At 48.9% G+C, this 141,539-nt stretch overlaps 5 protein-coding genes across 8 annotated transcripts; 3 read left to right on the forward strand and 2 right to left on the reverse strand.

Annotated features, from left to right (window-relative positions):
* The first annotated feature begins 34,504 nt into the window (after positions 1-34,504).
* LOC120405710 (growth-regulated alpha protein-like) lies at positions 34,505-60,395 on the forward strand. 2 transcript variants are annotated; one of them, XM_039539414.1, is made up of 4 exons: positions 34,505-34,605; positions 58,357-58,483; positions 58,588-58,671; positions 58,977-60,395. In XM_039539414.1, the coding sequence occupies exons 1-4, from the start codon at positions 34,524-34,526 to the stop codon at positions 58,993-58,995; spliced, it is 312 nt and encodes a 103-aa protein (XP_039395348.1). In that variant the 5' UTR covers positions 34,505-34,523; the 3' UTR covers positions 58,996-60,395. The 2 variants fall into 2 exon arrangements, with proteins under 2 accessions (XP_039395348.1, XP_039395349.1); XM_039539415.1 differs by lacking the exon at positions 34,505-34,605 and adding an exon at positions 57,669-57,805.
* Positions 35,113-36,805, forward strand: LOC120405711 (interleukin-8-like). The gene is made up of 3 exons (XM_039539416.1): positions 35,113-35,234; positions 35,334-35,417; positions 36,732-36,805. Exons 1-3 carry the CDS (start codon positions 35,116-35,118, stop codon positions 36,751-36,753), a joined length of 225 nt encoding a protein of 74 aa, XP_039395350.1. The 5' UTR covers positions 35,113-35,115; the 3' UTR covers positions 36,754-36,805.
* Positions 60,396-68,273: 7,878 nt separating the features above from the next.
* On the forward strand, positions 68,274-71,903 carry LOC120406634 (interleukin-8-like). Its single transcript, XM_039541633.1, has 4 exons — positions 68,274-68,452; positions 70,723-70,849; positions 70,940-71,023; positions 71,537-71,903. The coding sequence occupies exons 2-4, from the start codon at positions 70,731-70,733 to the stop codon at positions 71,595-71,597; spliced, it is 264 nt and encodes an 87-aa protein (XP_039397567.1). The 5' UTR covers positions 68,274-68,452; positions 70,723-70,730; the 3' UTR covers positions 71,598-71,903.
* A 1,797-nt stretch (positions 71,904-73,700) lies between these two features.
* On the reverse strand, positions 73,701-76,470 carry LOC120406663 (growth-regulated alpha protein-like). Its single transcript, XM_039541682.1, has 4 exons — positions 76,325-76,470; positions 74,524-74,650; positions 74,349-74,432; positions 73,701-73,835 (listed from the first exon to the last, which is right to left on the reverse strand). Exons 1-4 carry the CDS (start codon positions 76,404-76,406, stop codon positions 73,775-73,777), a joined length of 354 nt encoding a protein of 117 aa, XP_039397616.1. The 5' UTR covers positions 76,407-76,470; the 3' UTR covers positions 73,701-73,774.
* Positions 76,471-87,460: 10,990 nt separating this feature from the next.
* Positions 87,461-109,059, reverse strand: LOC120405648 (growth-regulated alpha protein-like). Of its 3 annotated transcripts, none has more exons than XM_039539315.1 (4): positions 108,750-109,046; positions 88,927-89,053; positions 88,744-88,827; positions 87,461-87,992 (listed from the first exon to the last, which is right to left on the reverse strand). In XM_039539315.1, exons 1-4 carry the CDS (start codon positions 108,829-108,831, stop codon positions 87,974-87,976), a joined length of 312 nt encoding a protein of 103 aa, XP_039395249.1. In that variant the 5' UTR covers positions 108,832-109,046; the 3' UTR covers positions 87,461-87,973. The 3 variants fall into 3 exon arrangements, with proteins under 3 accessions (XP_039395249.1, XP_039395250.1, XP_039395248.1); XM_039539316.1 differs by lacking the exon at positions 108,750-109,046 and adding an exon at positions 89,367-89,480; XM_039539314.1 differs by lacking the exons at positions 87,461-87,992; positions 88,744-88,827; positions 88,927-89,053 and adding exons at positions 106,354-106,505; positions 107,826-107,909; positions 108,008-108,134 and having other exon boundaries at positions 108,750-109,059.
* Between the last annotated feature and the right edge of the window lie 32,480 nt (positions 109,060-141,539).

The following is a 141,539-nucleotide window of genomic DNA, read 5'->3' on the forward strand; positions in this document are numbered from 1 at the left end:
CAGAAGTCCGCACAGGCACTGACACTCCCTCCTCCGGCCTTTGTCTCTTTTCCAGGCATTAGGAGGCCACCTGATCTCTCTGTTCTCCAACACCTTCAGTTGGCACCTTGCAGGAAACTGATTTGGGAGAAATGAAGTAAAGCTGCCCAAACCGAGCTTGAGCACTCCTGAATTTTGAGGTGTTCAAATCTGGAAGGCAGGTGCTGGGGTGGGAGAGGGCTGTGGGCTCCATGGGGAGCATGTCAGCAACTGTCTGGAGCTGCATGGAGCCAGATACGCTGGTCTGAGTGGCACAGTAAGCAGTTTGGGGTTGGAGAAGAGGTAGGAGTTCGGGGGCAGTCAAGGGACAAGGAGCAGGGGAGTTGGATGGGGCAGAGGTTGAGCGGCAGTCAGGGGACAGGCAGCAATTGGATAGGCATGGGAGTCTAAGAGGTTTATCACGGGACAGGTAGGGGTGCAGTCCTGGGGAAGTTGGGTGGGGTCTCAGGAGGGGGCAGTTGGGGACAAGGAGAAGGGAGGCTTAGATAGGGGCTGAGGTTCCAAGGGGCAGTTAGGGGCAGGGGTCTCGGGAGGGGGTAATTGGGGAACAAGGACCAGTGGGGCTTAGATAGGGGGTGGAGGTTCTGGGGGGCAGTTGGGGCAGGGGTCTGGGGAGGGGGCAATCAGCGGACGGAGGCTGGGATTTAAAGGGCTCTGGGCTGCTGGCAGCCTGAGGATCCCAGAGCCCTTTAAATCCCAGCCCCGGCTGGGAGTCAGAGGACTCTGGGCTGCCTGCAACCGCAGGGAGCCCAGAGCCTTTTAAATCCCAGCCGGGGCCGGGAATCAGAGGGCTCTGGGCTGCCCACTGCGGCGGGGAGCCCAGAGCCCTTTAAATCTCAGCCGCGGCCGGGAATCAGAGGGCTCTGGGCTTCCCGCTGCAGCAGGCAGCCCAGAGCCCTCTGATTCCCGGCCGCGGCTGGGATTTAAAGGGCTCTGGGCTGCCTGCAAACGCGGGGAGCCCAGAGCCTTTTAAATCCCAGCTGCGGCCGGGAATCAGAGGGCTCTGGGCTTCCCGCTGCAGCAGGCAGCCCAGAGCCCTCTGATTCCCAGCTGCGGCTGGGATTTAAAGGGCTCTGGGCAGCCCTGGCGGCGCCGGCGGCAGCGGTGGGGGGGCGCTCTAAGCAGGGGAGAAAAAACATTGGTGGGGCAGAGCCCCTGCTTGGGATTTATTCATGGGGCTAAAGCCCCAGAGCCCCATATAAGTCGGCGCCTATGCTTGGGATGTCTGTTTTTCCACAAACTGAGTTTGGGACAAAGGGTTCCCGCCCTATGTTAAAGCTGTATAAAGGCAGGGAGTGACATCATCTGCGTAATCTATGTAAAAGCAACAAAGAATCCTGTGGCACCTTATAGACTAACAGACGTTCTGCAGCATGAGCTTTCGTGGGTGAATACCCACTTCTTCAGATGCAAGTGGTGGAAATTTCCAGGGGCAGGTATATATATGCAAGCAAGAAGCAAGCTAGAGATAACGAGGTTAGTTCAATCAGGGAGGATGAGGCCCTGTTCTAGCAGTTGAGGTGTGAAAACCAAGGGAGGAGAAACTGGTTCTGTAATTGGCAAGCCATTCACAGTCTTTGTTTAATCCTGAGCTGATGGTGTCAAATTTGCAGATGAACTGGAGCTCAGCAGTTTCTCTTTGAAGTCTGGTCCTGAAGTTTTTTTGCTGCAGGATGGCCACCTTAAGATCTGCTATTGTGTGGCCTGGGAGGTTGAAGTGTTCTCCTACAGGTTTTTGTATATTGCCATTCCTAATATCTGATTTGTGTCCATTTATCCTTTTCCTTAGAGACTGTCCAGTTTGGCCTATGTACATAGCAGAGGGGCATTGCTGGCATATGATGGCATATATTACATTGGTGGACGTGCAGGTGAATGAACCGGTGATGGTGTGGCTGATCTGGTTAGGTCCTGTGATGGTGTTACTGGTGTAGATATGTGGGCAGAGTTGGCATCGAGGTTTGTTGCATGGGTTGGTTCCTGAGCTAGAGTTACTATGGTGCGGTGTGCAGTTACTGATGAGAATATGCTTCAGGTTGGCAGGTTGTCTGTGGGCGAGGACTGGCCTGCCACCCAAGGCCTGTGAAAGTGTGGGATCATTCTCCAGGATGGGTTGTAGATCCCTGATGATGCGCTGGAGGGGTTTTAGCTGGGGACTGTATGTGATGGCCAGTGGAGTCCTGTTGGTTTCTTTCTTGGGTTTGTCTTGCAGTAGGAGGCTTCTGGGTACACGTCTGGCTCTGTTGATCTGTCTCCTTATTTCCTCGTGCGGGTACTGTAGTTTTGAGAATGCTTGGTGGAGATTTTGTAGGTGTTGGTCTCTGTCTGTGGGGTTAGAGCAGATGCGGTTGTACCTCAGTGCTTGGCTGTAGACAATGGATCTTGTGGTGTGCCCGGGATGGAAGCTGGAGGCATGTAGTACGTTAGTAGTACTATGTAGTAGTACTACATAGTAATCTATGTAGTACGTTAAGCTTAGTTTGTGTTTTTGTTTATTTGCTAGGTAATCTGCTTTGAGCTGTTTGCTATCCCTTATACTCACTGAACATCTATTTTTCTGTAGTTAATAAACTTATTTAATGTTTTAATTTAAACCCAATGTGCCTTTAAGTGAAGTGCCAGGGGCAAATCTCAGCTTGGTTTAACACAGGCTTGTTGCATTTCTTCTCCACATTGAGGGGGAGGCGAACTGGATAATAAATTCCTACTGGTTGGGGTTTGGGCCAGGGCAGGATGGTACAGCTCTGGGGTCCTAGGCTGGGAAACTGATGTTATTTTGGCTGTAGCCTCTTTATTGTTGGTTTATGCAGTGGCTGGTAACTGCATAACTGTAACTGCAGCTGGGTGTGTCTATCTGTGTGAATGCTGGAGGAAGTGAAGAACCAGGAGTGGGTCTGTAGCTTGTCACAGCAGCTCAGTGTGAGTGGGAGCCCAGGCTGGTGGATCAGAGGGCTCAGTGGTACCCCACTTCCAGGTGGTACCCCGGAGGGAAAGCCATCACTATGGTGGTACCCCGGAGGGAAAGCCATCACTTCTCTCACGGTGGACGTTGCCTTGGGGGGTGAGGGGAGGTTGGTAGGGGAGCCCGGGCCCTCCCATTCCACCAGACCCCAGCCCAGGGTCCTGGGAGGGCTATCAGAGGTCTGACAGCCAGGGACACCCTAAGCCTGCCCTTCCTGGGCCTCTTCCTACCACACCACAATAGCTCTAAGCCCGCTGTCCGCGATGAGATGTGCAGGGGGTCAGCTCGCCGCTCGGCACCTCCTTGTGGTGGTGTCGTAGCTCCCTCTCTCTTGTGACTTAGGCATCAGGCTGTTTTCTGAAAAATGTGACGGGACCATTATTCCACGGCCTCGTGAGGATGTGCGAGAGATTTGAATCCTGAGTTACTGACCCCGGCCAGTCCTCTAGCCCACACAGCTGCTTGGTGGTGTGCGCTCTCTCTCCTGTTGGAAGGAATTTGCATATGAGGCAAGGGGCTTTTGTTCCATTTCAGAATTTTTTGTTGTCCATTCAGGGAGCAGAACAGTATCATGTGAGGTAGGGGTGGGGTGACCAGATAGCAACTGTGAAAAAACAGGACAGGGGTGTGTGTGTGTGTGTGGGGGGGGTAATAGATGCCTATATGAGAAAAAGTCCCCAAAAAACAGGACTGTCCCTTTAAAAACAGGACATCTGGTCACCCTAGGTAGGGGCTCAGTCACACAACAGAAATGCTGAACAGTGACCAGCTTGCAAAGAATTTCAAAAACCTCCCAAATTCTGAGTTACACATTCAAATTATCCGTTTGACATTTACAAAGAATAAATATAGTCAAAGAAATCTGGACTGGTCTATGAATTAGTAACCACTGATCTGAGCAGGCCTGCTCCCAACCATAAGACTCTCCTCCCCCTCCCCAACATGGACATTCAAAATGCCAAAGAAAATGTAATAATTGACTCACTGCCTTTCTACTTAAGAGATAATATTTATCCATTGGGTGAATTCAGGTTCCTAAAGTCTGGGGAATTTCCATGTACTCTAAGCTCCTGTTAGAGGTGCAGTACTCAGTACTTTGGATTTAATCTTGACCTACTTAGGGATTAGCCCTGGCACCATTCCTATACTGCTGCTATCTCTTTTTGTTTTTCCTCTCTCGTCTTTCTCTGTGGTGCTTCCTCTCTGTTAACAAGGGGCCCGATTCTGTAACCAATGGGTCATCCTGAGCAAGGTTTGCAGAGCAGGAGCTAACAAACCTGCCTGCGTACGTCACAGCAGCACTGAATGCTGTAACACGGCAGCCTTCTGGATAAGACCAAGGACCTGATAATGCATTTCTTACATACCCCAATCTCCCACGGAAGTCAGCAGAGGTTTGGGTTAAATACCGAATACAGGACAGAGCCATAAATGTATTAGTTTAATATATTATGAATTATATTACAGGAATACCTAGTGGCCCCAACCCAGGCTGTGGCTCCATTGTGCTAAAAGCTGTGCAAATACATGTTAAGAAGCAGTCCCTGCCCCAAAGAGATAACACTCAATAGATAAATCAAACAAAGAAGAAACAGAGGCACAGTGATTTTGCCCAAAGACAGAAAGGAGATCACTGAGAAGACCAGGAATAGGTTCCCCAATTCCCAGTCCTACGCACTAGACCCAGATCTGTCTTTGCTTCTCCATAGGGGTGCTGCCTCTCTCAGAGAGCTCTGTCCTGCCTTTGCAGATGTATGGATTCCAGGACTTCCATCACTCATGAACTCAACCACTCTCTCATCTCCATTCTTATTTCCTAGTGAAACTGTTTCACGCTCATTAAAGGAGAAACACACTGATGCTGATTCTGGGGTGAAAGGGAAGAGGGGGGAATAAAGGGCAAACAAACCCAGATCTATTTTAGAAGACAAGTGCTGTGCTGATTTGCTGAATGATCTGTGTTCGTGATTTTCCATTGCAATGATAATGTGTCCAAAAGCCAGAGAGAGGAACCCTTGAATTCCTCTGTGCTCCCTTTCTGAGTACGCTCGTTGGACAGGGACAGAAAGCAGGGAAATTGTATCGGGTAGTGTACAGGGCTTAAAGTATCTCAATGCACTTAATCTGACACACCCTAATGATGGACATCTATGAATTTACAAGTTTGTAGGCTGGATCCGCTTTTTAAAAAACACTTCTAATGCCACTTCCTCCCTGAAGGGACCGGCAAAGTGCTTTTTAATACTGGAGAGAAGCAGAGTGGATACCATTCAGTCAGCCAATCAGGCTGCAGTGCTTGATTAGAGAAGCGGTGTCTACACTGCATAGTAAACATGTGTCTGTGCACCCAGACCTATGAACCCACAATTTCCAGGCTCACCTTTGGTCGTCTACGCCGCATTGCCACACGTGCCTTGTATCTGCCCTTGACCCAGACTAGCGTGTCCGTACTGTGATATGCAGACATGTGTCTTGTCTTGTGATTTCTGGGGACAGATCCCAAGGTCCTTAGCACCCTTGGTAGCTGCAGCTGCTCTAGGGCTTAGGTCATGGTGTATTGCGGGACAACTTGTCTGTCCATCCCACAGCACTTGCCTGGAAGTGCTCCTAGCCCGCCAACACATCCAGCTGAGCCACTTTGGGATCTGCATATTCCCGGCAACCAGTGTCAGCAAAACCGATCCAGCAAAGCTGGACGATCTTTTCCTGCTTGTGGTTTCACTGCTATTTCAGGATTCAGGCACTACATCTGTGAGACGCTGTCGGACATTTCAGTGGTCGTCTTTGGCCTTTCAAAGGCTGCTCTGAGGAGATACCGCCATGGCATTGTGAAAGTAAAATGAATTATATTACAAAAATAGATAGGATTAAAGAAATGCTGTCTGTACCTTTAAGGAAAATCACTGGAATGCTGGAGTCCAGGTGTCAGGAATACAGACATTAACATAGAACAATTGCACCGTTTAAGGGCAATTGGTGAAGCATTAGCCTTAGATCGATAGGAGTTAGTAAGGAAGTAGGATATGCATGCTATGCCCCAGGTGAATTTTGCTGTTTTTCTCTCTTTGTCCCTTTGTTTAATTCCCGCTCTTTTATCTGTATAAATAAGACTGTGTGGGTCTTGCATGGCCGCTCACATTATCTGGGTGTTATTAGCAGAGCGCTGTGCTAATAAAACAGAGTGGTCTGACAAACTGTGAGTCCTGAGTCTAACTTTGACAATTTGGAGGTTCCACCGAGATGGCAACCGTCTTCACTAGGGCTGTGTGATTCCTGACTGTTTTTGTAGGACGACCGTGGCAGCCGGCACCTGGGCATTTGGCCCGAGCGGTCCTCCACCAGAACAGAAAGGTGCACGACCACAGTGAAGTCTACGCCATTGAACCTGTTGGTTCCCACTCTGTTCTGGTAGGGATCCCGGGATCTGACATCAGGAATCTGGTCAGGTAATTATTTCTGTGTTTTGTCTGGACTGAGGACTGTTCTGTCTCTGTGTCTATCCGTCTTCCTGTGGAGTGTTTGAGTCTGGGTGCCATCTCCGTCCGGGGATCGGCCAACCAAGGGGTTCCTGTCCCTGCGGTCTGAGTGAGTGGAATCTGCACAATTGTAGCCGCACCACACTTTGGGTAAATCCCTGGGTGTGAAAGCAAGGGCGATTGAGGCAGTAGCCTGTGGGCTCCTTTTGTGTGTTGCACCGGGCATTGCTCTCACGAACCCGAATTTCCTTCTTGTGCGATTGGTGTGTGAAGTCCTCCTGTATGGGTAACCAGACGTCTAAGTCGGGACAGTTCCCTAAACGAACGCCGGCTCATTTTATGTATTTAGGATGGGTCCAGGCTCCTGTAAGAAGGGTCCGGACTCCTGTAAATTTCTGGAAAAATGGTCTAGGCTAACTCAGGGGGATCCCAAAACTCAGTGGCTACTGTTAAAATCTTGGAACAAGACCGAGTGGACGTCTTAAAGGACAAACTCGGCCAACCTAAAACTAAATTGGCTAAAGAAGAGGTTAATTGTTTCATTCAGTGGTGGGAAGAGGCAAATCGTAGCTGGACAAAATCAAAAACTCGCCTCTCTCAAATATTCAAATAATAAGTTGAAAGCTTTATTAAAAGCCTCCTCTCCCACCACCAGACCGAGCGCTCCCCTTACCCCGTTCTCAAAAACCCACCCTGGATCGATCCAACCCCCTTAATACTCCCATCTCATTGTAAAAAGGACAAAAAGCCCCTTGTTCTGTTCCCCTTTGTTGTCTGCCTCAAAAACTGATTCTTTAGTGTTCCACTAGCAATTCAGCAAGGGGGGGGGGCTCCTCAACTAGCCCCCACCCTTCCTGGTCCCTTTCCTTAAACATTTATTTCAAAATTGTGAAGTGACCACAATATCACTCACAAACGGTTCATTGGAAAAAAAAAGCAGGATCAGGTCCAGACAAGCAGGCAAGCAACAGATAAAGAAACTGAAAAACAGGTTGGAAGCCCTAAGGGCCTAATGTGAGGAGTAAGAAAAGCAGTAAGTGCAGGCATGAACCCCTGGAACAATACTTAAAATGGTGAAATCTGAGGTGATAAAGGTGTCATTTTGGGAGATAAACAAGTGATTTATGGAAAGAGAGTGAAAAGTTAACTCTACAAAGGCTGGAGAGAATTAAGCAGTTAAACTTTGTGAAAATGTTAAAAAGGACCATGTTAAAGAGAGAAGTCTTGGTTTCTTTGCAGCCATTCTGAAGGGAAAATGGGCCCTTTTCCAAAAGAATGCCTGTAAATAATCCAAATATATATAGAGCTATGTAAAAAAAAAAGTGTAAAGGAATGTTAAGGAAAAGAAAATGTGTATGTATCTATTTGTCTGTGAAAATATGTAAAGTTCTAAAAATCTAAACCAGCACATCTGGTTTGTAAAACTCCTGTTTTGTAGGTGTAAGATAAATTGGTTTTGTTTTTGTTTTTAATGCCACTAAAAATTCATTTGACTCTTATTTCAAAGTTGCAAAACTGACAGACCTTTTTGCAAGACACAGGTAATTAGTGTTGTTTGGCTTTGGGATTTAGCATTTAACCCTTAAGGGGTAACTTGATTCTTTATAAAATTTAAAATGTTTTTTAAATAAAAACCAAGTCATGGCTGCAATAGGGCAGTCAAAATCAGGAGAATAGGGAGAGATTCTGGAGTCTTTTTGTTTGGTTGGTTGTTGTTGTTTTTTTGTAACAATAGCAGATAAGAGCTGTAGTGAAAGAATAAAAAAAAAAATTAACAGTGCCCCTCTGAAGCAACAGCAGAGGTAAGGTGCACAAAACAAAAAGAAGCAATGTTAAAAATACTGAGCCTTAAAATGGCTCTGTGTAATCAGACTGTCACTTTTGATAAGGGTACATAAAAACTCTGTAAGAAAAAAAAGAAACAGTTACATCGTATGTAACAATTGATATGGCTAATGTTTAAAAAAAAAAGTTGTAGTATAGAAGGAATGTGCTTTTTACCTAGGACATGTGCAGTGTATATTGTAAAAAGGGATAAAAGAAATATGCTACTGAATTAAAATCCTATTAGGGCTCCAAAAAGAGCCGCAATAGACTGTTTTCTTTTTCAGATCTCTGTGTGTTTTGTAAGCAGGAGTTGAAAGTGGAAAGAAATCAAAACTCTGGTGGAAGTTGATTGTGTCCCTTTTAAGACAGAGTCTCTGAGCTCTGCTGATGGCTTTGAATCCAAAAGCCAAGCCTGTGTTGAAGCAAATTACCTAACTGATAAAGGAAGGTGAAAACTGCCAGAACAAAAGAAATTGCCTAAATAAAAGACATGGTATAACAAGATCCCTTTAAGAGATTTGATGCTAAATGTTATTGTTAATATTAAACATTGAAATAAATTTAATGTTAGTAAGTACCCCGGTAACAACATATAGTGTGTATGATTTTTGGAAAAATCCTTTAAGGTAATATGGTAATGATGCTTCTCAGCTATTACCTGTGAATAAACTTAAAGCTTAACACAGCAGGAAAAACATTACAAACTTGGTCTGCTATATAAGAAGAAAAACTTGAGGTACACCACCTCATGAATTTAATAACTAAACAGTGAAATAATTTCCCCATAACCCTTAAAAAGTAAAAGCCATTAAAACCTGGCCTGCCTATATTAAAAAAAAAAAAAAAAACACAGGAAAATATGGGGGTAATTCCTCTGTTTTGCCTGCAATCAGCAAGGGTATTTGTAAAAGAAAGGAATATTTTAAGCAACAATCAATGCCACCCTGAAAGGGGTAGAAAAATGTTATTTTTGTCTTTCAGAAAATCAGAAAAAGCTAATACCAGCTACAGAACAACCTATTACAAAAACAAATAAGTTAAAAACACAAAAACAACATACTGCAATAGCTATGGAATGTACTAAAATGCAGATGTTTAGAACATAAGATGTTTTGGGTAATATCAGAAAATATTAAGGTTTTAATACATCTGTTAAAGCAAAGAAAAAAATAATTGTTTAATACCTATCAATATAACTGGATGCAGTATGTCTCCAGTACGGTAAGACAAAATTTGTTAAGTGAAGAAATTGTTAAAATTGCACACCAACAGGCTTTGGAAGCAAAGAGATGGAAAGTTAGCCCACTCCACAGATTGCACCTGGGATCCTTCTGGCTACCTCAAACCTCAAGCCAGTGGGCTTGGGAGGAAGGGAAACTATTGGACACTAGAGGTTGTACCAAGTGAACTCCTCAAAAGTGAGTATGCTTATCCATGCCTGTTCCTCCAAAGCCCTGTAGTAAAGACATCTCACTAGGATCCTGTATGTGGAATAAAATTAATAATTAGACCAAAGTATTGTATAACAGGCAATGTGTGTGTTAATTCTTGGAAAGAAGTGTTTTAAAAGAATAAAAGTGTTAGCAACCCACCAGTAGACAAATGTACATGTAATGTAAGTACTGTGTTTACCAATAATCACATTTACTATTTGCCACAACCAAAAAGTCTCAGCTTACTGTAAGCACTGATTTAGCTGAGTTCTCTATCAGTCTTGGCATTAAATGGCAAACAGTTACCAATTATCTGTTTAAAAAGGTAAAAAGGTAACATAGTTCCTAAAAACAAACATAACAATGTGGGAAACAGAACCATTCATATTATCTGGATGGACTCCCACAACTACTGGCATACTAATGTTACTACCCCTAATTGTTTTTGGTTTTAAATTGTATGTGTTTAACTGAAATGTTTAAAATATGCTGGTGAATAAAACAAATGTATGCAAAGCTAGAGCCTCAGGCCCAAATCACCTCCCAGTATTTTACTACATAAGAAGTGACACTGGCGATTGATAATCTTAGTGTCAAAAGGGGGATATGTAGGAGCTGGACTTTATAATGTATAATTTGATTTCATCCTGCCAGCCATCCTTTTTGAATAGCAGAAAGAAATGACCCTCTGGGACTATAAGATTCTGTTTTCCCATATGCATTACAAATTGGGCCCTCTCTAACTCTTTGTTTTAAGATTTAGGTAGTAAGAGACAGGATTCTCTATTGTGTCTATGTTAAGTAAATTAGAGAAACATTGAAGGCCTGGGTCTCAATGTAAATTGTCTTGGTTATTAATTGTAAAACTTAGCAAGGTTTAATTTGCAATGCCTTTTTGCTCGATATAAAATACTACTGTTTGTATTCTCAATCTGTTTGTGTGAATGAGGAATGAATGCATCAGGAAAAGATAAGGTGTGAAGGCCATTGTTATAGCCAGAGTAAAGGAAAGAAGCAAAAAGACTTAGAGTATCAAAGAATCATCAGGCACTGCTTACTACCCAGACAGCTGTTAAACTGTCTGGCATCCGTAGCATGAATACATGCTTTGCCGTGTAAGAATGCACCACCCCCAGCGAACTAATCATCACGTCAGGACCATGCAGAGTCAATTTTGACTCCAGAAGATGACGTAGAGGAACAGCCTGCAATACCTTACAATCTACGTTCTCGTAAGGGTTGCCAGAAGCAGACGACTACCTAAAGCAAGGCCCAAGAAAAAGCAGTAGTGAGCCTAGCGCCTGCTGCCTGGTGGACATAAAACTGTGACTACAGTTCCCTCAGTTGAGGTTGTCAGAACCAGAAGGGCCCTGCCTCCAACATGCACCTCTGGTGGTGCCTGTTCCTCGGCTGTTGGTGTCTGAAGGTCTGGCAATTCCACAATGACAATTCTTTTATCCAGCAGCAAGTGTGGATAGCTCAGACCCTTAATATTTCTAAATGCTGGGTCTGCAGCCACATCCCAGCCCACTCTCAAACTGATGTTCCTGTCCTGGCTATCCCACTCAATTCCCCAGACCTCACTGGAGGACCTTGTCCATTTAACACAATATGGAACAGTAATGACACCTGGGAAGAGACTATTGGCAGTTCCTTTAACCCACTTGGGGGAGTAATACACCAGGCAAAAAGGCTCCTGAGGTTAAAAGAAAGTAGTTAAAATAATGGCAAATGAAACCGGAGAGAGTTTAAAAACTCTGGCCAAAGAAACAGAGGCGATCCGACAGGTGGCCCTTCAAAACCGTCAGGCATTGGACATAGTGCTGGCGGCCAAAGGAGGGACCTGTGCACTCATTGGAAAAGAATGTTGTGTGTATATACCTGACAATACCAATGAGGTAATAGATTGCGCTAGCCACTTAGAACAAATCCCATATCTTCCCCATGAAGAGCCGAGTTCTTTATGGAAGTGGCTAAGCAACCTGTTCAATTTCTCTGGCCTAGGAAACTGGTTGTTTCAGGGAGCCCTGACTATCCTGTTTGGAATCCTAGTGATTTTTGTATGTTTTCAGTTAATCTCCTGTTGTATCCAAAATTGTGTAAAATATGCCACCCAGGTGACTGCCCCAAAACAGAGTGCTAATATGATGATTTTAAATATCGCTGATGAACAAAAAGATAAAGAACGGTTAATATGTGGAACCCAGTCCATCGTTGGTCATGGCGAAGCGTGACCAAAAGGAGGGATTGTGAAAGTAGAATTAATTATATTACAAAAATAGATAGGATTAAAGAAATGCTGTCTGTACCTTTAAGGAAAATCACTGGAATGCTGGAGTCCAGGTGTCAGGAATACAGACATTAACATAGAACAATTGCACTGTTTAAGGGCAATTGGTGAAGCATTAGCCTTAGATCGATAGGAGTTAGTAAGGAAGTAGGATATGCATGCTATGCCCCAGGTGAATTTTGCTCTCTTTGTCCCTTTGTTTAATTCCCGCTCTTTTATCTGTATAAATAAGACTGTGTGGGTCTTGCATGGCCGCTCACATTATCTGGGTGCTATTAGCAGAGCGCTGTGCTAATAAAACAGAGTGGTCTGACAAACTGTGAGTCCTGAGTCTAACTTTGACAGCATTCACCACCCAGCTGATGCCTGCTGCCACCATCGCAGATTCCCCATATGTAGACTGGCACTTCTGGAGCTGGGCTTCTAGCACAGACTGATGAGGCCACATTAGTCTGCGGACCTGGGATGCCCAGCAGTGGTGCCAGAGTTTACACATGAAGAAGCAGACATTCCTGACCCTATACGAGCAGCTTGCCCGCACCAAAAAGCAAACAGGCAAACTGTCTACACTGGCACAGGTGGTCTCACTGGTAGTGGAACTGGATGAATTGTTCAGTGCATGGCTCATGGACCAGCCAAGCCCAGAATAGTGTACAATGACTGCATAGGTTGCAGGACATGATAGCTTGGTGGGGACTCAATGAACACCCCAGATGGATCTTGGCTGGGTACTGAAGCTGCAGCTGGGAGTGGAGCTGGTTCTGAGGCCTGTAGCCTGGTGACCACAAGGACAAACAACCTCTCAAAAAAGGTCCTTCTGCTGCACTCTGTCCCCTCCCTCAGCCTCCAGCCAATGAAACCCTTTGATTCCACCTAACTAAACCTCATCTAAACTCATCCCTGTAGAAGTCTGAAAGGAATTTTCCACTCTTTGTCAAGGCACCACTGTGCATAATGAACAGAGTTCATTAGAGGGAACTTTTCCCTTCCTCTGAAGCATGTGTCATCAGTTGTTGGCAGAGACAGGTTGCCACACTAGATGGGCTGATGGTCCAATGCAAATGAACCTTCACTACATTCCAGAGAGTGATCTCATGCTCGATTTACAGTAACTAGCTTACCGTCTCCAAAAATGGCAACTTCATTTTCTTATATGTATGAGTCAAAGTAAAGGCGTGCTTCCATGAGGCAACTCGGCTGTTCCTCCCTATAGCAAACCACACTCAATGACATGAACTTTGTCAAAGGACAAGGGCCAAAGCGACTAAGAATTCCTAGAGTTTCTAGGATTTGGGGGATTCCAATGCCCTTTTGGTTTCGTGTTCCACTGCCACTGGTTTCTCAAGGAGTGTCATTGTTCAGAGCAGAGACAGTAACTATCCGGAACAGTTTCTCAAGGCATAGTCAGCTCCACTGGATTGGAGTTCCTACAGGGAGTTGGCTCACGTGTTTATGTCCAACATTCCACTCTTCCCCAAAGTTCTCCTGTAACAGCCCAGAGTAATCAGGAAGTTCAGTTGTGATAGTTTAGTACCTCATATGAAGTGCTGAGCACCTCTCAGGATCCAGCAGTACATGAGCCACAGTGTAGACACAGGTTCAAAGCTATTACATGCAGTCACTTATTCAAAGATGCTATTTGTGTCACAGTTTCTCCTGTCAAGCCTACGCCACAGAATGAAAGACGTGTCACTGCAATCACTAACCTGTCTACCTCTGACACACAAACTGCCACTCTTACTCCAACCTCCACATAGCTAGAACTCTTGCCTAAGCTCTCGTCTCAATTACTGCAATATTCTTCTTTCTGGCCTTGACAAATGCAATCTTCTCCCCACTCCTATCCATTCAGAATGCTGCTGCAGTGGTTGTTTTCCTAGCCCGTCGTTTTGATCTTGTCACTCTTCTCTTTGAACCTCTCTGTTGGATCTCTCTTCTCCATCCCATCAAAAAATAAGCAGCTTGTATTCACTTTCAGGGCTGCTCAAAATCAATCCCCACCCTACCTCTCGTTTGCTATTGAGCTCTCAAAGGTTGCCTTCGATCAGCCCATGAAGCCCGCCGCCATCACCCACTGGTCAGCCCCTTCCTGCTGTCTCCCATGCTGCCCCCCACGCTTGGGAGGTGCATCCCATCCATATCTGCAAATCCGCTTCATTATCCACCTTCAAATCCCTCCTCAAAACTCTTCTTTGCCATGAAACCTACAAAACAAAACAAAACTTGACAAGAAGTGAAGCGGCTGCGGTGCTGAGACCACAAGCGTTGCATCGGTTACTTGTACGCCCCACCAGTCTGTCACCTTCTGTTGCCACTTGTCTTATACTTCAGATGTAGGCTCCTTGGGGCAGGGACTGGCTTTTTGTTCTGTGTTCGTACAGCCCCTAGCACAAATGGGATCCTGGTCCATGACCGGGTCTCCTATGCAGCACAGTAATACAAATAAATGACAACACAGTTGAAACTCTGACCCATGGTAGCCTGCACAGTGAGGGCCTCTCAGCAGCTTCGTGATGGAGACAGGCACCGCTACCATGGATGTTTGAAGCTTATGCAGCACAAACACAATCACCAACTTCTCCCCCTCCCCGGGGGCTGAGTTTATGACTGTCCAGCCTGGCTGCGACATGTGGGGTCGCTGCTGTAGCTCTAGCAGGGAGGAGTGAGAGGGTTAAGCTGCACAGAGACTCGGGCAGGGTGGAGGGGAATTGCTCATTTAAATGAATTCCTCCCAAGCCAAGCAACTCTACACCACCTGCCTGCAAAATGGATACGAATTCCCTCCTCCCCTTTACCCATCATGCCCAAATACAGCTAGTCAGCCCTCCATGGAGCCTGTGTGTACAGCCATTGGAGGTTGTTATACGCCTAAGCAGCCACAGAAAGCAGGGTTAGGATTTGGCAAAATCCCATTAACTACCTTTGCGAAGAAAAGAACACCACTAGAAACGGAAAGGTGTAAGATGAGGGTGACCAAAGGAATTTTAGTAGTAGCCTTTGCTAAGGAAACGCTAGAGCAATGTTAGCATAAGGTTTGCGCTGGTATTAGAAGCACTTGGGTGTGTTCTGCTTTGCATGTTTGCTCAGACTGTCATTCACACTCCAAAGCAGTGATGTTATTTGGGGTTTCTGCTAAATCCCTGCTCCAAAGGGCAGTCATAACCTCTAGGATTTCCCATGTGTTGAAAATCTAGGAAGATATGAGGAAACGGCCAGAAATTTCAAGGGAAATTTCAAAACTCACCACCATTTACAATAGCCCAGACATTAGCCTTAACTTCACAAAAGAGATAAGAGAAAAAGAGCCACAAAAATCTTTGTAATGTGTGAGAAAGTATTTGACAAAATTGAGCCAAGATCCTTCACAATATACGTTAGACAGATGGGAAATTTGTATTTTCTTACAATTAAGGTGTTATTTACAAAATAATAAGAGATTGAGACAGATCAAACTAGATTTGTCCCCAGTATGTAAGGGAATTGCAAAGTAATCAGATTTCTGGTTAAAAATACAACAAATAGTCACGTTGCATGTGCTTTCTCTTGCAGAATTGCAGAGCAACATTGACGTTAGGTTGGGAAAAGGAAAAGAACCAACAAATCTCTCCAGCTGAGTGGAATGAGACAATGCCGGCTCTTTGGGTCAGGGACTGGCTTCTTGCTGTGTGTTTGTATGACGCTTAGTGAAATGGGGTCCTGATCCATGATGAGGGCTCATAGGTGGTAGGTGCTGCCACAGTACAGATCAATATCATAAAATAATACTAGCCATTCGGAGCAGTACTAACTCGCCTTCATGGAGAGAATACCAGTGGGCAACAGTGATTGGATATTTTCATAGACAAAACTAAACAGACACAAAATTCACATCAAAGTGGTAGAGGGGATTCCTGGCTATCAGGAATCATCTCTGTATCTTCTGGGACCATCCCAATTAGTGGTCCTATGACTGCAGCCAATAAATGTATATCACTATGGATGAAAAAACATATCACCTGTAGACACATGGTTGATCAAAATAAAAGAATGAAGTCAAATGGAACGACTCACTGCCTGTAAGAGATTAACAGCTGAACAATTTGAAGTACTTAATTACCTAACCAGGGGGCTGATGAGCTAAGGAGCTAATAATCCCATTACCTGAGAGGATAGGTCAAAAGGAAGGAAGTGCAATGGGGAAGCCAGCAGAGCCCAGAGGAAGTAAGATCTCAGGGTGATGAGATCTTCCCCTCTTCCTTGAGGGAGCACTCAGGACAAGGGAAAACTGTATAGCTGCTGCACAGGATTGTGATGGTGGTTCGGTGGAGGTAATTAAATAAAGCTCATGGAGGTGCTAACAAACAGAACGCGTCCAAGGTTGTTTGAGTGGGATCTCAGGACAGGAGTGGAGCCTGACCTGTTACGCTAGGGCTCCTAGGTGCTCTGGCAATACAATTAATAAAAACAAGTGGTAGACCTGATGAAAAGCAGGGCACTGGTCCACCAGGTTGGGGGTTGAGCGATAGCCTCACAAAAAATGCTAAGTTTCAGAGTAGCAGCCGTGTTAGTCTGTATCCGCAAAAAAAACCAGGAGTACTTGTGGCACCTTAAAGACTAACAAATTTATTTAAGCATGAGCTTTCGTGAGCTGTAGCTCACGAAAGCTCATGCTTAAAAAAATGCTAAGTTACAGAAACACAAGGCAGCCATTCCAGCAAACAGCTTGATAGACAGGGATGGCAGAACCTCTTTTATGTCCTAAGGCTACGTCTACACTGCAATTCAAAACTTGTGGCTGGCCCGTGCCAGCTGACTCGGGCTGGTGGGGCTCGGGCTAAGGGGCTGTTTAACTCCACTGTAGATGTTTGGATTAGGGCCTGAGCTCTGCAAGTCTTCGAGCCCGGTTTCCAGCCTGAGCATGAATGTCTACACCGCAATTAAACAGCCCCTTAACCTGAGCCCCATGAGCCCAAGTCAGCTGGCACAGGCCATCCATGGATTTTTAATTGCAGTGTGGACATACCCTAAGTGGCATTTGATGGGGCAGGAAGAATCCAGATTCAAATCTCTCAGTTTACTGTAAACTATGCTGTATTCCCATACCGTTTGCATGTGCCACTGTTTTAATACTGATATAAGAAAATCATATGCATTACACCGTGAATAGTTCTGTTACGAGTAACTTGTCTGACATCTATTTACCTTTACTCAGCCTGAAAGAGAACTACACTACTAATTGCATATTTTCTTCTCTGTTGCTTTACAGATGGAGGGTTTTTAATATTGCAAATGCAAATTAATACCTAGTGGGATTAGTCTAGGTTAAGGATCTGCTCCCATCCCCATCGATGTCAATAACATAACTCCCGTCAGGTGAGATTTTGTCCAAGTGCTCGATGCTGACCTAACCTGTTAACCTCAATGGGACCACTATCACACCCTAGACTGAGGAGACCAACGCCTTCAAAAGCAAATATTTAAACTGAAAAAAACAAAGCTAAAATACACAGATCTCTGAATGCCAAAAATCTGACTGTAGAAATTACACTGCACTAGGACATCATGGTCAGGACATCATGAATGCAAGACTGTCTTTATTTCCTGTTTACATAGACTGATCTCCTTATTATAAGCCCGCTAGTAACCAGCCTGAGTAGCATCTCTGAATATTCACAGCTAACACCACACTGGCCTAGCTGACAGAATAATGGCAATGAGCAAGGTGAGTATGAGAATTCTGACTCAGAAAATGAGTAAGTACAAAAAAATTCACCGCAATGAGGAAAGGGAAGAAATAACCAATTTTCTCTGGAAAAATAAAAGGTGACTTTAATTGCTGAGAGCCTGGCCACTAAAGAACAGAACTGGGCTTGGGCAAGTGGACTTTGGCAAGTCTTAGGGTTTTGGATGCTGCTAATTTTGGATGCCCTGTTCTTGGTGTCCAAACTGTGACATGCTGGGCCTGGTTTCCAGAAATGCTGAGCACTCCCAACTCAAGTTAAAGTCAATGGGCTGATTCTCAGCTAATGCAGCTTCAAGTCATGTCTGTGGTGCAGAGAGGCCTTAAAGCCGGTGTAGATTTACGCTGCACTGGGGCACTCCCAGTGGAGGATTTATGTTGCACTGGGGCACTCTCCACTGACCTAAATCTGGCTGAGGTGATTCCAGCTCCTCCTGCAAAATGCTAATGCTTACCCCTGGGTAAGGTGGAAGACAGAACATGTTGAGGGTGTTGTAGGGGTTGGGAATGCAGGAAACATGGACAAAAAGGTAACTCTGCTACACCTACTACTCCACTGCTACTATGGCAGTGAGAAAAGTTAGAGCGGCCTCAGTACCACCCAAATTTGCACCAGGACCAGGGATCCATAACCAATTCGCCATCCAGGCAGAGTTTGGATGGAGTGGAGAATCAAGGCTGATGGGAATACTTGGTCTTACGGTGCCAAGTCAAAGAGTGCTGTACCACTGTCAGACATCATTATCATGAGATACCCAGAGTGCCTCTGAGGAGGTCAAAGGGATATTTTTACTAATGGACAAATTTGAGGTCAGATCTAATGGTACAGACTTAACATTGTAGCAAATGTGACCTGGCTGGGCTGCCCCTTTCCCCTACTTCTCTTTCCTACAGTCGCCCACTTCCAGGCAGCCTCCGTCTGAAATACTGTCCAGCGCTGCAGAGATTTTAAGTGGGAAGAGAAGAGAAAGTAGCCGTAAGTGCAGGCCATATGCTGCTTTGCAATGCCTCCCCAATTGGCTCCATTTGCAACAAGCTCTCAGGATACAAAATTAACTATAGGGAATGAGAAACCATCTAAACACTTATGCAAATACAAGAATAATTAGAGTCATGATTTCTTTTCAAGTGATTTTCTCTGTCCCTCACAAAAACACTAGAAGCACCTGGGCCTTGACTTGATTTTCATCCCAGAATTTTTATTCATGCTCTGAGAGCTTGTCTTCGCTACAGTCGATGTAAGTTACGGTGCGTCAGTTATGTAAACTACGCAACTGAAGTCAACGTAACCTACACTGACTTACTGCGGTATCTACACCGCGATGTTGACGGGAGATGCTCTCCCATCAACTTAGCATGTCTTAACCAGACTCGCTAAATCGATGCCGCTGCATCGATCGCAGCCGCTCTGATTTAGCCAGTAGTGAAGACAAGCCCTAAGTGTGTATTGCACCTGTCTAAAATGAGACTGGGAACACTTGCCATAGCAACGATAACTTTGGTGGTGCGTGGTGGAGACAAGGAGTGTGTTATGTGATGATCACAGTGCTGAATGTTCTAATCTATAGACATGGACACAGTTAAAGACACCTAATACCCTTCTTGCCTTGTCTCATTTGAATGAAGATTACTTACCCACATTCTCCATATTTAGGATGGCTATTTGGGGCCCCAATCCTCCCCACCTTTACTCACTCAAGTAGTCTTTACTCATGTGAGTCATCCCATTGATGCCAGCTGGGGATTTCACACATGCAAGGTGTAGTCACATGAGTAAGAACTTGAAGAATGAAGGCCTGTTATGGGGCATCCCCTGCTCCCACCCTCTTTGCTCTCACTCAGACCATTCAGAGACCCTCCTTTTGTAGCTACCCCAATGCTTCACCTCACCACCTTTTACATACTTCTGCAGCCATGCTATCTACAGCATCATTCAGCTTAACTGCCCCTTCTCCCAAGGACTGGGGGTGGGAAAGGTCTCTCCACACAGAGAGCTCCCTTTATCAGACCTCGGTAGCCTATTTATTTCCCCCACTTGTAATGCCTTCCAGTGCTTTTTTAAATCCAGTCTCCTTTTTAATGGGCTAATTATCCATTAGCTATCCAGCCTCAACCTGGTCTGGTAACCAGGAACTCATCTCCTTATTCAGGTCCTGCACCGGGGCCAAATAGGTTCAACGGTGAGCAGAATGCTGATTCAGTTGCTGTCTGTGCACTCTGTCACAAGCCCATATTCTGATTAGCCACTCCTTATCACTGATCTAAATTGCAGCATGATTATGGAACTGACTGATGCTTGTTTCTGGGTGATGCACCTCCCTGTAGTGCTGATCAGGCTGCTCTGTTTCCAAAACACCGGCCTCGTGCCTTAAATCCTGAGAGATTGTTGAGGAAATTCCAGAAACAGTAACAGCTAAGGAATGACTGTGTCTGTTCAGACATCATGAATGGTCAGCCAAGTATGAAACACAGCACAGTAGTCCTTACTCAGTTGGGCAGTTCAAAACCAACTTTTTAAATTGTGGTTGTACTCCAGAAAGTGATGATGTAAAAAAGGGCAGCTTCTTGTGCAACTTTTCATAGAATCTCAGGGTTGGAAGGGACCTCAGGAGGTCATCTAGTCCAACCCTCTGCTCAAAGCAGGGCCAATCCCCAACTATTTATTTTGTCCCAGATCCCTAAATGGCTCCCTCAAGAGCTGAACTCACAACCCTGGGCTTCGCAGGCTAATGCACTAACCACTGGGCTATTCCTCCTCCCAACTGATCTGCTCTCTGTGTTTATTCAGAGTCCTATCTCGGGATGTTAGTGACAAAGGCTCATGGACGATTTGTGAGGGCAGCAGCCTGCTTACAGCTACCCAGTTGCGGGACTGGGGCCTAAACACTGTTAGTCAGTTTGTTTTTAACTATATTAGCTCTGCAGAGGCAACACAGCTAAGAGGGCGGGAAGCAGAATCTAATTTTTCCTGAGCATCATAGAGAGCTAGGACTGGGAGGGCCCTCAAGAGACTAGCTAGTCCATGGAGAGGCAGGATAAATATACCTAGACCATCCTTTTCAGATGTTTCAGAAAAGGGCAACTAAAATGATTAGGGGTTTGGAGAGGGTCCCATACGAGGAAAGATTAAAGAGGCTGGGACTCTTCAGCTTGGAAAAGAGAAGACTAAGGGGTGATATGATAGAGGCAGGGGCGGCTCTACAAATTTGGCCGCCCCAAGCAGTCATGCGCGGGAGGCGCCCCGGAGCCGCGGGAGCAGCGGTCCTCCCGCGGGCATGACTGCGGAGGGTCCGCTGGTCACGCGGCTCAGCTGGACCTCCCGCAGCTGCGGGCGGTTCGCTGGTCCGGCAGCTCCGGTTGAGCTGCCGCAGTCATGCCTGCGGGAGGTCCAGCCGAGCCGCGGAACCAGCGAACCGTCCGCAGTCATGCCTGCGGCAGGTCCGGTCGTCCCGGGGCTCCGGTGGACCTCCCGCAGGCATGACTGCGGCAGGTCCGCCGGCGCAGCCTGCCGCCCCCCTGGGAAACGGCCGCCCCAGGCGGGTGCTTGCCCCGCTGGGCTCTAGAGCCGCCCCTGGATAGAGGTATATAAAATCATGAGTGATGTTGAGAAAGTGGATAAGGAAAAGTTATTTACTTATTCCCATAATACAAGAATTAGGGGTCACCAAATGAAATTAATAGGCAGTAGGTTTAAAACAAATAAAAGAAAGTTCTTCTTCACGCAGCGCACAGTCAACTTGTGGAACTCCTTACCTGAGGAGGTTGTGAAGGCTAGGACTATAACAATGTTTAAAAGGGAATTGGATAAATTCATGGTGGCTAAGTCCATAAATGGCTATTAGCCAGGATGGGTAAGAATGGTGTCCCTAGCCTCTGTTCATCAGAGGATGGAGATGGATGGCAGGAGAGAGATCATTTGATCATTGCCTGTTAGGTTCACTCCCTCTGGGGCACCTGGCATTGGCCACTGTCGGTAGACAGATAGTGGGTTAGATGGACCTTTGGTCTGACCCAGTACGGCCGTTCTTATGTTCTTATGTCTAACCCTCTAACCTGTCCTTAAAAACCTCCAGTGACAGGGATTCCAAAACCTCCTTTGATAACCTGTTCCAGTGCTTATCTATCTATCCTTAGAGTTTAATAGGGTGACCAGACAGCAATTGTGAAAAATCGGGACAGGGTGAGGGAGCCTATATAAGAAAAAGGCCCAAAAATCAGGACTGTCCCTATAAAATAGGGACATCTGGTCACCCTATAGTTTAAGGATTTCCTGATATCCAACCTAAATCTCCCTTGCTGCAAAGTGAGCTTTTTCCTTCTTGTCCCACCCTCAGTGGAAATTAATTATTCCCCATCACCATCCCCTTTGTAATAATCTTTTACATATTTGAGGAGTGTTATCAAGTCCCCCCCTCCACCCCCAGCCATCTCTTTTCAAGACGAAACATACCCAAGTAGTTTAACTACCTTTCCTCATAGGTCACATTTTATCATTTTTGTTGCTGTCCTCTGGACTCTGATATGTCAGCATCTTCCTTAAAATGGGGTGCCCAGAACTGGACACAGAAAGGCCTCACCAGTGCCCAATACTTCGGAACCATCCCCTCCTGTGTCCTACCCATGACACTCCTATTAATACAACTGCGAATGGCATTTGCCAGGCATTTGACATCATCATCACTATTTATGACGCACCGCTCAGTTACACCTGTGCAAACTTGCTGTAGGCAGCAGGGCTCCATGTATGTTACTGGGAGCACGTAGCTTGGCCTGCAGCACCTTTCTGACAGGTGATGATGCATATAGCTGTGTTATTGTTGTACCTCATTTACAATGTGCATAACATTGCTAAACTGTTTAATCACAAGTTAGCCTAATCACTGTTTTACACAGGTAAAAATCAACAAACGAACGGTAGCAAACAACATAATGGCAGGGAAAAAAAATTGGTAAAAAAAAGGTTACACGGTAACTACAAATTGGGTAAACAAATTCCCTGGCAGCGCCAGTCATAATTTGGGTTAGTGACGTGGCATTCTAACTGATGCACATGTTATTCAGAACAATTGTGTTCAGTGTCTGGGTGCCAATACTACATCCTGACACAGCAGGACTTCAAAAAATTGGTTACTGTCCATTCAGTAGGTTATCTGGAAGACAGCATCCATATGAAACAACTGGATCTACGTCAGCTACTGGTGTATCACAGACAGGGCCGGCTCTAACTTTTTTGCCACCCCAAGCAAAAAAGAAGAGCGCTGCCCCGCTGTACCCCGCCCCCCCGTGAGCGCCGCCAACCCCCACCGCCCTCCCCAGCACTACGCCACCCGTAGCCCCACCCCCAGAGCACCACGCAAGCCCCTGCCCCCTCCGAGTGCCGCACCACGCCGACAAAACAAAAAAACCCCCGCCAGCGCTGCCAGGATGAACCAAAAACAAAAAAAAAAAACCCAAGTGCTGCCCTGCCCCAAGGTGCCGCCCCAAGCACGTGCTTGGTGGGCTGGTGCCTGGAGCCGGCCGTGATCACAGAGCAATGCAACCCATGTGTGGCGGGGTGATGACTCACCGGCATGGCGGCTCCCACTGGTCATCCTGGGAATTAGCTCTTCCAGACCAGAGCACCCTCTGCAGGCCGGTGTCTCGCCTGCCACTGGCCCCGTGTCCCTCCCAGACCCCAGTGCCCCTTTTCCTTAGGGTTCTGCCCCCACAGTACCCCACAATCTGGGTCTCCCCTCCCAGGGGAACCCCCAACCCTCTATCCCCACCTTGCCTCAGTGGCTACTGCCAGTCACTATCTAGCTCCTACTCACTGGGGCAGACGGCAGTCTGTAAACCACTCAGCAGCAGCAAGTGGGGGTTGGACCAGCTGCCTCTGCCTATTTCTGGGCTGCCTCTCTGCAGCCCCAGTAACTTTCATAGGCCCTTTACCAGGCTGGAGCTCCCCAGCTCCCTCTGCCCTTCCCCAGCACTGCTCCACCTCAGGTACCCTGCTCAGCTCCCAAGCAGCCCAGTCATTCTCTCTCAGACACTAGAGAGAGTCTGCTAGCTTCTGGCCCACAGCCCTCTTATAAGGGCCAGCTGGCCCTGATTGAGCTGGCCACAGCTGTGGTCAGCTGCCCAGTCAGCTTCCCCCAGCTGTTCTTAATCCCTTTTTCCCTGCTGCAGCCCTCTCCAGGGCTGCTTTTAACCCCTTTTCTGTCAGAGTCGCCCCACTCCACCATGAAACAAAGAAGCTAGCCGTTCCTTTTCCTGCCCGGTAAAGCTTATCAGAGGGTGACAACCAGCAGTAAGGGTAACCTCTAACATGGATGGACAGTACTGTGTAGTAACTAATTACAAAACATTTCTCCATAAAGGCCTCATTGATGTGTCACTACTGCAAACTTCTGTTTTACTTCGCATATACATAGCACTGTGGGACACATTATCACAACCCCTATCCCAGTATTTCAAAGCACTCAGCCTACGACTACTGCTAATACAAATGGTAACTGTAATTGCAGGCCCTATATTAAAACGTTACATTGGTTGTTTTATTTAATAATTCCTCCATCGGTGAGTTTTTGTCTTATTGATATAAAACCCTTACAATGCAAGAGGACTGTAGAAATGGTGTTGTGTGTTGCTATCTGCAATACCATGAGTGCCAAACTACAACACCAGATTAACAAAGGATTTTTATGCTTGAATATAAGGTAGTGTCATATGTACACATACATACTATATATATATGTATATATATATATATATATATATACACTACAAATATATGCACCCTATCCATATTACTCATATATACTAATTATCTGGGAGTGCCCCCAAGGCTCAATCATAAAACTACTTTCCTCAATCAAGGTCCCAGGCCTAACATTCCCAGGCCTACCATAAGAAACTAAACATATGATTGAAAAATAAAATCTGTCCATCAGTCGCACAAGGAAATGTGCAGATTGAGGAACAGACGGAGCATAAATGGTAAAATAAGGTAACTATATAACAGTGTTTAGCTCACTGGGTCATCTTCAGTCGATACATTATACTTTTCCGGGGCAATGGGTAAACATCCTCCCCATAAAAAGACAAAAAGTGCTGGGAATGTAATAGGAAGAGGGCCTGAAACATAAGCCCATGTATCAGAGGCCTGGTATGAGGCCTGAGGCCTGGGCTAAAGTAGTCAAAACTTTGCTGCTAGAAAACAAAGTTAAGCTGTGAGCAAGAGGCAGGCCCCACTCACAAAATTTGGCAAGCATGGGGCTGATATTGCAAAAACACATATTCCTAAAAAATGCTAGGCCCAAAGCACTCACACAAGCACATCCCACAACGGTGGTACCAGAACACCCCGATAAACACATCCCCCAAACCCAACAGGAACATGCTGCCCATTTGAAGGATAAGGTCCGGATGACAGCCTAATGAATAAAGATGTTTTGAGCGAACCTACAGGTACAAGGCAATGGGTGGCACCCCAATACGTCAGAGGGTGGCACCCTGATACATCTAGGGTAATACATAACTTGTTTGTATTGGTGTATAAAAATGTATCTCAAAGGAAGTGTCTTTGTCCAGCCTAGGGGGCAGTGGAAAGTCCTGCCACTGACTGAGCTGTGTCCATTGTCACGGGCACACGTGCTAGTGTAACTGCAGACATTAAGCCAGAGTATTAGCATCGTGCTTCATTGGCAATAAACCTGGCCAGGCACCCTCTCTACTAAACCAAGTCTTGTGGTCTTATTGAGCAGTTCAATCGGAGCCTGCTGTACCGGCTATCTGGCCAGAGCCAGCATGCAGAAAGAACACCCGCACGCAACCGAACAGCTAACCACGCTGGAAAGAACCCAGATTGCTTTTCAGATTAGCTATTCAGTTTGCAGGGATAGCAGTTACCAAAAGGCATCTTCTCATCTGTAAAGTGAGCCCATTTCTGGAGGTGATTCACAGAACCACACCGGGCCATTTCTACAGTCCCCTTGCATTTTAAAGGTTTTATATCAATAATACAAAAACTTGCTGGTGGAGGAATTATTAAATAAAACAACCAATGTAACATTTTAATATAGGGCCAGATCCTGCTGCCTTTTCTCAGATATAATTCTGGCATTTCCTGCCTGGTATAAATCCAATATTGATAATTTTGTCCAGTGGAAACATTTGAAATAATACAAGCCATCTCATCCCTTTTTTGTGGTGGTGGGGGGGTGGCAGGGGGTGGGAACACAAAACAGAGACAAGGAAAATATATAAAACTCCACAAGGCCTGACTTTCTAAATTAAGCATGGACAATCTAAGAAACTGGCTGGGTGAACATGTATATGCCCCCATAGCTTGTGAACTTCCAAACCAGGCATGGGCACATGCCAACAAACAATTTGTGCATGGACTAGATGACCTCTCGAGGTCCCTTCCAGTTCGATGGTTCTACGTGGATTGTGGCACTTTGCTTACATATGTTAGCCTGCTCAACTGTGTGGGTGTGAATGCAGGCAGGTAAACCATCTGTCCCCATAGTGTCCTCTTGCAGAGAACCCAGTGTATCTCCCCCTTTAGGAGAGGGAGCAGCAGCCATGTAGAGTGAGCAAGGAGCTTATGCTGCCAACCTTGTGAAGTCGGAGGATCTGCTAGGAATCCCTTCCATCCCTTCGATCTAGGATGTCCATGGGAAGCAACTTATCTTCTGGGTGATTTCTGGTCTCCCTGCCAGCACAGGTGCCTTCATGACTGTGCCACCATTAGTTTTCCCATTGAACCTGTGGGCTGATGACCTCTCGAGGTCATCAATAACTCTGCTGTGGTTTCCACTGGCAAGCAGTCACACTGCAGAGCTGTTTAACAGAAGGGTTTCAGCTGTCTTAGAAGTGAGGGTTGGGGGTGATCCTTTTTTAGGGGTCTGTGTCTCACATCGTGGAGTCATGGGGCCATATAAGTCTTCAGTGGTAAAGCAGATTTCCCTCTATATGTCAACGGGGAGTTAATTTTACTTAAAAGCTGATGGCATCGCATGGTCCATAGGAAGGAAATACAGGATGCAAGTTGTTTCTAGTCTAACCCCTATTTTTGTTCATCCTCCAGCTTTTGAAAAAAAAGCTTGCTTGAGAGAATGACAGCATTAACATGCCAGAAATGAAAAGGGGTGAGAAATATTCATTAGCTACTTCCTGGTTAGCTAGGAAAATCACAGCCTGTTTGTAGCAAAGCTTTTTCTTGCATGATTGATGTTTTGCTGAAGTGAAGAATTCACCACAAGGGGGTTTGGGGCGGGAGTGTGGCCAGAGTCACATGAACAACATGACCACTCAGGAAGTGTTGGAAATTCCTGTGCAGAATCAAGCCGTGCCAGTACTGTGGTTCAAATCTTCACTGATTCACCAGGATTGAAAGACCTGCTAAATCTCATACATTCTGAGTACTTTGGATTTGTTTTCTGTTCATTTTGAAAGAAAATTCTTCTTGATCGGGAAGGATTTTGTAGCATGATTCCATGAGGTATTAAAAATCACCCTCCCTGTTTTAACATCTCCTTTAGCTTTCTATTTTGGCAGCCCTGGACTTCACGCTGCTGATTAGAAATAGATTTCCTGCATTCTTTTCAGTACCGAACACTCTACAAACACAAGTGTGTACATTTTCCCCCTGCGAGGCAAACGTGGCCTCTGAGAACATACATAGAAGGGTAAGAAAACACTTCTCAAAAGGAAACTGAAGGTTTGGCATTTTGAACTGGCTTGATTGATTTATAGGGGGAAAGGGTCAGTGAATCAGGCTTCATTTATAGGGGAAAAGAGTCATTGTATCAGGAATTCATCAATGCATCTCTCCTTCAAAGCTTGGACTATTCTTTTGTAAGCAGAATGTATGTACCTAGCTTTGGGTCAGCTCATACAAATAAGGCAAATACTTACATACTGCAGCGTAGCAATACCATTCCATCATACCGTATAGAGGAAATAAAAATAAACAAACAGAAAAGTAACGGCTAACTTAAAATTCCTGAACAGCCATCAGCATTTCATAAGCTAAGGAAACACCTGGTACAACTGGCAATACACAGGTCCTAATTCCAAGGTGAAAGGGGTATAAGCTGCAGGTTGCTGGTTAGGGAGATAAAGAGGCCTAAGCCCTGATCCTGCAGTAGGCTGCACAGGCCCCATTGGCTTCTTGCTGGGGGTAAAGCTGAGTGGAAAATGGAATTTCCCTTTCCTGGGAAATTCCAACTTTTCAAAATTTGTTTCTCTCCCCCGAGGAATTATTTGGCATGGTCAAAATGAAACAAGAATGTGAAAGAGAATCGCTTAGAAAATTTTTCATAGAAAATTTAATTGAAATTAGCACTTCCCTATGCCTCTGAGTTCATCAAAACTGCATTTTCCAATGGAAAATTGTTCCGTCAGGAAGTTTTAATCTCTCGGGCGCAGGCAGTGCTTTGCCTGCCCAGAGCAGCTTGTAGGACTGGAGCTTAAGTGAGTGCAACTTACACTGAAGGTGGGAAGAAGGCATACGATCCACTAAGTCATTGGTGTCCAGACTTTTTACCAGGATGGCCCACCAACTGCGTTTTGTCTTTTTTTGCAACTACCTCCTCCACTGCCACCTCCTCCTCCTCACCCCACCCAGTAATGACCACCCACAGCAGCACCCTCCACCCCAGCACCACAATCCTAATCCTAGCCCAGTGCAGAGGGGGCAAGGGGTCTTGGAGAGCAAACTCAACCCTCTGCCATGGCTCCTGTCCTGTGAAGCTGGGTCCACTCTCCACTCCGGCATTGTGACCTGGTGCACAGCACTGCGCGGGGCAATCTGAGCAATGCCCAGAGCAGGGAGCTGGGCCCACCCTGATGGGACAGGACCTGCCACTGTGGGATGAGTGTGTGGGGTGGGTTTACTCTCCAGCCCCTCCCCCCATCATGCTGGGAGAAGTGTATGTTTGCTTAGAGTCCTGATGGTGACCCGTCTACAACCTTCCTGCAACAGACCCACTATTTGGGAAACAGTACAGCAAGGTACACTCTCTTGGATCATTTCTTGGGTAGGGAAAAGTTGCACTGGTTTTGTGACACTGGTAGACCAGGTGCCAGCTTATGCCATGGCCCCTAGGACTCTCTGAACACTGACAAATGCAAAGCTGGAAACCAGTCTGGCTCACCTGTGTGTTAGCATTGTTAAAATAGATATTAAGTTCATAAGAACGTGTTTAGTGTTTTGACTTTATGAAATGTTGGTAAGTTGCTGCATACTTTAGTCTTGCTTATACTAGCTGTAGCCCATGTTTTACAAGGTACTATGTATGTGTTTGCTCTGTAACTATGAAACTGTTTGCTTTAAAACTGGAAAATCCACAGTCAGGAGAGAAGCATTACCAAGTGAAATACTAGTTTACCACAAAAGGTGTCATCTCCTACCCAATGAAAGAAAGCCTGTAGACACCAGACCAGCCACTGTGGAACATCATTGGACAAAGGACTTTGTTGATTGTTTTTCGCACACCCATGAAGAGGGGACTTGCACGAATGCTCATCCTATCACAACTGGAGCTCTGTGGGAAGGGGCAGGACAGCTAGTGCATTCACAAGGCAAGAACCACATGGACAGGGCAATGACACAGCTGCTTCTAACACAAAATGGTTAGAAGAAAGTTTTAAGGCATATTGTGACAGTTGTTAAGCTTCTTGCTGAACTCAGTTTAGCATTTAGAGGAACGGAGGAAGTTATCAGCTCTCCTCAGAATGGAAATGATCTAGGTGTTCTTGAAGCCATTACTGAATTTGACCCTTATCTAAGTAAGCATATTAAATGCTATGAAACACAGGGAAAGATCCCTCATCCTACTTGTCAGAAATAATCTGTGATGAGTTGTCAGGGCTGAATCCCCACTCTGACACTTGGAGTGCAGAAGGTTGGGGCCCGCAAGGATTCTAAAAATTTAATAACTGCCACTCCAGGCTTGTATTAAACTCCCAAGGTTACAGCTTTTCTCTGACCTTGGCCTGGTAAATGCTGCCACCACCCAAATGCAAAAAGACCCCTTGTACCCAGGAAGGAGCATTTGGGAATCCTCCCTGTGGCAAACCCTCAAGCCCTTTCAGAGTTGAGAAAGAAAACAAAGAAAATTAGCTGTTGCCACCAGCTAATCAAACAACATGCACAAACCTCTTAGGACACCAAAAATCCAATCCTGTTCTTAAAACGGTAAATTTTATTAAAAACAAAAAGGAAGAAAATACATCTTGAATTTAGGCTTTTGCTACATTTTAAAAGAGTAATTCCAAAAATTAAGTACCCAAAATAGCTTTCTTGGGGATTCAGTTTAAAGGTTACAAGCAAACAAAAGCATCTGGGGTTAGAACAGAGGAGATCCACAAGCCAAAATAAAGAAATCAACCTGATCACGTCTATCTAAACGTTCCCTACCCCAATGATTCCTTCTAGGTATGGAAAATAATTTTTCATAGCTGGTTCAAACCTTGCACAACATTGCTGCTTATAGCATTGATGTTCCGTGTCCCTGCAGCCCAGAGAACAACAGACAAAGGGAAAGTTTCTTTCCTAATTTTTAAAAAGTTCTAGCCTGCCCATTGGCTCTTTTGGTCAGGTGCCCACTTTCTTTTCTTTACCTGGGGAACTTTTTACCCCTTTACAGGTAAAGCAAGTAGAGAACAGCTACTAAGAGGGATTTTACAGCTAACTGGCTGGCTGGGTGTCCATCAAAGGGAGCTCCCCCCCCCTTCATTTATCACATGAGTTCTTTGAGCTAATGGGATATAAGGGTTTAGAATTCATTGTAACTGAAGTCAAACAGGTGAAATACTACTCTTTGGTAGTAGACTCAACTTCTGATATCACTCATGTTGATCATTTTTCTGTCATTTTATGATACCGCTTACATGGTGATATGAATAAGTTAGGTTTCTACCAATTGAAAGCCACACAGGCAAGTCACTCTTCCAGACCATGAAGTCTTTATTGGATGCAAACAACACTGCTATTGAAAACTGCAGAGGTCAGTCATACAATAATGCAAGTAACATGTCTAGAAAGTATGAAGGTCTTGAAGCTCAGATCAAAAGACTAAATCCACTAGCTCTGTGTGTGCCATGGACAACTCATTCTCTGAACTTAGTTGGAACTTACAGCATTGATTCTTGCATGGAAGCCATAAACTTTTTCAGTTTTGTTCAGAAACTATATGGTTTTCTTGCAGCATCACCCAGGTGATAAAAGTTTTGTGCAACAATCTTACCAAAAGTGAACAAGGAACTCTCCTTGTCCTAGAATCCCTGTCAGATACGAGAGGATCCTGCCATGCTGAATCTTGTAAAACAATTGTAGTGAACTATGAGAGCCTTCAACATTGTTTGAAAGAAATATCAGAGAATGCTGAGGGAAAAAGTGAAATTCAAAAGGAAGCATGATCATTGTACAAAAGACTTTGCCCACTGGAAACTGCACTTATGAGTAATTTATAGGATGTGGTACTAGAAAGTTTTGACAAAACTAGTGTAAAGCTTCAAAAGCCAGATCTGGATCTTGTCGTTGCTGTTCATCTGCAGATTTCCTTGTCAGAGTTTGTCATGAGCTCACAGTCTCCATTGGATGATTTTGAGTAGTAAGCAAAACAACTGGGAAGTGATGTTGATGATCTAATGCTGGTGCCACTCTATAGAAGGCCACAGGCATCAGCTAAAAACTAACAAACTCACAGTGAGAAGCCAGACCAGCTCACTATGATTCAAAGTAGATGATAAAATGTATAAGAATGCGTTTAGTGTTTAAACTTAATGAAAAACTGGTGAGATGTTGCACACGTAGTTTTCAAGAATCTGTACCATTGTAATGTAATGGCAAACACTTGCATTGTATATACCCCTGTAACTAAATAACCCATCAAACGAGAAAGAAGTCTTGGGTAATGCAAATGAAGAACTTTAACAGAAAAGTGCTAAATCCTGTGCATGGAAAGCAAATGGTCATTATGTGTGAGATCGAAGACTTTGAAGTCCATTCCTTCCCTCCTGTCCTCCGCATGAAGAAGAGACCTGTGTAGGAACTGTTGCTGCCAGATTAGGTTCTGTGAGAAGCTATAAATACGGACACAAGGAAAAATTATTTATCTCTGGACTGTTTGGATTCTTACAGAGCAGAATAATGGAATAAGAAGATGAACATCCCCAAAGTTATTCTGGTTAACCCTAAAATACTTTTGGGAAACTGGCAGATTACTCCATCCCTGCCACCTTCTGAAATTATAGACTGTGATTCACCTGTACATATATTTTTATCTGCTTTAATCTCTCAATAACTCTCATTCCTTTTTCTTAGCTAGTCAACTTTTAGTTAGCTTACTACAGAACTGGCTACCAGTGTTGTCTTTGGTGTGAGATCTAGGATGCAACGTGCCCTGGATTAGTGACTGATCTCTTGGGACTGGGTGTAACCTGAATATGTTGTGATTTGGGGTGTAAATTACCATTTATCACATAGTCCATCTTGCCTGGGTGGCAAGATATAATGGAGTCACTCAATTATAGGACTATTAGAGTAGTTCTAGAGTTCACATTTGTTACTGGCTTGGTGAAATCTAAATATAGAAGATACCACCAGTTGGGGATGTTTACCCTGCTTTTGACAATCTGCCCTGAGGCAGGCCCTCATGTTTATTGTGAGCCACTCCAGACAGAATCACAGATGAGTCCTACCTGAAGAATACAAACACACTGGAAAGCAAAATCTTCCCAATGGCAAAAGTGACTTCCTTTCGAGGAGGAAGGAAATTTGAGGTTGAGTGGTTCTGTGTTATTTAAAGCTAAATTCAGAACTAAAACGAATACATCGATGTTATGCTGAACCAGCCACAAGGTCTGGCTTCTTCATGTCTCTGGATCAAGTATGAAGGGAAGAGAAGATGAGAACATGCACTCAGGAGATGCTCTATGCTCACGGGAATGATCCAGAACCTGGGCTTTTGGCTACAATGTCTTAATTTTCAACATTGTTACGATATTGTGACATGCAGGATAAGAGTGCTACTGGAGTCATCGCATTTTTGCATGACAACGCTGGGAGTAATGTTCTCCCGAATGTATTCATTGAGATGAGTCTGTATTTGTCTGTACCATTGCCAGCTGTGAAGCAGAGAATTGTTCTGAAAGCTTGCCTGGGTGAAAACCAGTCTTTGGTCAAGGAGGCTAGAAAAAGCTTAATGCTCTTGCTGTTCTGATAATTGAATGTAATTTCCTTTGTAAACTCTTGTTTGAGCAAATAATAACTAAATTTGTGACACTTAAGGCTTGCAAGGTGCCAGTTTAAACATGCAGCATTTCAGGACTCAGTGTTTTTTACTTTTGATGTTTGTCCAGCCAGTCTACAATCTGTTCATTGTGTTCAATTTCCTTTTAGTCAGTAATATGCATGAGGTTAAAGCAGCAAAGAGTCCCGTGGCACCTTATAGACTAACAGACTTATTGGAGCATGAGCTTCTGTGGGTGAATACCCACTTCGTCGGATGCAGGACTCTTTGCTGCTTTTACAGATCCAGACCAACACAGCTCCCCCTCTGATACTTGACTACATGAGGTTGACTTTCACAAACCAGGTACTCTTTGGCTTTCATTCATACCCTGTTCACATGAAAGGGAACCTCCAAAAAACATTAGCCCAGGGGTCTCCAATTTCCTTAATTGGGCCCTGCTTAGGAACAATACATCTTTTAGGGGATTTCATCTGCTCTGTTCTCAATCTTTACATATGATTTAGTGATTTGATTGGGGAGCAGGGGCAGAGGGGATCTAGCGTTGGGAACGGATGGTGGCTTAATAAATTGAAATAACTAGCTGGGAGCTCAGAGCTGGCAGCTAGCCCTTGTAATGGTTCTGTATTAAAGGATTATTAATAATAATAAAAATATTCATGGATATTAACTACCAAGCTTGGAAGCTTAGCGTTACATTTCCTTGTGAAACGGAACCTCTGCCAGGCAGGTTAATGTTATTTTCCCAGGGAGAGCCCCAGGCACTCGTGGGGCGCTGGGTGCAGAGAGAACACAGCTCACTCCTACTAATGATTACCTGGCTGCTGCTCCGCACGCAGGGCCAGTGACCCCCGGGCAGGCTGACCCCGCCTGGGCAGGGCCGCGGCGGGTTAGCCCCAGGCCAGGGTGTTATTTCCCTCCCACGCTCACAGCTGACTGCGCCTGACCCATCCACGGCCCATGTGAGCCGCGGGATGGGGAATGGGAACTCCCCGCCCCGCCTCCCGTCCCGTCCCGGGGTGAGTGAGCCCCGCACCACGGGATGGGGATCCCCTGCGCAGGGGCGGCTCTAGAAATCGGGCTGCCCCAAGCAGCGCGGAGCGCTGCGCCGCCCTTCCCCGGTCCCGCGGCGGGTCCCCTCTTCCCGCGGCTCCGGTTGAGCTCCTGCCGGCATGCCTGCGGCAGGTCCACCGGAGCCCGGGACCAGCGGACCTGCCGCAGTCATGCCTGCGGGAGCTCAACCGGAGCCGCGGGAAGACGGGACCCGCCGCAGTCATGCCTGCGGCCGGTCCGCTCGGGCCGGGCTCCGGTGGACCTGCCGCAGGCATGCCGGCGGGAGCTCCACCGGAACCAAATGCCGCCCCCCCGGGAAACGGCCGCCCCAAGCGCCTGCTTGGCGCGCTGGTGTCTAGAGCCGCCCCTGCCCCTGCGGGTGCCTGACCCAGCGGCCATAAAAGCGGCCGCGGGGCGCTGCGGTGGCAAAGAGCTGAGCCGAGCCCAGATCCCAGCACCAGCCTCCACTGCCAGCCCGGACCATGAGCCGCCCCGAGAGCTTCGCCCCCGGCAGCGCCCTGCTGCTGCTGCTGCTGCTAGCGGCCTGCGCCGCGCTGTGCCGGGGTGAGGGGCTCGCTGCGCCGGGGGGCCTGGGACCGGGCTGGGGGAGTCTCGCTTCCCACTGGGGCTTGGAAGGATGGATCGGACCCAGGTGTCCGAGAGCCGCTGGATGCGGGGAGTCCCGGGGGGGGTGGATGGGACCCAGGTGTCCGAGAGCCGCTGGATGCGGGGAGTCCTGGGGGGGATGGATGGGACCCAGGTGTCCGAGAGCCGGTCGGATGCGGGGAGTCCCAGGGGGGATGGATGGGACCCAGGGGTCCGAGATCCGGCCGGATGCGGGGAGTCCCGGGGGTGGATGGGACCCAGGCGTCCGAGATCCGGCCGAATGCGGGGAGTCCCAGGCCCAGGGCGGAGGTGGATGGGACCCAGGTGTCCGAGAGCCGGCCGGATGCGGGAGTTCCCGGGCCGGGGGCATGGACCGGACCTAGGGTGTGTCCCGGGCCGCCCCCCTGCAGAGGATCTGGCCGCCGGCAGGAGCTGAGTCTTTCTCCCCCTCCCCGGGCAGGTGCCCCCATGGCCGGCGAGCTGCGGTGCTGGTGCCTGCAGACCGAGGCCGCGGTGATCCAGCCCAAGCGCATCGCCCACGGGGAGCTGATCCCCGAGGGGCCCCACTGCGGGGTGCCAGAAGTCATGTAAGTGTCGGGGCCCTGCTGTCCCCCCCCCAGCCTGCGCCTCCCTCCCCGCCCTCCCAGCCCCGCGCTCACCCCGCTCTCCCCTCTGCCTCCCCGCAGAGCCACCACGAAGCACGGCAAGAAAGTCTGTCTGGATCCCACCGCGCGCTGGGTCCAGCTGATCATCACCAAGATCCTGAACAGGTACCTGCCTGGGGGTGCTCCGGGTGCTCCCAGCAGGAGCCAGCTCTAATCTGGGCGCTGCCGGGTGTCGCAGGGGGTGTATCGATGTAATGAGCCGCCCCCGGGGGGGGGGGAAGGAAAATGGGACTTGGTTACAGCAAAAACAAACCCAAATCCCAGGCTTGGCTTCCTCATTGAGTTAATAACCCAACCCAGTGCACTGGCTGGAAGCGGGACTGGGCAGGCCAAAGACTGTTCTTTACAGAAATGTTTCCCCTCCATTTAATAGACTGTTTGTCATCATTCAGAAATTGTCCTGCGAATTGATTCAAGCATCAGCACAGGTTAATAGTCAAAGCCTATTAAAAGCGGAGCTGGATTCACCCTAGGACTGTGCATGAGATTTCCAGCCTTTAAAAGTGGTGTGATGAGCGTGCAACTTGGTATTGGCTACCCCAGGTGCTCCAAAGCCATGATATAGACACGCACGATTTTTCTCCACCCCTGGGCTGGCTGAAAAATATTAACAACATTTACAAAGCAATAGAAAGAAAAGTAAAAGCCTTACAAAGCCGCATGCAAATCAGGGCTTACTATTAATTTTCAGATATCTGATTAGTGTGACTTCTTGTGATTAAAGAGCCCATCCCAGCAACCTGGTGCTGGACCCAGTTCTGCAAACACTTACACCTCTATCTTCGTTACTAGCTTAATGAATAAAACTACAGGCATATTAGTCTGTGCATTGTAGAACTGGGTCCTAGATTGCTTTCTTTGATGCTACACTAACCCTATGTATTTCTGTTCTGTTCCAACACAAATGAAGGTAGTTTTAATGATGATTAGTATATCTCTATTGGTAGAAATTCATTTCCTAAAATTGACCTTATGTCTCTTGTAAATATAAAAAGCAAAACAAAACCAAATAACCTTTTAGTATCCAAGTGACTTGTCATCCATTCCCATTGGGTCCAGATTCTGCCACTCTTACTCATCCTGAGTAGTATCTCATTCCCCCAGAAGTATCACTGAAGTCAGCTACAACTGGTTCGTGTTACCTATTTCCCTTTGTCAGTCTGGCTGAGACAACCTTTACCAAATAACGGACCCTATGACTTCAAGGGAGAAAGCCTGGCTCAAAACACTCATTGTTCAAAGCAATATATAGCTGAGGGTTGTCAGTTATTTTGGAGTTCTCTGTTCACTTTTCAAAATACTAAGTGCTGAGATAACGCCATTCATGGCAAAACTATTTCCCTTTAAAGCCAGTCTGGGTCTTATCACATTGCCTGGGTGCATAAGTGCTGATTTTAGCTCATTTCATTTTCCTTTCAGTACAACATCGAAAAAATCATGAAGAAAACCTCTGATTTGCCTGCCAAGAAAATGGCATTTTGTGAGCCAGGGACTGCAAGAAAATAATTGTATCTGTGAGACACACTGAATTTGTGCTCCTCCTATTTATTAAATATTTGTTTGTAATACAGCAAGATTTTACTGTATTTATTTAAATATTACAGCATGCTTTGTAATTAAGGTGGCTACGTTAACTCCTCACTAAGAGGAAACAGAATCAGAAAGTAGGATTCATTGTGTGCTAGTAGCAAGCGCTTTTACAAGCAGTCCTTTTGTGGACCACTTCAGAAGATGATCTTACGGACATTCTCATCTCAACACTCTGATGATGTTCACTCTTTGGTTGTCTTTCTGCACACCATCAGGAAGAGCTCTGGACCACGGAAAAGAGTTTAGGAACCACTGTATTCACGTATTTCATGAAGGCATCCACTGTCTCCTGTGTAATACATGACAGCCCAGTGTTCAAAAGTAAGAGATGGATTTTTGTTTAGATTTTCATTTTTTTGATATAGCAGCCAAGGGAAGACTTTGCATAGCTAATCCCCCAAACATCTGATCAGTTCTGTTCTGCACACACTCCTGACTGTGATGGGAAAAAGCTTTCCTAGCTAATGTAGCAGTGCTTCTCGAACTGGGGGTCCTGACCCAAAAGTGGGGGTCGCGAGCCTATTGTAGGGGGGTTGTGAGATCATAACAATGTCACTGGGGAAAAGAGGAGCTGGGGGGAGGGGGAGGTACAGCAGCCATTGCTCTCTGGCTGCCCAGCTCTGAAGGCAGCGCCAGCAGCAGCAGCAGCACAGAAGTAAGGGTGTCAGTACGATACGGTGGCACTGCCTCCAGAGCTGGGCACCCAGCCAGCAGCTGCTAGTCACCCTGCTCGGAAGGCAGCACTGCCCCAGCAGCAGAGCAGCCTGAAGGGTGGCAATAGCATGAGTATACTGTACATACCCATGGGCACAATTTGCTATCACTTTTTCTGGGAGGTCGTCACAGCCCGAAATATTTTCCAAGAGGGGCCCAGCAAAAAGAAAAGTTTGAGAACCCCTGTAATATAGGAAAACTGTGAGAGAGGAGAAGCTTCGTCCAGACTCCGGTGGGTGTTGGACAGAGCCCACAGTGAACCCAGCAGTTGTTCTTTCCATCAGCTTCAAATTCACCCTCCCCAAGAGAAAAGCTCGTGTACTGAACTTGGTCATACAAGTGTCTATTGCTTTTGTCTAATCTCCAATGCTCAAATCTTAAGGGAGCTGGTGTATATTGCTCCCTGCAACCTTAGACGTGTTATGTCATTTAGGTACGGCACAATGTCCATTTGTCTATGAAAAATGCTGTGCTGCTGATGAATGGTTCATTTATTATGGACCGAATTCTGTCTTTGGATTCCATGTGCACAATTTCCCCTGTCTTTGTTCATGTTTCTGCCCGGCAGAAAATCTACACTGAAATGAAGTGGAATCTAAACTAATATTATCAAGGCCAGCTGTTGCAATCCTTACTAGTCAAAACTGACATGGAGACAAGTAAGGGCTTTAGGATTTGGCCACAAATGACGAATCAGATCCCTTTCTCCATGAGGACATAGTCATTAGGACTGTGACGCTGGAAAGCCAAGTGTCGGCTCCAGTCAGGGCCGAGTCAGCTGAGAACTGACAAACGCAGATGGAAGCCAGACCAATAAGTTAAATGTATAAGAATGGTATAAATGCATTGTTTCATGTACATGAACATATTTGGTATTAAAACTTCATGAAAACCAATGGGATGCTACTTGCATTATTTTCACTTCGGTGTATCCTGTTATAGTGGAATGGCAAACATGTACATTGTATATCTCCCCTTTCTAATTAAAAAACCCATCACATGAGAAAAAAACCTTGTGTAATGCAAATGAAGAACTTTAATAGGAAAGTGCTAATTCTCGCGCGTTTCAAAGCACGTGGTCATTGTGCGATCAGAGATCAAAGACTAAATGCACTCCTCTCTCTCTGCCAGCAAAGAAAGAGCCCATGTGGCTGGCCAAACTGTCTGTTTGTTTTGCTGTGAGAAGAAGCTATAAGTACAGACACAAAAGGAAAAGTTCTTCCTCTCTGGACTGTTTGTATTGTAATAGGGCAGAACAGCTGAACGAGAAGATGGAGATCCCCAGAGTTATCCTGGGTAGCCCCAAAAGACTTCTGAGAAAATGGCAGATCACAGCATCTCTGCTCCCATTTGAAATTATAGCCTGTGACTCACCCGTACATATATTTGTAACCTCTCAATAACTCTCATCACCCTTTAGTTAATTTACTACAGAATTAGCTCCCTGCATTGGCTTTGGTGTGAGACTAGGATGCAACTCGAGCTGGATGAGTGACTGATCTCTTGGGACTGGTGTTATCTGAAATATTTTGTGATTTTGGGTGTAAGTGACCATTGATCACACAGCACGGCTTGCCTGGGTAGCAAGACAGACACTTCAATGAGGAGACTGTCTGTGACTCCATTCTAAGGCTGCTGTGGTACTTTGGGAGTTCACGTTTGTTACTGGGTTAGGGGAACCTAATTATAGAACATATCACCAGGCTGGGGTGTCTGCCCTGCTTTTGCCAAGCTGCCCTGAGGCAGGCACTCACGGTTCTGAGTCACTCCAGACAGCATGACAAGGACGTCAGATGGTACAATTAAAAAAAACAACAACAGAATTTGAATGGCCATAATGCCATTTCTGAATCTCCTCTTCTTCCTGTCCTTGAATTCTTGCCTCGTTATATCACCTGATTTCCATCTGTAAACTCTGTAGGGCAAGGCCCCTATGTTGCACACATTTTGTAGTGTGTCTTGCATTTTAAGCACTAGATTATAACAGCGATGCTTACAAACTATGGAAGAAATCTATTCACCTTCTAAGAAGAATTCACCAAGTCAGATAATTTGCTCCCTTTTAAAAATTGCACCAGAGCATAAATATAACAAAAGATTGTTCCAGGCATTATCTGGGGATTAAATGGACCTTTTGATTCTGGAATTTCCATTGTATGCGCCTAATAGGTTTATTTAGTTTTTTAAAATAAATAAATGTTTTCTAAAATGTACCTGGCCTTTATTTCCATTCATTGGCATATATTACAAGGCTTGGTCTTAAATTATGCATGTAATTAAATCCTGTGAATTTGCCCAAAGGCCCAGCTACACTGTCTAAATTTGCACCGGGATGGAGTTATGGGCCGGAGTGTTTAGACTGAACCTTGTATCAGCTCACTGGGAATTCTGCACTCAGTGGTGGCTCGGTTGGGCTCTATGTTGCTTAAGTTCCATTTCAAGTGAAACAAAATGACTTGGGCAGTTGATACTTAGCAGCAGCTAAATTCTTAGGAATATTCACCCCCTCGGGAAGCTAAATTTGGTTATAAGCATCAAAAAGAAATAACTTTCTGTCTCTGAAATAAATATTAAAAGTATCGTTTGTAACCGCTCCATCTCAAAACATGTCCCCAGATTAAATTATGAGTTAGCATGACGATTTATCTTATATGGAATGGGGAAAAAGAGGATTCTTGCATAAGTCAAAATAATATCCAGCTCAAATCCTGATTGGATGAACCTTTTCTTTAGAGAAGTAGGGGAAGGCACATTACAAGCTAGCGCCTCACTGAACAGATCACCTACATTGGAAAGGCACAGAGGGAGCCTGAGTCTGGTCTTATTCAGTGGAGAGAGGGCGATAAAGGCCTGGGAAAGCCTGAATCCAAGGGAATTTAAGGTGAGTGAAACCACAGGTGGTCTAAGTGTGCTCTCAGTTTCACCAGTGGGGTACATCAAAGGGAGTGGAGTTCAGAAGTGAGATCAGGATCAGATCCCCGCTGTCTCAGAAGGCCCGGAAACTCACCTGCAATTCCAACTCTCCCACCTACGCCCCTGCTTCCGTTCTCTCTGACGCAAACACTTCTAATGCTGCACCCAGATCAGCAGAGCAACACTTTCCCTCCCTGAGCTACAAATATTTTTTCTCTAAATGAGTCTGACTCCTCCATATAAGCGAGGTTGTTAACAGAACTGGCTTTGGCCAGATCCAATCTGAATAAAGGAGGGGCAAACTCTGCTTACGCATCTCAGCCCTGGCATGCAACACACCTGCTCTTCAGGCTGACTCTCTCCTGAGCAAACCACCAGTTGTGCCAAATTACAGAGTGGTTTCATAAAGTGGGTCATGCAGCCTCCCAGGGCTTCTGACTTGAGGGGGTTGTTTTGCATTATGTAAAGTTCAATCGTTTTAGAACCCAATTAGCAGTGCCCATGGGATTGTCTCCTGAATCATTTGTTCATACACTCAGGGCAGACAGACATTGGACTGTCCCAACAGGAACGGTGGCCTATAGACAAGCTATTCTAGCAGTCTGTGTTCATTACATCACTGGTTGGTAATGCCACGGTGTTCACTGTTCCGCTGTACTGTACATAGGTGTTTGACACTAATGAATTAAGGGAACAGATTACGTAAAATCTTTGGAGCAGTGATTGTCTTCTTGTTTTGGGTTTGTACACGACCTGGCACAAAGAGGTGCTGGTCCATGATTGGGGTTCCTAGGCATCACCTCAATAGAAATAATTAATATTTTTAGAAATCAATTTTATACAGGCGATTGTGTATGTCCACACTAAGCGCATTTAGTCGGCGGAGTGCGTCCTCACTACAATGGCCAGCATTGACTTACGAAGCGGTGCACTCTGGGTAGCTATCCCACAGTTCCCGCAGTCTCCGCTGCCCATTGGAATTCTGGGTTAAGTTCCCAATGCCTGATGGGGCAAAAACATTGTCACGGGTGGTTTTGGGTACATGTCGTCAGTCACCCCCTCCCTCCGTGAAAGCAACGGCAGACAATTGTTTTGTACCTTTTTTCCTCAGTTACCCATGCAGATGTCATACCACGGCAAGCATGGAACCCGCTCAGCTCACTGTCACTGCTGCTGTTGTGGGCATGTCTACTGTGGGGGCTGCTGTGATCCAAGTAGCCAATTCAATCACTGATGCCCTGGTATCAAGGGTAGTGACTCTGGGAAACGTGCGGGCCTTTTTAGATTTTAGGTGCATCATATTCCTGTCCTTTGTCGCTGGTGAAGAAGTCTTGCAGCTGTACATTCCAGTCTGCTCGGCGCTGTAACATGCCATAGCACTTCTGTGGCTGATACATGTAACAGGTCCAGGGCTCTTGCTCTTTTGCCTTGGCCAAGGTACCTTGCCCTATCCGGACCTCCAAGCATTTGACACAGAAGCACCTGCAGCAGCTGGCATTGCTACACAGCAGCAGCTCCTTGGCTTCGCAGCAGACGGTGAAGTAGGACTGCTAACTGTCCTCGTCGGACATGTAGCTTGGCCGGGGGTTCTGGGAACGTCTTCCCTGGCCGGTTCGTAGCAACCTCCAGGGCATGGTGTACGGCTCCACCGCTTCCGCCGCAACTCTGCTCTCCTGCAACTCTGCTCTCCTGCTCCCCAGCGACCAGCTCAGGGGATCCGTTCATGAAGCCTGGACAGTAGTAAAGAGCAGTTCAACTATAGGCTGAGCAAGTGCAGAATGGTGGTAGAATGTGCCTTTGGAGGTTTAAAAGCTCGCTGGCGCTGTTGGTCAGACCTCAGCGCAACCAACATTCCCATTGTTATTGCTGCTTGCTGTGTGCTCCATAATACCTGTGAGAGTAAGGGGGAGACATTTATGAAAGGGTGGAAGGTTAAGCCAAATCACCTGTCATCTGATTTTGACCAGCCAGACACCAAGGCGATTAGAAGAGCACAGCAAGGCGCGCTGCACATCAGAGAGACTGTGAAAACCAGTTTCATGACTGGCCAGGCTTCGGTGTGACAGTTGTGTATGTTTCTCCTTGATCCAAACCAACCACCAACCACCCTCCCCCCTTTGAAATAAAGTAACTAGTGTTTTGAAACCAAGGATTCTTTCTTTATTAATTTAAAAAAATGAGATAACGGATAAGATAGCCCAGGTGGGGTCGAGGAGGAGGGAAGGACAAGGCCACATTGCTTATTCTAGCCACACTAAAAATCAAACTGTTTGAATGACAGCCTTCTGTTGCTTGGGCCATCCTCTGGAGTGGAGTGGCTGGGTGCCCAGAGCCTCTTTTCCCCCACCACCACCACGTTCTTGGGCGTCTGGGTGAGGAGGCTATGGAACATGGGGAGGAGGGTAGGCGGTTAGACAGTGGATGCAGCGGGGGTCTGTGCTCTTGTTGGTTTTCCTGCAGCTCCAACAGATGCTTCATCATGTCCATTTGCTCCCCCATTAACCTCAGCATCGTGTCCTGCCTCCGCTCTTCGCACTCACTTAATTCTTTCCTGGCCTCTGCCACTGAAGGCCTCCATGCATTAAGCTGAGCCCTATCAGTGCGGGAGGGCTGCATGAGCTCGGAAAACATGTCATCACGAGTGCGGTTTTTTCACCTCCAGTCTGCGATAACCTCAAGGATGCAGATGATAGGGTTTATGATTCTGGGGGGACTGCATGGTCACCTGTACTGCTGAGCTCGCCACGCTGACCAAACAGGAAATGAAATTCAAAAGTTCCCAGGGGCTTTTCTGTGTACCTGGCTAGTGCATCGGAGTTCAAAGTGCTGTCCAGAGCAGTCACAATGGAGCACTCTGGGAAAGCTTCTGGAGGCCAATACCATCGATTTGCATCCACGCTACCCCAAATTCGACCCAGCAAGGTCAGTTTTAGTGCTACTCCCCTCATTGGGGAGGAGTACAGAAGTTGATTTTAAGAGCCCTTTAGGTTGACAGAACGGGGTTGGTTGTGTGGACGCAGTCATTTTTAAATCGACCTAACATGGCTAAATTCGACCTAACCCCGCAGTGTAGACCAGGGCTAAGACCCTCAGTGAAAGCAGTGGTGTAACCACCGCAAGGGAGAGAACACAATAGAGGGGGCTGCAATAAGCTGTGTGGCTGCAAACAACAGACTTTGCCGGCATCAGCTAAACGACACACACGCCGTATCTCAGACTGAAGCCAGGAACTTTGACTTCAGCACCACAAAGCCCCTGCCTCTGGTAGCTAAAGAAGAGTGTTGGTCACCTGTGGTGTTCATTCTATGGATTAGGCCTTCTGGGGTTGCAGTCACGAGCAAGTGACATAGTTACACTCACTTGAGCAGGTCTGACATACAGATGGCATCAATACACACACACACTTAGCCAATGAAATTGCAGAAATTAAAAGGGCACCTGATAGCCTCTTGGTGCCTAGATCACAAAGACCACCAGCAATATTGACTGTATCTGCAATAAAACTGAGGCTGGACTAGTCATGGAGACTGTCCTCTCATCCCTAGAGATGGTCTTTTGAGATCAGCAAAAGGAGAAGTGTGCAGAAGCTGACCTGATCACTGGATAAAGAGAGGGATTGGGGCTACTGGGCTAGCCATCCAGTTTTTAATTATGAAGATGGGTTTTTAAATGTTTGAGTAAATTTGGGAATAGACGGTTATGACAAATTGTGGCTTTTTGCTCTGTCTCCAGAGCCTGGGATGGCAGCTCTGTTAATGGTGGATAGGCCAGGATGAAAGCTTCCGACCGAGGCTGAAGTGCAGTGGCTGAGGAGAACTCTAGGAATAGAAGACTGGAGTAGATGCCTATCCACTATGCTGTTGGCGATGCCATTCAGCGCCACACCTGAAAAAAATAGAGCACTTTGGGCAAACTCTGCTGACAACTGAAGTCAATGCTGGGTGCTGGGGGCTCACTCAGCCATTTTGAAAACCAAGTTACTTAATACAGGCAACTAAATATGTATTTAGGATCATAATTTTAGGCACCGCTAAAAAAATCCATGGCCTGTATTCAAAGAGCTATGGGCCACCGTTTCAACAGAGTTCATCACACGACAGCTCCTATTTGGAAATTCTGGGCTCTCCCCTTGTGTTTAAAGTGCCCATTCTCCAGTAGCTCTGGTGGATCCGCAGAGGGCAGGACTCTTTTGGAAATCTGACCATCTAAGTGGGAGCTGAGCAGTTTTGAAAATCCAGCCCAACGCTGCTTTTGGCTGTATTCTTCTAAGGATACCCAAAGTGTCCACTACAACGGCATCACTTACTGGGAGCAGGGACAGGCCCTACCTTGTCCTGTGTCAAGGACAAACAAAGTTAGCACAGCCGCTTTCTGATGCCCTAAAAAAACCCAAGAAGAATGTCTTCATTCCCCATCCAGAGTGTGACAGCGACATGAAACAAATTGCTGGGAAGTGGAAAATGTGGCTCGCACATTTATCCTTCCATTACAACATTCATTTTGTCCTCTCTGTGTCATCATTTCGAGCAGTTGGCACGCTACCTCCCTACAAAGACGCATGCTTGTGCAGTTACTCCCATTCCTGTGGTCTTCCCTGTTTCAGACACTTCAGCATGTCCGAGCATGAAATCTGATCCATTAACCTTTGCTGTGCCAATTTTACCGATACAATAGATTAACGTATTCACTGCTGCTCACTGCTTTAATAGGCACTGAACCACTCAGTCACTCTCATATTTCACCATCTCCTGGCTGTGTAATCACACATATGCATACATTGAGGCTTCTAATTATATAGTGGAAGAGTCTAGCCATGAGCTAATCCCAGTTTTGGAATCTAGATGTTGTGCAGATAATTTTCTAGTGTCATGCAGCTCTCACCCTGGAAGGAGTTCACTCTTTCAGGATGAGCACTCAGTTGTGGTTTCTATTTAACTTTGTGGACAGTGCCTAACCTGAGTCTGTGTTACCTTGAGATGAGTGAGTCTCAAATGATTTGAAGGCTCCTTATCTGAAAACTCTTATTATTAATTATTAATCATTATTATTATTGCAGTAGCACCTTGAAACCATAGTCAAGGGCCCCATTATGGTAGGTGCCATGGAAACATGGAGTAAATAATAAAAAGACCACCTTTCTGGCCCCACAGAGCCCTCATGGGTTGGAATCCAGGCCCCAAGTCAACAAGAGTTTTGCCATTTGCTTCAGTAGGGCAGGATTTCACCCCCTGGTGCGTAATGAAAATATACACAAATGCCTTTGGAGTAGAAAACCCACAAGATCAGATCAGCAGGCGTGAGGGAAGCTGGGGGAAGGACAGGGTATCTGCCTCCTGGAAAGAAAATTGATAAATGTAGGTGTCCATCATAAAAAAATGTTGTTGGTTCCTTTCGAATCCTGTTCCCCAATTCGTAGTGAAGATTGTCTCCTCTTTCCACCCCTCTGGCCCCAGGACTGATCCTTTGCTAGGGCATGCAGAGGTGCTGTGACAGTCAGCTGTGAAGTGGACGGGTAACAAGAAGGGCCTGTCTGCGTTAAGTAGGGTGTCTTGCCATGTAGGAGCAGCACCACCCAGGGTATTTCATGAGGCTCTGGGAAGAGCTCCTCACCTTGCTCTGCTCTCAGGCAGCACAAAAAGCAGCACACAGTTAACAGGAAGGCGATGCATGTGCAGAACTCTTGTGTGATGGGGAAAGAACACATAATTGTGGGTGGATGGCAGGGAGGTGCTGGGAGCAGGTTAGTAGCACAAATGAGAAGGGTTGGGAGAACCAAGGCAGAGTGGACTGGAGGAGAGAACAAGCCTGGCCTGGGAGAAGGAGACGGAGGACCCAGCTAGGGATGATCAGAGATGGGGAAATGGGCAGAAGGTGGTGAGAAGCAGATATGGAGAGTGTGGAGACCAACGGGGATGAGAAAGGGGCAGGCAGGGCAGGGATGATGTGTGTGAGACAGAACAGCAAGGGCAAGGGAAGCAGAGAAGGGGAAAAGGAAGAATGAAGAGAAAACAGGGAAAGAGGAGGAGACAGAATCAAACAAGCTTCACAGCCAGGCAAGAGGTGAGTTCCCTCTAGAACAGGCCTGCACAACTCGTAAAGCGGCGAGGGCCACATTACTCCAAAGAAAACAGCTGAGGGCCGAACTGCCCAAGCCCTGCGGAAACACCCCACCCCAGCACCTCCTGGCCTCCTGCCCCAGCGACGCCCAGCCCTGTGGAAACAAATCCTCCTTCCCCAGTGCCCCAAATTAGCTGTGGGCCAAAAAGGAAGGTTGGGGGTGGGGAGGTGATACTTTATTTTAAATCAACCAGGGGCTTCCAGCTGAAGAGGTGGCTGGGAGTCCTCAGGGGCAAATTAAAGAGCCCGGGGCTCCGGCGGCTGGGGGAACCCAGAGCTGTGCGGGGCTGGGGCAGGGATTTAAAGGGCCCAAAGCTCCTGCCACTGACGGGAGCTCCAGCCCTTTAAATCCTGGCCCCCCGCCCGGCTGCTGGAGCCCTGGCTGTGATTTAAAGGGCTCTGGGCTGCCCGTGGCTGGGATTCAAAGGGCTCTGGGCTGCCTGAAGCCGCGGGGAGCCCTGAGCCCTTTAAATCCCAGCTGCGGCAGGGATTGAAAGGGCTCTGGGCTGCCCACAGAGCGTGTGCGGGGGATTTAGAATCCCTCTGCGGACCGTATGTTGTGCAGGCCTGGGCTAGAAGAACTTATACAAGTTTCAGAGCTGGAGAAGCACTGGGGGGCTGAGCTGCCTGAGCTAAGGCAAGAGAGCTGGACATGGGTGGGAAGACAAAGGAGACACCCATGAGGGAGGGGATGCGGTGAGAGCTCCTTTCTCTTGGCATGGAGAGATTCCCTGAATGCATCCCTTTATCCAAACCCAACTTCTGGGCTTGGCTTGGCTTTCCTTCCCCACCCCCATTCCCTCACCTACTGCAATTGGAGACGCTGCCTCATCTCTGCCTGCTTACAACTCCCTGGCAGGCTTCAGGCGCTCAGCCTCCTTTTGGCTGCCAGCCATGCTGGGTAGTTGTGTAACGTGACTATTGCTGGCTCTGGCTCCAGGGGAATGTGCTCACTTTATTTTCTGAGCTGTGGTTAAATAATTGGTGTTTTCTTGGTGGCTAACTGCTCTGGATTCTGTGGTTACACACCATGATCGGACTTACTTGGAGTGATCTAGTTACTATTATTAGTTTGTTTCTTCCCTCCTTTCCTTTTCTCACCACTGGAATCATTTCGGCGTGTCTCCCACAAGGACGTTACGTTTGTTGCTTTGGGTTGGTTCACCACCTAGCTGCGAAACTGGGATGCCTTCTCCTCGGTTCGGTATGTTTGGGGGAGGACACAAAGCACAGGGCCTGCTCCTGTTCTGCCCAATCAGTGGGCCACACGTCCTCCTCCAAAGGGATGTCTGTGTTAAGTAGGATGTCTTGCCATGTAGGAGCAGCACCGCCCAGGGTATCTCATGAGGCTCTGGGGAAGAGCTCCTCACCTTGCTCTGCTATCAGGCAGCAAAATCACCTTATGCGCGATGCTGTTGGTATCCGGACTCCAGCCCATCTGGCTTAGTGTAGAGAACAGAGCTGTGGAGTCCTATCCCCAGACACTGCATCACTCCACTGTCCTGACTCTAAGATGAGCGATTTTGGGACCGTGCTCTAGAATCCCGTCGTACTTTTCTATACAAGGGATGGCGCACGCCTGTCCTCACTAGCCAGGGAGAAGATATCAGGACCTTGCCAGCAACAATTCTTTTGAACGCCTCACAAGTGCTAAGCAGATTCATGTTTTGCCCAAAACTGGACAAAACGTGGTGAACAGATCTTTAAAAAAAAAAAAAAAAAAAAAGCGCCCCAACCTTTCCATCTCCAGCATCAGCTCCTTCATAGCACAAGCCTCATTGAAGAACATTATGCAGACACCTCTGCTTCCACTGACAGCTCCTTTAAAGCCTGCAGTGTAATCTCAGGCCTTTTTCTAATACCATTTCAAAGCACCAGTAGACCGTGCGCGCTGTATTTGGCTCATGGGGACAGAGAGGATGACGCTTATCATCAGACATTTCCTGTCTTGCTATTTCTAAATGGTTTCCACTGGGCCTGATTCTGACCCCATTCTGATGTGGGCCCGATGTGAAGGGCATTGAGTGCTGTTGCCCAAATCTTGACCCCGATGCCAGGGCTGAGAAGCCGGGTGGATGTGCAGCCATGAAGGAAGAATTCTTCTCCCAGGCCAGCTGTGCTACCCAAACCCAGTGCCTGGAATATCCTCCGCAGCTCCTTTGCACTCTCTTCTGCAGGGATGGAGAAGGATCCATATAATAATGGATCCTTGGCCTCTGCCCATCACCCTGCCGGGCCACACCTTCCCATCACCTGTGCTGCAACTCATGCCCAGGTGAGAATACTCTGATTTGACCCCTCACACTCAGGCTCTCCCATCACATGGCAGAACCACATCACTAATTCTGCCTGGCAGGTCTCCACACCTGTGAAGGAATAGGGCTGGGATTCACCTTCAGAGCTTTTCGCAAAGTATTCCTGTTTCTAGTCCTGACTGCATCTTTCACGTGCCGGTGTTACCGTACGGTGAGTTTGTTATAGATCCCCACTGTGCCTGATCCACAGAGGATATGAGTCTGTTATTGCCTCCACTAGAGAACCTGGCTCTGAGGTTGTCATAAATAGTTAGTTAAAGGTTAAGTTTCCACCTGTAAAGGGTTAACATGGTACCTGGTGGGCACCTGACCTGAGGACCAATCAGGGAAGAGAATTTGAAATTCCTAGGAGGGAACTTTTTCCCTCTGTGTGTGTGTGTATTGTTCTTAGCCGTTTGGAGTTGCAAGAGTCCAGACGATTTAATCAAGTCTCTATAACTTTCCACCTTTCTGAGCTAAATTCTTCTAGTCAAGATAGTGAGTATTAGAAAGATACTTTGTGTCTCCATCTAATAATCCTATGTTTGCAATTCTGTGTGTTTGTTATTGATTATTCTTAATTCTGCCTGTATTGTTTGTACTGAGAAGGAGAGAGGATTCTCTCCAGAACTTAGCAAGGTTATACCCTATGAGTGTCCAGCTTGGGCTCATAGAGATTCTGTATTTTTCTTGTTTTTCTTTTAATAAATTCTTTCTATAAAGATTTGATTAAATCCCTCTACTGTGAATACAGGGGGTGGGCTAAGAAACTCTCTCTCGGTGGTGAGACGGCTTATCTCCGGGCAGAGAAGGGAGGGGGAAGAGAGAATTCCTCCTGGGTTTGAGTCAAACAGTTTGAATCAGGTACCTACCCTAGGATTTTAGGTGGGGGAATATATGCGGGTCCCCACATTGGAGCCCAAGAGTTCCAAGTGGGGGTGAGACCTATGACATGGTGAGCAGCGGTGAGGGATTTTTCTGAACCAGACAGGCATTGCTATTCTCTTCTCCTAAAGCAGGACTGCAGGTTAGGAGGGAGAGAGACCCCGAAGGCAAACAGACACAGGTTTTCTAACTGGTATTGTTAGAAGGAATCTTCAGCCAGGTTGGCTGGAGGTAATTAAGTTTTCCAGCAGGCTTTGTTGGAAGCAGTTTTTCTTTCTTGTTGCTTGGACAGGCAGCTTGAGGAAAAGGCAGTTTTCAAGCAGTTTTCAGGGTTAGAAGCAGTTGCAGCTACGTTGGCTGGAGGGAATACAGTTTTTCTAACCAGGCTTTTGTTACAAGGAACTCCCTGCTGAGAGGGTACTTAGCAATTGCAAGGGAGAGTTGCAGGGCAGGTTTCCACCTTCTTGGGAGCCAGGAGGAGGGGGAGATTGGTTTTTTTTTTTTTTTGGAAACAAATTTTCAGCTGGGTTTAGCTGAGGAAGATAAGGTTTTCTAACGGGCTGTGTTAGAAAAGAACTTTTTTTTTCTTCTTCTTTTCTTTTTTCTCCTTTTTCTTTCTGTCTGCTTGAAAACAGCTAGGAAAGAGGTGTAAGTTTTCTAGGAGGCTTGTTAGAAAGGACCCCCACTGTGAGGTACTTAGCAAGTGCTAGAAACAGGACAAACCAGTTTTTTTTTGGTCTTCTCAGTATATCAGCAAACAGCAGCTACACAAATGCAAATGAAAAGGTTTTGTTTCTTTCTATTCAGTCGCGAGTAGACAGGGTAGGAATTGGGAAGCAAGCAACCCAATTCACTCACTGCAGAGGGGTGTGGCCAGCACCAAAAAACACAAAGACATGAGTACCAGTCAAACAGCTAACCACAAGAGAGAGCTGGAGAAGCAACAAACCACAGGAGGGCGTTGGAGCTCCAGAGGGAAGCCCACCAGCAGGCCCTGGGATTAGCAAGAGCTAACCCACCTGTTCCAGCCAACCCTAACAGTCCTTCTCCAGGCACTGTTCCCCATCCCAAGAAATTTCCCACCTACATGGCAGGTGAGGACACTCGGGCCTTCTTGAAAATTTTTAAAAGGACCTGCCATGGGTAAAGCATCCCTGAAGACCAGTACAAGGACTGGTCAGGAAAGTGGACTTTTACTGTCTATGACAATTATTCCATCCCCATGCTACTGGGGGAAGACTTGGCCAACCATGTGCAGCTGGCTAAGAAAGGGGGAGTGGTCACCCGCAGCCAGGCCAAACAAGCAGGCACTCCCATCCCTGTTCCTGAGCCATCCACCAGGACCCGGTCTGTGTTACCAAAGACCCAGACCAAGGTGGTGAAACCGGATCCCATGCCAACAACTACAGCATCCATAGTACATCCAGTTCCAGGACCGGAACTGGAAGAGCAACCAGCGGCAAAACCAGCGCCAGCACTGAAGCCAGCGCTTGCAACTCCACCGCCAGGGGGCGCCAACGGGCCTGAACTGGCAGAAGCAGTAGACAACTCTACCCAAGAGGCTCAGCCAGAGCCTGAAATATCATCTTGTGCACCAGCGGAGAGCGGTTCACAGTCAACGGAAACAACATCATCACCTACATCGCTTCCAGAGGGACCAATTCCAAGTCCACAGTCTATGGAGGAACTGGTGTCTCCAGCTTCAAGGGAACAGTTCCAGACTGAGCAGGAAGCCGATGACAGCCTTAAGAAAGCTTGGGCGGCGGCACGCAGCAATCCACCGCCTCTCAGCTCTTCTACCCAATTCCAGTTTGTTGTAAAACAAGGACTTTTATATAAGGACATTCTTTCTGGTGGACACCAGAAAGGCCAGAATCCTCAAAAACAGTTGGTAGTTCCAACTAAGTACAAGCTCTTAAGCTTGGGCCATGACATCCCAGTGGTCATTCTGGGGTGAACAGAACCAAAGACAGGTTGGGAAAGTCCTTCCACTGGGAGGGGATGGGCAAGGACATTGCCAAGTATGTCCGGTCAAATTCATAAAAAGTGTTGTTCAATGTCAAATACCTTGTTGTTTACATACTTAGTAGTATATGTAATAGTGCATGTGTTTTGTTAATCTGTTTATTTTAAAGTTCTAGAAGGAAATCACCGCCAGTGTGGTTCCCCCACTGTCTGCGATTTGGGGGGCGTGTCATAAATAAACAGATCAGGGTTAAGGTCTCTTTTCCCTGGAAAGGGTTAACAAGCTCAGTAACCTGAGAAACACCTGACCAGAGGACCAATCAAGGAACAGATTATTTTCAAATCTCTGTGGAGGGAAGCCTTTGTCTGTGTTCCCTGTTTTGCTCAGAGAGCTCTCTTTGGATCTAAGAGAGGACAGTCATGTCTCCAAGTTCTCCTGGAGTAGTTTCTACTAGTTAATAGTGAGTATTAATTAGAAAGGCGAATTAGTCTTTTAAGTTGTTTTCTACATTTGCAATTGTGTGTTTGCTAAAGGAAATTCTTTATTCCTGTTTGCTGTTACTTTGCTTTCACTGAGAAAGAAAGGGGGAGGGGGGAATTCTCTCCAGAGATTGATAAATTTAGACCCTGTATGGTTCTATCTTGGATTACAGAGACAAATTACTTTCTTTTTATTCTTTAATAAATTCTTTTCTATTAAGGACTTGTTTGGTCTTTCCTTGGGTGGATTCTCAGGGAAAGAGAAGAGGGAGGTATCCCTCTGTAGTTAGATCCCGGTATCTCTCCTAGGAAAAGGGAGGGGGGAGGAAGCAGGGGGAATGGTTTATTTCTCCTGCGTGTAAGAACTCCATGGATTTGGGGTTCTTGGAATCCCCTAGGATTTTGGGGAAGGACTGTGTCTCAATCCACATATCTGATTGAGTGGTGGCAGCAAGAACCAGACCTAAACTAGGATTTTAGTTTAGAGGGAAACTAAGGCAGGTCCCCACATTGAAACCCAACAGTTCCAAGTGGGGGTGAGACCTATGACAGAGGTGACAACCACCATCTTGTCTGACAAAACTGGTGTTGGACCTGGGATCTTCAGAGCTAAAAGCCATGAGCTACTGAGCCCCCTAGCTAGGCCTGTAGCAGACTCCTATCCTATGTAGAAGGGGCACGGCCGGGGGGGGGGGGGAACCTGTAACACACACTCCCTACTGGATTACACAAGCCCTACTAGTGAAAACATCCCCACATTGCAAATTCTTCTTTGCACATCAGCAAAATCTGCAATCTTATTGCTCCAACAGTCACGGAAAGTGAACGCACAATGGGCATTAGCCTGGATGAAGGGAATTCAGTTCAAGCAAATATTTATCCGCCATTTTTGCACTTTAAGTACATCTCTAATTTCTCTGTCATTCAGTATGCGGAAGGTGTTTTTACAAGGCCTCAAAACTAGTTCAGGGCAGATTTAACTTTCAGGCCAAGATTCAGGTCAATTCTTGGGCAAGTTAAACACTTTGGTCACAGGGTTAAGACATTCTGACGCGTCACAATTGTCCTTCTGCCTTGCATTACGGCAAATGGGTTTAGTTAGTTACAACACAGGAAAGTGAACTGGAAGTGACTGAGGAAATAGGCTCCTACTCCCTGAATAATATTGCTGAAGTTACATGTTTGTTGACAAGTCATGTTTGCTGATCAAGGAGATCTTCCTTCTAGATGTCATTAAGCAATTCCCAAGGGTGTCTTTTAGCTCCTTCATGCAATGGGTTGCTGCTGCCTCTTTCGTGAGTTAAGATTACCTCATTCCTGGAGGATGCCTGAAACTCAACTTCATCTTTAAAAAATAAATGTATCTTAAACAGAAGCTCTGATGAACTAATGCTGTATCATATTGGAATTCACCAAAAGGCAAGTTAGTGACACATTTTTTTTCAGGGTGAACCTTCAAGTAAGTACGTGTCGGTTGACATAGTAGGAATGATTTTTCCTTTAAAAATGCACTCACATATTTTGTCCCACATGGGATGGGAACTGTCTAGCAAGGACTGTAACACATGTCAAAAGAGGTCTTGCCAACTTTCCATTCAGCTGCATGAGACTTTACACAACTGTTGCTGGAAATACAGTTATTCCATTAAAAGCCGAAGTCCCATACTGCGCTCTGGCCTCACTAGGGAATATCCAATTGTCCAAGATTTGGAAGTAGCATGGGTATTTTCTTAAAACTGACAGAATGTTTCATAATTCCAAGTAAAATTAGATTTTACTACAGGTGGCTTGGTTATGGTTTTGTTTGAACTTAAAGAGCATATTTCATATACTAGAGTTCTCAGCTACTCTTTTATCAAAAAATATATCACTTGCTAAATGCAGGCAATAAATAGTTTTGCTTGATGATATCTGTGATTTCAGATTTTAACAAACTATTGCACACATTTGACAAGGTGGCAGAAAATTGATTGTACTTAAGAAAATACTGCTGAAGATTTCTGTGTGAAACCAGTGGAATTGGAGGTACCTAGAAGAGGTACTTATACTCCCCAGAGAACTTGTTACTGCTGTACGCTTTGCATGTCTATTATTAATTTATGACATACTTGTGTCACTAGACCTGCTAGGGGACAAAAACTGCTGCTTACAGGATTTACAGTTCTGTTCCTGCTACAGGGCATAAATCATTCTATATGACAAAATTCCCCCTCTGTAAGAAACATATAAGAAAGTTGGCTACCCTGCTCTACCAGCTGTGATTACTGTTGCCAGAACAGGCCCAAAATGTGTCATTCAAAAATTTTCATGAAATAAACTAAAAATAAAACCTGCTCCATTTAAACATCAATAGTTTCTCATTCTTTGTCCACCTAGAGCACCAACTGAAGTCAATGGTGAAATCCTGACACCACTGATGTCTATGAGAGTCTTGCCACTGATTTCAAGGTCGCCGGGATTTTGCCCACTGGCCCATTCTGCTCCTACTGAACCCAAGATTTGCTGTTAATTTCAATTGGACCTGGATTGAGTCCCAGAACAGACCTGCTATTGATTTGTTATTTTGAAATGGGAGAAAAGATGGTCACACAGCCTCTTTGCTGCATGAAGAAAATTAAATTGAAAATGTTACCAAAGGAACAAACTTGACACACGTTGCCAGATATTATAAACTGGGTTGGCAGAAAGACCCACACAATTCCCAGAATTGCTCTAGCTTTGGAAGATGCAGCATTCCTGGGGATTTTCAGTGCACAGCTACTTGTGTGTAAAACTGTTCCCTGCAGTTTGGAATGTGTTGTCATTTTCAGGTGTTTCTGTAATTTGCCCATAAGGTTGCAGAGCAAGAACCGTTTAGGGCTGCCATAGCTGTCAGCTGAGATAGACATCTCACTCCCTGCTCAACTACATTTTAGGCATTAGTGTAATCTAAATAAATAATAAGGTTATGTCAATGATGTGGGATGAATGATTTCTCCCATCCTACTATGTGCTTTCAGTCATTTGCAATAAACCAGATATGGAGTTTTAGCTTCCATAGAGAACAGTGAAATCTGAGCTCCTCATCAGATGAGGAGGAAGAAGACCCCTGGATTAATTTAACAGCTAACTGTGCTTGCTGTGCCAATAAGTACATGACCTCCCAAATGTCACTATACTGTTTACATTCTTAGCTTCCCCTTTCTGTAAAAATTTTGCAATTATGGAGAGCGTGAGCCTGCAGATGTAAAAATCCCTGCAGAGCCATACTGCTTCCTATCAAATCATGCTGATGGTGCAGACTGATTGTGCAAATGCTGCCGTCGAGTGTTAGAATAAGTGAACTAATTTCATAGAGGGAGCGTTAGAGGCCTAATAAAAAGCTATGCCACCGAATGGAGCAGCAATGGGCACTAAGATCCCAGGAACTAGCCAGGGCTGTCCAGAGGATTCAGGGGGCCTGGGATCTTCGGCCACATGAAGCCCCCACCACTGAATTGCCACCGAAGACCCAGCACTTCGGCGGCGGGTCACGAGGTGGAAGGACCCCCGCCGCGGGTCTTTGGAGCACTTCAGCAGTGGGTCCCGGGGTGGAAGGAGCCCCCCGCCGCGGGTCTTCGGTGGCTCTGGTACATTAAACACGAGAGACAAATCTGCCCCCCCCCTACACCTGTTCACCCAGACCGGCTTCGCTGTAACCAAGGGCAAAATTTGATACATGGCGTCATCACCTTTACCTGATGCGTCCAGGCCAAACCCTACGTGCACTGTGCGGGTCTGCCCCTGCCTTCATTACACAAGGGGCACAGGGTCTGCCCCCGGCACTGCCCGGCAGCCTACTTGGTTGTCATTACATATTGATCCAGGAGTAAAATGCCGTGAGAAAGAGGAAATACTTCTCCCAAGTGAGCCCAGAGCTCTCCTCACCCCCACCAGATCACTGCTACTCGGCTCCGGGCTGATACCGATTTTGGAATTGAAGGAGTTCGAAGGACACAAACTCCAGCAGGATTCTGGGCCCAACTATGTCGTCATTCCCCCCCCCCAAGCTGAGCAATCACAGGACTGTGCATATTTCAGACCCCCCAGGTTGGTGGCTGCGCCCAGTTCCCTTCCCCACCCCAGGGCCGCCCAGAGGATTCCGGGGGCAGCTGGGGCCCTTCCGTTCCGGACCTGCCACCGAATTCCGCCGAAGACCAAGCTGAACTTCGGTGGCGGGTCCCGCTTCGGTGGTAATTCGCCTGCGGGGGGTCCTTCCACTCCGGGGGGAAGGACCCCCCGCCGGCGAAGACCGGGAGCAGAAGAAGCTCCTGGGCCCGGCCCCGCAAGAGTTTTCCGGGCCCCCTGAGCATGTGAAGGACCCCGCTCCAGGGGCCCCGAAAAACTCTCGTGAGGGCCCCTGTGGGGCCCGGGGCCTGGGGCAAATTGCCCCTCTTGCCCCCCCTCTGGGCAGCCCTGTCCCTCACTCCCCCCAGAGCGATTCACTGGCTAGGACGGGGGTGGCCGAACGGTCTGACCCTTCGAGCTACATGTGACAAGGTTCAGAAGTTCCAGAGCCGGTGGCACCTGCCGGGGCTCAGCTCAGCGCTTCAGTCTTGGGACCCGTCCTGCCCTGGTGAAGCCCCCAAACCGCCTCCCCGCTGGGCACAAGCCAGAGGTGATGGGGGCACATGGGGGTCACATGCGCCCCCAGACTTTTGCCCGGGTTTGCTGGCCCTGCTCGGTCACATGGTGCCACCAGGCTCCCTCCAGTCAGGGCAGCTGCTGGAAGCGGCAAGCCGGGAGCTGCGGCCTGGGAAGAGGCAGCAGGAGCAGCTGGGAGCTGCAGGGACCCGCTGCCTTTGCTGCTGCCGCTCCGCGTGGAGCTAAAGCGGCGCCCGGTCCCCGCAGCTTCCCGCTGCTCGCCACTGGCAGCGAACGCCTGGGAGCGGCGGGGAGCGGCCCCGAGCCCGGGTAAGGCGGCAGCGGAGCCCGGGGGGCAGGACTCCCGCTGCCGGGATGGGGACAAACCTGTCAATTGCCCCGGCCCCCAGCGGGCCCCGGTTCTCGCTGCCAGCAGCCCCTGGCCCACCCCACGGCAGGGAACTGGGGGGTGTCAGCCCCTGTGGCCCCCCCGGGCTACGAGACCACGTGAAGCTGAGACCCACCAGCGACCTCCTCCCCCGGCTCCGCGCGCTGCGCTCGGCCGGCCCGTGGGGCCCCGGCGGGCTCCGCTCTCCTGCGGCGGGGCGCGGCCCGGCTGAGCGGCAGTGGGAGCCGGGAGCTGCGGCCGCTGCGCTCCGGGCGCCCTGGCGGCGCCGGGCGGGATTTCCTGGCGCAGTTCCCAGCTGAAGCGGGTTTCTCCGGCCGCTCCGCCCCCTCTGCCCCGGGGATTTCCCGGCCGGGTCCCGCGGGGATAAAAGCGGCCGCGGGGGGCTGCGGTGGCTCAAAGCTGAGCTCAGCCCAGATCCCAGCATCAGCCTCCGCCGCCAGCCCGGACCATGAGCCGCCCCCGGAGCTTCGCCCCCGGCAGCGCCCTGCTGCTGCTGCTAGCGGCCTGCGCCGCGCTGTGCCGGGGTGAGGGGCTCGCTGCGCCGGGGGGGCCGGGACCGGGCTGGGGGAGTCTCGCTTCCCACTGGGGCTTGGAAGGACGGATCGGACCCAGGTGTCCGAGAGCCGGGCGGATGCGGGGGGTCCCGGGGAGGTGGAGGGGACCCAGGTGTCCGAGAGCCGGCCGGATGCGGGAAGTCCAGGGGGGGATGGATGGGACCCAGGTGTCCGAGAGCCGGCCGGATGCGGGGAGTCCCGGGGGGGATGATGGGACCCAGGGGTCCGAGAGCCGGCCGGATGCGGGGAGTCCCTGGGGGAGTGGATGGGACCCAGGTGTCCGAGAGCCGGCCGGATGCGGGGAGTCCCAGGGGCGGGGGTGGATGGGACCCAGGTGTCCGAGAGCCGGCCGGATGCGGGAGTCCGGGGTGGATGGGACCCAGGTGTCCGAGAGCCGGCCGGATGCGGGGAGTGCCCGGGCCCGGGGGCATGGACCGGACCTAGGGTGTGTCCCGGGCCGCCCCCCTGCAGAGGATCTGGCTGCCGGCAGGAGCTGAGTCTTTCTCCCCCTCCCCGGGCAGGTGCCCCCATGGCCGGCGAGCTGCGGTGCCAGTGCCTGCAGACCGAGGCCGCGATGATCCAGCCCAAGCGCATCGCCCACGTGGAGCTGATCCCCGAGGGGCCCCACTGCGGGGTGCAAGAAGTCATGTAAGTGTCGGGGCCCTGCTGCCCCCCCCCCCAGCCAGCCTGCGCCCCCCTCCCCGCCCCGCCAGCCCCGCGCTCACCCCGCTCTACCCTCTGCCTCCCCGCAGAGCCACCACGAAGCACGGCAAGAAAGTCTGTCTGGATCCCACCGCGCGCTGGGTCCAGCTGATCGTCACCAAGATCCTGAACAGGTACCTGCCTGGGGGTGTCGCTCTCCCTGTTGTGCCAGCGGCCGGTGTCTGCACCCTTCGCCATGACCCCGGGCTGCTACCTGGGGCTGGTGGGGTCCCTGGCACTAAACGCCATTGATGGGCTGGATCAGCACTGCCCCTGTTCCCCGTGACACACACAGCTCCCAGGGGGGCAGCCGGAGGCGAGTGCACAGGGAATGCAGGCGGGGGGCCTGTGGAGGGGAAAGGCACCAGCAGAAATGAGCCCAGGTGAGGTCTTTCCGGATGTCACTTTTAACCTGTGTTCTGTTGTCTGACTGTTGCAGTAAATCTACCAAGCTGTGAGGGGAGCAGAGGAAATGACCAAGGCACCACAACAGAAACTACCTGCGTGTGAGAGAGAGACTGGTAACCTGAGGCTGGACAGCTCGCCATGCTGAACTCTTCTTTTGAGAGTCTGAGAGACCAGCCTGCTCCATTCAACTGCAACCTGTTCCACTGAGTTATTGCAACCTGTGCTTATTTGTGTAGTTATTAATACATCTCTGTAGAGCTCTGCGACAGCTAGGTATTGTGTCAAGCCCTTTAGATCTTCCTGATCACCTGAAGGGATAATGCTGCAGCAGTGGCTCAAGAAATGGCTGCTTGTTAATCTAGTGCACATTCCCAATAGCCCATCCCCTCAGCTCCTCTGAGCAGCTCGAGATGGACAGTACGGTGAAGCTGTGCCTTTCACACTGTGGCTGTGCAGGATGTCTGCTGGCTTGTGAATAACCAGAGCTTCAGATTCTGGAGCTGCCAAGCATTTAGCCTCTGAGCCCACAAATATGGAGGATTCCAAAGTGAAATCCAATTAGAAGAATCACAGTAACTTGCTACAGTCCTGAAATGTGCTGCCAAGGCACATGTCCCTGGGACACACAGTCATTTGCTTGGTTGGGTGAAACAGACTAACAGCTGCTCTCCTTTCACAGAAAAGCAATCTTTATGAGAATGTGGCTTCCAGTCACTAGCTGAAGTTTCTGCAAACTCTTTAGGGTTGGTTTGATGTGTTAAATTATTTCTATGCAATTTAAATATTTGGCATTTATGCTGAAGGTTTAAGAACAGTAAGGTTCTGAACACCCTTGGACATTTTATGTCTGCATTGTATGACATACTGTCATGTTCTGTGTAGAAGTGGTATTACAAATTGTACTGTACTAAAATGCAGTAATTGTGAGACTGGTGGGAGTTACACATGAAATACATATTTTCTGATTAAGAGTGGTTGAGTCGTCAACTCAGTGAAGTGTTCATGTCCATGTATCTGTCCCAGTAGGACCCTGGGAAAAGTGTGGTATGGGTGGGAATTGGTATAGGATACACCCCTGCCTTCAAGCTTCATCCCTTTCCCTATTTTATTTAATGTTTGTCTGCATTTAATAGACTCTTGGGTCCAGAGTTGCAATATTTAAACGCCTCATCTGCAGACCTCATTGTGAAGGGAAATTCAGCCTCAGAAAGTGGTTTGTGGCTATGAAAGCTGCAAGGACTTGCACATTTTCTTAACTTGCTATGAGACTACTCATGTGTTTAAAGCACTCTGCGAGATCAGGCACATAGTGATTCTTTGCTGTTATAGGAAACAAGACAGCTCCAAGGAAAAAGAGCATAGAAGACACTTGCTTTATATATAAGTAATTTTCAGGGCATGTGCATGCTCTAGCTGTTAAGAATCCCCACTCTCTGCCTTTTTTTTTAAACTGTAGACATTTGTAAAAGCGCAGTGTCCCTTTATCTGGTTCCATCCTAACTGTGTTTCATGGAGGATATTCCCAGAAGGAAGTGTTAGACCCATAGGCACAGACTCACGCCATCGTCCATGGACATATAATTGAGTGGGTGAAAGATCAACTGCTGCTTCCTTATGGAATTGGGGAGGCTTGCTGCGTTGTTATATTAGACAGCCGGTGCGATGGTGGGGTATCGAGCCTCACAACCTGACCCACACAGGACCTGACTACAAGTCCGAGGTTTGGATTGGTCTGAACATGCCAACCTGAGATTTTCAGGCTCAGGACCTGCGGGCCACCTGCCAGTGCTGAATTTTGGCCAGTGCTGCGTCCCAGCACCTCTAGGTTTGACAGTTCATAGCCCCAGCACCTCTGGGTTTGCTGTTTCAGTTATTAAAGTAAAAAAAAAATTGCTGGAGTCCAGGTACCTTTTTCCTTACAAATTAAGCACTGCCACCGCCTTGCTGCACTGGGCACTCAGCTGTGAGTGCCTCTCACTTTGCAGCCCCACCAGTGCAGTGCGGGGACTGCCAGCAAGAGTGGGGCCCACAGTTTGGGCTGGTCTCCCTGCCTTGCAAATCAGCACCAGTGAACCCTTAAAGCCACACTCCAACAGTCATGTAATCTAGGTTACAACCTACAGGCCAGTTAACCTCCTGGAGCTCCTTTGTCATTACTTCTCTGTGTCCCTACCCTGGAGAGCGACTCTACCTCGGCACGATCACCCAACTTCTCAGACTCAGAGAGGAAAAATTCTAATTGCTGGTGGAGGCTTCATTCCAATGACCTCCACTGGCTTTTCTGTATGTGACATATTTTTAGGATCCACTACTGTAACATAAGAACGGCCATACCGAGTCAGACCAAAGTTCCATCTAGCCCAGTATCCTGTCTTCTGACAGTGGCTAATGCCAGGTGCCACAAAAGGAATGAACAGAACAGGTAAATCACCAAGTGATCCATCCTCTGTTGCCCATTCCCAGCTTCTGGCAAACAGAGGCCAAGGACACCATCCCTGCCCATCCTGGCTAATAGCCATTGATGGACCTATCCTCGACGAACTTATCTAGTTTTTCCTTGAACCCTGTTATAGTCTTGGCCTTCACAATATCTTCTGGCAAAGAGTTCCACAGGTTGACTGTGCATTGTGTGAAAAAATACTTCCTTTTGTTTGTTTTAAACCTGCTGCCTATTAATTTCATTTGATGACCCCTCGTTCTTGTGCTATGAGAAGGAGTAAATAACACTTGCTTATTTACTATCTCCACACCAGTAATGATTTCATAGACCTGTATCATAGCCCCCCTTAGTCATCTCTTTTCTAAGATGCAAAGGCCCAGTCTTATTAATCTCTCCTCAATTGGAAGCTGTTCCATACCCCTAATCATTTTTGTTGCCCTTTTCTGAACCTTTTCCAAGTCTAATATACGCTTTTTGAGATGAGGCGAACACATCTGCAAGCAATATTCAAGATCTTGGCATACCATGGATTTATATAGAGGCAACATGATATTTTCTGTCTTATTATCTATCCCTTTCTTAATTATTCCCAACATTTTGTTCGCTTTTTTGACTGCAGCTGCACAATGAGTGGATATTTTCAGAGAACTATCCACTAGGACTCCAAGATCTCTCTTGAGTGGTAACAGCTAATTTAGGCCCCATCATTTTATGTTTTCCAATATGTATTACTTTGCATTTATCAACATTAAAATTCATCAGCCATTTTGTTGCCCAATCATTAGGTTTGAGAGATCCTTTTGTAGTTCTTCACAGTCTACCTGGGACTTCACTATCTTGAGTAGTTTTGTATCATCTGCAAATTTTGTCACCTCACAGTTTACTCCTTTTTCCAGATCATGTATGAATATGTTCAATAGGACTGGTCTCAGTACAGACCCCTGGGGGACACCACTATTTACCTCTCTCCATTCTGAAAACGGATAATTTATTCCTACCCTTTGTTTCCTATCTTTTAACAAGTTATCAGTCCATGAGGGAATCTTCCCTCTTATCCCATGAGAGCTTACTTTGCTTAAGAGCTTTTGGTGAGGGACCTTGTCAAAGACTTTCTGGAAATTTAGGAGTTTTCAATGGTTAGAAGGAAATGCTGCCCCTCTGAGAGAAGAGGGACCCCCCATTCCTAATGACATAGGGGTTCTATTTCTAGTCCTGAAGGGTAAAATGCTTGTTGTACTTTGACCCTGAACAAGCTCTGGGGTTCTAACCCTGGCTCTGGCCTGATGGGTGAGCACCAGCAAGTCTGTGCCTCCCTTGACAAAGTTGATGAAAAGCCCAAAACAAGAGCTAGGGAGTATTAATACTAATCCTCCTGTTACTATGAAGATGTCATGGCCATACAAAGACTTGTCCAGGTTTAACTTGACACACTGAGTAGTTCCATTGAGTCCACTGGGATTAGTCACAGTGCAGAAGATTAAGTCTTTGCAGAATTACAGTCTTAGTTTAGTAATCTGGAGACTGAACCATGCCATTGAATTTAGTTTTTCATTTAAATTCCCACAACTCATGTATGTCTTATTTTAGGTGAGCTTTGCTTCTTACTGCACCACTGTAAAGGAAAATAGGTAATTTGGTGCAGAAGAGAACAGTAAATTAAGGGCTTTAAACCCCTCTATTTCACTGCTTTGACATAGCTCCATATTTGTCAGAAAGCTCAGGTCTTGGGTAACAATTCTATGTGCTATTTATTCCACAATAAATATGTGGGCAAAGCCACATTGTGATGCTGTTGAACACACACAGAAAAAAGGAGACAAAAACACCACATTACTGGTGGGCAAACACTTTCCACAAAGCGATCACTCCACAGCTGACCTCTCAGTCCTCAGCCTCAAAGGAAACCTGCACAACACTTTCAAAAGATGAGCCTGGGCGGCTACATTCATCAGTTCACTAGACACGAAAAATCACAGTCTTGATAAAGACATTGTTTTAGTACAATAATTTGCCTTTTTTATGCCCCGTGGTTCTTTACAATATGCGCAAACTACTTCTGCTAAACAATCCTTCCACCTTATATCCCTCTAGTTACCTTTCCCCGACCAGCAGAGCTCTGTGTAGCCTGGACATGCTACTTTCTTTGCCAGATCCACATAAAGAAGAGCTCGGAGACGCTCAAAAGCTTGTCCTTCCTCCAACAGAATTTGGTCCAACAAAAAGCCATTGCTGTCACCAAACGTCTCTCTTTCCTATCCTGGGACCAGTCCAGCTCCAACAACCCTGCAACCAACGTCCCCAGGCCGCTAGCCTGTGTGTTCTCCAGTGATTTTGAACAGGTTACTCTGATTGCAGGTAGTTGGGTGTTACCTGTTGTAAAAGGGGAAGCTAGGGCTAACTCCCAGAATAAAGATTCCCAGGGATAGCTCAGTGGTTTGAGCATTGGCCTGCTTAAACCCAAGGTTGTGAGTTTAATCCTTAAGGGGACCATTTAGGGAACTGGGATAAAAATCTGTCTGGGGATTGGCCCTGCTTTGAGCAGTGGGTTGGACTAGATACCTCCTGAGATCCCTTCCAATCCTGATATTCTAAGATCCTGTAGGCAGCTTTTTTTTTTAATCTGAATGGTATATTTTTATTTAAGTTAATCCACAGATCCTACCAAAACATCTCTGGACAAATAAGGTGGGTGCTGGCCATAGTGCATAAAATGTTTACTCAGTGACGTCTTTGCAAGAGACAGCCACTTGACCACACACCCATTTTAAAGCAATTATACCAGAAATTTCTATTTTTAGGATGTTAGCTGTACAGTACTAAAGTGAAACATAGCAACTTAACAGACAAGCAAAAAAAAATTGAGAGAAAGCCAGCATGTTCCTTGGCAAATTTCATTAGTGGCCGTCATGGAAGGCTTTTTTCCCCTTCATACAGAAGACACCATCTTCATAGACATCCAGCGGTTTTTTAAGGGCATAGCTTTCTGTTCCCGTAGGCAGCTGCAAGGAAGGCACCTTCCTACCTACGTTCACACGGCGCTCAGAGCCCTGGTTCAGAGTCCCCAGGCGGAGTCAGCAAAGCAAAGGTCCCCCGCAGCCTGAGCGTGCGATCAGCCTCCAGGTCTTCCAATCAGTCCACCCCGGCTTCCTTCTCCTCCTCAACCGGCCCGGCCCGGGCGGGACAGCGGGACCCTTCCTTGAGCCCAGGCTTGCTTGAGCTGCAAGCCCCGCTGTTCCCCAAAGGGGTAGGACACCCCCCGCACCGCCCCGTCCTACCCAACCCAGCGGTGCTGACGGGTGTGGTGCCTTTACACTGACCTGCCCCCCGGGCTCCCCGTCTGCTGCCGGCACACTGGCTTGCGCAGCGCTGGCAGGGTTACCCGGTGGAGCTGGCAATCACCCGCCCGCTGCAGGGTGCACAGACACACTCGCATGGTTCGAGCTCTTCCCCTCACGCAAGTGACGGAGCAAAGTCCTTCAGCCGGGCTCTCCTGGGGCTCACGGGAGCGGGCTGCTCGCAGGGACTAGATCACCCGCAGGGCGTTTCTCGCGGCGCGCAGGAGCACCAGTGGAAGGGCACAGCCAGTGCGCGCCCAGTGCACGTTATAGCTCGCACCGCGGGGATGCTGAGTTCCAGTTCACAGCTGCCAAACAGATAACACAGTGGGGCCATGTCGTGAAACCAGCTGTGATTTCAACAAGCAGCTTAGACACCCGTGCCGGGCTGTGACCCCAGCGGTGTCCTCCAGAGCCTTTCAGTAAGAGCGGGATCGCCAGGCCATGCGTGCTACAGGCTGGGGGTACATGGAAGCAGCAGCTGTTTCCGTGTTCCTAGTCCACCTAAAACACCAAGTGACGTCACTGCGGAAACCCTGGCACTTGGCGGTGAAAGGGAATTTCGCCCTTAATTACAGCTGTAGCAGGACTGGGGCTTAGAACAAACTGCTGTCGGTTTGTCATTGTTAAAGGGAGAAAATGTATTTTCACAGCCTGCTTGCTGCACAAAGAGAAATAAACTGAAAATCAGGTGGCCGAAAATATTCCTTTAATTCTGTCACTTTTTCTCCTCCTGCCAAACAATGGCAAACCAGGGAACACAGGGGCTAGCGGAAAACACCGAACACGTGACCGTGTTTTTGAAATGCAAAACATCCTTGTGGCTCTGTGCCGGTGACACATCTCGCCCATCCGTGGCTTTCCCCCTCTGGCCGCTCGGGTAGGAGGAACGGGACTGTCACTATGCGAGCATCGCCTTCTCCGGGACAGAGCAAACTTTAAAGCCGCTCCTCGCCCACATGCAGCGCCCTTCCTCAGCTTCGGAGTCTCCGGCAGAGAATGCCCCGGGGGGCGAATTTTGATTTCTGAAGCTTGGGTGATATGGGGCTGGATCGTGCAGCTCTTAGGGGAAGCGCCCGCTAACTGCAGAGGGAAGTTTTGCCCACGGACTGCAGAATCGGGCTCCATTTCTTTTGTAGACTGAGTTAGTTCAGAGGCGTCTGTGCTTTGAACAGAAAAAAAACAGCCTCGCAATCGCTTCCTTTTTTAAGCTGGTTAATAACATATGTCCTGGGTGGTCTGCGCGTGTGTTGCAGTTCCCACTGTGAAAGTTACTGGTGACCCCCCTTAACAGCTATTCAGGCCGCCACTAGGGGAAGCAGAAACCTCAGGTACACAGTAACCTGAACTTTTGAACTGTCTTTTCTCCTCTGCCTTAAAGCAGAAGGAACTAGCTCCAAGTTGGTTTTCACTGACCAGGTAACGGTTTCACCGGGTCTGGCAACCACCAAAGAAGTGTTAACAGGGCATGGTCTTTGTCTGAAAGTGTATAAAAAGTTTGTGAAATTTGTATGAAGCAGAGTTCTTTGTACCTGAGTACAGAACTCTCCTTTTTTCTGCAGAATAAAGCAATCTTTCCTTATCCCTGTCAGGCTGTTATTGGCTCTCAGCTAGAGGGACCGATATTTCCTAACACCACAGATCACACTGGTTTTACTGTTTTGAACGTCTGGTAATTTTTATGGCTTCTCTCTTCGGCCCATCTGGCTGCCAGAGCAGGAGTTGTGCCGAAGCTCTCACTGGCAGCCTGGAGAGACAGAAGGTCTTGCTCACTGTTAAGTTAGTGCAGGGGTCGGCCACCTTTCAGCAGCGCTGTGCCGAGTTCACTCTGATTTAAGGTTCCGCGTGCCAGTAACACATTTTAATGTTTTTAGAAGGTCTCTTTCTAGAAGTCGCTATTATAGAACTAAACTATTGTTGTATGTAAAGTAAATAAGGTTTTTTAAATGTTTAAGAAGCTTCATTTAAAATTAAATTCAAATGCAGAGCCCCTCCGACCCAACCGGTGGCCAGGGTCCGGTCAGTGTGAGTGCCACTGAAAATCAGCTCCTGTGCCGCCTTTGGCATGGTGCCGTAGGTTGCCAACCCCTGAGTTAGTGCATGTAAATCAATAGTCATGAGACTTCCACATCACCGGGCTGCACTGAGTGATTTGTTCCTCCACTTTACAGTAGGGTAGCTGGGGGGGGGGCAGCGGAGCACAAGTGTTAGCCAAAAATGGGCTCGTTTCTCCCCGGAGCTAACCAATTACTCCAAAGAGAGACACAGAGAGCAAAACTGAGCTTCTTATACACAGGGCGGGGGGGGGGGGCAAGAGGTGCAATTTGCCCCAGGCCCCGGGTGCAGCAGGGGCCCCCATGAGAGTTTTTCGGGGCCCCTGGAGCAGGGTCCCTCACTTGCTCTGGGGGGACAGAAAACTCTTGCGGGGCCGGGCACAGGAGCTTCTTTGCTCCTGGTCTTCGCCTGCGGGGGTCCTTCCGCTTCGGGATAGAAGGACCCCCAGCCGGCAAATAACCGCAGAAGCGGGACCCACCGCCAAACCGCAGCCCGGTGGCGGGGGGCCCTTCCCGGACCGGGCCCCCCGCCAAAGTGCCCGGAAGACCCACGGCGGGCCCCCCGCCGCAGCCCGGGCTGCACTTCGGCAGCGGGTCCGCCTTCCATGGTAATTCCGCGGCAGGGGGGCCCGAACTTTGGAGGCGGGTCCCAGAACGGAAGGGGCCCCCCGCATCCGAAGACCCCAGGCCCCCGGAATTCTCTGGGCGGCCCTGCTTATACAGACTCTTTATTGAGCGATCAGCTGAGCGGGTGCCCCCCTCGACTAATGCCAGAGGAAGGACACCCCGAAACAAGATTTTTACCACACATATATAGTATTATTGACGTCATATCAGACCATACTGATAGCAACATGTTTTCCTAAGATCAGGGACAGTGGGTACATAGGTTTATTTACCTGCTGATGCATCATTCCACCTATCTCTCATTGACCAGAGTATTGTTTGTTAAGACAACAAGTCACAAACTCTTAATGATTGCATAAGAGAATCAAAATCAAATTATGTTATCTATCACAAGCGGCCCCGTTTCTTGGTTGGTGTCCGCCAGATGCAGGGGCGGCTCTAGACACCAGCGCGCCAAGCAGGCGCTTGGGGCGGCCGTTTCCCGGGGGGGCGGCATTTGGCTCCGGTGGAGCTCCCGCAGGCATGCCGGCAGGAGCTCAACCGGAGCCGCGGGAAGAGGGGACCCGCCGCGGGACCGGGGAAGGGCGGCGCAGCGCTCCGCGCTGCTTGGGGCAGCCCGATTTCTAGAGCCGCCCCTGGCCAGATGCAACAAACCAGAAGTAGATTTTTGGCGCCAACAGTGAAATACGAGCTCATGCTCAGACTCAAGGGGGTTCATTTAGCAGCGAACTGCCAAGTTGCTCCCTTAGCTCCCCCGTGATGGGGGAAGTTTGTCCGTGTTTCCGAGCCTGCAGATTGCTGCGCACTAGCGATAACCCCCGAGCAGGCCGGGTCCCTGCTCCTTAACATCAGCCCAGGCTGCTGGGCGGGGCTGTCCGAGGAGTGAACCAGTCTCCTAACGGGAGCGACAGCAGCGGGGGCAGAGCTGGGCCGCTGCACCCCAGGGAGAGCCCGCGTGGCTGGGAACTAGCCCGAGCTGCGAGGGAGACTGGGGCACCGGCGGGACCCATCCCGCTCCCTGCTCCCGCCGTTCCCCCACCCCGGCTTCGCTGTAAGAACTGGGGCCACGGCGCCTTCACCTGGAGCCTGAAATAGCTCGGCCAGATCCCACGGGCAGCGTCCGAGCCCGCCTGCCTCGCCCAGGGGCACCCGGGCTGCACCCCCGCCCCGGCACCCCGCGCTGCCACACCCGGTTCTAGGGGTAATTAAACCTGAACAGCGAACCGCGGGGCTTTCGGGCTTAGGAAACTGGGTTATCGAAACTCCAGGAACCCGCTCCCTGCCGGGCGGGGGATCCCGGGCTCGGTGCGGGGATCGCTACTGCGGGAGTGAAGGTGTCTGGATTGGGGGCTCCGGGCGGGGATCCCGGGCCCGGGCCAGTCCCGAGCCCAGCCCTTGGCGCGGGGCCGGGGCAGGCGGGTCCCAGCTGAAGCGGGTTTCTCCGGCCGCTCCGCCCTCTCTGCCCCGGGGATTTCCCGGCCGGGTCCCGCGGGGATAAAAGCGGCCGCGGGGGGCTGCGGTGGCTCAGAGCTGAGCCGAGCCCAGATCCCAGCACCAGCCTCCGCCGCCAGCCCGGACCATGAGCCGCCCCGAGCTTCGCCCGGCAGCGCCCTGCTGCTGCTGCTGCTGCTAGCGGCCTGCCCGCGTTGTGCCGGGGTAAGGGCTCGCTGCGCCGGGGCCCCGGGACCGGGCTGGGGAGTCTCGCTTCCCACTGGGAGTGTATAAGCGGGGACTGGGTCCGCTATTGTAGGGCGCTTCCCTGGCTTCTGCACTACCCCGTCTGGTGAAATGGGCTAGTGGAAGGATCTGAGTCCTGCTCCCATTCCCTTTCCCCAGAGGCCTCCCTGCCCTGGAGATCTCCCCTTCCACTCTCCTGTCTGGCAGAGCCCTCCTAACCCCGACAAGGCTGGGCCCAGTATTCCTGGGCGGCTGGACTCCCAACCCTGCTGTGGTCACCCAGGATAGGGGCTAGGGTGTCCCCTCTCCAGGGTGTTCTCTCTGCACTGGGCACCTCCCTGACCAGGGGCGGCTCCAGACCCCAGCACGCCAAGCGCGTGCTTGGGGCAGCATGCCGCGGGGGGTGCTCTGCCGGTTGCCAGGAGGGGTGCAGGCAGCTCCGGTGGACCTCCCACAGAGGTGCCTGCGGAGGGTCCGCTGGTCCCACGGCTCCGGTGGAGCATCCGCAGGGTCGCCTGTGGGAGGTCCACCAGAGCCGCGGGACCAGGGACCGGCAGAGCGCTCCTCGCGGCGTGCCGCCCTGCTTGGGGCGGCAAAATGGCTAGAGCCGCCCCTGTCCCTCACCCACTGATCATTTCATACAATTTAAAGCAAATACAATTTATTTAATCAGCAATTAGTTTAAAAAAGAATAAGGAACAATGGGAAAGGTTCAGGGAAAACCCATCACCCTGCTCTGTGGCAGGGAACATCACAAACAGTGTCTCTGGAACGTCAGGGCAGTTCAGTCTGTTCCTTGTAGGTCCCTGGCCTCCTTCTAAGCCGTGGCTGTGCTGCAGGGACGCTGTGGGTTGGACACTTGCTCTGGTGGTGGCCACGCATCTCCGGGCGTTGGGTGGCGGGACCCTTCTTCCCAGCACCAGCCCCCTGTCGGGTTCAGATCCCCCTCCCAGTCTGGCCTGCAAGGACCCTTGGCTGGCAGTGTCTTTCTGCGCTGGGTCCTTTGCCCAGAATCCCCTCTTGGCTGGCCCCAGTTGCTCACCGCATCCGGCTCCAGACTGCTCCAGCCCCAGCTCCACTGTTCTAGCTCTGGCTCCTCTCTGCCTCAGCAGGGAGGCTGCTCTGCCTCCAGCCCCCTGGGCTGCTTCTCACAGGTCTGCTCTGTGGGCTGCTTCTGTGACTCTGCTCCCAGCTCTCACTTGCTTCCTGGGCTGCTTTTCTGGCCCCTCTGGATCCGGCACAACTCTGCTCCCCAGCTCGGCTTGGACCCCTGCTCTGTCTGACCCAGGCAATTCCAGCTCACATGGAGGACGGGACCCTGGTCTCCTGACTCCCTGATTAGCCTGCTCACCCTGTCAGTCTGGAGCAGGGGCCTCTCCTCATTGTTCCTGGGGACTGTCAGTCTCAGGGTCCTTATTTCCCATCATCCCTTCCCCTTTCTTTTGGCACTGGGAGTTAGCCAACCCCCAAAAAACCTCACTGAGTCTTAGGAAGGGGACAACAGTCCCCTTACACTTGGAAGGATGGATGGGATCCAGGTGTCTGGGAGCTGGCCGTATGTGGGGAGTCCGGGGTGAATGATGGGACCCAGATGTGGGGTGTCCCCAGGCCACTGGCAGGAGCTGAGTCTTCCTCCCCGGGCAGGTGCCCCCATGGACGGCGAGCTGCGGTGCCAGTGCCTGCAGACCGAGGCCACGGTGATCCCCCCCAAGCGCATCACCCACGTGGAGCTGATCCCCGAGGGGCACCACTGCGGGGTGCCAGAAGTCATGTAAGTGTCGGGGCCCTGCTCCCCCCCCCCAGCCAGCTACCCCCCCTCCCCGCAGAGCCCTCACCCCCTCTCCCCTCTGCCTCCCCGCAGAGCCACCATGAAAAATGGCAAGGAAGTCTGTCTGGATCCCACCACGCCCTGGGTCAAGCTGATCGTCACCAAGATCCTGAACAGGTACCTGCCTGGGGGTGTCGCTCTTCCTGTTGTGCCAGGGGCCAGGGCCCCATTGGTGAAGGGCCAAAATCCCAATAACACATATATAAGATCTTGGCCACAGTCCCTGGTAAGAACCTTTCACATAGGCCCAAATTCCAGGGCCTGCTCTGAGGCATGAGGCCTAGTTAACAGTGGACAATACATGGCTAAAGAAAAGCTGGATGAGCAGGGAACAGCCTTGTATGTTTCAACTATACATAAAGCTGAGCCAGCATAACTGCAGGTGGGGAGCAGTCATTGGGAGGCTTATCAGGAGTTATAGGCACAGAGCTCACTGAGAGGAACCTTACAGGCTACTCCCTGGTTCGGGAAGAGAATACGCTGCATATTCCCCAGAGTTCAGGGAGAGGCCTAGCATGAGTTATGGCATCCTCCCTCACAGAGGCCAGTCCTAGCTCACAGGATCGCATTGGTAACTCATACACAGTTGCCATTGCTGTGCACTGTTCTTTTTCCTTTAAAACCCTCCAGTATTGCACCTGTGGACCAACCTGCCCTGACAGACCCCGTCATTCCTCTGGACCCAAAATAAGGATTTAACTTACCCGTTGCAAGAGGAGAATTTTGAGGGATAGCACCTGTGTATTAGCAAACATGTTAACCTGGGCTATGCGCGGAGCCATGATGCCATCTTTTAGACTATTGGCCTATTGTGCTAATTTTGTCTTGCTGCTAGAACCTATCCAGGGTCTGGGGAACTCTCCCCCCCCACCCCCCCCGCTTCTCTCCGCCCACTGGCACGTATATAATCTATTGTTTAGCAGTGTCTCACTGAGCCTAATAAGCAAAGTGACACTCCGCCAGCGCTGTGCGTAATAAACCCTTGTGCTTGACTCTACCTGGTGTCCAACTTCTGTTCACCCAACCAGTCCCGCGCTGCCCAGGGGCAAGGGAGCAGGTGTGGGTGTCCCAGTGACAATGGGCCAGATTGTATCAGAACTGTCCATTGGTTAGGACTCAGTGGCCCAGGCTGTATTATGGGGTGAGAGAAGCCGGGAGTCATACAGCAGAACAGTTCACATATAATGTAAGTTTGTTTGTTCTCTCACCCATCAAACGGGGCTGCAACCTGTGGCTGGCGGAGTCGCGATCCCCGCACCGAGCCCGGGATCCCCGCCGGAACCCCAATCCAGCCACCTTCACTCCCGCAGCAGCGATCCCCGCACTGAGCCCGGGATCCCCGCCCGGAACCCCCAATCCAGCCACCTTCACTCCCGCAGCAGCGATCCCCGCACCGAGCCCGGGATCCCCGCCCGGACCCCCCAATCCAGCCACCTTCACTCCCGCAGCAGCGATCGCACCGAGCCGGGATCCCGCCGGAGCCCCAATCCAGACACCTTCACTCCCGCAGGAGCGATCCCCGCACCGAGCCCGGGATCCCCTGCCCGGCAGGGAGCGGGTTCCGTGGAGTTTCGATAACCCAGTTTCCTAAGCCCGAAAGCCCCGCGGTTCGCTGTTGTCGGAGAAGTGAACCAGTCTCCTAACGGGAGCGACAGCAGCGGGGGCAGAGCTGGGCCGCTGCACCCCAGGGAGAGCCCGCGTGGCTGGGAACTAGCCCGAGCTGCGAGGGAGACTGGGGCACCGGCGGGACCCATCCCGCTCCCTGCTCCCGCCGTTCCCCCACCCCGGCTTCGCTGTAAGAACTGGGGCCACGGCGCCTTCACCTGGAGCCTGAAATAGCTCGGCCAGATCCCACGTGCAGCCTGTGGTCCGAGCCCGCCTGCCTCGCCCAGGGGCACCCGGGCTGCACCCCCGCGCTGCCACACCCGGTTCTAGGGGTAATTAAACCTGAACAGCGAACCGCGGGGCTTTCGGGCTTAGGAAACTGGGTTATCGAAACTCCACGGAACCCGCTCCCTGCCGGGCAGGGGATCCCGGGCTCGGTGCGGGGATCGCTCCTGCGGGAGTGAAGGTGTCTGGATTGGGGGCTCCGGGCGGGGATCCCGGGCTCGGTGCGGGGATCGCTGCTGCGGGAGTGAAGGTGGCTGGATTGGGGGTTCCGGGCGGGGATCCCGGGCTCAGTGCGGGGATCGCTGCTGCGGGAGTGAAGGTGGCTGGATTGGGGGTTCCGGGCGGGGATCCCGGGCTCAGTGCGGGGATCGCTGCTGCGGGAGTGAAGGTGGCTGGATTGGGGGTTCCGGGCGGGGATCCCGGGCTCGGTGCGGGGATCGCGACTCCGCCAGCCACAGGTTGCAGCCCCGTTTGATGGGTGAGAGAACAAACAAACTTACATTATATGTGAACTGTTCTGCTGTATGACTCCCGGCTTCTCTCACCCCATAATACAGCCTGGGCCACTGAGTCCTAACCAATGGACAGTTCTGATACAATCTGGCCCATTGTCACTGGGACACCCACACCTGCTCCCTTGCCCCTGGGCAGCGCGGGACTGGTTGAGTGAACAGAAGTTGGACACCAGGTAGAGTCAAGCACAAGGGTTTATTACGCACAGCGCTGGCGGAGTGTCACTTTGCTTATTAGGCTCAGTGAGACATTGCTAAACAATAGATTATATACGTGCCACTGGGCGGAGAGAAGCGCGGGGAGAGGGGAGTTCCCCAGATCCTGGATAGGTTCTAGCAGCAAAACAAAATTAGCACAATAGGCCAATAGTCTAAAAGACTCCGCCCATAGCCCAGGTTAACATGTTTGCTAATACACAGGTGCTATCCCTCAAAATTCTCCTCTTGCAACGGGTAAGTTAAATCCTTATTTTGGGTCCAGAGGAATGACGGGGTCTGTCAGGGCAGGTTGGTCCACAGGTGCAATACTGGAGGGTTTTAAAGGAAAAAGAACAGTGCACAGCAATGGCAACTGTGTATGAGTTACCAATGCGATCCTGTGAGCTAGGACTGGCCTCTGTGAGGGAGGATGCCATAACTCATGCTAGGCCTCTCCCTGAACTCTGGGGAATATGCAGCGTATTCTCTTCCCGAACCAGGGAGTAGCCTGTAAGGCTCCTCTCAGTGAGCTCTGTGCCTATAACTCCTGATAAGCCTCCCAATGACTGCTCCCCACCTGGAGTTGTGCTGGCTCCGCTTTATGTATCGTTGAAACATACACGGCTGTTCCCTGCTCATCCAGCTTTTCTTTAGCCATGTATTGTCCACTGTTAACTAGGCCTCATGCCTCAGAGCAGGCCCTGGAATTTGGGCCTATGTGAAAGGTTCTTACCAGGGACTGTGGCCAAGATCTTATATATGTGTTATTGGGATTTTGGCCCTTCACCGATGGGGCCCTGGCCACTGGCACAACAGGAAGAGCGACACCCCCAGGCAGGTACCTGTTCTGGATCTTGGTGACGATCAGCTTGACCCAGGGCGCGGTGGGATCCAGACAGACTTTCTTGCCATTCTTCGTGGTGGCTCTGCGGGGAGGCAGAGGGGAGAGGGGGTGAGGGCTCTGCGGGGAGGGGGGCGCAGGCTGCAGGGGGGGGGCAGCAGGGCCACAACACTTACATGACTTCTGGCACCCCGCAGTGGTGCCCCTCGGGGATCAGCTCCATGTGGGCGATGCGCTTGGGGGGGATCACCGCGGCCTCGGTCTGCAGGCACTGGCACCGCAGCTCGCCGTCCATGGGGGCACCTGCCCGGGGAGGGGGAGAAAGACTCAGCTCCTGCCAGCGGCCTGGGGACACCCCACACCTGGGTCCCATCCATCACCCCAGACTCCCCACATACGGCCAGCTCCCAGACACCTGGATCCCATCCATCCTTCCAAGTGTAAGGGGATGTTGTCCCCTTACTAAGACTCAGTGAGGTTTTTTTGGGGTTGGCTAACTCCCAGTGCCAAAAGAAAGGGGAAGGGATGATGGGAAATAAGGACCCTGAGACTGACAGTCCCCAGGAACAATGAGGAGAGGCCCCTGCTCCAGACTGACAGGGTGAGCAGGCTAATCAGGGAGTCAGGAGACCAGGGTCCCGTCCTCCATGTGAGCTGGAATTGCCTGGGTCAGACAGAGCAGGGGTCCAAGCCGAGCTGGGGAGCAGAGTTGTGCCGGATCCAGAGGGGCCAGAAAAGCAGCCCAGGAAGCAAGTGAGAGCTGGGAGCAGAGTCACAGAAGCAGCCCACAGAGCAGACCTGTGAGAAGCAGCCCAGGGGGCTGGAGGCAGAGCAGCCTCCCTGCTGAGGCAGAGAGGAGCCAGAGCTAGAACAGTGGAGCTGGGGCTGGAGCAGTCTGGAGCCGGATGCGGTGAGCAACTGGGGCCAGCCAAGAGGGGATTCTGGGCAAAGGACCCAGCGCAGAAAGACACTGCCAGCCAAGGGTCCTTGCAGGCCAGACTGGGAGGGGGATCTGAACCCGACAGAGGGCTGGTGCTGGGAAGAAGGGTCCCGCCACCCAATGCCCGGAGATGCGTGGCCACCACCAGAGCAAGTGTCCAACCCACAGCGTCCCTGCAGCACAGCCATGGCTTAGAAGGAGGCCAGGGACCTACAAGGAACAGACTGAACTGCCCTGACGTTCCAGAGACACTGTTTGTGATGTTCCCTGCCACAGAGCAGGGTGATGGGTTTTCCCTGAACCTTTCCCATTGTTCCTTATTCTTTTTTAAACTAATTGCTGATTAAATAAATTGTATTTGCTTTAAATTGTATGAAATGATCAGTGGGTGAGGGACAGGGGCGGCTCTAGCCATTTTGCCGCCCCAAGCAGGGCGGCACGCCGCGAGGAGCGCTCTGCCGGTCCCTGGTCCCGCGGCTCTGGTGGACCTCCCACAGGCGACCCTGCGGATGCTCCACCGGAGCCGTGGGACCAGCGGACCCTCCGCAGGCACCTCTGTGGGAGGTCCACCGGAGCTGCCTGCACCCCTCCTGGCAACCGGCAGAGCACCCCCCGCGGCATGCTGCCCCAAGCACGCGCTTGGCGTGCTGGGGTCTGGAGCCGCCCCTGGTCAGGGAGGTGCCCAGTGCAGAGAGAACACCCCGGAGAGGGGACACCCTAGCCCCTATCCTGGGTGACCACAGCAGGGTTGGGAGTCCAGCCGCCCAGGAATACTGGGCCCAGCCTTGTCGGGGTTAGGAGGGCTCTGCCAGACAGGAGAGTGGAAGGGGAGATCTCCAGGGCAGGGAGGCCTCTGGGGAAAGGGAATGGGAGCAGGACTCAGATCCTTCCACTAGCCCATTTCACCAGACGGGGTAGTGCAGAAGCCAGGGAAGCGCCCTACAATAGCGGACCCATTCCCCGCTTATACACTCCCCAGTGGGAAGCGAGACTCCCCCAGCCCGGTCCCGGGGCCCCCGGCGCAGCGAGCCCCTTACCCCGGCACAACGCGGGGCAGGCCGCTAGCAGCAGCAGCAGCAGCAGGGCGCTGCCGGGGGCGAAGCTCTCGGGGCGGCTCATGGTCCGGGCTGGCGGCGGAGGCTGGTGCTGGGATCTGGGCTCGGCTCAGCTCTGAGCCACCGCAGCCCCCCGCGGCCGCTTTTATCCCCGCGGGACCCGGCCGGGAAATCCCCGGGGCAGAGAGGGCGGAGCGGCCGGAGAAACCCGCTTCAGCTGGGACCCGCCTGCCCCGGCCCCGCGCCAAGGGCTGGGCTCGGGGACTGGCCCGGGCCCGGGATCCCCGCCCGGAGCCCCCAATCCAGACACCTTCACTCCCGCAGTAGCGATCCCCGCACCGAGCCCGGGATCCCCCGCCCGGCAGGGAGCGGGTTCCTGGAGTTTCGATAACCCAGTTTCCTAAGCCCGAAAGCCCCGCGGTTCGCTGTTCAGGTTTAATTACCCCTAGAACCGGGTGTGGCAGCGCGGGGTGCCGGGGCGGGGGTGCAGCCCGGGTGCCCCTGGGCGAGGCAGGCGGGCTCGGACGCTGCCCGTGGGATCTGGCCGAGCTATTTCAGGCTCCAGGTGAAGGCGCCGTGGCCCCAGTTCTTACAGCGAAGCCGGGGTGGGGGAACGGCGGGAGCAGGGAGCGGGATGGGTCCCGCCGGTGCCCCAGTCTCCCTCGCAGCTCGGGCTAGTTCCCAGCCACGCGGGCTCTCCCTGGGGTGCAGCGGCCCAGCTCTGCCCCCGCTGCTGTCGCTCCCGTTAGGAGACTGGTTCACTCCTCGGACAGCCCCGCCCAGCAGCCTGGGCTGATGTTAAGGAGCAGGGACCCGGCCTGCTCGGGGGTTATCGCTAGTGCGCAGCAATCTGCAGGCTCGGAAACACGGACAAACTTCCCCCATCACGGGGGAGCTAAGGGAGCAACTTGGCAGTTCGCTGCTAAATGAACCCCCTTGAGTCTGAGCATGAGCTCGTATTTCACTGTTGGCGCCAAAAATCTACTTCTGGTTTGTTGCATCTGGCCAGGGGCGGCTCTAGAAATCGGGCTGCCCCAAGCAGCGCGGAGCGCTGCGCCGCCCTTCCCCGGTCCCGCGGCGGGTCCCCTCTTCCCGCGGCTCCGGTTGAGCTCCTGCCGGCATGCCTGCGGGAGCTCAACCGGAGCCAAATGCCGCCCCCCCGGGAAACGGCCGCCCCAAGCGCCTGCTTGGCGCGCTGGGGTCTAGAGCCGCCCCTGCATCTGGCGGACAGCAACCAAGAAACGGGGCCGCTTGTGATAGATAACATAATTTGATTTTGATTCTCTTATGCAATCATTAAGAGTTTGTGACTTGTTGTCTTAACAAACAATACTCTGGTCAATGAGAGATAGGTGGAATGATGCATCAGCAGGTAAATAAACCTATGTACCCACTGTCCCTGATCTTAGGAAAACATGTTGCTATCAGTATGGTCTGATATGACGTCAATAATACTATATATGTGTGGTAAAAATCTTGTTTCGGGGTGTCCTTCCTCTGGCATTAGTCGAGGGGGGCACCCGCTCAGCTGATCGCTCAATAAAGAGTCTGTATAAGCAGGGCCGCCCAGAGAATTCCGGGGGCCTGGGGTCTTCGGATGCGGGGGGCCCCTTCCGTTCTGGGACCCGCCTCCAAAGTTCGGGCCCCCCTGCCGCGGAATTACCATGGAAGGCGGACCCGCTGCCGAAGTGCAGCCCGGTCTTCGGCGGCGGGGGGCCCGCCGTGGGTCTTCAGGGCACTTTGGCGGCGGGTCCCGGAACGGAAGGGCCCCCCGCCACCGGGCTGCGGTTTGGCGGTGGGTCCCGCTTCTGCGGTTATTTGCCGGCTGGGGGTCCTTCTATCCCGAAGCGGAAGGACCCCCGCAGGCGAAGACCAGGAGCAAAGAAGCTCCTGTGCCCGGCCCCGCAAGAGTTTTCTGTCCCCCCAGAGCAAGTGAGGGACCCTGCTCCAGGGGCCCCGAAAAACTCTCATGGGGGCCCCTGCTGCACCCGGGGCCTGGGGCAAATTGCGCCTCTTGCCCCCCCCCCCGCCCTGTGTATAAGAAGCTCAGTTTTGCTCTCTGTGTCTCTCTTTGGAGTAATTGGTTAGCTCCGGGGAGAAACGAGCCCATTTTTGGCTAACACTTGTGCTCCGCTGCCCCCCCCCCCAGCTACCCTACTGTAAAGTGGAGGAACAAATCACTCAGTGCAGCCCGGTGATGTGGAAGTCTCATGACTAAAGATTGACATGCCCTAACTCACGGGTGGGCAACCTACGGCACCATGCCAAAGGCGGCACAGGAGCTGATTTTCAGTGGCACTCACACTGACCGGACCCTGGCCACCGGTTGGGTCGGAGGGGCTCTGCATTTGAATTTAATTTTAAATGAAGCTTCTTAAACATTTAAAAAACCTTATTTACTTTACATACAACAATAGTTTAGTTCTATAATAGCGACTTCTAGAAAGAGACCTTCTAAAAACATTAAAATGTGTTACTGGCACGCGGAACCTTAAATCAGAGTGAACTCGGCACAGCGCTGCTGAAAGGTGGCCGACCCCTGCACTAACTTAACAGTGAGCAAGACCTTCTGTCTCTCCAGGCTGCCAGTGAGAGCTTCGGCACAACTCCTGCTCTGGCAGCCAGATGGGCCGAAGAGAGAAGCCATAAAAATTACCAGACGTTCAAAACAGTAAAACCAGTGTGATCTGTGGTGTTAGGAAATATCGGTCCCTCTAGCTGAGAGCCAATAACAGCCTGACAGGGATAAGGAAAGATTGCTTTATTCTGCAGAAAAAAGGAGAGTTCTGTACTCAGGTACAAAGAACTCTGCTTCATACAAATTTCACAAACTTTTTATACACTTTCAGACAAAGACCATGCCCTGTTAACACTTCTTTGGTGGTTGCCAGACCCGGTGAAACCGTTACCTGGTCAGTGAAAACCAACTTGGAGCTAGTTCCTTCTGCTTTAAGGCAGAGGAGAAAAGACAGTTCAAAAGTTCAGGTTACTGTGTACCTGAGGTTTCTGCTTCCCCTAGTGGCGGCCTGAATAGCTGTTAAGGGGGGTCACCAGTAACTTTCACAGTGGGAACTGCAACACACGCGCAGACCACCCAGGACATATGTTATTAACCAGCTTAAAAAAGGAAGCGATTGCGAGGCTGTTTTTTTTCTGTTCAAAGCACAGACGCCTCTGAACTAACTCAGTCTACAAAAGAAATGGAGCCCGATTCTGCAGTCCGTGGGCAAAACTTCCCTCTGCAGTTAGCGGGCGCTTCCCCTAAGAGCTGCACGATCCAGCCCCATATCACCCAAGCTTCAGAAATCAAAATTCGCCCCCCGGGGCATTCTCTGCCGGAGACTCCGAAGCTGAGGAAGGGCGCTGCATGTGGGCGAGGAGCGGCTTTAAAGTTTGCTCTGTCCCGGAGAAGGCGATGCTCGCATAGTGACAGTCCCGTTCCTCCTACCCGAGCGGCCAGAGGGGGAAAGCCACGGATGGGCGAGATGTGTCACCGGCACAGAGCCACAAGGATGTTTTGCATTTCAAAAACACGGTCACGTGTTCGGTGTTTTCCGCTAGCCCCTGTGTTCCCTGGTTTGCCATTGTTTGGCAGGAGGAGAAAAAGTGACAGAATTAAAGGAATATTTTCGGCCACCTGATTTTCAGTTTATTTCTCTTTGTGCAGCAAGCAGGCTGTGAAAATACATTTTCTCCCTTTAACAATGACAAACCGACAGCAGTTTGTTCTAAGCCCCAGTCCTGCTACAGCTGTAATTAAGGGCGAAATTCCCTTTCACCGCCAAGTGCCAGGGTTTCCGCAGTGACGTCACTTGGTGTTTTAGGTGGACTAGGAACACGGAAACAGCTGCTGCTTCCATGTACCCCCAGCCTGTAGCACGCATGGCCTGGCGATCCCGCTCTTACTGAAAGGCTCTGGAGGACACCGCTGGGGTCACAGCCCGGCACGGGTGTCTAAGCTGCTTGTTGAAATCACAGCTGGTTTCACGACATGGCCCCACTGTGTTATCTGTTTGGCAGCTGTGAACTGGAACTCAGCATCCCCGCGGTGCGAGCTATAACGTGCACTGGGCGCGCACTGGCTGTGCCCTTCCACTGGTGCTCCTGCGCGCCGCGAGAAACGCCCTGCGGGTGATCTAGTCCCTGCGAGCAGCCCGCTCCCGTGAGCCCCAGGAGAGCCCGGCTGAAGGACTTTGCTCCGTCACTTGCGTGAGGGGAAGAGCTCGAACCATGCGAGTGTGTCTGTGCACCCTGCAGCGGGCGGGTGATTGCCAGCTCCACCGGGTAACCCTGTCAGTGCTGCGCCAGCCAGTGTGCCGGCAGCAGACGGGGAGCCCGGGGGGCAGGTCAGTGTAAAGGCACCACACCCGTCAGCACCGCTGGGTTGGGTAGGACGGGGCGGTGCGGGGGGTGTCCTACCCCTTTGGGGATACCGGCGCTTGCAGCTCGAGCAAGCCTGGGCTCAAGGAAGGGTCCCCCTGCCCCTCCCGGCCGGGCCGGTTGAGGAGGAGAAGGAAGCCGGGGTGGACTGATTGGAAGCCCTGGAGGCTGATCGCACGCTCAGGCTGCGGGGGACCTTTGCTTTGCTGACTCCGCCTGGGGACTCTGAACCAGGGCTCTGAGCGCCGTGTGAACGTAGGTAGGAAGGTGCCTTCCTTGCAGCTGCCTACGGGAACAGAAAGCTATGCCCTTAAAAAACCGCTGGATGTCTATGAAGATGGTGTCTTCTGTATGAAGGGGGAAAAAGCCCTCCATGACGGCCACTAATGAAATTTGCCAAGGAACATGCTGGCTTTCTCTCAATTTTTTTTTGCTTGTCTGTTAAGTTGCTATGTTTCACTTTAGTACTGTACAGCTAACATCCTAAAAATAGAAATTTCTGGTATAATTGCTTTAAAATGGGTGTGTGGTCAAGTGGCTGTCTCTTGCAAAGACGTCACTGAGTAAACATTTTATGCACTATGGCCAGCACCCACCTTATTTGTCCAGAGATGTTTTGGTAGGATCTGTGGATTAACTTAAATAAAAATATACCATTCAGATTAAAAAAAAAGCTGCCTACAGGATCTTAGAATATCAGGATTGGAAGGGATCTCAGGAGGTATCTAGTCCAACCCACTGCTCAAAGCAGGGCCAATCCCCAGACAGATTTTTATCCCAGTTCCCTAAATGGTCCCCTTAAGGATTAAACTCACAACCTTGGGTTTAAGCAGGCCAATGCTCAAACCACTGAGCTATCCCTGGGAATCTTTATTCTGGGAGTTAGCCCTAGCTTCCCCTTTTACAACAGGTAACACCCAACTACCTGCAATCAGAGTAACCTGTTCAAAATCACTGGAGAACACACAGGCTAGCGGCCTGGGGACGTTGGTTGCAGGGTTGTTGGAGCTGGACTGGTCCCAGGATAGGAAAGAGAGACGTTTGGTGACAGCAATGGCTTTTTGTTGGACCAAATTCTGTTGGAGGAAGGACAAGCTTTTGAGCGTCTCCGAGCTCTTCTTTATGTGGATCTGGCAAAGAAAGTAGCATGTCCAGGCTACACAGAGCTCTGCTGGTCGGGGAAAGGTAACTAGAGGGATATAAGGTGGAAGGATTGTTTAGCAGAAGTAGTTTGCGCATATTGTAAAGAACCACGGGGCATAAAAAAGGCAAATTATTGTACTAAAACAATGTCTTTATCAAGACTGTGATTTTTCGTGTCTAGTGAACTGATGAATGTAGCCGCCCAGGCTCATCTTTTGAAAGTGTTGTGCAGGTTTCCTTTGAGGCTGAGGACTGAGAGGTCAGCTGTGGAGTGATCGCTTTGTGGAAAGTGTTTGCCCACCAGTAATGTGGTGTTTTTGTCTCCTTTTTTCTGTGTGTGTTCAACAGCATCACAATGTGGCTTTGCCCACATATTTATTGTGGAATAAATAGCACATAGAATTGTTACCCAAGACCTGAGCTTTCTGACAAATATGGAGCTATGTCAAAGCAGTGAAATAGAGGGGTTTAAAGCCCTTAATTTACTGTTCTCTTCTGCACCAAATTACCTATTTTCCTTTACAGTGGTGCAGTAAGAAGCAAAGCTCACCTAAAATAAGACATACATGAGTTGTGGGAATTTAAATGAAAAACTAAATTCAATGGCATGGTTCAGTCTCCAGATTACTAAACTAAGACTGTAATTCTGCAAAGACTTAATCTTCTGCACTGTGACTAATCCCAGTGGACTCAATGGAACTACTCAGTGTGTCAAGTTAAACCTGGACAAGTCTTTGTATGGCCATGACATCTTCATAGTAACAGGAGGATTAGTATTAATACTCCCTAGCTCTTGTTTTGGGCTTTTCATCAACTTTGTCAAGGGAGGCACAGACTTGCTGGTGCTCACCCATCAGGCCAGAGCCAGGGTTAGAACCCCAGAGCTTGTTCAGGGTCAAAGTACAACAAGCATTTTACCCTTCAGGACTAGAAATAGAACCCCTATGTCATTAGGAATGGGGGGTCCCTCTTCTCTCAGAGGGGCAGCATTTCCTTCTAACCATTGAAAACTCCTAAATTTCCAGAAAGTCTTTGACAAGGTCCCTCACCAAAAGCTCTTAAGCAAAGTAAGCTCTCATGGGATAAGAGGGAAGATTCCCTCATGGACTGATAACTTGTTAAAAGATAGGAAACAAAGGGTAAAGAATATTGTAAAGAACCACGGGGCATAAAAAAGGCAAATTATTGTACTAAAACAATGTCTTTATCAAGACTGTGATTTTTCGTGTCTAGTGAACTGATGAATGTAGCTGCCCAGGCTCATCTTTTGAAAGTGTTGTGCAGGTTTCCTTTGAGGCTGAGGACTGAGAGGTCAGCTGTGGAGTGATCGCTTTGTGGAAAGTGTTTGCCCACCAGTAATGTGGTGTTTTTGTCTCCTTTTTTCTGTGTGTGTTCAACAGCATCACAATGTGGCTTTGCCTACATATTTATTGTGGAATAAATAGCACATAGAATTGTTACCCAAGACCTGAGATTTCTGACAAATATGGGGCTATGTCAAAGCAGTGAAATAGAGGGGTTTAAAGCCCTTAATTTACTGTTCTCTTCTGCACCAAATTACCTATTTTCCTTTACAGTGGTGCAGTAAGAAGCAAAGCTCACCTAAAATAAGACATACATGAGTTGTGGGAATTTAAATGAAAAACTAAATTCAATGGCATGGTTCAATCACCAGATTACTAAACTAAGACTGTAATTCTGCAAAGACTTAATCTTCTGCACTGTGACTAATCCCAGTGGACTCAATGGAACTACTCAGTGTGTCAAGTTAAACCTGGACAAGTCTTTGTATGGCCATGACATCTTCATAGTAACAGGAGGATTAGTATTAATACTCCCTAGCTCTTGTTTTGGGTTTTTCATCAACTTTGTCAAAGGAGGCACAGACTTGCTGGTGCTCACCCATCAGGCCAGAGCCAGGGTTAGAACCCAGAGCTTGTTCAGGGTCAAAGTACAACAAGCATTTTACCCTTCAGGACTAGAAACAGAACCCCTATGTCATTGATGCCCTCTTCTCTCAGGGGGGCAGCATTTCCTTCTAACCTTTGAAAGCTCCTAAATTTTCAGAAAGCCTTTGACAAGGTCCCTCACCAACAGCTCTTAAGCAAAGTAAGCTCTCATGGGATAAGAGGGAAGATTCCCTCATGGACTGATAACTTGTTAAAAGATAGGAAACAAAGGGTAGGAATAAATTATCCGTTTTCAGAATGGAGAGAGGTAAATAGTGGTGTCCCCCAGGGGTCTGTACTGAGACCAGTCCTATTGAACATATCCAAACATGATCTGGAAAAAGGAGTAAACTGTGAGGTGACAAAATTTGCAGATGATACAAAACTACTCAAGGCAGTGAAGTCCCAGGCAGACTGTGAAGAACTACAAAAGGATCTCTCAAACCTAATGATTGGGCAACAAAATGGCTGATGAATTTCAATGTTGATAAATGCAAAGTAATACATATTGGAAAACATAAAATGATGGGGCCTAAATTAGCTGTTACCACTCAAGAGAGATCTTGGAGTCCTAGTGGATAGTTCTCTGAAAATATCCACTCATTGTGCAGCTGCAGTCAAAAAAGCGAACAAAATGTTGGGAATAATTAAGAAAGGGATAGATAATAAGACAGAAAATATCATGTTGCCTCTATATAAATCCATGGTATGCCAAGATCTTGAATATTGCTTGCAGATGTGTTCGCCTCATCTCAAAAAGCGTATATTAGATTTGGAATAGGTTCAGAAAAGGGCAACAAAAATGATTAGGGGTATGGAACAGCTTCCAACTGAGGAGAGATGAATAAGACTGGGCCTTTGCATCTTAAAAAAGAGATGACTGTGGGGGGGGCTATGATACAGGTCTATGAAATCATGACTGGTGTGGAGATAGTAAATAAGCAAGTGTTATTTACTCCTTCTCATAGCACAAGAAGGAGGGGTCATCAAATGAAATTAATAGGCAGCAGGTTTAAAACAAACAAAAGGAAGTATATTTTCACACAATGCACAGTCAACCTGTGGAACTCTTTGCCAGAGGATATTGTGAAGGCCAAGACTATAACAGGGTTCAAGAAAAAACTAGATAAGTTCCTGGAGGATAGGTCCATCAATGGCTATTAGCCAGGATGGGCAGGGATGGTGTCCTTGGCCTCTGTTTGCCAGAAGCTGGGAATGGGCAACAGAGGATGGATCACTTGGTGATTTACCTGTTCTGTTCATTCCTTTTGTGGCACCTGGCATTAGCCACTGTCAGAAGACAGGATACTGGGCTAGATGGAACTTTGGTCTGACTCGGTATGGCCGTTCTTATGTTACAGTAGTGGATCCTAAAAATATGTCACATACAGAAAAGCTAGTGGAGGTCATTGGAATAAAGCCTCCACCAGCAGTTAGAATTTTTCCTCTCTGAGTCTGAGAAGTTGGGTGATCGTGCCGAGGTAGAGTCGCTCTCCAGGGTAGGGACACAGAGGAGTAATGACAAAGGAACTCCAGGAGGGTAACTGGCCTGTAGGTGGTAGCCTAGATTACATGACTGTGGAGTGTGGTTTTAAGGGTTCACTGGTGCTGATTTGCAAGGCAGGGAGACCAGCCCAAACTGTGGGCCCCACTCTTGCTGGCAGTCGCCGCACTGCGCTGGTGGGGCTGCAAAGTGAGAGGCACTCACAGCTGAGTGCCCAGTGCAGCAAGGCGGTGGCAGTACTTAATTTGTAAGGAAAAAGGTACCCGGGCTCCAGCAATTTTTTTTTTTACTTTAATAACTGACACAGCAAACCCAGAGGTGCTGGGGCTATGAACTGTCAAACCTAGAGGTGCTGGGACGCAGCACTGGCCAAAATTCAGCACTGGCAGGTGGCCCGCATGTCCTGAGCCTGAAAAATCTCAGGTTGGCATGTTCAGACCAATCCAAACCTCGGACTTGTAGTCAGGTCCTGTGTGGGTCAGGTTGTGAGGCTCGATACCCCACCATCGCACCGGCTGTCTAATATAACAACGCAGCAAGCTTCCCAAATTCCATAAGGAAGCAGCAGTTGATCTTTCACCCACTCAATTATATGTCCATGGACGATGGCGTGAGTCTGTGCCTATGGGTCTAACACTTCCTTCTGGGAATATCCTCCATGAAACACAGTTAGGATTGAACCAGATAAAGGGACACTGTGCTTTTACAAATGTCTACAGTTTAAAAAAAAAAAGGCAGAGAGTGGGGATGCTTAACAGCGAGATCATGCACATGCCCTGAAAATTACTTATATATAAAGCAAGCGTCTTCTATGCTCTTTTTCCTTGGAGCTGTCTTGTTTCCTATAACAGCAAAGAATCATTGTGTGCTTGGTCTCGCAGAGTGCTTTAAACACATGAGTAGTCTCATAGCAAGTTAAGCAAATGTGCAAGTCCTTGCAGCTTTCATAGCCACAAACCACTTTCTGAGGCTGAATTTCCCTTCACAATGAGGTCTGCAGATGAGGAGTTTAAATATTGCAACTCTGGACCCAAGAGTCTGTTAAATGCAGACAAACATTAAATAAAATAGGGAAAGAGATGAAGCTTGAAGGCAGGGGTGTATCCTATACCAATTCCCACCCATACCACACTTTTCCCAGGGTTCCACTGGGACAGATACATGGACATGAGCACTTCACTGAGTTGACGACTCAACCACTTTTAATCAGAAAATATTTATTTCATGTGTAACTCCCGCCAGTCTCACAATTACTGCATTTTAGTACAGTACAATTTGTAATACCACTTCTACACAGAACATGACAGTATGTCATACAATGCAGACATAAAATGTCCAAGGGTCTTCAGAACCTTACTGTTCTTAAACCTTCAGCATAAATACCAAATATTTAAATTGCATAGAAATAAGTTAACACATCAAAACAACCCTAAAAAGTTTGCAGAAACTTCAGCTAGTGACTGGAAGCCACATTCTCATAAAGATTGCTTTTCTATTAAAGGAAAACAGACTAGCAGCTGTTTCACCCAACCAAGCAAATGACTGTGTGTCCGAGGGACATGTGCCTTGGCAGCACATTTCAGGACTGTAGCAAGTTACTGTGCTTGTTCTAATTGGATTTCATTTTGGAATCCTCCATATTTGTGGGCTCAGAGGCTAAATGCTTGGCAGCTCCAGAATCTGAAGCTCTGGTTATTCACAAGCAGGGGCGGCTCTAGGCACCAGCAAAACAAGCTGGTGCCTAGGGCGGCAACATCTAGGGGGCATCCTCTGCGTCCGTGGGGGGCAGCGGGCTGGGTCGGAGGGGCTCTGCATTTGAATTTAATTTTAAATGAAGCTTCTTAAACATTTAAAAAACCTTATTTACTTTACATACAACAATAGTTTAGTTCTATATTAGCGACAGTCCTGCCGCAGTCATGCCTGCGGGAGGTCCACCGGAGCCCCGGGACTACTGGACCTGCCGCAGGCATGACTGCGGAGGGGGTGCTCGTCCCACGGCTCGGCTGGACCTCCCGCAGGCATGACTGCGGCAGCTCAAGCGGAGCCGCCGGACCCGCGAGCCGCCCGCAGCTGCGGGAGGTCCAGCCGAGCCACGCGGGACCAGCGGTCCCTCTGCAGTCATGCCCGCGGGAGGTCCGCTGCTCCCGCGGCTCCGGGGCGCCTTCCGCGCATGACTGCTTGGGGCGGCCAAAAAGCTAGAGCCGCCCCTGTTCACAAGCCAGCAGGCATCCTGCACAGCCACAGTGTGAAAGGCACAGCTTCACCGTACTGTCCATCTCGAGCTGCTCAGAGGAGCTGAGGGGGATGGGCTATTGGGAATGTGCACTAGATTAACAACAAGCCATTTCTTGAGCCACTGCTGCAGCATTATCCCTTCAGGTGATCAGGAAGATCTAAAGGGCTTGACACAATACCTAGCTGTGCAGAGCTCTACAGAGATGTATTAATAAATACACAAATAAGCACAGGTTGCAATAACTCAGTGGAACAGGTTGCAGTTGAATGGAGCAGGCTGGTCTCTCAGACCCTCAAAAGAAGAGTTCAGCATGGCGAGCTGTCCAGCCTCAGGTTCCCATGCTCTCTCACACTGGTTTCCCAGTGTACAAACAGGTAGTTTCTGTTATAGTGGCTTGTTCATTTCCTCTGCTCCCCTCACAGCTTGGTAGATTTACTGCAACAGTCACAACAGAACACAGGTTAGAAGTGACATCCGGAAAGACCTCACCTGGACTCATTTCTGCTGGTGCCTTTCCCCTCCACAGGCCCCCCGCCTGCATTCCCTGTGCACTCGCCTCCGGCTGCCCCCCTGGGAGCTGTGTGTGTCCCGGGGAACAGGGGCAGTGCTGATCCAGCCCATCAATGGCGTTTAGTGCCAGGGACCCCGCCAGCCCCAGGTAGCAGCCCGGGGTCATGGCGAAGAGCACAGACACTTCTTTAAACTCGTTTTCCTACATGACCCCTGGGCTTGGTTTCTCCCCCTACTGGACTGGAGCTGGACTGATGGGGCCAGCTCGGGCTGCGGTTTGTAATGAGCAGTATCCACTGGTTAAGACTCAAAAAGAACAGGAGTCCTTGTGGCACCTTAGCGACTAACACATTTATTTCAGCATGAGCTTTCCTGGGCTACAGCTCACTTCTTCGGATGCACAGCATGGAACAGGCACACAGGAGAAATACATTTGTTAGTCTCTAAGGTGCCGCGCACTCCTGTTCTTTTTGGGGGTACAGACTAACAGGGCTGCTACTCTGAAACTGGTTAAGACTCAGTGGCCCATCTCGCCCCTTGTCCCTGCAACACGGGCACCTGCTTCCCACGAGTCTGCTGCCCATGCTCCCCTGACACGGCACAACGGCACTAGAGCTGCACCCGCGAGACACCGGCCGCTGGCACAACAGGGAGAGCGACACCCCCAGGCAGGTACCTGTTCAGGATCTTGGTGACGATCAGCCGGACCCAGCGCGCGGTGGGATCCAGACAGACTTTGTTGCCGTGCTTCGTGGTGGCTCTGCGGGGAGGCAGAGGGGAGAGCGGGTGAGCGCGGGGCTGGCAGGGTGAGGAGGGCGGTGCAGGCTGGGGGGGGGGGCAGCAGGGCCCCGACACTTACATGACTTCTGGCACCCCGCAGTGGGGCCCCTCGGGGATCAGCTCCACGTGGGCGATGCGCTTGAGCTGGATCATCGCGGCCTCGGTCTGCAGGCACTGGCACCGCAGCTCGCCGGCCATGGGGGCACCTGCCCGGGGAGGGGGAGAAAGACTCAGCTCCTGCCGGCGGCCAGATTCTCTGCAGGGGGGCGGCCCGGGACACACCCTAGGTCCGGTCCATGCCCCCGGCCCGGGCACTCCCCGCATCCGGCCGGCTCTCGGACACCTGGGTCCCATCCATCCCCCCTGGACTCCCCGCATCCGGCCGGATCTCGGACACCTGGGTCCCCTCCACCCCCGCGGCTCTCGGACACCTGGGTCCGATCGGTCCTTCCAAGCCCCAGTGGGAAGCGAGACTCCCCCAGCCCGGTCCCGGCCCCCCCGGCGCAGCGAGCCCCTCACCCCGGCACAGCGCGGCGCAGGCCGCTAGCAGCAGCAGCAGGGCGCTGCTGGGGGCGAAGCTCTCGGGGCGGCTCATGGTCCGGGCTGGCGGCGGAGGCTGGTGCTGGGATCTGGGCTGAGCTCAGCTTTGAGCCACCGCAGCGCCCCGCGGCCGCTTTTATCCCCGCGAGACCCGGCCGGGAAATCCCCGGGGCAGAGGGGGCGGAGCGGCCGGAGAAACCCGCTTCAGCTGGGAGCCGCGCCAGGAAATCCCGCCCGGCGCCGCCAGGGCGCCCGGAGCGCAGCGGCCGCAGCTCCCGGCTCCCGCTGCAGCTCAGCCGGGCCGCGCCCCGCCGCAGGAGCGCGGCGCCCGCCGGGGCCCACGGGCCGGCCGAGCGCAGCGCGCGGAGCCGGGGGAGGAGGCCGCTGGTGGGTCTCAGCTTCACGTGGTCTCGTAGCCCGGGGGGGCCCCAGGGGCTGACACCCCCCAGTTCCCTGCGGGGGGGTGGGCCAGGGGCTGCTGGCAGCGAGAACCGGGGCCCGCTGGGGGCCGGGGCAATTGACAGGTTTGTCCCCATCCCGGCAGCGGGAGTCCTGCCCCCCGGGCTCCGCTGCCGCCTTACCCGGGCTCGGGGCCGCTCCCCGCCGCTCCCAGGCGTTCGCTGCCAGTGGCGAGCAGCGGGAAGCTGCGGGGACCGGGCGCCGCTTTAGCTCCACGCGGAGCGGCAGCAGCAAAGGCAGCGGGTCCCTGCAGCTCCCAGCTGCTCCTGCTGCCTCTTCCCAGGCCGCAGCTCCCGGCTTGCCGCTTCCAGCAGCTGCCCTGACGGGAGGGAGCCTGGTGGCACCATGTGACCGAGCAGGGCCAGCAAACCCGGGCAAAAGTCTGGGGGGGGGCATGTGACCCCCGTGTGCCCCCATCACCTCTGGCTTGTGCCCAGCGGGGAGGCGGTTTGGGGGCTTCACCAGGGCAGGACGGGCCCCAAGACTGAAGCGCTGAGCTGAACCCCGGCAGGTGCCACCGGCTCTGGAACTTCTGAAGCTTGTCACATGTGGCTCGAAGGGTCAGACAGTTCGGCCACCCCCGTCCTAGCCAGTGAATCGCCCGGGGGGGGGGGGGGGAACTGGGCGCAGCCACCAACCTGGGGGGTCTGAAATATGCACAGTCCTGTGATTGCTCAGCTTGGGGGGGGGGCATGACGACATAGTTGAGCCCAGAATCCTGCTGGAGTTTGTGTCCTTCGAACTCCTTCAATTCCAAAATCGGTATCAGCCCCGAGCGGAGTAGCAGTGATCTGGTGGGGGTGAGGAGAGCTCTGGGCTCACTTGGGAGAAGTATTTCCTCCTACTCAAGTCATTTTACTCCTGGATCAATATGTAATTACAACCAAGTAGGCTGCCGGGCAGTGCCGGGGGCAGACCCTGTGCCCCTTGTGTAGTGAGGGCAGGGGCAGACCCGCACAGTGCACGAAGGGTTTGGCCTGGATGCATCAGCTAAAGGTGATGACGCCATGTATCAAATTCTGCCCTTGGTTACAGAAGCGGGTCTGGGTGAACAGGTGTAGCGGGGGGCAGATTTGTCTCTCGTGTTTAATGTACCAGAGCCACCCGGAGGGGGAGGGGGCAAGTGGGGCAATTTGCCCCAGGCCCCGGGCCCCACAGGGCCCCCCATGAGAGTTTTTTGGGGCCCCAGAGCGGGGTCCTTCACTTGCTCCGGTGGCCCCGGAAAACTCTCGCGGGGCCCAGGCCCCACGGAGCTTCTTCTGCTCCAGGTCTTTGGTGGCAATTCGGTGGCGGGGGCTCCTTCCACCTCGTGACCCACCACCGAAGTGCCCCGAAGACCCACGGCGGGGGGCTCCTTCCACCCCGGGACCCACTGCCGAAGTGCTCCGAAGACCCGCGGCGGGGGGCTCCTTCCACCCCGGGACCCACTGCTGAAGTGCTCCAAAGACCCGCGGCGGGGGTCCTTCCACCTCGTGACCCGCCGCCGAAGTGCTGGGTCTTCGGTGGCAATTCAGTGGTGGGGGCTTCATGTGGCCGAAGATCCCAGGCCCCCTGAATCCTCTGGGCAGCCCTGGCTAGTTCCTGGGATCTTAGTGCCCATTGCTGCTCCATTCGGTGGCATAGCTTTTTATTAGGCCTCTAACGCTCCCTCTATGAAATTAGTTCACTTATTCTAACACTCAACGGCAGCATTCGCACAATCAGTCTGCACCATCAGCATGATTTGATAGGAAGCAGTATGGGCCCTGTATTTTAAGATGACTCTGCAGGGATTTTTACATCTGCAGACTCACGCTCTCCATAATTGCAAAATTTTTACAGAAAGGGGAAGCTAAGAATGTAAACAGTATAGTGACATTTGGGAGGTCATGTACTTATTGGCACAGCAAGCACAGTTAGCTGTTAAATTAATCCAGGGGTCGTCTTCCTCCTCGTCTGATGAGGAGCTCAGATTTCACTGTTCTCTATCGAAGCTAAAACTCCATGTCTCCATTATTGCAAATGACTGAAAGCACATAGTAGGAGGGAGAAATCATTCACCCCATGTCATTGACATAACATTATTATTTATTTAGATTACACTAATGCCTAAAATGTAGTTGAGCAGGGAGTTAGATGTCTATCTCAGATGACAGCTATGGCAGCCCTAAACGGTTTTTGCTCTGCAACCTTATGGGCAAATTACAGAAACACCTGAAAATGACAACACATTCCAAACTGCGGGGAACAGTTTTACACACAAGTAGCTGTGCACTGAAAATCCCCAGGAATGCTGCATCTTCCAAAGCTAGAGCAATTCTGGGAATTGTGTGGGTCTTTCTGCCAACCCAGTTTATAATATCTGGCAACGTGTGTCAAGTTTGTTCCTTTGGTAACATTTTCAATTTAATTTTCTTCATGCAGCAAAGAGGCTGTGTGACCATCTTTTCTCCCATTTCAAAATAACAAATCAATAGCAGGTCTGTTCTGGGACTCAATCCAGGTCCAATTGAAATTAACAGCAAATCTCACTTTGGGTTCAGTAGCAGCAGAATGGGCCAGTGGGCAAAATCCCGGTGTCCTTGAAATCAGTAGTGTCAGGATTTCACCATTGACCTCAGTTGGTGCTTTAGGTGGACAAAGAATAAGAAACTATTGATGTTTAAATGGAGCAGGTTTTATTTTTAGTTTATTTCATGAAAATTTTTGAATGACACATTTTGGGCCTGTTCTGGCAACAGTAATCACAGCTGGTAGAGCAGGGTAGCCCACTTTCTTATATGTTTCTTACAGAGGGGGAATTTTGGCATATAGAATGATTTATGCCCTGTAGCAGGAACAGAACTGGAAATCCTGTAAGCAGCAGTTTTTGTCCCATAGCAGGTCTAGTGACACAAGTATGTCATAAATTAATAATAGACATGCAAAGCGTACAGCAGTAACAAGTTCTCTGGGGAGTATAAGTACCTCTTTTAGGTACCTCCAATTCCACTGGTTTCACACAGAAATCTTCAGCAGTATTTTCTTAAGTACAATCAATTTTCTGCCACCTTGTCAAATGTGTGCAATAGTTTGTTAAAATCTGAAATCACAGATATCATCAAGCAAAACTATTTATTGCCTGCATTTAGCAAGTGATATATTTTTTGATAAAAGAGTAGCTGAGAACTCTAGTAATATGAAAAAATGTTCTTTAAGTTCAAGCAAAACCATAACCAAGCCACGTGTAGTAAAATCTAATTTTACTTGGAATTATGAAACTTTCTGTCACTTTTAAGAAAATACCCATGCTACTTCCAAATCTTGGACAATTGGATATTCCCTAGTGAAGCCAGAGCGCAGTATGGGACTTCGGCTTTTAATGGAATAACTGTATTTCCAACAACAGTTTTGTAAAGTCTCATGCAGCTGAATGGAAAGTTGGCAAGACCTCTTTTGACATGTGTTACAGTCCTTGCTAGACAGTTCCTATCCCATGTGGGACAAAATATGTGAGTGCATTTTTAAAGGAAAAATCATTCCTACTATGTCAACCGACACTTACTTACTTGAAGAATCACCCTGAAAAAAAATGTGTCACTATCTTGCCTTTTGGTGAATTCCAATATGATACAGCATTAGTTCATCAGAGCTTCTGTTTAAGATACATTTATTTTTTAAAGATGAAGTTGAGTTTCAGGCATCCTCCAGGAATGAGGTAAACCCATTGCATGAAGGAGCTAAAAGACACCCTTGGGAATTGCTTAATGACATCTAGAAGGAAGATCTCCTTGATCAATAAACATGACTTGTCAACAAACATGTAACTTCAGCAATATTATTCAGGGAGTAGGAGCCTATTTCCTCAGTCACTTCCAGTTCACTTTCCTGTGTTGTAACTAACTAAACCCATTTGCCGTAATGCAAGGCAGAAGGACAATTGTGACGTGTCAGAATGTCTTAACCCTGTGACCAAAGTGTTTAACTTGCCCAAGAATTGACCTGAATCTTGGCCTGAAAGTTAAATCTGCCCTGAACTAGTTTTGAGGCCTTGTAAAAACACCTTCCGCATACTGAATGACAGAGAAATTTCCGTGACTGTTGGAGCAATAAGATTGCAGATTTTGCTGATGTGCAAAGAAGAATTTGCAATGTGGGGATGTTTACACTAGTAGGGCTTGTGTAATCCACTAGGGAGTGTGTGTTACAGGTCCCCCCCCCCCCGGCCGTGCCCCTTCTACATAGGATAGGAGTCTGTTACAGGCCTAGCTAGGGGGCTCAGTAGCTCATGGCTTTTAGCTCTGAAGATCCCAGGTCCAACACCAGTTTTGTCAGCCAAGATGGTGGTTGTCACCTCAGAGCCAGGTTCTCTAGTGGAGGCAATAACAGACTCATATCCTCTGTGGATCAGGCACAGTGGGGATCTATAACAAAATCACCATACGGTAACACCGGCACGTGAAAGATGCAGTCAGGACTAGAAACAGGAATACTTTGAGAAAAGCTCTGAAGGTGAATCCCAGCCCTGTTCCTTCACAGGCGTGGAGACTTGCCAGGCAGAATTACTGATGTGGTTCTGCCATGTGATGGGGGAGCCTGAGTGTGCAAACCAGAGTATTCTCACCTGGGCATGAGTTGCAGCACAGGTGATGGGAAGGCGTGGCCAGGCAGGGTGATGGGCAGAGGCCAAGGATCCATTATTATATGGATCCTTCTCCATCCCTGCAGAAGAGAGTGCAAAGGAGCTGCGGAGGATATTCCAGGCACTGGGTTTGGGTAGCACAGCTGGCCTGGGAGAAGAATTCTTCCTTCATGGCTGCACATCCACCCGGCTTCTCAGCCCTGGCATCGGGGTCAAGACTTGGGCAACAGAGCTCAATGCCCTTCACATCGGGCCCACATCACAATGGGGTCAAAATCAGGCCCAGTGGAAACCATTTAGAAATAGCAAGACAGGAAATGTCTGATGATAAGCGTCATCCTCTCTGTCCCCATGAGCCAAATACAGCGCGCACGGTCTACTGGTGTTTTGAAATGGTATTAGAAAAAGGCCTGAGATTACGCTGCAGGCTTTAAAGGAGCTGTCAGTGGAAGCAGAGGTGTCTGCATAATGTTCTTCAATGAGGCTTGTGCTATGAAGGAGCTGATGCTGGAGATGAAAAGGTTGGGGCGCTTTTTTTTTTTTTTTTAAAGATCTGTTCACCACGTTTTGTCCAGTTCTGGCCAAAACATGAATGTGCTTAGCACTTGTGAGGCGTTCAAAAGAATTGTTGCTGGCAAGGTCCTGATATCTTCTCCCTGGCTAGTGAGGACAGGCGTGTGCCATCCCTTGTATAAAAAAGTACGACGGGATTCTAGAGCACAGTCCCAAAATCGCTCATCTTAGAGTCAGGACAGTGGAGTGATGCAGTGTCTGGGGATAGGGCTCCACAGCTCTGTTCTCTACACTAAGCCAGATGGGCTGGAGTCCGGATACCAACAGCATCGCGCATAAGGTGATTTTGCAGCCTGATAGCAGAGCAAGGTGAGGAGCTCTTCCCCAGAGCCTCATGAGATACCCTGGGCGGTGCTGCTCCTACATGGCAAGACATCCTACTTAACACAGACATCCCTTTGGAGGAGGACGTGTGGCCCACTGATTGGGCAGAACAGGAGCAGGCCCTGTGCTTTGTGTCCTCCCCCAAACATACCGAACCGAGGAGAAGGCATCCCAGTTTCACAGCTAGGTGGTGAACCAACCCAAAGCAACAAACGTAACGTCCTTGTGGGAGACACGCCGAAATGATTCCAGTGGTGAGAAAAGGAAAGGAGGGAAGAAACAAGCTAATAATAGTAACTAGATCACTCCAAGTAAGTCCGATCATGGTGTGTAACCACAGAATCCAGAGCAGTTAGCCACCAAGAAAACACCAATTATTTAACCACAGCTCAGAAAATAAAGTGAGCACATTCCCCTGGAGCCAGAGCCAGCAATAGTCACGTTACACAACTACCCAGCATGGCTGGCAGCCAAAAGGAGGCTGAGCGCCTGAAGCCTGCCAGGGAGTTGTAGGCAGGCAGAGATGAGGCAGCTTCTCCAAATGCAGTAGGTGAGGGAATGGGGGTGGGGAAGGAAAGCCAAGCCAAGCACAGAAGTTGGGTTTGGATAAAGGAATCTCTCCATGCCAAGAGAAAGGAGATCTCTCCACATCCCCTCCCTCATGTGTGTCTCCTTTGTCTTCCCACCCCATGTCCAGCTTTCTTTAGCTGAGGTGGCTGAGCCCCCCGGTGCTTCTCCAGCTCTGAAACTTGTATAAGTTCTTCTAGAGCAGGCCTGCACAACATACGGTCCGCAGAGGGATTCTAAATCCCCCGCACATGCTCTGTGGGCAGACCAGAGCCCTTTCAATCCCGGCCGCAGCTGGGATTTAAAGGGCTCAGGGCTCCCCGCGGCTTCAGGCAGCCCAGAGCCCTTTGAATCCCAGCCACGGGCAGCCCAGAGCCCTTTAAATCACAGCCAGGGCTCCAGCGGCCGGGTGGGGGGCCAGGATTTAAAGGGCTGGAGCTCCCGTCAGTGGCAGGAGCTTTGAGCCCTTTAAATCCCTGCCGCAGCCCCACACAGCTCTGGGTTCCCCCAGCCGCCGGAGCCCCGGGCTCTTTAATTTGCCCCTGAGGACTCCCAGCCACCTCTTCAGCTGGAAGCCCCTGGTTGATTTAAAATAAAGTATCACCTCCCTACCCCCAACCTTCCTTGTTGGCCCACAGCTAATTTGGGGCACTGGGGAAGGAGGATTTGTTTCCACAGGGCTGGGCGTTGCTGGGGCAGGAGGCCAGGAGGTGCTGGGGGGGGGGTTGTTTCCACGGGGCCGGGAGGGTTCGGCCCTCAGCTGTTTTCTTTGGAGTAATGTGGCCCTCGCCGCTTTACGAGTTGTGCAGGCCTGTTCTAGAGGGAACTCACCTCTTGCCTGGCTGTGAAGCTTGTTTGATTCTGTCTCCTCCTCTTTCCCTGTTTTCTCTTCATTCTTCCTTTTCCCCTCCTCTGCTTCCCTTGCCCTTGCTGTTCTGTCTCACACACATCATCCCTGCCCTGCCTGCCCCTTTCTCATCCCCGTTGGTCTCCACACTCTCCATATCTGCTTCTCACCACCTTCTGCCCATTTCCCCATCTCTGATCGTCCCTAGCTGGGTCCTCCGTCAACTTCTCCCAGGCCAGGCTTGTTCTCTCCTCCAGTCCACTCTGCCTTGGTTCTCCCAACCCTTCTCATTTGTGCTACTAACCTGCTCCCAGCACCTCCCTGCCATCCACCCACAATTATGTGTTCTTTCCCCATCACACAAGAGTTCTGCACAGGCATCGCTTTCCTGTTAACTGTGTGCTGCTTTTTGTGCTGCCTGAGAACAGAGCAAGGTGAGGAGCTCTTCCCGGAGCCTCATGAAATACCCTGGGTGGTGCTGCTCCTACATGGCAAGACACCCTACTTAACGCAGACAGGGTCTTCTTGTTACCCGTCCACTTCACAGCTGACTGTCACGGCCCCTCTGCATGCCCTAGCAAAGGATCAGTCCTGGGGCCAGAGGGGTGGAAAGAGGAGACAATCTTCACTACGAATTGGGGAACAGGATCCGAAAGGAACCAACAACATTTTTTTATGATGGACACCTACATTTATTTATTGTCTGATCTTGTGGGTTTTCTACTCCAAAGGCATTTGTGTATATTTTCATTACACACCAGGGGGTGAAATTTTGCCCTACTAAAGCAAATGGCAAAACTCTCGTTGACTGAGGGCCTGAATTCCAACCCATGAGGGCTCTGTGGTGCCAGAAAGGTGGTCTTTTTATTATTTACTCCATGTTTCCATGGCACCTACCATAATGGGGCCCTTGACTATGGTTTCAAAGTGCTACCGCAATGATAATAATACTAATGATTAATAATTAATAATTAATAATAAGAGTTTTCAGATAAGGAACCTTCAAATCATTTGAGACTAACTCATCTCAAGGTAACACAGGTTCACGCCTCGGGTTAGACACTGTCCACAAAGTTAAATAGAAACCACATCTGAGTGCTCATCCTGAAAGAGTGAACTCCTTCCAGGGTGAGAGCTGCATGACACTAGAAAATTATCTGCACAACATCTAGATTCCAAAACTGGGATTAGCTCATGGCTAGACTCTTCCACTATATAATTAGAAGCCTCAACGTATGCATATGCGTGGTTACACAGCCAGGGGATGGTGAAATATGAGAGTGACTGAGTGGTTCAGTGCCTATTAAAGCAGTGAGCAGCAGTGAATACGTTAATCTATTGTATCGGTAAAATTGGCACAGCAAAGGTCAATGGATCAGATTTCATGCTCGGACACGCTGAAGTGTCTGAAACAGGGAAGACCACAGGAACAGGAGTAACTGCACAAGCATGCGTCTTCGTAGGGGGGTAGCATGCCAACTGCTCAAAATGATGACACAGAGAGGACACAAAATGAATGTTGTAATCGAAGGATAAATGTGCGAGCCACATTTTCCACTTCCCAGAAATTTGTTTCATGTCGCTGTCACACTCTGGATGGGGAATGAAGACATTCTTCTTGGGTTTTTTTAGGGCATCAGAAAGCGACTGTGCAAACTTTGTTCGTCCTTGACACAGGACAAGGTAGGGCCTGTCCCTGCTCCCAGTAAGTGAATGCCGTTGTAGTGGACACTTTGGGTATCCTTAGAAGAATACAGCCAAAAGCAGCGTTGGGCTGGATTTTCAAAACTGCTCAGCTCCCACTTAGATGGTCAGATTTCCAAAAGAGTTCTGCCCTCCATGGATCCACAGAGCTACTGGAGAATGGGCACTTTAAACACAAGGGGAGAGCCCAGACTTTCCAAATAGGAGCTGTCGTGTGATGAACTCCGTTGAAAAGGTGGCCATAGCTCTTTGAATACAGGCCATGGATTTTTTTAACGGTGCCTAAAATTATGATCCTAAATACATATTTAGTTGCCTGTATTCAGTAACTTGGTTTTCAAAATGGCTGAGTGAGCACTCAGCACCCAGCATTGACTTCAGTTGGCAGCAGAGTTTGCCCAAAGTGCTCTATTTTTTTCAGGTGTGGCGCTGAATGGCAACACCAACAGCCTAGTGAATAGGCATCTACTCCAGTCTTCTATTCCTAGAGATCTCCTCAGCCACTGCACTTCAGCCTCGGTCGGAAGCTTTCATCCTGGCCTATCCACCATTAACAGAGCTGCCATCCCAGGCTCTGGAGACAGAGCAAAAAGCCACGATTTGTCATAACCGTCTATTCCCAAATTTACTCAAACATCTAAAAACTGGATGGCTAGCCCAGTAGCCCCAAGCCCTCTCTTTATCCAGTGATCAGGTCAGCTTCTGCACACTTCTCCTTTTGCTGATCTCAAAAGACCATCTCTAGGGATGAGAGGACAGTCTCCATGACTAGTCCAGCCTCAGTTTTATTGCAGATACAGTCAATATTGCTGGTGGTCTTTGTGATCTAGGCACCAAGAGGCTATCAGGTGCCCTTTTAATTTCTGCAATTTCATTGGCTAAGTGTGTGTGTGTATTGATGCCATCTGTATGTCAGACCTGCTCAAGTGAGTGTAACTATGTCACTTGCTCGTGACTGCAACCCTAGAATGCTAATCCATAGGATGAACACCACAGGTGACCAACACTCTTCTTTAGCTACCAGAGGCAGGGGCTTTGTGGTGCTGAAGTCAAAGTTCCTGGCTTCAGTCTGGGATACGGCGTGTGTGTCGTTTAGCTGATGCCGGCAAAGTCTGTTGTTTGCAGCCACACAGCTTATTGCAGCCCCCTCTATTATGTTCTCTCCCTTGCGGTGGTTACACCACTGCTTTCACTGAGGGTCTTAGCCCTGGTCTACACTACGGGGTTAGGTCGAATTTAGCCATGTTAGGTCGATTTAAAAATGACTGCGTCCACACAACCAACCCCGTTCTGTCAACCTAAAGGGCTCTTAAAATCAACTTCTGTACTCCTCCCCAACGAGGGGAGTAGCGCTAAAACTGACCTTGCTGGGTCGAATTTGGGGTAGCGTGGATGCAAATCAATGGTATTGGCCTCCAGAAGCTTTCCCAGAGTGCTCCATTGTGACTGCTCTGGACAGCACTTTGAACTCCGAAGCACTAGCCAGGTACACAGAAAAAGCCCCAGGAACTTTTGAATTTCATTTCCTGTTTGGTCAGCGTGGCGAGCTCAGCAGTACAGGTGACCATGCAGTCCCCCCGGAATCATAGACCCTATCATCTGCATCCTTGAGATTATCGCAGATTAGAAGGTGAAAAAACCGTGATGACATGTTTTCCAAGCTCATGCAGCCCTCCCGCACTGATAGGGCTCAGCTTAATGCATGGAGGCCTTCAGTGGCAGAGGCCAGGAAAGAATTAAGTGAGTGCGAAGAGCAGAGGCAGGACACGATGCTGAGGTTAATGGGGGAGCAAATGGACATGATGAAGCATCTGTTGGAGCTGCAGGAAAACCAACAAGAGCACAGACCCCCGCTGCATCCACTGTCTAACCGTCTACCCTCCTGCCCATGTTCCATATTATCCATGTTATCCGTTATCTCATTTTTTTAAATTAATAAAGAAAGAATCCTTGGTTTCAAAACACTAGTTACTTTATTTCAAAGGGGGGAGGGTGGTTGGCTTACAGTGAATTAAAATCAACAAAGGGGGCAGGTTTGGATCAAGGAGAAACATACACAACTGTCACACCGAAGCCTGGCCAGTCATGAAACTGGTTTTCACAGTCTCTCTGATGTGCAGCGCGCCTTGCTGTGCTCTTCTAATCGCCTTAGTGTCTGGCTGCTCAAAATCAGCCGCCAGGTGATTTGGCTTAACCTTCCACCCACCATAAATGTCTCCCCCTTACTCTCACAGGTATTATGGAGCACACAGCAAGCAGCAATAACAATGGGAATGTTGGTTGCGCTGAGGTCTGACCAACAGCGCCAGCGAGCTTTTAAACCTCCAAAGGCACATTCTACCACCATTCTGCACTTGCTCAGCCTATAGTTGAATTGCTCCTTACTACTGTCCAGGCTTCATGAATGGATCCCCTGAGCTGTTCGCTGGGGAGCAGGAGAGCAGAGTTGTAGCAGAAGCAGTGCACAAGGACGGTTAGCAGATCTACTGCACCATCTGCTGCCATCAGCACCCAGGAGGACCTGAACGGATCCCCCAAGCTTGTCGCTGGGGAGCAGGAGAGCAGAGTTGCAGGAGAGCAGAGTTGTGGCGGAAGCGGTGGAGCCGTACACCATGCCCTGGAGGTTGCTACGAGCCGGCCAGGGAAGACTTTCCCAGAACCCCCGACCAAGCTACATGTCCAACGAGGACAGTTAGCAGTCCTACTTCACCGTCTGCTGCGAAGCCAAGGAGCTGCTGCTGTGTAGCAATGCCAGCTGCTGAAGGTGCTTCTGTGTCGAATGCTTGGAGGTCCGGATAGGGCAAGGTACCTTGGCCAAGGCAAAAGAGCAAGAGCCCTGGACCTGTTACATGTGTCAACCACAGAAGTGCTATGGCGTGTTACAGCGCCGAGCAGACTGGAATGTACGGCTGCAAGACCTCCTCACCAGCGACGAAGGACAGGAATATGATGCACCTATAATCTAAGAAGGCCCGCACATTTCCCAGAGTCACTACCCTTGATAACAGGGCATCAGTGATTGCATTGGCTACTTGGATCACAGCAGCCCCCACAGTAGACATGCCCACAACAGCAGCAGTGACAGTGAGCTGAGCGGGCTCCATGCTTGCCATGGTATGGCATCTGCACGGGTAACCCAGGAAAAAAGGCACAAAACAATTATCTGCCATTGCTTTCATGGAGGGAGGGGCGACTGACTAAATGTACCCAAAACCACCCACAACAATGTTTTTGCCCCATCAGGCATTGAGAGCTTAACCCAGAATTCCAGTGGGTGGCGGAGACTGCGGGAACTGTGGGATAGCTACCCAGAGTGCACCGCTTCATAAGTCAATGTTAGCCATGGTAGTGAGGACGCACTCCGCCAACTTAATGCGCTTAGTGTGGACATACACAATCAACTGTATAAAATTGATTTCTAAAAATATTAATTATTTGTATTGAGGTAATGCCTAGGAACCCCAATCCTGGACCAGCACCCCATTGTGCCAGGTCGTGTATAAACCCACAACAAGAAGACAATCACTGCTCCAAAGATTTTACGTAATCTGTTCCCCTAATTCATTAGCGTCAAAAACCTATGTACAGTACAGCGGAACAGTGAACACCGTGGCATTGCCAACCAGTGATGTAATGAACACAGACTGCTAGAAGAGCTTGTCTATAGGCCACAGTTCCTGTTGGGAGCGTCCAATGTCTGGTTGCCCTGAGTGTATGAACAAATGATTCAGGAGACAATCCCATGGGCACTGCTAATTGGATTCTAAAACGATTGAACTTTACATAATGCAAAACAACCCCCTCAAGTCAGAAGCCCTGGGAGGCTGCTTGACCCACTTTATGAAACCACCCTGTAATTTGGCACAACTGGTGGTTTGCTCAGGAGAGAGTCAGCCTGAAGAGCAGGTGTGTTGCATGCCAGGGCTGAGATGCGTAAGCAGAGTTTGCCCCTCCTTTATTCAGATTGGATCTGGCCAAAGCCAGTTCTGTTAACAACCTCGCTTATATGGAGGAGTCAGACTCATTAAGAGAAAAAAATATTTGTAGCTCAGGGAGGGAAAGTATTGCTCTGCTGATCTGGGTGCAGCATTAGAAGTGTTTGCGTCAGAGAGAACGGAAGCAGGGGCGTAGGTGGGAGAGTTGGAATTGCAGGTGAGTTTCCGGGCCTTCTGAGACAGCGGGGATCTGATCCTGATCTCACTTCTGAACTCCACTCCCTTTGATGTACCCCACTGGTGAAACTGAGAGCACACTTAGACCACCTGTGGTTTCACTCACCTTAAATTTCCTTGGTTTAGGCTTTCCCAGGCCTTTATCTCCCTCTCTCCACTGAATAGGACCAGACCCAGGCTTCCTCTGTGCCTTTCCAATGTAGGTGATCTGTTCAGTGAGGCGCTACCTTGTAATTGCCTTCCCCTACTTCTCTAAAGAAAAGGCTCATCCAATCAGGATTTGAGCTGGAAATTATTTTGACTTATGCAAGAATCCTCTTTTTTCCCCATTCCATAGAAGATAAATCGTTGTGCTAACTCATAATTTAATCTGGGGACATGTTTTGAGATGGAGCGGTTACAAACGATACTTTTAATATTTATTTCAGAGACAGAAGGTTATTTCTTTTTGATGCGTATAACCAAATTTGTCTTCCCGAGGGGGTGAATATTCCTAAGAATTTAGCTGCTGCTAAGTATCAACTGCCCAAGTCATTTTGTTTCACTTGAAATGGAACTTAAGCAACATAGAGCCCAACCGAGCCACCACTGAGTGCAGAATTCCCAGTGAGCTGATACAAGGTTCAGTCTAAACACTCCGGCCCATAACTCCATCCCGGTGCAAATTTAGACAGTGTAGCTGAGCCCTTGGGCAAATTCACAGGATTTAATTACATGCATAATTTAAGACCAAGCTTTGTAATATATGCTAATGAATGGAAATAAAGGCCAGGTACATTTTAGAAAACATTTATTTATTTAAAAAAAACTAAATAAACCTATTAGGCGCATACAATGGAAATTCCAGAATCAAAAGGTCCATTTAATCCCCAGAACATGCCTGGAACAATCTTTTGTTATATTTATGCTCTGGTGCAATTTTTAAAGGGGAGCAAATTATCTGACTTGGTGAATTCTTCTTAGAAGGTGAATAGATTTCTTCCATAGTTTGTAAGCATCGCTGTTATAGTCTAGTGCTTAAAATGCAAGACACAATACAAAATGTGTGCAACATGGGGGCCTTGCCCTACAGAGTTTGCAGATGGAAATCAGGTGATATAAGGAGGCAAGAATTCAAGGGCAGGATGAAGAGGAGATTCAGAAATGGCATTATGTCCATTCAAATTCTACTGTTGTTTTTTTTAATTGTACCATCTGACGTCCTTGTCATGGTGTCTGGAGTGACTCAGAACCGCGAGTGCCTGCCTCAGGGCAGCTTGGCAAAAGCAGGGCAGACACCCCAGCCTGGTGATATGTTCTATAATTAGGTTCCCCTAACCCAGTAACAAATGTGAACTCCCAAAGTACCACAGCAGCCTTAGAATGGAGTCACAGACAGTCTCCTCATTGAAGTGTCTGTCTTGCTACCCAGGCAAGCCGTGCTGTGTGATCAATGGTCACTTACACCCAAAATCACAAAATATTTCAGATAACACCAGTCCCAAGAGATCAGTCACTCATCCAGCTCGAGTTGCATCCTAGTCTCACACCAAAGCCAATGCAGGGAGCTAATTCTGTAGGAAGTTAACTAAAGGGTGATGAGAGTTATTGAGAGGTTAAAGCAGGTACAAATATATGTACGGGTGAGTCACAGGCTATAATTTCAAATGGGAGCAGAGATGTTGTGTTCTGCCATTTTCTCAGAAGTCTTTTGGGGCTACCCAGGATAACTCTGGGGATCTCCATCTTCTCGTTCAGCTGTTCTGCCCTATTACAATACAAACAGTCCAGAGAGGAAGAACTTTTCCTTTTGTGTCTGTACTTATAGCTTCTTCTCACAGCAAAACAAACAGACAGTTTGGCCAGCCACATGGGCTCTTTCTTTGCTGGCAGAGAGAGAGGAGCGCATTTAGTCTTTGATCTCTGATCACGCACAATGACCACGTGCTTTGAAACGTGCGAGAATTGGCACTTTCCTATTAAAGTTCTTCATTTGCATTCCACAAGGTTTTTTTCTCATGTGATGGGTTTTTTAATTAGAAAGGGGAGATATACAATGTACATGTTTGCCATTCCAGTATAACAGGATACACCGAAGTGAAAATAACGCAAGTAGCATCCCATTGGTTTTCATGAAGTTTTAATACCAAATATTTTCATGTACATGAAACAATGCATTTATACCATTCTTATACATTTAACTTATTGGTCTGGCTTCCATCTGCGTTTGTCAGTTCTCAGCTGACTCGGCCCTGGCTGGAGCCGACACTTGGCTTTCCAGCGTCACAGTCCTAATGACTATGTCCTCATGGAGAAAAGGATCTGATTCGTCATTTGTGGCCAAATCCTAAAGCCCTTACTCGTCTCCATGTCAGTTTTGACTAGTAAGGATTGCAACAGCTGGCCTTGATAATATTAGTTTAGATTCCACTTCATTTCAGTGTAGATTTTCTGCCGGGCAGAAACATGAACAAAGACAGGGGAAATTGTGCACATGGAATCCAAAGACAGAATTCGGTGCATAATAAGTGAACCATTCATCAGCAGCACAGCATTTTTCATAGACAAATGGACATTGTGCCGTACCTAAATGACGTAACACGTCTAAGGTTGCAGGGAGCAATATACACCAGCTCCCTTAAGATTTGAGCATTGGAGATTAGACAAAAGCAATAGACACTTGTATGACCAAGTTCAGTACACGAGCTTTTCTCTTGGGGAGGGTGAATTTGAAGCTGATGGAAAGAACAACTGCTGGGTTCACTGTGGGCTCTGTCCAACACCCACCGGAGTCTGGATGAAGTTTCTCCTCTCTCACAGTTTTCCTATATTACAGGGGCTCTCAAACTTTTCTTTTTGCTGGGCCCCTCTTGGAAAATATTTCGGGCTGTGACGACCTCCCAGAAAAAGTGATAGCAAATTGTGCCCATGGGTATGTACAGTATACTCATGCTATTGCCACCCTTCAGGCTGCTCTGCTGCTGGGGCAGTGCTGCCTTCCGAGCAGGGTGACTAGCAGCTGCTGGCTGGGTGCCCAGCCCTGGAGGCAGTGCCACCGTGTGGTACTGACACCCTTACTTCTGTGCTGCTGCTGCTGGCGCTGCCTTCAGAGCTGGGCAGCCAGAGAGCAATGGCTGCTGTACCTCCCCCTCCCCCCAGCTCCTCTTTTCCCCAGTGACATTGTTATGATCTCACAACCCCCCCTACAATAGGCTCGCGACCCCCACTTTTGGGTCAGGACCCCCAGTTTGAGAAGCACTGCTACATTAGCTAGGAAAGCTTTTTCCCATCACAGTCAGGAGTCAGAACTGATCAGATGTTTGGGGGATTAGCTATGCAAAGTCTTCCCTTGGCTGCTATATCAAAAAAATGAAAATCTAAACAAAAATCCATCTCTTACTTTTGAACACTGGGCTGTCATGTATTACACAGGAGACAGTGGATGCCTTCATGAAATACGTGAATACAGTGGTTCCTAAACTCTTTTCCGTGGTCCAGAGCTCTTCCTGATGGTGTGCAGAAAGACAACCAAAGAGTGGACATCATCAGAGTGTTGAGATGAGAATGTCCGTAAGATCATCTTCTGAAGTGGTCCACAAAAGGACTGCTTGTAAAAGCGCTTGCTACTAGCACACAATGAATCCTACTTTCTGATTCTGTTTCCTCTTAGTGAGGAGTTAACGTAGCCACCTTAATTACAAAGCATGCTGTAATATTTAAATAAATACAGTAAAATCTTGCTGTATTACAAACGAATATTTAATAAATAGGAGGAGCACAAATTCAGTGTGTCTCACAGATACAATTATTTTCTTGCAGTCCCTGGCTCACAAAATGCCATTTTCTTGGCAGGCAAATCCAGAGGTTTTCTTCATGATTTTTTCGATGTTGTACTGAAAGGAAAATGAAATGAGCTAAAATCAGCACTTATGCACCCAGGCAATGTGATAAGACCCAGACTGGCTTTAAAGGGAAATAGTTTTGCCATGAACGGCGTTATCTCAGCACTTAGTATTTTGAAAAGTGAACAGAGAACTCCAAAATAACTGACAACCCTCAGCTATATATTGCTTTGAACAATGAGTGTTTTGAGCCAGGCTTTCTCCCTTGAAGTCATAGGGTCCGTTATTTGGTAAAGGTTGTCTCAGCCAGACTGACAAAGGGAAATAGGTAACACGAACCAGTTGTAGCTGACTTCAGTGATACTTCTGGGGGAATGAGATACTACTCAGGATGAGTAAGAGTGGCAGAATCTGGACCCAATGGGAATGGATGACAAGTCACTTGGATACTAAAAGGTTATTTGGTTTTGTTTTGCTTTTTATATTTACAAGAGACATAAGGTCAATTTTAGGAAATGAATTTCTACCAATAGAGATATGCTAATCATCATTAAAACTACCTTCATTTGTGTTGGAACAGAACAGAAATACATAGGGTTAGTGTAGCATCAAAGAAAGCAATCTAGGACCCAGTTCTACAATGCACAGACTAATATGCCTGTAGTTTTATTCATTAAGCTAGTAACGAAGATAGAGGTGTAAGTGTTTGCAGAACTGGGTCCAGCACCAGGTTGCTGGAATGGGCTCTTTAATCACAAGAAGTCACACAAGAAATCAGATATCTGAAAATTAATAGTAAGCCCTGATTTGCATGCGGCTTTGTAAGGCTTTTACTTTTCTTTCTATTGCTTTGTAAATGTTGTTAATATTTTTCAGCCAGCCCAGGGGTGGAGAAAAATCGTGCGTGTCTATATCATGGCTTTGGAGCACCTGGGGTAGCCAATACCAAGTTGCACGCTCATCACACCACTTTTAAAGGCTGGAAATCTCATGCACAGTCCTAGGGTGAATCCAGCTCCCCTTTTAATAGGCTTTGACTATTAACCTGTGCTGATGCTTGAATCAATTCGCAGGACAATTTCTGAATGATGACAAACAGTCTATTAAATGGAGGGGAAACATTTCTGTAAAGAACAGTCTTCGGCCTGCCCAGTCCCGCTTCCAGCCAGTGCACCGGGTTGGGTTATGAACTCAATGAGGAAGCCAAGCCTGGGATTTGGGTTTGTTTTTGCTGTAACCAAGTCCCATTTTCCTTCCTCCCCCCCCCCCGGGGGCGGCTCATTACATCGATACACCCCCTGCGACACCCGGCAGCGCCCAGATTAGAGCTGGCTCCTGCTGGGAGCACCCGGAGCACCCCCAGGCAGGTACCTGTTCAGGATCTTGGTGACGATCAGCTGGACCCAGGGCGCGGTGGGATCCAGACAGACTTTGTTGCCGTGCTTCCTGGTGGCTCTGCGGGGAGGCAGAGGGGAGAGCGGGGTGAGCGCGGGGCTGGCCGGGCGGGGAGAGAGGCGCAGGCTGGGGGGGGGCAGCAGGGCCCCGACACTTACATGACTTCTGGCACCCCGCAGTGGGGCCCCTCGGGGATCAGCTCCACGTGGGCGATGCGCTTGGGGGGGATCACCCCGGCCTCGGTCTGCAGGCAGTGGCACCGCAGCTCGCCGGCCATGGGGGCACCTGCCCGGGGAGGGGGAGAAAGACTCAGCTCCTGCCGGCGGCCAGATCCTCTGCAGGGGGGCGGCCCGGGACACACCCTAGGTCCGGTCCATGCCCCCGGGCCCGGGCACTCCCCGCATCCGGCCGGCTCTCGGACACCTGGGTCCCATCCACCCCCCCCCCCGGGACTCCCCGCATCCGGCCGGCTCTCGGACACCTGGGTCCCATCCACCCCCGCCCCTGGGACTCCCCGCATCCGGCCGGCTCTCGGACACCTGGGTCCCATCCACTCCCCCAGGGACTCCCCGCATCCGGCCGGCTCTCGGACCCCTGGGTCTCATCCATCCCCCCCGGGACTCCCCGCATCCGGCCGGCTCTCGGACACCTGGGTCCCATCCATCCCCCCCCGGACTCTCCGCATCCGGCCGGCTCTCGGACACCTGGGTCCCATCCATCCCCCCCGGGACTCCCCGCATCCAGCGGCTCTCGGACACCTGGGTCCCATCCATCCCCCCGGGACTCCCCGCATCCAGCGGCTCTCGGACACCTGGGTCCGATCCGTCCTTCCAAGCCCCAGTGGGAAGCGAGACTCCCCCCGCCCGGTCCCGGGGCCCCCCAGCGCAGCGAGCCCCTTACCCCGGCACAGCGCGGCGCAGGCCGCTAGCAGCAGCAGCAGCAGCAGGGCGCTGCCGGGGGCGAAGCTCCGCGGGCGGCTCATGGTCCGGGCTGGCGGCGGAGGCTGGTGCTGGGATCTGGGCTCGGCTCAGCTCTGAGCCACCGCAGCGCCCCGCGGCCGCTTTTATGGCCGCTGGGTCAGGCACCCGCAGGGGATCCCCATCCCGTGGTGCGGGGCTCACTCACCCCGGGACGGGACGGGAGGCGGGGCGGGGAGTTCCCATTCCCCATCCCGCGGCTCACATGGGCCGTGGATGGGTCAGGCGCAGTCAGCTGTGAGCGTGGGAGGGAAATAACACCCTGGCCTGGGGCTAACCCGCCGCGGCCCTGCCCAGGCGGGGTCAGCCTGCCTGGGGGTCACTGGCCCTGCGTGCCGAGCAGCAGCCAGGTAATCATTAGTAGGAGTGAGCTGTGTTCTCTCTGCACCCAGCGCCCCACGAGTGCCTGGGGCTCTCCGGGGAAAATAACATTAACCTGCCTGGCAGAGGTTCCGTTTCACAAGGAAATGTAACGCTAAGCTTCCAAGCTTGGTAGTTAATATGCATGAATATTTTTATTATTATTAATAATCCTTTAATACAGAACCATTACAATGGCTAGCCGCCAGCTCTGAGCTCCCAGCTAGTTATTTCAATTTATTAAGCCACCATCCGTTCCCAACGCTAGATCCCCTCTGCCCCTGCTCGCCAATCAAATCACTAAATCATATGTAAAGATTGAGAACAGAGCAGATGAAATCCCCTAAAAGATGCATTGTTCCTAAGCAGGGCCCAATTAAGGAGATTGGAGACCCCTGGGCTAATGTTTTTTGGAGGTTCCCTTTCATGTGAACAGGGTATGAATGAAAGCCAAAGAGTACTGGTTTGTGAAAGTCAACCTCATGTAGTCAAGTATCAGAGGGGGAGCTGTGTTGGTCTGGATCTGTAAAAGCAGCAAAGAGTCCTGCAGCCGACGAAGTGGGTATTCACCCACGGAAGCTCATGCTCCAATAAGTCTGTTAGTCTATAAGGTGCCACGGGACTCTTTGCTGCTTTAACCTCATGCATATTACTGACTAAAAGGAAATTGAACACAATGAACAGATTGTAGACTGGCTGGACAAACATCAAAAGTAAAAAACACTGAGTCCTGAAATGCTGCATGTTTAAACTGGCACCTTGCAAGCCTTAAGTGTCACAAATTTAGTTATTTGCTCAAACGAGAGCTTACAAAGGAAATTACATTCAATTATCAGAACAGCAAGAGCATTAAGCTTTTTCTAGCCTCCTTGACCAAAGACTGGTTTTCACCCAGGCAAGCTTTCAGAACAATTCTCTGCTTCACAGCTGGCTATGGTACAGCCAAATACAGGCTCATCTCAATGAATACATTCGGGAGAACATTACTCCCAGCTTTGTCATGCAAAAATGCGATGACTCCAGTAGCACTCTTATCCTGCATGTCACAATATCGTAACAATGTTGAAAATTAATACATTGTAGCCAAAAGCCCAGGTTCTGGATCATTCCCATGAGCATAGAGCATCTCCTGAGTGCATGTTCTCATCTTCTCTTCCCTTCATACTTGATCCGGAGACATGAAGAAGCCAGACCTTGTGGCTGGTTCAGCATAACATCGATGTATTCGTTTTAGTTCTGAATTTAGCTTTAAATAACACAGAACCACTCAACCTCACATTTCCTTCCTCCTCGAAAGGAAGTCACTTTTGCCATTGGGAAGATTTTGCTTTCCAGTGTGTTTGTATTCTTCAGATAGGACTCATCTGTGATTCTGTCTGGAGTGGCTCACAACAAACGTGAGGGCCTGCCTCAGGGCAGATTGTCAAAAGCAGGGTAAACACCCCCAACTGGTGGGATCTTCTATATTTAGATTTCACCAAGCCAGTAACAAATGTGAACTCTAGAACTACTCTAACAGTCCTATAATTGAGTGACTCCATTATATCTCGCCACCCAGGCAAGATGGACTATGTGATAAACGGTAATTTACACCCAAAATCACAACATATTCAGGTTACACCCAGTCCCAAGAGATCAGTCACTAATCCAGGGCACGTTACATCCTAGATCTCACACCAAAGACAACACTGGTAGCCAGTTCTGTAGTAAGCTAACTAAAAGTTGACTAGCTAAGACAAAGGAATGAGAGTTATTGAGAGATTAAAGCAGATAAAAATATATGTACAGGTGAATCACAGTCTATAATTTCAGAAGGTGGCAGGGATGGAGTAATCTGCCAGTTTCCCAAAAGTATTTTAGGGTTAACCAGAATAACTTTGGGGATGTTCATCTTCTTATTCCATTATTCTGCTCTGTAAGAATCCAAACAGTCCAGAGATAAATAATTTTTCCTTGTGTCCGTATTTATAGCTTCTCACAGAACCTAATCTGGCAGCAACAGTTCCTACACAGGTCTCTTCTTCATGCGGAGGACAGGAGGGAAGGAATGGACTTCAAAGTCTTCGATCTCACACATAATGACCATTTGCTTTCCATGCACAGGATTTAGCACTTTTCTGTTAAAGTTCTTCATTTGCATTACCCAAGACTTCTTTCTCGTTTGATGGGTTCTTTAGTTACAGGGGTATATACAATGCAAGTGTTTGCTATTACATTACAATGGTACAGATTCTTGAAAACTACGTGTGCAACATCTCACCAGTTTTTCATTAAGTTTAAACACTAAATGCATTCTTATACATTTTATCATCTACTTTGAATCATAGTGAGCTGGTCTGGCTTCTCACTGTGAGTTTGTTAGTTTTTAGCTGATGCCTGTGGCCTTCTATAGAGTGGCACCAGCATTAGATCATCAACATCACTTCCCAGTTGTTTTGCTTACTACTCAAAATCATCCAATGGAGACTGTGAGCTCATGACAAACTCTGACAAGGAAATCTGCAGATGAACAGCAATGACAAGATCCAGATCTGGCTTTTGAAGCTTTACACTAGCTTTGTCAAAACTTTCTAGTACCACATCCTATAAATTACTCATAAGTGCAGTTTCCAGTGGGCAAAGTCTTTTGTACAATGATCATGCTTCCTTTTGAATTTCACTCTTTCCCTCAGCATTCTCTGATATTTCTTTCAAACAATGTTGAATGCTCTCATAGTTCACTACAATTGTTTTACAAGATTCAGCATGGCAGGATCCTCTCGTATCTGACAGGGATTCTAGGACAAGGAGAGTTCCTTGTTCACTTTTGATAAGATTGTTGCACAAAACTTTTATCACCTGGGTGATGCTACAAGAAAACCATATAGTTTCTGAACAAAACTGAAAAAGTTTATGGCTTCCATGCAAGAATCAATGCTGTAAGTTTCAACTAAGTTCAGAGAATGAGTTGTCCATGGCACACACAGAGCTAGTGGATTTAGTCTTTTGATCTGAGCTTCAAGACCTTCATACTTTCTAGACATGTTACTTGCATTATTGTATGACTGACCTCTGCAGTTTTCAATAGCAGTGTTGTTTGCATCCAATAAAGACTTCATGGTCTGGAAGAGTGACTTGCCTGTGTGGCTTTCAACTGGTAGAAACCTAACTTATTCATGTCACCATGTAAGCGGTATCATAAAATGACAGAAAAAATGATCAACATGAGTGATATCAGAAGTTGAGTCTACTACCAAAGAGTAGTATTTCACCTGTTTGACTTCAGTTACAATGAATTCTAAACCCTTATATCCCATTAGCTCAAAGAACTCATGTGATAAATGAAGGGGGGGGGAGCTCCCTTTGATGGACACCCAGCCAGCCAGTTAGCTGTAAAATCCCTCTTAGTAGCTGTTCTCTACTTGCTTTACCTGTAAAGGGGTAAAAAGTTCCCCGGGTAAAGAAAAGAAAGTTTGCACCTGACCAAAAGAGCCAATGGGAAGGCTAGAACTTTTTAAAAATTAGGAAAGAAAGTTTCCCTTTGTTTGTTGTTCTCTGGGCTGCAGGGACACGGAACATCAATGCTATAAGCAGCAATGCTGTGTAAGGTTTGAACCAGGTATGAAAAATTATTTTCCATACCTAGAAGGAATCATTGGGATAGGGAATGTTTCGATAGACGTGATCAGGTTGATTTCTTTATTTTGGCTTGTGGATCTCCTCTGTTCTAACCCCAGATGTTTTTGTTTGCTTGTAACCTTTAAACTGAACCCCCAAGAAAGCTATTTTGGGTACTTAATTTTTGAAATTACTCTTTTAAAATCTAGCAAAAGCCTAAATTCAAGATGTATTTTCTTCCTTTTTGTTTTTAATAAAATTTACCGTTTTAAGAACAGGATTGGATTTTTGGTGTCCTAAGAGGTTTGTGCATGTTGTTTGATTAGCTGGTGGCAACAGCTAATTTTCTTTGTTTTCTTTCTCAACTCTGAAAGGGCTTGAGGGTATGCCACAGGGAGGATTCCTAAGTGCTCCTTCCTGGGTCCAAGGGGTCTTTTTGCATTTGGGTGGTGGCAGCATTTACCAAGCCAAGGTCAGAGAAAAGCTGTAACCTTGGGAGTTTAATACAAGCCTGGAGTGGCAGTTATTAAATTTTTAGAATCCTTGTGGGCCCCAACCTTCTGCACTCCAAGTGTCAGAGTGGGGATTCAGCCCTGACAACTCATCACAGATTATTTCTGACAAGTAGGATGAGGGATCTTTCCCTTTGTTTCCATAGCATTTAATATGCTTACTTAGATAAGGGTCAAATTCAGTAATGGCTTCAAGAACATCTAGATCGTTTCCATTCTGAGGAGAGCAGATAACTTCCTCCCTTCCTCTAAATGCTAAACTGAGTTCAGCAAGAAGCTTAACAACTGTCACAATATGCCTTAAAACTTTCTTCCAACCATTTTGTGTTAGAAGCAGCTGTGTCATTGCCCTGTCCATGATTCTGAAGCCATAGGCGGCGAGTTCCATACCCACGTGGTGCTCGGGCACCAGCAATATTCAGAGCCTAGGGGCCCAGCTCCACGAGTATTTAGGGCCGGGGGGGAGATCCGGCCCCACCTGTGGCCCCCCCACGCCTTCCCTGAGTGTCCCCGGGCCCCGATTTGCTGCCCCCACCCCCCGCTCGCCTTTCCCGGGCTCCAGAGCAGAGAGGCACTGACACAGGGTCTCTTCAGGGCAGCTCCATGTTGCCTACCTGAGGCAACTGCTGCCGCAGGGTCCTAGTGCCCCCCCTATCTCTCTGCCAGGGCAGACTGACTGAGCCTGCCCTTCCCTTCCCTTTTCCGGCAGGACCCTCCAGCCACACAGCCGCCCTCCCCCCACTGCCCACAGTCACTGCTCCTGCCCCATGCTGGGCAAGGAGGCAGCCCCCTCCCTCAGCCCCAGTGAGGCTACAGTCGGGGCAACAGCAGGGGAGGAGGCGCACACAGCTCCCCCCAGCACCCACCACGAGGGAGGTGGGGGAGATTCCTGGACCTGATAGGGGCCTTAGGAGCACATGCAGTGACAGTGGCGGGGGTGAGTGTGCTGCTGGGGGGGGCGGGAAAGGGGGGCTTCTCCCCCAGAGCTCGCTGCTGCCAGCAGGGAAGGGCTGGGGGGAGTCCTCCTCTCTGGCCCCTGTCCAGGAGCAGCCTGCCTGCACCCCACACTCATCCTCAGCCCTGCCCCACCCCCCGTCAGAGCTTTCACCCCCCGCTGCACCCTCAACCCTCTGCCCGAGCCCTGAGCCCCTCCCGCACCCCAAACACCTTATCCCCAGTCCCAGCCAGAGCCCTCACCCCCCACATTCCTACTCTCACCCTGAGCCCCTCCCACACTCCAAACCCCTCATCTGTAGCCACACCCACAGCCCTCACTCCTGCACCCCATCCCTCTGCACCCCTCCCTCACCCAAACTCCCTCCCAGAGCCTTGGGCAGGTAGGGGGCAGAGTTGAGGGGGATGGAGTTTGGGCACCACCAAAATTTCTACAAGCCTGCCACCCCTGTCTGAAGCAGTACCAGCAGAGAAAGCTAGTAAGTGTGGGCAACTGGCTCACAATTTTCAATCTTTCTAATGTAGCTTTCCTGTCGATCCTCTGCTTGGAAATTGTTGACCAGATATTTCAACAGCACTATAATTAGCAGTGCCATAATTAGCAGCCAGCAACCAGTGACTAGCATCACCAGTTCGCATCACCAGCAACTGAAAGTCTGAAAGAAACATAAGAAGCTGGAACAAAATTGGCAAGGGGCATGAATGATGTTTTGCTCTTTTCTTTTTAGTGTTAGTAGGAATATAATCAAAATCTCCCTTGTTCATACTGTATATTTCAAGGACTGGAGAACCCCCGGGAAAGCAGAGGCCTGGGATTGCAGCACCCTCAGTTTCTGCCCCCCTCCCCCTTAATCCAACACTGCTCCTAACTCCTTGGGGAAGATGTCCCTAAGGGTCATCTGCTAACCTGTGAATTTTATTCCAACCTTTTGCTGAAAAGAGGTGGAAGTTGGCAGGTAAAGACAATCTTTTCTCTGCTGTGGGAGATCCTGTAATATTTGCAGTAAATTCTAGTGCACAGGTGATTAGGAAAATCAATGAGGAAATATGACTCAGGTTCAGAGATGATGTGCAAAGCCAAACTTCCAGTGAAACCTGTCAAGCTGTCTTGAGTGGCTCATCACCATGTGTGCCAACCTCAGGGCAGAATTTTCAAGAAACGGAGCATGAACCCCAAACTGGTTGTGAAGTCTATACCTAGATTTCACCAACCATATAACAAGTGTGAATTCCTCAAGCACTGTAACAGCCTTAACAGGGAGCCACAGACAGTCCCCTTATGTACTCTGATCTATCTCACCACCCAGGCAAACTTGTCTTTGCGATAGATGGTCCCTTACACCAAAAATCACAATAATAATCAGGTTACTCCCAGTCCCAATGGACCAGGGCAACTATACCTTAGATCTCTCACCAAAGACAAAGCCTGTAGCAAATACCATATTAAACTAACCAAAGGTTTATTAACTAAGAAAAGAAATGAGAGTTACTTACAAGGTTGAAGCAGGTAAACATACACAAATGAGTACAGTCTTAGGTTTCAAAAAGGTAATAGACACTGCTGTAATATGAAAACTCTATATATCCTTTAGGATTAATCCAAGCTAAAAAGCTGGGGACCCCTTGCTTATGCTTAGAAATCTTTGCCCCTCAGGGTTCAAGCTGCATAGGGATAAAATTCCTTCTGGTTGGGGATGTTTATCCCCTTCCCACAGAGCTCCAGTTGTGATAGGATGAGCATTCGTGCAAGTCCCCTCTTCATGGGTGTGCGAAAAACAATCAACAAAGTCCTTTGTCCAATGATGTTCCACAGTGGCTGGTCTGGTGTCTACAGGCTTTCTTTCATTGGGTAGGAGATGACACCTTTTGTGGTAAACTAGTATTTCACACTTGGTAATGCTTCTCTCCTGACTGTGGATTTTCCAGTTTTAAAGCAAACAGTTTCATAGTTACAGAGCAAACACATACATAGTACCTTGTAAAACATGGGCTACAGCTATTATAAGCGAGACTAAAGTATGCAGAAACTTACCAACATTTCATAAAATCAAAACACTAAACACGTTCTTATGAACTTAATATCTATTTTAACAATGCTAACACACAGGTGAGCCAGACTGGTTTCCAGCTTTGCATTTGTCAGTGTTCAGAGAGTCCTAGGGGCCATGGCATAAGCTGGCACCTGGTCTACCAGTGTCACAAAACCAATGCAACTTTTCCCTACCCAAGAAATGATCCAAGAGAGTGTACCTTGCTGTACTGTTTCCCAAATAGTGGGTCTGTTGCAGGAAGGTTGTAGACGGGTCACCATCAGGACTCTAAGCAAACATACACTTCTCCCAGCATGATGGGGGGAGGGGCTGGAGAGTAAACCCACCCCACACACTCATCCCACAGTGGCAGGTCCTGTCCCATCAGGGTGGGCCCAGCTCCCTGCTCTGGGCATTGCTCAGATTGCCCCGCGCAGTGCTGTGCACCAGGTCACAATGCCGGAGTGGAGAGTGGACCCAGCTTCACAGGACAGGAGCCATGGCAGAGGGTTGAGTTTGCTCTCCAAGACCCCTTGCCCCCTCTGCACTGGGCTAGGATTAGGATTGTGGTGCTGGGGTGGAGGGTGCTGCTGTGGGTGGTCATTACTGGGTGGGGTGAGGAGGAGGAGGTGGCAGTGGAGGAGGTAGTTGCAAAAAAAGACAAAACGCAGTTGGTGGGCCATCCTGGTAAAAAGTCTGGACACCAATGACTTAGTGGATCGTATGCCTTCTTCCCACCTTCAGTGTAAGTTGCACTCACTTAAGCTCCAGTCCTACAAGCTGCTCTGGGCAGGCAAAGCACTGCCTGCGCCCCAGAGATTAAAACTTCCTGACGGAACAATTTGCCATTGGAAAATGCAGTTTTGATGAACTCAGAGGCATAGGGAAGTGCTAATTTCAATTAAATTTTCTATGAAAAATTTTCTAAGCGATTCTCTTTCACATTCTTGTTTCATTTTGACCATGCCAAATAATTCCTCGGGGGAGAGAAACAAATTTTGAAAAGTTGGAATTTCCCAGGAAAGGGAAATTCCATTTTCCACTCAGCTTTACCCCCAGCAAGAAGCCAATGGGGCCTGTGCAGCCTACTGCAGAATCAGGGCTTAGGCCTCTTTATCTCCCTAACCAGCAACCTGCAGCTTATACCCCTTTCACCTTGGAATTAGGACCTGTGTATTGCCAGTTGTACCAGGTGTTTCCTTAGCTTATGAAATGCTGATGGCTGTTCAGGAATTTTAAGTTAGCCGTTACTTTTCTGTTTGTTTATTTTTATTTCCTCTATACGGTATGATGGAATGGTATTGCTACGCTGCAGTATGTAAGTATTTGCCTTATTTGTATGAGCTGACCCAAAGCTAGGTACATACATTCTGCTTACAAAAGAATAGTCCAAGCTTGCGAAGGAGAGATGCATTGATGAATTCCTGATACAATGACTCTTTTCCCCTATAAATGAAGCCTGATTCACTGACCCTTTCCCCCTATAAATCAATCAAGCCAGTTCAAAATGCCAAACCTTCAGTTTCCTTTTGAGAAGTGTTTTCTTACCCTTCTATGTATGTTCTCAGAGGCCACGTTTGCCTCGCAGGGGGAAAATGTACACACTTGTGTTTGTAGAGTGTTCGGTACTGAAAAGAATGCAGGAAATCTATTTCTAATCAGCAGCGTGAAGTCCAGGGCTGCCAAAATAGAAAGCTAAAGGAGATGTTAAAACAGGGAGGGTGATTTTTAATACCTCATGGAATCATGCTACAAAATCCTTCCCGATCAAGAAGAATTTTCTTTCAAAATGAACAGAAAACAAATCCAAAGTACTCAGAATGTATGAGATTTAGCAGGTCTTTCAATCCTGGTGAATCAGTGAAAATTTGAACCACAGTACTGGCAGGGCTTGATTCTGCACAGGAATTTCCAACACTTCCTGAGTGGTCATGTTGTTCATGTGACTCTGGCCACACTCCCGCCCCAAACCCCCTTGTGGTGAATTCTTCACTTCAGCAAAACATCAATCATGCAAGAAAAAGCTTTGCTACAAACAGGCTGTGATTTTCCTAGCTAACCAGGAAGTAGCTAATGAATATTTCTCACCCCTTTTCATTTCTGGCATGTTAATGCTGTCATTCTCTCAAGCAAGCTTTTTTTTCAAAAGCTGGAGGATGAACAAAAATAGGGGTTAGACTAGAAACAACTTGCATCCTGTATTTCCTTCCTATGGACCATGTGATGCCATCAGCTTTTAAGTAAAATTAACTCCCCGTTGACATATAGAGGGAAATCTGCTTTACCACTGAAGACTTATATGGCCCCATGACTCCACGATGTGAGACACAGACCCCTAAAAAAGGATCACCCCCAACCCTCACTTCTAAGACAGCTGAAACCCTTCTGTTAAACAGCTCTGCAGTGTGACTGCTTGCCAGTGGAAACCACAGCAGAGTTATTGATGACCTCGAGAGGTCATCAGCCCACAGGTTCAATGGGAAAACTAATGGTGGCACAGTCATGAAGGCACCTGTGCTGGCAGGGAGACCAGAAATCACCCAGAAGATAAGTTGCTTCCCATGGACATCCTAGATCGAAGGGATGGAAGGGATTCCTAGCAGATCCTCCGACTTCACAAGGTTGGCAGCATAAGCTCCTTGCTCACTCTACATGGCTGCTGCTCCCTCTCCTAAAGGGGGAGATACACTGGGTTCTCTGCAAGAGGACACTATGGGGACAGATGGTTTACCTGCCTGCATTCACACCCACACAGTTGAGCAGGCTAACATATGTAAGCAAAGTGCCACAATCCACGTAGAACCATCGAACTGGAAGGGACCTCGAGAGGTCATCTAGTCCATGCACAAATTGTTTGTTGGCATGTGCCCATGCCTAGTTTGGAAGTTCACAAGCTATGGGGGCATATACATGTTCACCCAGCCAGTTTCTTAGATTGTCCATGCTTAATTTAGAAAGTCAGGCCTTGTGGAGTTTTATATATTTTCCTTGTCTCTGTTTTGTGTTCCCACCCCCTGCCACCCCCCCACCACCACAAAAAAGGGATGAGATGGCTTGTATTATTTCAAATGTTTCCACTGGACAAAATTATCAATATTGGATTTATACCAGGCAGGAAATGCCAGAATTATATCTGAGAAAAGGCAGCAGGATCTGGCCCTATATTAAAATGTTACATTGGTTATTTTATTTAATAATTCCTCCACCAGTGAGTTTTTGTATTATTGATATAAAACCTTTAAAATGCAAGGGGACTGTAGAAATGGCCCGGTGTGGTTCTGTGAATCACCTCCAGAAATGGGCTCACTTTCCAGATGAGAAGATGCCTTTTGGTAACTGCTGTCCCTGCAAACTGAATAGCTAATCTGAAAAGCAATCTGGGTTCTTTCCAGCGTGGTTAGCTGTTCGGTTGCGTGCGGGTGTTCTTTCTGCATGCTGGCTCTGGCCAGATAGTCGGTACAGCCGGCTCCGATTGAACTGCTCAATAAGACCACAAGACTTGGTTTAGTAGAGAGGGTGCCTGGCCAGGTTTATTGCCAATGAAACACGATGCTAATACTCTGGCTTAATGTCTGCAGTTACACTAGCACGTGTGCCCGTGACAATGGACACAGCTCAGTCAGTGGCAGGACTTTCCACTGCCCCCTAGGCTGGACAAAGACACTTCCTTTGAGATACATTTTTATACACCAATACAAACAAGTTATGTATTACCCTAGATGTATCAGGGTGCCACCCTCTGACGTATTGGGGTGCCACCCATTGCCTTGTACCTGTAGGTTCGCTCAAAACATCTTTATTCATTAGGCTGTCATCCGGACCTTATCCTTCAAATGGGCAGCATGTTCCTGTTGGGTTTGGGGGATGTGTTTATCGGGGTGTTCTGCTACCACCGTTCTGGGATGTGCTTGTGTGAGTGCTTTGGGCCTAGCATTTTTTAGGAATATGTGTTTTTGCAATATCAGCCCCATGCTTGCCAAATTTTGTGAGTGGGGCCTGCCTCTTGCTCACAGCTTAACTTTGTTTTCTAGCAGCAAAGTTTTGACTACTTTAGCCCAGGCCTCAGGCCTCATACCAGGCCTCTGATACATGGGCTTATGTTTCAGGCCCTCTTCCTATTACATTCCCAGCACTTTTTGTCTTTTTATGGGGAGGATGTTTACCCATTGCCCCGGAAAAGTATAATGTATCGACTGAAGATGACCCAGTGGGCTAAACACTGTTATATAGTTACCTTATTTTACCATTTATGCTCCGTCTGTTCCTTAGTCTGCACATTTCCTTGTGCGACTAATGGACAGATTTTATTTTTCAATCATATGTTTAGTTTCTTATGGTAGGCCTGGGAATGTTAGGCCTGGGACCTTGACTGAGGAATGTAGTTTTATGATTGAGCCTTGGGGGCACTCCCAGATAATTAGTATATATGAGTAATATGGATAGGGTGCATATATTTGTAGTGTATATATATATATATATATATATATATATATATATATATATATAGTATGTATGTGTACATATGACACTACCTTATATTCAAGCATAAAAATCCTTTGTTAATCTGGTGTTGTAGTTTGGCACTCATGGTATTGCAGATAGCAACACACAACGCCATTTCTACAGTCCCCTTGCATTGTAAGGGTTTTATATCAATAAGACAAAAACTCACCAATGGAGGAATTATTTGGTATAAAACAGACAATGTAACGTTTTAATATAGGGCCTGCAATTACAGTTACCATTTGTATTAGCAGTAGTCGTAGGCTGAGTGCTTTGAAATACTGGGATAGGGGTTGTGATAATGTGTCCCACAGTGCTATGTATATGCGAAGTAAAACAGAAGTTTGCAGTAGTGACACATCAATGAGGCCTTTATGGAGAAATGTTTTGTAATTAGTTACTACACAGTACTGTCCATCCATGTTAGAGGTTACCCTTACTGCTGGTTGTCACCCTCTGATAAGCTTTACCAGGCAGGAAAAGGAACGGCTAGCTTCTTTGTTTCATGGTGGAGTGGGGTGACTCTGACAGAAAAGGGGTTAAAAGCAGCCCTGGAGAGGGCTGCAGCAGGGAAAAAGGGATTAAGAACAGCTGGGGGAAGCTGACTGGGCAGCTGACCACAGCTGTGGCCAGCTCAATCAGGGCCAGCTGGCCCTTATAAGAGGGCTGTGGGCCAGAAGCTAGCAGACTCTCTCTAGCGTCTGAGAGTGAATGACTGGGCTGCTTGGGAGCTGAGATGGGTACCTGAGGTGGAGCAGTGCTGGGGAAGGGCAGAGGGAGCTTGGGAGCTCCAGCCTGGTAAAGGGCCTATGAAAGGTACTGGGGCTGCAGAGAGGCAGCCCAGAAATAGGCAAAGGCAGCTGGTCCACCCCCCCATTGCTGCTGCTGAGTGGTTTACAGACTGCAGTCTGCCCCAGTGAGTAGGAGCTAGATAGTGACTGGCAGTAGCCACTGAGGCAAGGTGGGGATAGAGGGTTGGGGGTTCCCCTGGGAGGGGAGACCCAGATTGTGGGGTACTGTGGGGGCAGAACCCTGAGGAAAAGGGGCACTGGGGTCTGGGAGGGACACGGGGCCAGTGGCAGGCGAGACACCGGCCTGCAGAGGGTGCTCTGGTCTGGAAGAGCTAATTCCCAGGATGACCAGCGGGAGCCGCTATGCCGGTGAGTCGTCACCCCGCCACACATGGGTTGCATTGCTCTGTGATCAGGGCCGGCTCCAGGCACCAGCCCACCAAGCACGTGCTTGGGGTGGCACTTTGGGGCAGGGCAGCACTTGGGTTTTTTGTTTTTTTTTTGGTTCATCCGGGCAGCGCTGGCGGGGTTTTTTTTGTTTTGTCGGCGTGGTGCGGCACTCGGCGGGGGCAGGGGCTGGCGTGGTGCTCGGGGGGTGGGGCTTCGGGTGGCGTGGTGCTGGGGAGGGCGGGGGGGTTGGCGGCGCTCACGGGGGGGGGGGGGCGGGGTACAGCGGGGCAGCGCACTTCATTTTTGCTTGGGGTGGCAAAAAAGTTAGAGCCGGCCCTGTCTGTGATACACCAATAGCTGATGTAGATCCAGTTGTTTCATATGGATGCTGTCTTCCAGATAACCTACTGAATGGACAGTAACCAATTTTTTGAAGTCCTGCTGTGTCAGGATGTAGTATTGGCACCCAGACACTGAACACAATTGTTCTGAATAACATGTGCATCAGTTAGAATGCCACGTCACTAACCCAAATTATGACTGGCGCTGCCAGGGAATTTGTTTACCCAATTTGTAGTTACCATGTAACTTTTTTTTTTACCAATTTTTTTTCCCTGCCATTATGTTGTTTGCTACCGTTCGTTTGTTGATTTTTACCTGTGTAAAACAGTGGTTAGGCTAACTTGTGATTAAACAGTTTAGCAATGTTATGCACATTGTAAATGAGGTACAACAATAACACAGCTATATGCATCATCACCTGTCAGAAAGGTGCTGCAGGCCAAGCTACATGCTCCCAGTAACATACATGCAGCCCTGCTGCCTACAGCAAGTTTGCACAGGTGTAACTGAGCGGTGCGTCGTAAATAATGATGATGATGTCAAATGCCTGGCAAATGCCATTCTCAGTTGTATTAATAGGAGTGTCATGGGTAGGACACAGGAGGGGATGGTTCCGAAGTATTGGGCACTGGTGAGGCCTTTCTGTGTCCAGTTCTGGGCACCCCATTTTAAGGAAGATGCCGACATATCAGAGTCCAGAGGACAGCAACAAAAATGATAAAATGTGACCTATGAGGAAAGGTAGTTAAACTACTTGGGTATGTTTCGTCTTGAAAAGAGATGGCTGGGGGTGGAGGGGGGGACTTGATAACACTCCTCAAATATGTAAAAGATTATTACAAAGGGGATGGTGACGGGGAATAATTAATTTCCACTGAGGGTGGGACAAGAAGGAAAAAGCTCAATTTGCAGCAAGGGAGATTTAGGTTGGATATCAGGAAATCCTTAAACTATAGGGTGACCAGATGTCCCGATTTTATAGGGACAGTCCTGATTTTTGGGCCTTTTTCTTATATAGGCTCCCTCACCCTGTCCCGATTTTTCACAATTGCTGTCTGGTCACCCTATTAAACTCTAAGGATAGATAGATAAGCACTGGAACAGGTTATCAAAGGAGGTTGTGGAATCCCTGTCACTGGAGGTTTTTAAGGACAGGTTAGAGGGTTAGACATAAGAACATAAGAACGGCCGTACTGGGTCAGACCAAAGGTCCATCTAGCCCACTATCTGTCCACCGACAGTGGCCAATGCCAGGTGCCCCAGAGGGAGTGAACCTAACAGGCAATGATCAAGTGATCTCTTTCCTGCCATCCATCTCCATCCTCTGATGAACAGAGGCTAGGGACACCATTCTTACCCATCCTGGCTAATAGCCATTTATGGACTTAGCCACCATGAATTTATCCAATTCCCTTTTAAACATTGTTATAGTCCTAGCCTTCACAACCTCCTCAGGTAAGGAGTTCCACAAGTTGACTGTGCGCTGCGTGAAGAAGAACTTCCTTTTATTTGTTTTAAACCTACTGCCTATGAATTTCATTTGGTGACCCCTAGTTCTTGTATTATGGGAATAAGTAAATAACTTTTCCTTATCCACTTTCTCAACATCACTCATGATTTTATATACCTCTATCATATCACCCCTTAGTCTCCTCTTTTCCAAGCTGAAGAGTCCTAGCCTCTTTAATCTTTCCTCGTATGGGACCCTCTCCAAACCCCTAATAATTTTAGTTGCCCTTTTCTGAAACATCTGAAAAGGTTGGTCTAGGTAAATTTATCCTGCCTCTCCATGGACTAGCTAGTCTCTTGAGGGCCCTCCCAGTCCTAGCTCTCAATGATGATCAGGAAGAATTAGATTCTGCTTCCCGCCCTCTTAGCTGTGTTGCCTCTGCAGAGCTAATATAGTTAAAAACAAACTGACTAACGGTGTTTAGGCCCCAGTCCCGCAGCTGGGTAGCTGTAAGCAGGCTGCTGCCCTCACAAATCGTCCGTGAGCCTTTGTCACTAACATCCCGAGATAGGACTCTGAATAAACACAGAGAGCAGATCAGTTGCACAAGAAGCTGTCTTTTTTACATCATCACTTTCTGGAGTACAGCCACAATTTAAAAAGTTGGTTTTGGACTGCCCACATGAGTAAGGACTACTGTGCTGTGTTTCATACTTGGCTGACCATTCATGATGTCTGAACAGACACAGTCATTCCTTAGCTGTTACTGTTTCTGGAATTTCCTCAACAATCTCTCAGGATTTAAGGCACGAGGCCGGTGTTTTGGAAACAGAGCAGCCTGATCAGCACTACAGGGAGGTGCATCACCCAGAAACAAGTGTCAGTCAGTTCCATAATCGTGCTGCAATTTAGATCAGTGATAAGGAGTGGCTAATCAGAATATGGGCTTGTGACAGAGTGCACAGACAGCAACTGAATCAGCATTCTGCTCACTGTTGAACCTATTTGGCCCCGGTGCAGGACCTGAATAAGGAGATGAGTTCCTGGTTACCAGACCAGGTTGAGGCTGGATAGCTAATGGATAATTAGCCCATTAAAAAGGAGACTGGATTTAAAAAAGCACTGGAAGGCATTACAAGTGGGGGAAATAAATAGGCTACTGAGGTCTGATAAAGGGAGCTCTCTGTGTGGAGAAACCTTTCCCACCCCCAGTCCTTGGGAGAAGGGGCAGTTAAGCTGAATGATGCTGTAGATAGCATGGCTGCAGAAGTATGTAAAAGGTGGTGAGGTGAAGCATTGGGGTAGCTACAAAAGGAGGGTCTCTGAATGGTCTGAGTGAGAGCAAAGAGGGTGGGAGCAGGGGTTGCCCCATAACAGGCCTTCATTCTTCAAGTTCTTACTCATGTGACTACACCTTGCATGTGTGAAATCCCCAGCTGACATCAATGGGACGACTCACATGAGTAAAGACTACTTGAGTGAGTAAAGGTGGGGAGGATTGGGGCCCCAAATAGCCATCCTAAATATGGAGAATGTGGGTAAGTAATCTTCATTCAAATAAGACAAGGCAAGAAGGGTATTAGGTGTCTTTAACAGTGTCCATGTCTATAGATTAGAACATTCAGCACTGTGATCATCACATAACACACTCCTTGTCTCCACCACGCACCACCAACGTTATCGTTGCTATGGCAAGTGTTCCCAGTCTCATTTTAGACAGGTGCAATACACACTTAGGGCTTGTCTTCACTACTGGCTAAATCAGAGCGGCTGCGATCGATGCAGCAGCATCGATTTAGCGAGTCTGGTTAAGACATGCTAATTTGATGGGAGAGCATCTCCCGTCAACATCGCGGTGTAGACACCGCAGTAAGTCAGTGTAGGTTACGTTGACTTCAGTTGAGTAGTTTACATAACTGACGCACCGTAACTTACATCGACTGTAGTGAAGACAAGCTCTCAGAACATGAATAAAAATTCTGGGATGAAAATTAAGTCAAGGCCCAGGTGCTTTTAGTGTTTTTGTGAGGGACAGAGAAAATCACTTGAAAAGAAATCATGACTCTAATTATTCTTGTATTTGCATAAATGTTTAGATGGTTTCTCATTCCCTATAGTTAATTTTGTATCCTGAGAGCTTGTTGCAAATGGAGCCAATAGGGGAGGCATTGCAAAGCAGCATATGGCCTGCACTTAGGGCTACTTTCTCTTCTCTTCCCACTTAAAATCTCTGCAGCGCTGGGCAGTATTTCAGACGGAGGCTGCCTGGAAGTGGGCGACTGTAGGAAAGAGAAGTAGGGGAAAGGGGCAGCCCAGCCAGGTCACATTTCCTACAATGTTAAGTCTGTACCATTAGATCTGACCTCAAATTTGTCCATTAGTAAAAATATCCCTTTGACCTCCTCAGAGGCACTCTGGGTATCTCATGATAATGATGTCTGACAGTGGTACAGCACTCTTTGACTTGGCACAGTAAGACCAAGTATTCCCATCAGCCTTGATTCTCCACTCCATCCAAACTCTGCCTGGATGGCGAATTGGTTATGGATCCCTGGTCCTGGTGCAAATTTGGCTGGTACTGAGGCCGCTCTAACTTTTCTCACTGCCATAGTAGCAGTGGAGTAGTAGGTGTAGCAGAGTTACCTTTTTGTCGATGTTTCCTGCATTCCCAACCCCTACAACACCCTCAACATGTCCTGTCTTCCACCTTACCCAGGGCTGGTAGCTGGTGGTGCAGGAGGAGCTGGAATCACCTCAGCCAGATTTAGGTCAGTGGAGAGTGCCCCAGTGCAGCATAAATCCTCCACTGGGAGTGCCCTAGTGCAGCGCAAATCTACACCGGCTTTAAGGCCTCTCTGCACCACAGACATGACTTGAAGCTGCATTAGCTGAGAATCAGCCCATTGACTTTAACTTGAGTTGGGAGTGCTCAGCATTTTTGGAAACCAGGCCCAGCATGTCACAGTTTGGACACCAAGAACAGGGCATCCAAAATTAGCAGCATCCAAAACCCTAAGACTTGCCAAAGTCCACTTGCCCAAGCCCAGTTCTGTTCTTTAGTGGCCAGGCTCTCAGCAATTAAAGTCACCTTTTATTTTTCCAGAGAAAATTGGTTATTTCTTCCTTTTCCTCATGGCGGTGAATTTTTTTGTACTTACTCATTTTCTGAGTCAGAATTCTCATACTCACCTGGCTCATTGCCATTATTCTGTCAGCTAGGCCAGTGTGGTGTTAGCTGTGAATATTCAGAGATGCTACTCAGGCTGGTTACTAGCGGGCTTATAATAAGGAGATCAGTCTATGTAAACAGGAAATAAAGACAGTCTTGCATTCATGATGTCCTGACCATGATGTCCTAATACACTGTAATTTCTACAGTCAGATTTTTGGCATTCAGAGATCTGTGTATTTTAGCTTTGTTTTTTTCAGTTTAAATATTTGCTTTTGAAGGCGTTGGTCTCCTCAGTCTAGGGTGTGATAGTGGTCCCATTGAGGTTAACAGGTTAGGTCAGCATCGAGCACTTGGACAAAATCTCACCTGACGGGAGTTATGTTATTGACATCGATGGGGATGGGAGCAGATCCTTAACCTAGACTAATCCCACTAGGTATTAATTTGTATTTGCAATATTAAAAACCCTCCATCTGTAAAGCAACAGAAAAGAAAATATGCAATTAGTAGTGTAGTTCTCTTTCAGGCTGAGTAAAGGTAAATAGATGTCAGACAAGTTACTCATAAGTGTCTGCATCATGCATTTTTGAATTAGTAACTTTATGGAAAGTAAACAGAACTATTCATGGTGTAATGCATATGATTTTCTTATATCAGTATTAAAACAGTGGCACATGCAAACGGTATGGGAATACAGCATAGTTCACAGTAAACTGAGAGATTTGAATCTGGATTCTTCCTGCCCCATCAAATGCCACTTAGGGTATGTCCACACTGCAATTAAAAATCCATGGATGGCCTGTGCCAGCTGACTTGGGCTCATGGGGCTCAGGTTAAGGGGCTGTTTAATTGCGGTGTAGACATTGATGCTCAGGCTGGAAACCGGGCTCGAAGACTTGCAGAGTTCAGGCCCTAATCCAAACATCTACACTGGAGTTAAACAGCCTCTTAGCCTGAGCCCCACAAACCCGAGTCAGCTGGCACGGGCCAGCCACAAGTTTTGAATTGCAGTGTAGACGTACCCTTAGGGCATGAAAGAGGTTCTGCCATCCCTGTCTATCATGCTGTTTGCTGGAATGGCTGCCTTGTGTTTCTGTAACTGAAGGCAGGTCTACACTACGGGGGAAAATCGATATAAGATACGCAACTTCAGCTACATGAATAACGTAGCTGAAGTCGAAGTATCTTATATCGAATTACCTACCGTCCTCACGGCGTGGGATCGATGTCCATGGCTCCCCATGTCGACTCCGCTACCGCCGTTCGGGTTGCTGGAGTTACGGAGTCGACATGAGCGCATTCGGGGATCGATATATCGCGTCTAGATGAGACGCGATATATCGATCCTCGAGAAATCGATTGCTACCCACCGATATGGCAGGTAGTGAAGACGTACCCTTAGCTTTTTTGTGAGGCTATCGCTCAACCCCCAACCCGGTGGACCAGTGCCCTGCTTTTCGTCAGGTCTACCACTTTTTTTTATTAATTGTATTGCCAGAGCACCTAGGAGCCCTAGCGTAACAGCTCAGGCTCCACTCCTGTCCTGAGATCCCACTCAAACAACCTTGGACGCATTCTGTTTGTTAGCACCTCCATGAGCTTTATTTAATTACCTCCACCGAACCACCATCACAATCCTGTGCAGCAACTATACAGTTTTCCCTTGTCCTGAGTGCTCCCTCAAGGAAGAGGGGAAGATCTCATCACCCTGAGATCTTACTTCCTCTGGGCTCTGCTGGCTTCCCCATTGCACTTCCTTCCTTTTGACCTATCCTCTCGGGTAATGGGATTATTAGCTCCTTAGCTCATCAGCCCCCTGGTTAGGTAATTAAGTACTTCAAATTGTTCAGCTGTTAATCGCTTACAGGCAGTGAGTCGTTCCATTTGACTTCATTCTTTTATTTTGATCAACCATGTGTCTACAGGTGATATGTTTTTTCATCCATAGTGATATACATTTATTGGCTGCAGTCATAGGACCACTAAAGAGGTATCTCTGTTCTTTAATTTCACCAAATCAGGACACTTTCCTAACAGCTTAGTAATAAGAGTTTGAGGGAAATATCCCTGAAATAACTCTTATGGCAGTTTTCTAAAATCAGATGAAAACGCTTTCAATTTGGGATGGTCCCAGAAGATACAGAGATGATTCCTGATAGCCAGGAATCCCCTCTACCACTTTGATGTGAATTTTGTGTCTGTTTAGTTTTGCCTATGAAAATATCCAATCACTGTTGCCCACTGGTATTCTCTCCACGAAGGCGAGTTAGTACTGCTCCGAATGGCTAGTATTATTTTATGATATTGATCTGTACTGTGGCAGCACCTACCACCTATGAGCCCTCATCATGGATCAGGACCCCATTTCACTAAGCGTCATACAAACACACAGCAAGAAGCCAGTCCCTGACCCAAAGAGCCGGCATTGTCTCATTCCACTCAGTTGGAGAGATTTGTTGGTTCTTTTCCTTTTCCCAACCTAACGTCAATGTTGCTCTGCAATTCTGCAAGAGAAAGCACATGCAACGTGACTATTTGTTGTATTGTTAACCAGAAATCTGATTATTTTGCAATTCCCTTACATACTGGGGACAAATCTAGTTTGATCTGTCTCAAACTCTTATTATTTTGTAAATAACACCTTAATTGTAAGAAAATACAAATTTCCCATCTGTCTAACGTATATTGCGAAGGATCTTGGCTCAATTTTGTCAACTACTTTCTCACACATTACAAAGATTTTTGTGGCTCTTTTTCTCTTATCTCTTTTGTGAAGTTAAGGCTAATGTCTGGGCTATTGTAAATGGTGGTGAGTTTTGAAATTTCCCTTGAAATTTCTGGCAGTTTCCTCATATCTTCCTAGATTTTCAACACATGGGAAATCCTAGAGGTTATGACTGCCCTTTGGAGCAGGGATTTAGCAGAAACCCCAAATAACATCACTGCTTGGAGTGTGAATGACAGTCTGAGCAAACATGCAAAGCAGAGCACACCCAAGTGCTTCTAATACCAGCACAAACCTTATGCTAACATTGCTCTAGCGTTTCCTTAGCAAAGGCTACTACTAAAATTCCTTTGGACACCCTCATCTTACACCTTTCCGTTTCTAGTGGTGTTCTTTTCTTCGCAAAGGTAGTTAATGGGATTTTGCCAAATCCTAACCCTGCTTTCTGTGGCTGCTTAGGGGTATAACAACCTCCAATGGCTGCACACACAGGCTCCATGGAGGGCTGACTGGCTGTATTTGGGCATGATGGGTAAAGGGGAGGAGGGAATTCGTATCCATTTTGCAGGCAGGTGGTGTAGAGTTGCTTGGCTTGGGAGGAATTCATTTAAATGAGCAATTCCCCTCCACCCTGCCCGAGTCTCTGTGCGGCTTAACCCTCTCACTCCTCCCTACTAGAGCTACAGCAGCGACCCCACATGTCGCAGCCAGGCTGGACAGTCATAAACTCAGCCCCCGGGGAGGGGGAGAGGTTGGTGATTGTGTTTGTGCTGCATAAGCTTCAAACATCCGTGGTAGCGGTGCCTGTCTCCATCACGAAGCTGCTGAGAGGCCCTCACTGTGCAGGCTGCCATGGGTCAGAGTTTCAACTGTGTTGTCATGTATTTGTATTACTGTGCTGCATAGGAGACCCGGTCATGGACCAGGATCCCATTTGTGCTAGGGGCTGTACGAACACAGAACAAAAAGCCAGTCGCTGCCCCAAGGAGCCTACATCTGAAGTATAAGACAAGTGGCAACAGAAGGTGACAGACTGGTGGGGTGTACAAGTAACCGATGCAACGCTTGTGGTCTCAGCACCGCAGCCGCTTCACTTCTTGTCAAGTTTTGTTTTGTTTTGTAGGCTTCATGGCAAAGAAGAGTTTTGAGGAGGGATTTGAAGGTGGATAATGAAGCGGATTTGCAGATATGGATGGGGTGCACCTCCCAAGCGTGGGGGGCAGCATGGGAGACAGCAGGAAGGGGCTGACCAGTGGGTGATGGCGGCGGGCTTCATGGGCTGATCCAAGGCAACCTTTGAGAGCTCAATAGCAAATGAGAGGTAGGGAGGGGATTGGTTTTGAACAGCCCTGAAAGTGAATACAAGCTGCTTATTTTTGATGGGACGGAGAAGAGAGATCCAACGGAGGGATTCAAAGAGAAGAGTGACAAGATCAAAACGACGGGCTAGGAAAACAACCACTGCAGCAGCATTCTGAATGGATAGGAGTGGGGAGAAGATTGCATTTGTCAAGGCCAGAAAGAAGAATATTGCAGTAATTGAGACGAGAGCTTAGGCAAGAGTTCTAGCTATGTGGAGGTTGGGGAAAGAGTGGCAGTTTGTGTGTCAGAGGTAGACAGGTTAGTGATTGCAGTGACACGTCTTTCATTCTGTGGCGTAGGCTTGACAGGAGAAACTGTGACACAAATAGCATCTTTGAATAAGTGACTGCATGTAATTGCTTTGAACCTGTGTCTACACTGTGGCTCATGTACTGCTGGATCCTGAGAGGTGCTCAGCACTTCATATGAGGTACTAAACTATCACAACTGAACTTCCTGATTACTCTGGGCTATTACAGGAGAACTTTGGGGAAGAGTGGAATATTGGACATAAACACGTGAGCCAATTCCCTGTAGGAACTCCAATCCAGTGGAGCTGACTATGCCTTGAGAAACTGTTCCGGATAGTTACTGTCTCTGCTCTGAACAATGACACTCCTTGAGAAACCAGTGGCAATGGAACACGAAACCAAAAGGGCATTGGAATCCCCCAAATCCTAGAAACTCTAGGAATTCTTAGTCGCTTTGGCCCTTGTCCTTTGACAATGTTCATGTCATTGAGTGTGGTTTGCTATAGGGAGGAACAGCCGAGTTGCCTCATGGAAGCACGCCTTTACTTTGACTCATACATATAAGAAAATGAAGTTACCATTTTTGGAGATGGTAAGGTAGTTACTGTAAATCGAGCATGAGATCACTCTCTGGAATGTAGTGAAGGTTCATTTGCATTGGACCATCAGCCCATCTAGTGTGGCAACCTGTCTCTGCCAACAACTGATGACGCGTGCTTCAGAGGAAGGGAAAAGTTCCCTCTAATGAACTCTGTTCATTATGCACAGTGGTGCCTTGACAAAGAGTGGAAATTTCCTTTCAGACTTCTACAGGGATGAGTTTAGATGAGGTTCAGTTAGGTGGAATCAAAGGGTTTAATTGGCTGGAGGCTGAGGGAGGGGACAGAGTGCAGCAGAAGGACCTTTTTTGAGAGGTTGTTTGTCCCTGTGGTCACCAGGCTACAGGCCCCAGAACCAGCTCCACTCCCAGCTGCAGCTTCAGTACCCAGCCAAGATCCATCTGGGGTGTTCATTGAGTCCCCACCAAGCTATCATGTCCTGCAACCTATGCAGTCATTGGACACTATTCTGGGCTTGGCTGGTCCATGAGCCATGCACTGAACAATTCATCCAGTTCCACTACCAGTGAGACCACCTGTGCCAGTGTAGACAGTTTGCCTGTTTGCTTTTTGGTGCGGGCAAGCTGCTCGTATAGGGTCAGGAATGTCTGCTTCTTCATGTGTAAGCTCTGGCACCACTGCTGGGCATCCCAGGTCCGCAGACTAATGTGGCCTCATCAGTCTGTGCTAGAAGCCCAGCTCCAGAAGTGCCAGTCTACATATGGGGAATCTGCGATGGTGGCAGCAGGCATCAGCTGGGTGGTGGATGCCATGGCGGTATCCCCTCAGAGCAGCCTTTGAAAGGCCAAAGACGACCACTGAAATGTCCGACAGCGTCTCACAGATGTAGTGCCTGAATCCTGAAATAGCAGTGAAACCACAAGCAGGAAAAGATCGTCCAGCTGTGCTGGATCGGTGTTGCTGACACTGGTTGCCGGGAATATGCAGATCCCAAAGTGGCTCAGCTGGATGTGTTGGCGGGCTAGGAGCACTTCCAGGCAAGTGCTGTGGGATGGACAGACAAGTTGTCCCACAATACACCATGACCTAAGCCCTAGAGCAGCTGCAGCTACCAAGGGTGCTAAGGACCTTGGGATCTGTCCCCAGAAATCACAAGACAAGACACATGTCTGCATATCACAGTATGGACACGCTAGTCTGGGTCAAGGGCAGATACAAGGCACGTGTGGCAATGCGGCGTAGACGACCAAAGGTGAGCCTGGAAATTGCGGGTTCATAGGTCTGGGTGCACAGACACATGTTTACTATGCAGTGTAGACACCGCTTCTCTAATCAAGCACTGCAGCCTGATTGGCTGACTGAATGGTATCCACTCTGCTTCTCTCCAGTATTAAAAAGCACTTTGCCGGTCCCTTCAGGGAGGAAGTGGCATTAGAAGTGTTTTTTAAAAAGCGGATCCAGCCTACAAACTTGTAAATTCATAGATGTCCATCATTAGGGTGTGTCAGATGAAGTGCATTGAGATACGTTAAGCCCTGTACACTACCCGATACAATTTCCCTGCTTTCTGTCCCTGTCCAACGAGCGTACTCAGAAAGGGAGCACAGAGGAATTCAAGGGTTCCTCTCTCTGGCTTTTGGGCACATTATCATTGCAATGGAAAATCACGAACACAGATCATTCAGCAAATCAGCACAGCACTTGTCTTCTAAAATAGATCCGGGTTTGTTTGCCCTTTATTCCCCCCTCTTCCCTTTCACCCCAGAATCAGCATCAGTGTGTTTCTCCTTTAATGAGCGTGAAACAGTTTCACTAGGAAATAAGAATGGAGATGGGAGAGTGGTTGAGTTCATGAGTGATGGAAGTCCTGGAATCCATACATCTGCAAAGGCAGGACAGAGCTCTCTGAGAAAGGCAGCACCCCTACGGCGAAGCAAAGACAGATCTGGGGTCTAGTGCGTAGGACTGGGAATTGGGGAACCTATTCCTGGTCTTCTCAGTGATCTCCTTTCTGTCTTTGGGCAAAATCACCGCGCCTCTGTTTCTTCTTTATTTGCTTTATCTATTGAGATTGTTATCTCTTTGGGGCAGGGACTGCCTCTTAAGATGTATTTGCTCAGCTTTTAGCACAATGGAGCCACAGCCTGGGTTGGGGCCACTAGGTATTCCTGTAATATAATTCATAATATATTAAACTAATACATTTATGGCTCTGTCCTGTATTCGGTATTTAACCCAAACCGAAATGCATTATCAGGTCCTTGGTCTTATCCAGAAGGCTGCCGTGTTACAGCATTCAGTGCTGCTGTGACGTACGCAGGCAGGTTTGTTAGCTCCTGCTCTGCAAACCTTGCTCAGGATGACCCATTGGTAACAGAATCGGGCCCCTTGTTAACAGAGAGGAAGCACCACAGAGAAAGACGAGAGAGGAAAAACAAAAAGAGATAGCAGCAGTATAGGAATGGTGCCAGGGCTAATCCCTAAGTAGGTCAAGATTAAATCCAAAGTACTGAGTACTGCACCTCTAACAGGAGCTTAGAGTACATGGAAATTCCCCAGACTTTAGGAACCTGAATTCACTCAATGGATAAATGTTATCTCTTAAGTAGAAAGGCAGTGAGTCAATTATTACATTTTCTTTGGCATTTTGAATGTCCATGTTGGGGAGGGGGAGGAGAGTCTTATGGTTGGGAGCAGGCCTGCTCAGATCAGTGGTTACTAATTCATGGACCAATCCAGATTTCTTTGACTATATTTATTCTTTGTAAATGTCAAACGGATAATTTGAATGTGTAACTCAGAATTTGGGAGGTTTCTGAAATTCTTTGCAAGCTGGTCACTGTTCAGCATTTCTGTTGTGTGACTGAGCCCCTACCTAGGGTGACCAGATGTCCTGTTTTTAAAGGGACAGTCCTGTTTTTTGGGGACTTTTTCTCATATAGGCATCTATTACCCCCCCCCCACACACACACACACCTGTCCTGTTTTTTCACAGTTGCTATCTGGTCACCCCACCCCTACCTCACATGATACTGTTCTGCTCCCTGAATGGACAACAAAAAATTCTGAAATGGAACAAAAGCTCCTTGCCTCATATGCAAATTCCTTCCAACAGGAGAGAGAGCACAAAGCACCAAGCAGCTGTGTGGGCTAGAGGACTGGCCGGGGTCAGTAACGCAGGATTCAAATCTCTTGCACATCCTCACGAGGCCGTGGAATAATGGTCCCTTCACATTTTTCAGAAAACAACCTGATGCCTAAGTCACAAGAGAGAGGGAGCTACGACACCGCCACAAGGAGGTGCTGAGCGGCGAGCTGACCCCCTGCACATCTCATCGCGGACAGCGAGCTTAGAGCAATTGTGGGGTGGTAGGAAGAGGCCCAGGAAGGGCAGGCTTAGGGTGTCCCTGGCTGTCAGACCTCTGATAGCCCTCCCAGGACCCTGGGCTGGGGTCTGGTGGAATGGGAGGGCCCGGGCTCCCCTACCAACCTCCCCTCACCCCCCTAGGCAACGTCCACCGTGAGAGAAGTGATGGCTTTCCCTCCGGGGTACCACCATAGTGATGGCTTTCCCTGTGGGGTACCACCATAGTGATGGCTTTCCCTCCAGGGTACCACCATAGTGATGGCTTTCCCTCCGGGGTACCACCTGGAAGTGGGGTACCACTGAGCCCTCTGATCCACCAGCCTGGGCTCCCACTCACACTGTGCTGCTGTGACAACTGCAGACCCATTCCTGGTTCTTCACTTCCTCCAGCATTCACACAGATAAACACACCCAGCTGCAGTTACAGTTATGCAGTTACCAGCCACTGCATAAACCAACAATAGAGAGGCTACAGCCAAAATAACATCAATTTCCCAGCCTAGGACCCCAGAGCTGTACCATCCTGCCCTGGCCCAAACCCCAACCAGTAGGAATTTATTATCCAGTTCGCCTCCCCCTCAATGTGGAGAAGAAATGCAACAAGCCTGTGTTAAACCAAGCTGAGATTTGCCCCTGGCACTTCACTTAAAGGCACATTGGGTTTAAATTAAAACATTAAATAAGTTTATTAACTACAGAAAAATAGATGTTCAGTGATTATAAGGGATAGCAAACAGCTCAAAGCAGATTACCTAGCAAATAAACAAAAACACAAACTAAGCTTAACGTACTACATAGATTAGATATACATTAGTAGTTTCTCACCCTAAGTGATGGTACAAGCAGGCTTTGCTTTGTAGCTTGGGCTTCCCCAGGTTTTCATAAACAGGCTAGAAATCCCTTTAGCCTGGGTCTAGCACTTCCCCCCAGTTCGGTCTCCCGAACTTAGGTGTTTTCAGGAGTTTTCTCGTGTGGGGAACGAAGAACAACAGATGATGTCACTCCCTGCCTTTATACAGCTTTAACATAGGGTGGGAACCCTTTGTCCCAAACTCAGTTTGTGGAAAAACAGACATCCCAAGATGGAGTCCAGAGTCATGTGGCCTGGTTACATGCCCTTGCATACCTTGCTGAGTCATAGCAGCCATTACTTACATGCTGTCTGGAATGTTCATAGGAAGGTTAAGTACTTCCAAGGTCCATTGTCTTTGCTGATGGGCCATCAGCACTGTCTGGCTTCCTCATTGTTTTACTGGAAAGGCTAGTTGTGGGTGTCACCCAGAGTAAGCACGTTTGAAATACAGATACATAGTCAATATTCCTAACTTTAGATACAAAAACGACACATGCATACACATAGGATAATCATATTCAGCAAATCATAACTTTTCCAATGACACCTCTCATGTCCCGTCTTGTACAAAATGCATCATAATTATGCCATAATCATATCATAATATCACTGTGAAGAATATGGGGTGAAGTGTCACAATCATCACAGACATATTTTGTACAAATATGATTGCAGTAGGGTGTGAACATAGGGATGTCTCGGGTCACAATCACCCAGAGCTCTTCAAGAACCATCTGAATCCCCAAGAACTGTTTTCTTTGGCAATCTCTAAATAAAAAAGCTGAATCTCTTTATGTAATAGTTTGTTTGCTAGAGATCCCCATCTGGACTGACAATCTTGGAGCCAAGTTTCAGGCAACTGCATCTGGAAACCAGATTTACTAAAGTCAGAAAAAAAAAACCCAGAGTGGTTGCCATAAAAATGCTAACAGAACTTTTGCTGCAATGCATGGATCTGGGTGCTGCTTATGCTTGAGTATTAATCACGAAGAATAATAAATACAGAGGTCAAAAGATTGTAGCCAGGCTGATGCAGCCATCACCCAAACTCTGCTCCCCTGTGTGTATGCATCATGATACAGTCTTCATTTGCATGGGGTTTCTCAAATACAGTATACCATCACATACTTGTTAGGTACGTCCCATAACAGTGCACAGTATATTGCAGTAAACGCATGTAAATAGCGGGAAAAGACCTTTATTGTCTCTGCTTGCTTTGTGGACAGAAGATGCATGTGTATTTCAGGTTATAAAAATGTTACAGTATTATCCTGTAGTATTTGAGCTATAGTGGCATATTGTCATATATTCCGCAGGGTCTCATCGAGTCAGCTGTACTTCTACCTTTGCCCAGTGTAGTAGTTAAAAGGAGGTTGAGTACTTTGATCTGAGGAGTGTCCTTTAGTGGATTATTCAATAAATGGTAACTAAACTAAACAGCCTGGCATGGCCCTGCCCACGCTCTTCCCCAAAGCCCCCTCCTGCTTCCCCTTCCCCTTGGCCCCAACCCAGGCAGGCTGCTCCTCTTCAGGGAAGCAGGCTGGGGCTGGGGCTAGGGCGGATGGGACTTCAGGAGGCTGGGACGGTGCCCCCCAGGATTGGGGGGGGGGTGATGGAGGCAGTAGGGCTGCCCTCCCTGTACTTGGGAGTGGGGGGGGTAGATCTTGTGGCCGCAAGGACGGGGGGGGGCTTCAGCGGGGGAGGGTCCTTGTGTGCAGGGCTGGGGCCAGCCAGGCGCTAGCCTCCCACAACCAGTGGTTCACCCACCACCCATGCTTATTTCTCATTGCATTTGTTGTCCATTTCACAACTTTGATGCACAATTTAAACGCAAGATTTATCCCAATCATATATGATGATAAATTTGCACGCTAGGATCTGTAACTCTATATTTCTTCATGCCATATATAAGCAAATAAAGAATTTCATTTCCTCTAAGCTCATAGAAACTTTTTAATTTTAAGAATAACCGGAATGTATCAAGAAATTGAACTGTGCCCCCACATTGGGTGGGCCGGTATGAAATAATGTGTGGCAAGGCACCTTCTCGGTCTCCCCAGCCTCTGCTGCTTTTAGCCCTGGCGAGACAGGCTTGGGTAAAATAGTCCCTCTTGGTGGCACAGGGGAAGTCCGTTCCTTCTCTCCGCCAGTCTTTTTAGCTGGTTTTTCTCCCTTATGGGAGGGAATGCAGCCTCTCCACCTGGCGAGGCTCGCTGTCTTGCTGCTCCTCACCTACTGGCAGCAGAGCTCCTTCTCTCTCTCCTCTCTGCCCTTCTTCCCCCCAGGGGAGGGTTTAAAAAGGTCTCAGGCAGCCCTTAGCTGGAATCAGCTGATTCTAATTAACCTCAGGCAGCTCCCTCTCAGCTGATTCTCATTGATACTCTGGTAACCCCTTTTCAGCTGAACCTGATTGCCCTGTAGTTACCCCCCTTCAGTATAATAGGCAAAGGAAGGCATTGCCTCCTCTAGCACAGCCGTCCCTGACACCCGACACCTAAGAACATAAGAACGGCTGTTCTGGGTCAGACCAAAGGTCCATCCAGCCCAGTATCCTGTCTGCTGACAGTGGCCAGTGCCAAGTGCCCCAGAGGGAGTGAACCTAACAGGCAATGATCAAGTGATCTCTCTCCTGCCGTCCAGCTCCACCCTCTGACAAACAGAGGCTAGGGACACCGTTCCTTACCTGGACCACGGTGTCCCTCCACTTCTTCCCCTCCCTGCTCTGACCCTTCCCTGAGGCTCCCAGGGCTTGCTGCTGCTGCCTGGAGTCTTCCTCCTTTCCTCTCCTCCACCCCCTCCCTTTCCCCCTTCAGAGGTCCCTGCAGCTGCCGATGGCATCTCTCCTCGTCCCCCCCCCCATCCCCCTGGGGCACTGGGTGTGTGTGTGTGAATGCCAGGGGGGAGTCAGTGGCAGATGTAGGGGAGGGAGGAAGTGAGCAGAGGGGATCCCTGAGTAACTTTACACGGTGAAAAAACCTCCCAGAGACCTAACAGCAGAGATCACTGCAACTGTTAAAGAGCCTTTCAATGGTAATAAAGCCATTGGACAGGAAGCCTTTGGCCACATTCGCTGGCTTTTCTATTGTCGGAAAATGTGTTATTGGGGTTAAAAGCAGTTTCCAAATGACCCGTTGGTTATTCTCTGTACCCAGCAGAAGTAACTGCTAACCTGGCTCAAGGAGGAGCTGACATAGCCAGTGAGTTTATTTCTTGACCTAGTTGTTTTCTCCAAACCCAGTTTAAGTAAACGAGCTGGCCGGGAATTCTGTGGAAAGAAGGTGCCCGAACGCAGGCTGTCACTGACAAGCACCTTTTCAAAAGGAGAGATCCGGCACCAGGATGGTGCAGGGAGCCTGGCTTTTCATCTGTCTCTGTGCAGCATACCCCGAACTCCCTGCCATGCAGAGGAGAATCTATCTGGCAACTGAGCTCCACCTGCCAAGTTCCCTTGGGGAATGTTATCAGTGCTTTAAGGTGAAAAGGGGAGAGGGTGTCACAGGCAGGATGGGGGCAGCAGCAGGGTGAGGAGGTGAGTGGCGAGCCAGCTGCACAGCAGGTGGGGGGGTGTCTCGTGGCGGGCAGGGTAAGGGTCTGGTGGGGGAATGAGGAGGTGAGTAGCAGGTGGGCAGTGGCAGGTGGGGGAAGGAGGTGAGCAGAGGGGTGGATATGGGGGGGTGAAGAGGTGAGTGGTGAGTCAGTGGGGGGGGCAGGGCCTGGGGCAGAGCAGATGTGAAGTGTGGGCGGGGCTTTGGGTGGAAGAGGCAGGACAAGGAGCTCACCTCCCCCAGGGGAAGCTTCACCCACCACCCATGAGGTTACCTGAAGATCAGTGGGACTGGGACACCTGACCTCCCCCCGAAAAATGTCTGAGCAGGAGGACTGGTGGCCACTCTGCCTATACAGAAGATTTGAAAGGTCTAGGAAGGTATTTCCGACTCAGGACTGTTTTTGGAAAATGAGTTGTTGAAGTCCCAGGAGAAGTACTTGAATTCGGGGATAGGGGACCAGGATAGCTCAAAAGGATCCGATAGATATTTAGTTTATATTTAGGTGGCCGCACGGCACTCATGACATTCGACAGCAATATTATTCTGTGCACCCTTCTCAAGCCTCAAACTCAGGGGCATTCTGAGGGTGGAATATACAGGAAATGTTTCTCAGTGTAACTTGAAGAACTTGATTTTGGAGGCCTGCTGGGAAGGAAATCTGTCATGGATTTTAATTGGTCGCACTGCCCTTCCCTTAGGAAGAAATGAACTCTGACTTGTGGGGAAAAGCGCAACAGTGTTATTTATAAACACTGAGAGATCAGCTGAAAAACTCAGTCTGTAACAACACTGGAGTGACAGGAAAGCAAATGTAACAGCCAGAGCCTTATCATCCTCCCAGCCAAGACAAACAACTGATGACAAGTGTACATGAATCACGTATTATGCCTTATCACTTTTAAGACCATAGATGCACATAGTGAATGTTTGTTTGTTTTTTTCACCTAGTTCAACACACACAGAAGTCAGAGCCTGTCCTCTTCATCCAGATTTTTCAAGAGTTTACTTTGCAGACAGAGGCCACTGAGATAGGCCTGGGGTCGGTACTTCCATGAGAGGTGAATAGCAAAAAACACCCAGTCCTGTATCTAAGGGCTTGTCTACACTGGCACTTTACAGCGCTGCAACTGTCTCACTCAGGGGTGTGAAAAAACACCCCCCCCCGAGCGCAGCAAGTTTCAGCGCTGTAAAGCGTCAGTGTAGACAGAGCACTAGCGCTGGAAGCTACTCCCCTCGTGGGAGCGTTTGTTTTTTAACGCACTGGGAGAGCTCTCTGACGCGACCACACAAGCCTCATTAAAGTGTGGCGGTGGCAGCGCTTTAACGTTGTATCTTAAGGCAAAAGCTGTTCCCTGCGGAAAAGCCCTTTTGTGTGATCGAAAAGGAAGCACTGTCAGGTAACTAGCCCATAATTGCCAGGATTATCTGGGTATATCTCACTTAATTATTTCCCTGCCATTGTGGGGGCCTGAGGCACTGGCGGAGCTTGGCCTCTTCCATTCTCTTGCTGAGGTACATATCGAGTCTGCTGCAGACTGTAATATGTCGGTCTAATTTTGATGGCTAGGTTTAGCGTGCGGGGGCTGGATGGTGCTGGTGGCCTGTGATCTGCAGGAAGTCAGACTGGATGATCTGTTGGTCTCTTCTGGCCTTCAACTTTCTGGCTGTTTAGCACCGCACAGGAAAGAAACACAGCAATGTGAACTTCCTTTTGCGGGAAGCGGGAGAGTCAGGCTCAGCCAATGGAATCCCAAGCGCCATCTTGGGAAGAAGGGTACGTGGTGGGGGAGAGCCTGTTACAGGAGATGGGAGGATCCTTGCTCCATGCAGCATGGCTGTCTGATGGAGCAGGATTGCAGCTCAGAGTTCTCCCGCCCCTGGAAGCAGGAATTGCTCACCAGGGAAACGGCATGAGATCCTTGGCAGCCATTGTTACACCATTGACT

The sequence above is a fragment of the Mauremys reevesii genome, linkage group 5 (genome assembly GCF_016161935.1).
Source record: "Mauremys reevesii isolate NIE-2019 linkage group 5, ASM1616193v1, whole genome shotgun sequence".
NCBI lineage: Eukaryota > Metazoa > Chordata > Testudines > Geoemydidae > Mauremys > Mauremys reevesii.

Bases quoted from the DNA above. Each gene is read 5' to 3' on its own strand.
- LOC120406634 (XM_039541633.1), top strand. From the start codon at position 70,731: ATGGACGGCGAGCTGCGGTGCCAGTGCCTGCAGACCGAGGCCACGGTG. The intron at 70,850-70,939 runs GTAAGTGTCGGG...GCCTCCCCGCAG, and splicing joins TGCGGGGTGCCAGAAGTCAT to AGCCACCATGAAAAATGGCA. The intron at 71,024-71,536 runs GTACCTGCCTGG...AAAACCCTCCAG, and splicing joins GTCACCAAGATCCTGAACAG to TATTGCACCTGTGGACCAAC.
- LOC120405648 (XM_039539314.1), bottom strand. From the start codon at position 108,831: ATGAGCCGCCCGCGGAGCTTCGCCCCCGGCAGCGCCCTGCTGCTGCTG. The intron at 107,910-108,007 runs GTAAGTGTCGGG...GCCTCCCCGCAG, and splicing joins TGCGGGGTGCCAGAAGTCAT to AGCCACCAGGAAGCACGGCA. The intron at 106,506-107,825 runs GTACCTGCCTGG...TTTTCCTTTCAG, and splicing joins GTCACCAAGATCCTGAACAG to TACAACATCGAAAAAATCAT.
- LOC120405710 (XM_039539414.1), top strand. From the start codon at position 34,524: ATGAGCCGCCCCGAGAGCTTCGCCCCCGGCAGCGCCCTGCTGCTGCTG. The intron at 34,606-58,356 runs GTGAGGGGCTCG...CTCCCCGGGCAG, and splicing joins CTGCGCCGCGCTGTGCCGGG to GTGCCCCCATGGCCGGCGAG. The intron at 58,484-58,587 runs GTAAGTGTCGGG...GCCTCCCCGCAG, and splicing joins TGCGGGGTGCAAGAAGTCAT to AGCCACCACGAAGCACGGCA.
- LOC120405711 (XM_039539416.1), top strand. From the start codon at position 35,116: ATGGCCGGCGAGCTGCGGTGCTGGTGCCTGCAGACCGAGGCCGCGGTG. The intron at 35,235-35,333 runs GTAAGTGTCGGG...GCCTCCCCGCAG, and splicing joins TGCGGGGTGCCAGAAGTCAT to AGCCACCACGAAGCACGGCA. The intron at 35,418-36,731 runs GTACCTGCCTGG...TTTTCCTTTCAG, and splicing joins ATCACCAAGATCCTGAACAG to TACAACATCGAAAAAATCAT.
- LOC120406663 (XM_039541682.1), bottom strand. From the start codon at position 76,406: ATGAGCCGCCCCGAGAGCTTCGCCCCCGGCAGCGCCCTGCTGCTGCTG. The intron at 74,433-74,523 runs GTAAGTGTTGTG...GCCTCCCCGCAG, and splicing joins TGCGGGGTGCCAGAAGTCAT to AGCCACCACGAAGAATGGCA. The intron at 73,836-74,348 runs GTACCTGCCTGG...AAAACCCTCCAG, and splicing joins GTCACCAAGATCCAGAACAG to TATTGCACCTGTGGACCAAC.